Raw genomic sequence first — 144,179 nt, 5'->3', positions numbered from 1 at the left:
ATGCGCCCACAGTGGTGTTGGGTAGAGGGTTAAGGCCACAGAGTCATGCAGCACAGAAATGAGCCATTCAGCCCACTACATTGATACCGATCTTGTTGCTCATCATCACTAATCTCATTTGCCTGCATTAGGAAGAAATGTCTAAATGCCTTTTAAACATAATAATTGTATCTGATTTCACCATTTCCCCTGGGAGCACGTTCCAGATATCAAACATTCTCTGAGTAAAAAACTTACCCCTCAGATATCCAGATCCTGGAATTCCAGGATTTAGACCCAGTGGTGATGAAGGAACTGTGACAGATTTTCAAGTCCAGATGGTATGCAGTCTGGCTTGATTTGTTGCCTAGGTCAAGTGGCCTGGTCAGTGGCTTATTAGGCCATTTCAGAAGGCAATTGAGAGAAAATCACATTGCTTCATGTCTTACAGATGAATGGGCTACATAAACCAAACCTCTTTTTCCCTGAATATAGGATAGTAAGGGTTGGTTTAATTCATGATTAAATGAGTTGTTAGGTTGATAGGTACTGTTTCTTATGTTGTGAAAGTCCCGAATATGTAGCCATAGCTCTAAAAGTAGGTTTCTCAGGGGAAGCACTTCTTCATGCCAAAAGGCTGATGCAAATAGAAATCCAGAATTTTCTTCCACTAAGGTTGCTAGTCAGTTGAATATTTCAAAACCAAGATCCATTAGTCTTTGATTATGAAGAGAAATTGAACGCGGGGAGTAGGTGGGGTTGGGATACAGATCAGCCAGTGTTTAATTGAATAGCAGTACAGGGCCCACTCCGGGCTGGCCTACTCCTGCTCCTGGTCCTGGTCCTCTCCTTCATCAACATCTATTAAAGTACTACATAACTTCCTCTGATTTAGTGACAAAAACACATAATTTCTTAATATCTTTGTGCCAGAGTAGTACTGCAACAGCCCTACAAGCTGTCCATGTAAACAACAGAGCCAAAATTGTATGAAGTGCCATTGACCCATGATCTTGTACAAGGTCATTGTTACTTACTTGCACTTTCATGTCCTGGATACAAAACCAAGGGTTCTATTTGCCTTTTTCCATTTAATCATCTTCTCACACAATGAAGTCTCTTTGTTCTTCTCCAGTTTAAAATCTTGTCATTCAAGGTATATCTTTTCTCTATATAATTCTTCCTATTTTTCTACACTGCACTGCATTTGCCACCTCTCTGCCCATCTTGCACTTTTAGTTTTGTCCTCCTCTGGTATTTCACAATTTGCAACACTCCCACTTTGGACTTATCAGAAAGTTTTGATATTCCTAAATGCAAATTGGTTATATCTGTGGAAGACAGAACACTATTAACCATCAGTCTGAAGAACTTTAATTCACTGTATTTGCTTTCTATTTTCTAGCTGTGCCATTATTTTTGTCATATGGCTGATTTTATTCTTCCTGTTGTGCCCTTCTTCAATTCAAATTGAATGGTAGTAGAACAAAATCATTTACTGACTTAACAGCCAAGACCTGCCTCCTCATTATCCCCCTGTTATCCCCTGCCCCATTGTGATTTTTTCATTTGGCCTCAGTTTAGAGGGCCACAACTCCCTCTGGAAAACAGTAATGGTCCCATGATGAGGATCAATTTCACATGAGCCAGCACTGCCAAGGCAAAACTGTAAATCTGCCCACAAAATGGCAAAGGTCCACCATGGAAAATAATATTACTTCTTAATCCGCAACAGGCCCAATTGGCCAAGTGATCTCTTTCTTGCTGCATTGTTCCATGATTAACACAAATTTGGGAAAAAGCTCAAAGTTAGCCTTCCTTGACATGTTCAGAAGTTTTGAGCTTAAATATTCCTCAACCTGAACATCTTTTTCCCAAAAATTCATTACATTTCTCTCTCACACATACTTTTTTTCATTTCCCAGTAGTCCAGCACTATTATAATCAGCATCTTTCTATTATTGAGCCTATATAGGCTTTTCATTAGCCATCATGATATTTGCTTATTTTTTATCTTATATTCTGTTTTATATCTTTGTTAGTACTATATTTTTTCGTGATATCCATTATTAGATTTGCTTAGCTCTGAATGCCTCTTTCAAAACTGGTAGAATATGCATGATCTGTACCTTTCAATACCCTATGTAAATATATTTCCAGATTTCCCTGCATGTTAGTTGCCTACTCTAGTTCATAATCCAGATGAGTTTGGATCATTCTTCTTTTCCCCAAGAGGCAACATATTGACTGAGAGAGAAATCCTTCTATCTCTGCATAAAAAACATACTCCCATCTCTTGCCAGAAATATTCTCCCTTCTATTTTTGGAGAACTAAAGTCTCCTAGAGATTTAATTGTATGCTCTAATGCACACATGTCAAACAAATCCATAAATTGTTTTGAAACTGGCAGAAAGTGGAAAGTCGTGTCTCACATTGATCATTCTGGGACCTTTATTGTTTCTCATAGTGATTTGGTCTTTAAGACTGGAAATATGGCATTGAAATTTAAAGATTATAACCAAATTGGGAGCTGTAACTAATAATGTGGACGATATTACTGCTGTTCAAAAATATTGGAAAGCATAACATGGCATATGAAATTAGATCAGCAAAAAAAAAACAAGGTGGTTCATTATGGCAAAGGAATACACTTAGACCTTGGGTATTATAAAGCCAGTAGGGTGGGGCAGAAAAAAGATCTTGGATTTATAGGTACACAATTTGCTAGAATTTGAAACATGAGAACATAAACAACACAAAATACTTGAGTGGGGAGAAGACCATTAAAGTAATGGGTGGGAAATTCAAGGGAGATATCAGAGGGAGGTTTTTCACCCAGAGACTGGTTGGTGCATGGTATGCGCTGCCTGGGGTAGTGGTGGAGGCAGATATATTGGTCAGGTTCAAGAGATTGTTAGATAAGCATATGGAGGAATTTAAAATAGGGGGATATGCGGGAGGAAGGGGTTAGATAGTCTTAGGCGTGGTTTAAAGGTTGGCATAACATGGTGGGCTGAAGGGCCTGTATTGTGCTGTATTGTTCTATGGTTCTATGGTAAGATGTGTAAAGCCAGTCCTGGCTGAATGGACAGATCCTGGGCTGCAGTTTCAATGTAAATTACATCCTTAATTTCTGTTTTGGAAGATGAATGGGGATCAGGCAGGAAAATGGACTTGAGGCCAAAGATTGGCCATGGTCCTGTGGAATGATACAGCAGACTTGGGGGCTGTAAGGCCTCTCCAGCTCCTAGCTTTTGTCCTTGTGTACCAGAGTCAATAATATGCTCAACAAAATGTGACTAATTCATTGCTATTCCTTATCTTAATCCAAAGGATATAATTTGAACTCACCTCTTTGTGTTGACTCTTCAATATTGAATTTTAACACATCCACCCTCTCCAACTTCTTCCTTCTCAACACTTGGTGGAAATTTTACATATAAATTTAATTAATTTTAGGCCCCAATCTCCCCATAGTCATATTTCAGCTATTTCTTTGTTTATATTTTTATTGGAAAAGCATTGTTCAAACCCAAAATTTTGGTCTTGGAGAAATGCTCCAACATAGAGTCTTTCCATCACCTAACCCTGATGAACTAATCTTCTTCACAGTTCCACACAATATTTTAGTGAACCACAAGAAACCAGTATGTTCGTTTTATCAATTGGCAGATGACAGAAGATCTGATGCAGTCAGCACACTTGGCTGCTCCAGTACCTAAATGGTGTAATATTACTGACTTCACATATGTCATTGTAGAAATTCTCGTCGTACATCATTTACAATTTATTAGAAAACATCACTCTGAAGTTGTTGGCTGATTATCCTGCTCTTTTCACCCAAAGTTAAAAATAGAGTAAAACCCTCCTTTGTTCCCCTTTATAGTGGTAATCTTCCTTTGACTCTGGCCTCCCTTTTTCTGCTTAATGGGTTGTTAACAAGCTGGAAACAAAATGATGTCCTATCATGTGAACTGCTGGGATCACTACATTCTTGATGCAAATCACACTTTGTAAAAATTTAACCGTTATTTAAAGAAAACTTACTGTCATGAAGTCAATAAAATGGAAAATGATATCTCAGGGTATGTTGAGTGCATAAGAGCTTCTTGGCAATGGCATTTTGCCATTGATAAAACAAAATTAACCTTGTTATATATTTAGCAACTTAACAGAGAAATGCATTTGTGTGCTTCAGGGAATGCCTGGCACTCCATCAATAAAATGTATTGTGGCTTATTCAGCAATAGAATACATATTTTATGGAGCTATCAGTGCCATAATTAGTTTCAGTAACCCAGAGCTGAGGCCAGTTTGGGGGCAGGGAGTTGGGCAAGGGAACAAACCTGTTGGAGCCCCTGTTCCTGATTCAATCTAGGGTGGTACATTGTTGCATTCTTGATGTGCAAAGGGTGCAGACTTTACTGTGATGTCCTTTTGTGGATGAAGGCTTGACTGAGACTCAGTGCTCATTTTCAGACATAAAGAATCCAGAGAAAAGAAAGCTGAGGAGTAGGCAAACAGAGGTCTTTCAAATTCTGGCAGATAGACTTATGGAAGGTGTAGGTTTTGGATTTACTTTGGTTTGTAGATGCTGTGGAAGTAAAGATAGGCCCACCATCTTTTAGGGTCACTACTTTGCTCGCTGTTGTTTAATCTTTTGCCCATGTTTATTTCACCTAAAAGTATTGACACCTTGTTGGGGTATAGATCCAGGAGAACCAATTGCCCTCTGAGATCTCCATGTACCATAGTGTTCATACTTGGAATGAAGCTCTGGGTAGGAGTTTCCTCAGAGCTGCTTCCCCACATAACTTCACAGTGAAATCCTGCTCACATGGCTCTACATTATTACACAGGATTTCCACTATGGCAGTTTGGACCAGCTCTGAGAATTATACAATCTTGTTGCACTTACTGTTTGTGGACTTTGCTATCAATGCCAGCATTTATTGTCCATCCATGATTGCTCCTGAACTGAGCAGTCAGTTAAGAGTCAACCATATTGGTGGGTCTATAATCACATATAGGTCAGTGGGTAAGTATGTCAGATTTTCTTCCCTGCAGGGCACGAGTGAATTAAGTGGAATTTTGCTGACATCAATTTTTTTAATGTTCCAGACATATTTCATAATTTGAATTTAGATTTCCTAGCATCCATTGTGGAACTTGAGCTCATGTTTCAGGATCAACGGTCCAGAGGTCTGACAACTAGTCCAGTAAGTTATCCATATGGCTACTGTACATCCAGCGTACCCACTCAATGAGTGTGGACATCAGAGTTGAGCCCAATCCTGTCCTTTTCTCACTGGATATCCATGTACTCAATCCAACATTAGTGTGGGAATCCTGGACAATTTGTCTCACCTTAATTCAGGCCACCGAGGACAATAAAAATATACCATAAATATGTCCCAGCTGAAAACTAACTCACACAATGAGGAGACAGCAGGGGAATAAGCTCACTAAATCATCTGGTTTTCTTCTTCAACAGAGCTCCAGGATGCTGGTTTGTTGACTGAAGTGTTTCTAATATGTTGGCGTATGTTTGGTGTAGTGGCACCCTCCTAAATCAGCCCCTTTAGCTATTCACTATTGCGAAGCAGGACAGTGAGTATGCTGGCCATTTGAGGGGTGGGACATGGAGATTTGCTCACTACATAGCAACCAGAGTGGCCAATCCTGGCTCAGTTCTTTTCCCTTCTCTTGTTCAGTCTTGCTAAGCTTGAGAGGAAGCAACTCAACATCAACAGGAAATCACAGAGTGGCAACACTTGTCTCCATACCACCACAGGCCACAGCATTCCTCCAGTATTCTGTGAGGCAGATAAGCAAGGGTGCAGGCGAGCCCAGTGCTGCTCTGCTGTGCCAGAGGTTACTTGTGGCTGTGCTGTCAGGCTTGCTGTCAGTGGGGACTTCCACACTTCACAACAGGTGGAGAAACTTTCAACAAAGGAACCTTGAATGTCAGCCCCAGCAGTGCAAATGTCTTTGGTGTGGGAGGTATTGCTCCAGCCCAAAGGTGAATGGAGCTGGCCATTTGAAAGCAAGCTCTGGCGTTTGCTTTTCCTTAAAAGTATGATTCATTGTTTTCCACATTCACTTATTCTTCTTAGAGACTTGCACGGGAATTTAAATATGGCTGCTTTTGGAAAGGAGCTCTGTGGACACTCTGTTGTAGGCGTATGTGCATCCTGAATGATTAATGGGGATAGGATGTGCTCCTACTGCACCTTCTGCAAGTTGGCTTCACACGTTGTTAGTATTCTCCAGGAGTTTATGTTTCCATACAGGGGAAGAGGACATGAAAAGTTAGATGGGAGAAATAATAATTTTTTTATTCAAAGTTTAAAACTTAAGCGAGAAGGTGATGGTGTGTAGAAAGCACAGACCTCTCAGAAGTGGGGTACAGGAAAAACAACGTTTGTGAACATGCATGACAGAGGAGCTGGCCAAAGTCAATCGGAAGGGGACCCCAGCAGGGATGACGGTAGAGCAGCGATGGCAGGAGTTTCTGGGAGTAATTCAGAAGACGCAGGATCAGTTCATCCCAATGAAGAAGAAGCATTCTAAAAGGAGGATGAGGCAACTGTAGCTGACAAGGGAAGTCAAAGACAGCATAAAAGCAAAAGAGAGGGCATACAACATTGCAAAAATTAGTGGGAAGCTGGAGGATTGGGAAGCTTTTAAAAACCAACAGAAGATAACTAAAAAAGCAATAAGGGAAGAAGAGATGAAATATGAAGGTAAGCTAGCCAATAATATAAAACAGGATACCAAAATTTTTTTTCAGATATATAAAGAGTAAAAGAGAGGCAAAAGTGGACATCGGACCGCTGGAAAATGACACTGGAGAGGTCGTAATGGGGAACAAAGAAATGGTGGATGAACTGGATAAATATTTAATGTCAGTCTTCACTGTGGAAGACACCAGCAACATGCCAGAAATTCAAGAGAGTCAGAGGGCAGAAGTGAGTGTAGTCACTATTACTAAGGAGAAGGTGCTTGGGAAGCTGAAAGGTCTTGAGGTGGATAAGTCACCTGGACTGGATGGACTACACCCCAGGGTTCTGAAAGATGTAGCTGAAGAGATTATGGAGGCATTAGTAGTGACCTTTCAAAAATCACCAGAGTCAGGAATGGTTCCAGAGGACTGGAAAATCACAAATGTCACTGCACTCTTTAAGAAGGGAGAGAGGCAAAAGATACGAAATTATAGGCCAGTTGACCTGACTTCAGTGGTTGATAAGATGTTAGAGTCCATTATTAAGGATGAGGTTTCGGGGTACTTGGAACCACATGATAAAATAGGCTGAAGTCAGCATGATTTCCTTAAGGGGAAATCTTGCCTGACAAATCGGTTTGAATTCTTTGAGGAAGTAACAGGCAGGATAGACAAAGGAGAGCTAGTTAATGTTGTTTACTTGGATTTTCAGAAGGCCTTTGACAAGGTGCTGCACATGAGGCTGCAAAACAGGATAGGACTCCATGGTTTAAAGGAAAGGTACCAGCATGGATAGAAGGTTGGCTGACTGGCAGAAGGCAAAGAGTGGGAATAAAGGGGGCCTTTTCTGGTTGGCTGCCGATGACTAGTGGTGTTCCGCAGGGGTCACCGTTGGGTCTGCTACTTTTCACAATAAATGATCTGGATGACGGAGTTGATGGTTTTGTGGCCAAGTTTGTGGATGATATGAAGATAGGTGGAGGGGCAAGTAGTGTTGAGGAAGCAGGGAGTCTGCAGAAGGACTTGGACAGGTTGGGAGAATGGGCAAAGAAGTGGCAGATGGAATACAGTATAGGGAAATGTATGGTCATGCACTTTGGTAGAAGAATAAATGCATAGACTATTTTCTAAACGGGGAGCGAATTCAGAAATCGGAGGAGCAAAGGGTCTTGGGAGTCCTAGTGCAGGATTCCCTAAAGGTTAATGCAGGTTGAGTCAGTCATAAGGAAGGCAAGTGTGACGTTAGCATTCATTTCGAGAGAACTAGAATATAAGACCAAGGATGTAATGCTGAGGCTTTATAAGGCGTTGGTCAGACCACATTTGGAGTATTGTGAGCAGTTTTGGGCCCCATATCTAAGGAAGGATGTGCTGGCATTGGAGATGGCCCAGAGGAGGTTTATGAGAATGATCCTGGGGATGAAAGGGTTAATGTATGAGGAGCATTTGATGGTTCTGGGCCTGTACTCACTGGAGGTTAGAAGGATGAGGGGGGATCTCATTGAAACCTAACGAATATTGAAAGGCCTGGATAGAGTGGATGTGGAGAGGATGTTTCCAGTAGTGGGAGAGTCTAGGACCAGAGGGCACAGCCTCAGAATAGAAGGACATCCCTTTAGAATAGAGATGAGGAGGAATTTCTTTAGCAGGATGCTGGTGGTGAATTTGTGGAATTCATTGCCACAGATGGCTGTGGAGGCCATGTCATTGGGTATATTTAAAGCAGAGGTTGATAGGTTCTTGATTAGTAAGGTGTCAAAGGTTACGGGGAGAAGGCAGGAGAATGGGGTTGAGAGGGAAATATAAATCAGCCATGATTGAATGGTGGTGCAGACTTGATGGGCCGAATGGCCTAATTCTGCCTCTATGTCTTATGGTCTAAAGTTTAATTTTTCACTGAATGGATTCCTTACTTGCCTGTGTGCTGCAAGTAATTAAAGATAATGAAGTAGCTTTAACATGAATGAAAACAGTGCCTTGCATTGTCTGAGGTTTCATCCTGTTCCACAGAACCCTTGTTGATACTGAAAAATGCAGTTGTATAATACAATATTCTTTACTAAATAATGTATCCCCATTGATTTGCTTTAGCATTCTGAAGGACGTCTGTGTTACTTGGTGTGGACACTCAGCTAATATTCTTGCTGCAGACTGATGGGCCTCAAAGGCCAAAGTCTTAATGCAATTCTCAAAAACATTGATCTCTGAGATCTAAGTTCAAAGTACGCACAGAGAGAAGAAATATCCTCTGTAACTAGAAGCAGTTCCAGTAACTGGGAACATCAGAATATTTTTGAGAGCCAGGATAATTAATACGACTCAGGAAAACTTTGCTGAAAGTTATTAGTTTTTGATTATGATTCCCATTTACACTTAATAAAAAAGCTTGCTTTGATTATTCTGAAAGAGTTCTGATGTTTGCAGAACTGGGTCAGCTCTTTCCTCAGAACTGTTTTCAGTATCCTGGTCATTCTCTCCACAATTCCTGACAATTGCAGACTGTGACGGACACGCTTTCTCCCTGCAATGCCTAACAACTTGAATGTGCCTTTGCTGATTGTATTAACTGACTGGGTCTGCTTGGGCCCTGACCACTTTTTTTCATGGTACTTCTCGTCAAAGTGTGCTGTTATGCCACATTTGAATATCTCTCTCTCTCTGTCTCTCTCTGTCTCTCTCTGTCTCTCTCTGTCTCTCTCTCATATATTATATAGTATACGTATATATGTATATCCGTCCATCTATCTACTGCCCCCCTTGCTGTCACTGTTAACCTCTACTTTATGAGAAAACAAACATGAATTAGGATTTCAAAATATCATGGCTAATTGGATTGTAACTCAACTCTGCATTCAAGTCACCTGTGGGTAACCTTAAACACCCCCCCTTGTTCATTAAGAATCTATCAACGTTTGCCTTAAAAATATTCAAAGACTGTTTCCATCGTCCTTTGAGAAGAGATTCTCAAAGACTCACAACCCTCTGAGAGAAAAAAATAATAATTATTAAAAAAAACATTCTTTTGTAATAGTGACACCTAATTTTATATTTTAGATTCTCCCACAAGAGGTAATGTCCCCTCCACATCCATCCTGTCACAACCACTCAGGATCTTATATGTTTCAATCATTGCATCTCACAGTTCTCAGCTCCAATGGATATAAGCCTAGCTTATCCAACCTTTCCTCATGAAACATCCCATCCATTCCTGTTATTGGTTTAGTAGCCTTCTAGGAACTGCTTCCTATATTATTGCCATCTTTTCTTAAATAAGGAAACCAATAGCAGTATTTCAGATTTCACCAATGCCCTATATAATGAAGCATAACCTTGTATTCAATTTCCTTGCAATAAACAATAACACTGTTAGCTGTCTGAATTACTAACTGTACCTTCATACAAGCCTCATACATGCTCTCAGACACCCAGGTCCTTCTGTATCTCAGAGCTCTCTAGTCTCTCACTATATAAATAATAGCCTTCTTCCTTATTTTCCTGCCGAAATGGGTAATTTTTTTCCCACATTATCTTCTATTGGCCAGATCTTCGTCCACTTAGTTAACATCTATATTCCTTTGTAACCTCCTTATGTCCTCATTACAACTTACCAATCTGCCTGTCGTTGTGTTATCAACAAAATAGCAAACACACCTTCAGTACCTTTATCCAAGTCATTTATTTAAATTATAAAATGTTGAGGCCCAGCACCGATCCCCGTGGAACACCTTTCATTCAAGAACAGGAAAAGATCTGTGTCTACTTCCTGCTTCTTGTTAGCTAGCCAGTCTCTTATCCACACCAATACTTCCTACACCATGTTGCAGTGCCTTAACTCTTAAAGTCCACTGGCTCCCCTTTATCCGTATCACATGTTACTTTTTCAAAAGAACTTCAATAAATTAGTCAAAAATGGATTTCCAGTCTCTGCTCCAACTGATTACTCTGAGTGAACTCTCCAAATAATTCCAGTCAATCTGTGCCCTCTCCAAGCCTCTCAAGTGTTGCAGAGGTCATACCACAAAACCTTCTCCTCTGTGCCCGCAACTTGCTTTCCAAAGCCTTTTTCTCTTTCACATTACATTGGTCTGCCTCCAGTTCTAAAGCCTTGATAATTTCTTTTAATTGTATTGTTAGAAACTGCATCCTTCTCACCCACCATCCCCCTGAGACTACCTATGGATCCAACAACCACCTTCAAAGCTTTATGCAGATCAAAGTTAGCATTTTGTTATGCACCAAGTGTGTCTCACCATTATGAGGTATCTTGGCTCCCTGCTAACACTTGAACCTATGACACAGTCCAACATCAGGACCTTGAGTCCTTAATCTAGGCTGACAGTACAATGCAGGGACTTCGCATTGTCAGAGGTATCCTTTGAATAATAAATTCAAGTCACAGTCTGTGCAGTGGATATAAAAAGTTACAGAATGGGGTTTCTGACCAACAATTATCCCTCAACTGATAGCATTAGGTTGTCATTTATCTTATTGCTGTATTTGGGACTTTGCTGCATTTTCTTACTACAGTGACCAACTTCGAAAGTACTTAATTGGCTATGAAATGCTTTGAGAAGGCCATGGGTCATAGAAGGCATCCCTTAATTAAATGTTCTTTCTTTCTCTTTTTACATAAAGTCAATTGTTATTCAAGGAAAGACTATGAAAAAAAATTGAATCTGAATTACACACGTACACAGCAGAGGTCCACAGGACTGCAATCCATGACATGTTAACTGCTGCTGATTGTTCAGTACATTTATTTAATGTATTTTAAAATCAATTTTGTGTAACTACTGATTAATAAAGGTAACTGCACTGAGAGAATGTAATCCCCAGTTCAATACAATCAGACCCTTAATTCTCTGTTTAATGCCATTGATCTGGAGTAGAATGGATGACCTCAATTTGAAGCAATCCAGAGGAGAATGAGGAAATAACTGCACAATGCCTTGCAAAGAGGCTTTAAAGAAATTGCTAACCTGTTAATGAAATTCTATGCATTGTACCTTTTGTCAATGGTAGGAAGGCAGTCTGTCGGGGGCAGGGCTGGGGTGATGGGTACATCATCAGAACAGACCGGCAGGCCTATTCGTATTAAAAGTGGCACAATAATTCACCCTTAGAGTGTGTTGGAAGTTTGCAGCTTCATCACAGCTATTCTGGATGAGCCAGTTATACTTGATGGTGAAGTGATTGGGAAAATATGATAAGAGAACTTCGCTGCCAAGTCATACCCCATTCTATGGAAATATAGTGCTGTTCCTTTGTTATTGCTGGTTTAAAGTTCTGGGACACTTACCTGATAATGTCCTGGGAGTACCTTCACCATGCACTGCAATGGTTCAGGACAGCAGCTTATCACTTCTTCTGAAGGACAAGTAGAGATGGACAATACATTGTGGCCTTGCCAGCAATGCCCTTGTCCCAAGAAAAGAACTTTTTTAAAAAAATCACACGTAAAACATGGGTTTCAGAACATGACATGAACATGACTTGCTTTGAAGTGCAACAGTCTGGATGTTACTGGAAGAGAAGTTCCATGAGATATGTGAATAGATATGGAAGCAGTAAAAAGTGATCATGTTATATCCATAAATTTCTATAGCATCAAAGGATGAAATATATTGGTACCTCCTCCAGTGCAAGATTAGAATCAATATGATGGATAAATTGTGAATAACTTTCCCTGAACAGTAGTTTTAGGTGCAGCAGGGGACAGCAGCCTTGAGCAGTATCTGAGCTGTGTGTCTGCCCCATTGGCACCATAAATGGAAAATAACATGGGCTGAACTGCATTATTTCCTGTGATTGCAGCCCTTACTCTCTTTGCCATGTCGCATGCCCCTCTAATCAATTAATAACCCGTATTCGTGTAATTGGAGCCTCAGAGAGCACTAATAGACTAGGTGTAAAAGGAGCAAACAGGCAGATGTTTCACTGAGACAGCACATTGGATCTTCCTAATTAAGTATCCTCAGGATGTCGGCCAAGGCTTGTTTTAAACAAGAGCACTAGAATTAAGACAAATAAAGACCTTTTGAAGCCATTTGCGCTCGTTCTTCCAGTAAGTCAACCAGCTCAGCAGCAATGGCTCTACATTGATGTCCTTGAATATGACGCCATTACATTATCTAGTAGCTTAATCCAAAAGTTTATTAGCCTATGAGTAAAGACAATTGATCTAAGATTGGTCTTAAATTAATTTTTAATTGGTTTTAAATTAATTAATTTAAATTAATTGGTTTTAAATTAATTTGGTTTTCAAATTAAATTAATTTAAATTAATTTAAATGGTGCTCAAAGTAGAACTTTCCCACAAAGGCCATGATTACCCAGAGTCACTTCTTGTGAGGTAACCTTCATCTTAAACATGATGAGATCTATACCGTTGTTTTTGTTGGCATTCAGAGTTGACAAACTTTAGATTCTTTAGGAATTTAACCTGTAGGTTTAATCACCTATGCCCATAAGGATCTATCAGAGGTTAAGCTAAATGCCCATAAAATCAACTACATGCCAATGTAAAACTGGAGACACAACTCATAACTGCATTTAGCCTCAGGACATTTTGTTGTATTATTGGTAGGGAGTCTGCAGATTGTGGGTTTGATGCCCACTACAGGATTTACATACATAATCTATGCTGTAAAGGTTAGCTGAGGTTAAACTATTGGCTGGGATTTTGTGAGAAGTGAGCACTGATTGTCTCAAACCCACGTACCTGTTCCATGAGTTCAAGTGGATGACTAGAACACATTGAATGTAGCATAGCTCAATCAACACACATCTTGTATTCTCTGTGAAGGAGATAATTGTTGCGTTTGGCTGAAGGTGGGCTTGATTTTCTTCACTGGTAGGTCTGGCCTGTCAAATGGTAGAAGAAAGTAGATGACTTGCAGAGCTGAAGGCTTGTTGTGGCCTGTCTGTTCTGGAACTATGAATGGGAAACAGTAGTCAGTAATCTACATCCGGGAAGCCCACACATCCCTAAATGAAGACCAAACTTCACATGCAGGCTGATCTTTGTCATTTCTTCACTTATGAGGCTAGAGACATGAGAATTAGCTTGGTAGAGGTAGAGACGTTAATGGGAAATCAAAAGTGTGTTGCTTTCCCTATCCTGTCAGGAGCCCCACCCTCTTTCACCAAGCCCACCACTCAGTAAAACCCACTGTTGACACCAAAGCATGTGATCATTCTCCAGGTAGAGTCTCAGCAACATGAACAGTCTCCACAGCAACCCACCGGCTGCAGAGATTGATCATGAAGACAACAGATGGCATCTTGATTCAAAAGACCCAACGCTCCCAGGAGAAGCCAAATGGCATCACTCTGATTGTGCAGTTGGGAAAATGGTTGGCTGACCAAAATAGGAAGCAAGTGTGGCTCAGGTGCTGAATTTGAATATCTTGTGAGATATGTTTCCATAAAAAGAACTTGAAAAGAACAATCTGTTTACACAATGTGTAAACTAATTTGGTGTCTGTGAGGCAGTTTTGCCTAATTGGAAATATTACTGTACCAGATGCGCACTTTACAATTAAGAAAACTTAGCATCTGCCAGCATTGAAGATTGTTCAACTGAGTGAAGTGACTTCTATTTTTCCCATTCTTGGCTCTGACTTGTGCTGGATAATCTCACGTGTGCGGGCTGCCCTTTGAAAACTCAACCTTTGGGCCTTTTTAAGTCTGGAGATGGGATTTTGGTGGGCTATTCCACCATGAGAGGCTTCTGATTCTAAGCCACTTTCTGGTAATGGTCCACCACTATTCATCTAGTTCTGAGAACATCTATAGCATTCCTGCAACAAACCAGCTTGACTGCAGCTCATGGAGTTCAAATCCAAGCCTCAGTACCATATGATGGCCTAGTTACTAACAGCATTAGAAATAGTTATCAACTTAATGACATCAAATGTAGCTTACTGTAGTGCCCACGTGTTCCAAATTATGAAGTGTTTTAAATAAAATAAATTAAATAAAAACTAGTTCTAATGATAATTTGTAGTCAAAGATCATTAAGCTAAAATTATCACTGAAAGGACACGAAGAGATTAGAAGAAATTGTACAAATGTCCATTAGAACAGGTTGATTCCCAAATGGTATTGAGTATAATGGAAAGGGATTAAGTCGGATGTGCAGAGAAGCAGGCCAAATACAATAGGCCAAATGGCTTCTTTCTATCCTGCAAAATTCCTGCATTCTAAACAAAGTACAGCAAATCAATGTGTAAATGAGTAAATTAAATTCTCTAAGATTTGGCTGCCAAGCACATATGGCACTTTAGCTCCTACCCTCCTTCCCAAATCTGCTGGTTTATTAGTTTTCTTTGTGTAACAACAGCAAGAATTGTGTACGGTATGAATAATTCAGACACCCATTCCCTGCTCAACCTGAAAATGGTCATTTAATATTCTGAAGGATGGGAGCTCCTCCAAACAATCTGGATGGACCTTGAGGGCAATTCAGTGACTGCATAGTCCATGTGGATCTTTAGCTGCTGGGAATGGATGTTAGGAAGCTTGGTGCACACTCTCATCCCCTGCAAATTACTGTCCAATAAAATGATCAACTGATTCAAAGGCCCTGATGTGGCTTTACATTACATGCCTGTAGATAAACATGTGGACATAGAACTCACAATACCAGGGACTTGACAATTTCAAACCATGTCTTTTTGTGAGTTTGTGTACAAGATAGCCACAGCAGTGTGTCATTATTTCCAAGGCTATCCCTATATAACTACCAGGGGGTTGCTGAGAAGTCCTTCCAATGAGTGAGGGATATAAGGAGTTTTTCACCTTATCCCAAAATCACCCATTAGCTCCTTGTCCTCCTTCAAGCTTTTGCCTGTTGAGCTCATCAGTGGGTACATGGTCAGTTTCTGTGTGGTTAACAATACCATCTACCTCTATGTTTCCATCACTTCCAGAGCCCCCAAGACCATCTTTGCATTGCTAGGGTCAATCTTACATCAATGATGGGTGGGTCAAAGTTTCTCCAACATGCCCATATGACACCAAAGCCATTGCTTTGCTCCCAATATTAGCACAGGCTCCACCACTTTTGGATATGTCACTTTTTTTACACTGCACATTTTACTTGGGTTCAGAGTCCTCTCATTTCCCCAAGAGTGCAGAGAGGACCCTTATTTTACCTGCACAAATTAGAGAAAAGAAGTTGTAAACATTTGTGATATATTTGTACAGATAACTTCCACTGTGAATGTGTCTTTGGGAATTTAATGGAATGTATTTCAATATAATAATAGATATAACCAACTTAAGTATTATATAAACACAAGGACAGATGTATGATTGTGAACTGGTCCCCAAGTTTTATCTATGTCACAGTCCAATTGTCCCCACCTTCTCCTCATTCTTCACTGATCTTGACATTTCATTTTCATTTTCATTTGGTGCCATGCCACAGGAAATCCAAAACAGGGTAGACAGATTTCCTAAGTATCTTTCAACATAGTCTCGGGAAACTGGAGTTCATTCAGCTCACAAGCCCATGCTGGCTTTTCAAAAGTGCTATCCAGTGAGTCCAGTCTCTGGTTCTTTCGCCAGAAACCTACAAATACTTTCTTACCTTATTCTTTTAATGAGGGATAATTCAATCAGGTTTCACCACACTTCCTCCTCACTTTACCCTTTTTTTGCCAGACACTTTTAATTTTCATCCTTTGATTTTTGACCCTTCTGTTAGCAGAAACAGTTTCTCTTTCTTCACCTTATCTTTACCCTTCTTAATTTTGAACACTTCACCCTTCTCCAAGTAAGGAGGATACTCCAGCTTCTCCCATCCATCCACATAAATGAAGTCCATTGACCCTGAGACAATGCTGATTAAACACTTCTGTATGCTTTCCAAGACCTTAACAAGTGCAGAATTGGACACAATACTCCAGTTGATGGCAAATGTTTTGTAGATGTTCAACATAGACTCTTTGCTGTTGTACTCTGTTAGGCAGTGAATTGCTTTGGGATGCCCTGAAGTTATGAAAGAAACTATACAACTGTCCAGGTTTTGTATCATCAATTCTTCTGTGTTGCTAGGGGTACTTATTTTAGAGAACCTTATAGTTTATTTAGCTGCTTCACTACAAATAGTGTTGGCATCTTCCAGAGCAGCACCACCATGGAAATGTACACAGCTAGAGAGAGCTTAGGGTCATTACCTATGACAAGTGGTACGTCCAATACAATGGGTCTTGGATGGTGATTATGGCATCAATTCAAAAGTTTCCTTGTGTTTAAAATTAATTATAATACTTTTAAAGGTGTTTCATTGGCTGTGAAGCATTTTAGCCTGTCCCACACAGGTGAATGGTGAGACATAAATGTATTCTATCTTTTTTTAATTAAGAAGCTATGTGTTTGTTGTCTCTACATTAGGAGACAGAGAATTGGGAAAAATTGGCTTTTAATTTTAACATAATGGGACTTGTGTCTAATTTAAACTACAAACATTTTAGACCAAATCTTTTTTAAAATTGAACTGAATGGGCAAAAAACTTCTCATTTTCAAAAAGCTAAGATACAGATGCTGGGAATCTAAACTATAAACAGAGAATTCTGGAGATGCTCAGCAGGTCAGGCAGCATCTGTGGAGAGAGAAACAAATTTAACATTTCAGGACATTCACTATTCTTATTTCATTAGAATAATGATTGTCCTGATTCACTGACCTGAATCATTAACTCTAGTCCTTTCTCCGCAGCTGCAGCCTGGCCTCCTGTGTATCCTCAGCATTGTCTGTTTTTATTTTAACCTCCCAATTTTTCCTGAAATATTGATTCTCCCTGTGGTGAAGGCGACTTATTAAAAAGGGAATGGGGAGCGGTCCGTACAAAGTCCTGTTTAAATTACTCTTTAAATAATTGCACATCATTTAGAGGCTGATGAATACCAGGATTCATCAGTGCAGCTGGTATTTTAACTCTGGGAATTGGCAGGTAGCCGTGAATCATGATGGCAGATGCTTTACTTTTAATTGGAGCTGCAGATGGAGTTCCCAGGGCGCTCAGCACTAAACAGTCATGGCCTTTCTAATATCCCATCAGTTCCATGCTGGCAGAATAGGTAACCAAGGCCCCACCAGACCCCAGATATACTGAGGTTAGGGTGCAGTTGTCACTGATCTGTTACACTCACTCCTTCTTGTTCCAGGTGTAAGTGCAACATGCACGCAAACAGCTGCTACTTCAAGGAGGGGAATTTGATGTGCGAGTGTGATCACAACACGACAGGCCAAGACTGTGGAAAGTGCAGGAAGAACTATAAAGCCAAGTCATGGCGACCAGGCAGCTACAGCCCATACCCAATGGGAACAGCCAACAGCTGTATGTATATTATTGCTTTCTTATATTGCAGTAGTACTGTGCTTTCTGGAAGTTTATTCACAATACTTCATTAAAAAAGAAGTACAGTACTAATCATGAGTAGCCCTTGGGATTTGCTACTGCTGGGAGCTATGATTAGGTAATAGTCCACCTCTTCTGACTGCTCTATTTTCACTGAACTTTCAAAATCTGTACAGGTCCTTCATTAAACTTCTGTTGGCAACTCCCAACATCACAGTCCTGGTCAAATATACCAACCAGAAGCCCAGGTTTTTGGAAGAGGCTGAATAGCAGAATGACAGCAGTTGGCAAGGACATAGAAGTGGGCACTACCACCTCCTTCAGGATTACTTATGAAAAGTCCAAGGTTTGGGTGAAGACGTGTTAAAGTGTAGAGTAGTCTGACAATTCCATTGTTTTAGCTATGATGAGGTGTTCCAGAAACAAATGAATACAAAAGAACAAGTCCCCCTCAATGCACTGTGTAAAGAATTGGTCTGTATGAACAGTATGCAAGACAAGTTTTTCACTGTACCTCGGTACATGTGATAATAATAAACCAATTTACCAATTTAGTTTAAATTTAATTTACCAGTCCCATGCATAGAAGTTAAAATCCGTAGTTCTGGATAATTTTATTCAGTCAAATCGAGGTACAGTGGAACTCATTGACAGAGTTGTTTTTGTCAGTGGTGAATTCTGTCAAAACCTGTTCATACCTCCATGGAACTCAAGCCATTTGTACAGAACATACTCCTGGAATTCCTAATCCAACACAATGCAGCGCTCAATTCTCCAAAACAAATGAAAATCAAGGGGGAGGAAGCTGATGACAATTGCCTGTTTTCTGTCACTGGTTAAAATTACCCCAATCTTGGCAGAGGTTTGGGACGAGAGTACCTCACCTATTGAAACAAGCATGTTTTCTAACAACAGATAGAAAAACATTTTGAGAACAATTTTTGCTACAACCAGACCTGTGATTTTTAGCTCAAGGTCAAAGATAGGAGAATGCGCATTGGAATTTATCCTTTGTCTCTGAGATGGTGGTCTTTGAAGTCTTAATATTAATGTATATGGCTTGGTGTTCATTTATTGATTTTATCTCTTCAAAATACCTGGGGATGATTTCTCCTTATGTTAAAGGTTTTCTATAAATACAAGTTATTGCCTTTATTGCAGTGACAGAGATCTGTCAGAGAGAAAGGTTAAAAATCTGTCAGATTAACTGCTCAGCATCACTCAATTTCCCACTGATGGAGAATACTTGAAATACTCACCGGGTCTCTCAAAGGAAGAAAGAACTGTAAACTTTGTGTCTTGGGAAATCTTTGGTCTAAAGAAGGGATCTCATATGCAGTGGAAAAATACCTTTCTCTTCCCCCTCAGAGGTTGATGGACCTGCTGCATAACTCCAATATTTTTGGCTTTAATTGAAAAGATATGATAATTGAAACATTTACTCAACTGATTTATTGCACCTGTCTGTTCATGCCCAAGGTAAGTTCTGATGATTTAACTCACATTATCAGCTGCCTAGTGAGGGGACTGGCTGAAGCTGTCACTCACTGAGGAGTTAGTGACCTCCCAGGCTGCAGAAGGTACCTCTGACACAAGTATGAAATTTTCCTATGTGCAATGGCTGAGAAACATCTTGGATACACACATGCTTTTCTCAGATAAAACTTTAAATCAAAGACTCAAAAACAAGAAGCAATCGACCATGAAGCTCCTTTTATTTTTCAGGTCAAGTAAATGGAGTTCAGAGTCAGTGCAGAGACAGCAGGGGACATGTTAGTGGGATCATTGGAGACCAGTTGCTGAGTGCACATCAATGTAAAAGTGACACTACAAGTCAGGGAAAATTGCATTCATTGAACAGTAAACAGCTCCCTAACAACACAGCCCTGGGCAGAAATACCAAGCAGAAGCCCATGTTTTTCAGGAAAGGCTGAATAGAACAATTGGTGTTAGCTGTTGAAAAGCTCACTTTCACCCACAAATGGACACTTCCAACCCCTTTGGGACTTCTTATACAGAAATACCAGTTTGCTGTGAATTCTCATCCAAGTGTTCAAAGGTAGTGTCGTCTGACACAACAGCTGACCTCACAATGACCTGACTTTGGTTCCAGTTTGCATAGCTCCAGCACACGTGACAGGACTTCACAGATGTACCTGTTGGCCTGACATTTTACAAAGATGAACTGCAGCTTACCTGCCTCACTGGTGTGGAATTGAGAGGGTAAGATAAGAGTCAGTGCCCTCACTCTCATGTGTAGGGGACCCAACGTTCACTTAGTACAGCTGTCCACCATATCTCCTGACAGTGTTTCACAGGAGCCATTGTGCACATCACTACACCCAACACTGGTCCTCCTTGCCCTGAAATCAAACACAGAGTGTTTATCTAGAGAGAAATCTGCTCTTCTGAAATTGCTCTATTAGTGTGACAACATGCATCTGTGAATATTGTAGACAAAGCTGAATTCAACTGTATCAAATGCAGAATTGTTAACCCATGAGTGGTATTTTACTCAACAGCTAATCCCCACTTTACAACAAGTAACAGAGCAAAATGCAGGCTGGGTGCAGATTGCAGGGCAATCACTGTCTGAGTTTTATTGTTACAGCAAGGAAGGAGGACATTTGGCCCATCGAATCATTGCTGGCTTCCTTAACATCTCCTTCTGATTTCCTTTCAGGTGTGGCTGCCAGTTCTGCTTATGGCAGTAAGTACAACCCAGGGTCACTTGCTTCTCTGTCTGTCTCTCTTTCTCTCTCTCTCATTCACATCCATCAGTTTTCTTACTTTAATCAGAATTTTTAAAACTTTATTTCAAGTATCTTTCTGTTTTGTTTTCATCATTTTTGCTTTCAAAACCTGAGTTTGTCCTGCATGTTGTTTATCTGTGACTTAAAACAAGTTTTTCCACAGTTTCTTTAAGTGAAATTAACATTTTAGAACAGAGTCTGAGGGGTGCAAGTAATTCTTCTGACACGTCCCACAGCTGGAGAGTTCACATTTCAGAATGTTATCCAGGTTGACTGTGCTTATTCATAGAACACTTGAATTTCTTGCCATTAGCTCTTGCCCTGTGTCCGTGCTCTCTCAGTAAGACCCTGGCTGGGCAACACTCATGTGACTTTGGCTCTATTGCCGTCCACTCTGCCAACCTGACTTGATTCCCAAGTTACCTGCTGGACAATGGACTGTCCTGCCTCCGTGTCCAAGTGACTCAAACCTACACGGCACTCTGTCCACGTAAGGAGAGGTATCGGACTCAGCAGGAGCAGCAATAAGGGGGGGTGGTCCAGTGGGACACTGTGGATGGATCCTCTGCTGCCCAGCAGCCTGCTAACACTCACAGGGGCAAGGCGGCAAAATGGATTGTGTCCCTGGAGCCAATGATCGGCTAAGGAATTGGTGATTATGGCTGTTCGGAAGGTCTTCCAGGAATTATTGACCAGACACCCTCTCAGAAAAGAAAAGGAATGCAAAATACAGAAAAATGAAATCGAAATAAACAGAATAATGCTGGAAACATATCAGGTCTATAAACACAAAAGAGCAGGTGGCCACTTAAGACAGAGTGTTTTGTTTCCATTGCTGTCAACTAATGACAAAAGGCCTCATCTAAGATGATAGTCGCACCCTTTGTCTTCTTGAAGAGGCGGTGTCTAGATTTTCAGTACATAGTTTTGCTTCTTTCTGGATATCTGTTTGAGCATTCTGAAGCAGTAAAGATGTGTCCCCATGTCTTCCTGTTAGCTGTGACTTTCATCTGTTTGTAATTTCCCAAGATGATGATGTTTTCAGAGACCAACGTGTGGCTTGTAACCTTATATGTGCTGGGATTCTGGGACCAGACCGGCGCTTGTGCAGGTCTGGGTCAGTAACTACAGTACAATACACAGAGCCATGTCCTCATCATGAACCCGCTCACCCACATCCCGACGCAAGAGTGCTTCAAACAACAAACAGCTTCCAGCTGTGGGAACAGGGCTAAAGGCACTGACCAGTGTGGAAAGCTTTGAGGAAGCCTTTTAAGATCAGGGTGAAAGATTTAGAAAGTAGAATGGTTTAAGGAAAGTGTTCCAAGACACAGCTGGGATACTGACAGAGGGGTGGAGAGGAATGCATAAGAGCCAGTGGGAGGCTAAATCCCATTCAGAGGGCAGCCAATGGATTGAAACAGACTGTGTGCCTTGGTGGAAAGTTGCCTGCCGCTGTGAAAACGGTTACAGTGGTCACAGACTAGTGTCTGGGGTGTCACAACTCTTGTACAGCTAAAATGTTTCCTTTTGTTTTTGCATGTGTACAGTAATCCAAAAGTCACAAGTAGTGATTCCACCCGTGGCTGCCGCCTCACAGAAGCCACAGAAAGCTCCAGGTAACGTCTCCTATAGCTTTCCAACAGACTGCATGTCAGAACTCCCTAGCACGACAATGCGGGCACAAAAATGTAGAGGTAAGATCTGGTGAAACTCTGCCCACTGAGACTTGTTAGAAAAAGTCGACATCAATAAATAAACCATCACACAATCAAACCCATTAAAGTTTAGGTCCACAGAACCAGAGAATGATCTTCTGAGTGTAGTACCTGCTCTCTGAGTCACCAAGCTCATGTTCAAACTGATGTTACACTGGATCCCTCTCCTGAAACTGTAAAGATTTAATATAGAGTGGAAAGATCAGAGAGTATCCTCACTTCAGATACTGAGTAGTGGAGGAATTTCATTATTACTTTTGAGTTTATTAGCACCAGGTTTATCCTCTCCCTTTTTAACATTCAGATGTTATTACACATTTCCTACCTTCATGGTTTCAGATGGTGAACATGGTGAATCAGTAGGGTATTAGGTGTGAGATTTGTGGTAAAAGGAGAAAGTTTAAAAATCAATTTTAAAATAAGGAACAAGGGTGACTACATTAACTCCCTGCCCATAATGAAGACTATGGGTTTGGGTGCATATGTGCAAACAACATAAAAACATGGAGTAGAGATCCTCCAGTGTATTACAGATATGGAGGAGCCAATGATTCCTACATGCCTTTATAAATTGCATAATAATGACTGTTTCAGCAGAGGTTCTGGAACTAGTAATCAGTCAATTCTTATATTATTGAAAATAAAGGGCTCCAAAGGTAAGCAGGATCACTAGAACTGTGAGTCCACCTTGTACCACGAATGAAGAATAGCAGTCAGACTATTATTCAGATAACCTCTCTTTGAAAGAGCTACTTAATTAGTCCTGTTCCCCTCACAATCCTCTATAAAACCAATTGCTCCTGATTAATAGTTCACAATCATTTTCAAACCTATTTTTCAATTTGTAATATTGCAAAGCTTTAAATTTCAAATACCCAAGTTTTAATTTTACAGATAGATTTATATCGACAGGAGTGGATGTTTCCAGACTCAGCAAAAACAAGAGATGTCAGCAGTAGGGGGAGTCCAATTCTAAAAGGAAGAGATTTTCAGAAACTGGCACCTATTGCTAACAATTGGTATTGTAAATTGATAACTTGTAAATTGGTTTATTATTGTCACATGTACTGAGGTACAGTGAAAATCCTTGTTTTCCATGCCATCCAGACAGATCATTTCATTACAACAGAGCTTTGAGGTAGTACAAGGGAAAACAATAACAGAATGCAGAATAAAGTGTTACAGCTACAGAGAAAGTGCAGTGCAGGCATAGAATTTAGATTTAAGCAAGTAGAACGATTATACTAGAAGTAATGGGTAGATCTGCAGAGAGCAGCTTGCAATGAGCTGCCACACTCCTGCACCATCAGCCCAAGCAGTACTGTAGCCTGATGTGATGTGAACCCAGAATCTGATTTACTGAAGTTGATGTGAGTAGAAAGATGGTGAATCAGTAGGGTATTAGGTGTGAGATTTGTGGTAAAAGGAGAAAGTTAGTTTAAAAATCAATTTTAAAATAAGGAACATTTTTAAGAACAGAATGATTGAGACTTGAAATGTGAGTGCCCATTAATGAAGAACAACATGAAGGGGAAATAACTATGGTTATTGGTTAAGGTCACTTTGCAATGCAGATTATTTGTCACAGGCCAAGTTAGAGATGTCAGCTCGTATAATTCTGGCAACTAATGAGAAACACTTCCCTGAATAATGATTATTGGTAAAAATCTCTACAAAAGCACCAGTCATGCTAATTGCTCGACAAGATTCTTTAGCTTGAGTCTCGCTCAGCTGTCTAAACCAAATCCCTTGATTGTTTATAAGCTCAGTGCTCAAGGAAGAAGTATTCGAGCCACCTTCTGTCAATATGATTGGCTGTCTTGTGATTGAAGGAAGCCTCTGCAATGGTTAAGCCTTGCTTTCTCCAGTGATTTTAACAAAGAGCCAGGTTCCTGTGGTGCTGCACTAACTGTATACTGTTTGTAACCTTGAATGCAAAGTGCCAGTTGTAGTGGCAGTTGCGAAGAACCCATCGATAAATATTTCTTTTAAAAAAAATCAATGTTAAATAATCCCTTTCCTTAATGCAGATTCATGTCCACAGGCCTGCAGAAAGGAACAAAGTTTTAACGGCAGTGTAACACTCCTTTATGTAGAACTGGTACTGTCCATTCTGCTATGTATTGCTGACAGCTCCATCCCAGGAAGAACTCAGGGTCCCAAGAGCATGGGTTGGGCTGCTGGGCCTGTTTCCATGTTGTATAACTCTATGTCCCTATGACTCTGTGACACCAGAACCAAGATGGGTCTTCAGTCTCAATTCATCTACCGTTTTCTTCCAAATTGATCACCAAAGTGACAATAAAACATAAAAGAAAGGACAGGAACAAGAAACTGTTCTGGTGCTTGCACCAAGTAGAAGTGCAAATGTTTGGAAATGGCAGGGAGTAATAAGAAGCAGAAGACAAAAATATAGTGTTTAATGGATGGTTTTCGAACAAGAGGTGCACTAACACAGCTGCTCTTCTCAGCACCTGTAAACTTACAGCACAGCATCAAAACTGCAGGTAATATAAAAAATAAGTAAGTGTAGAAAACTATGAAGAGGACTAAGTGACTTCAGGAGCATTAAAATAGATTTGTAGGTTAGGTAGATGGAGACTAGATGAAACACTCCAGAGAACCCTGAGGTGATAAAAAAAATTTTTAAAAAACCCTGCAGATGCTGGGAATCTGAAATAAAAATAGAAAATGCTGGAAACCCTCAGCAGGTCAGGCAGCATCTGCGGAAAGAGAAACAGTTAATGTTTTGGGACTGAGACTGTAGAATTGGGCTCCTCTTACTGATGAAGGGCCTCAAACCTGAAACATTAACTGTTTTTTCACAGATGCTGCCTGACTTGCGGAGTTTTTCCAGCATTTTGCGTTTTGTTTCCTGAAGTTATAGAATTTGCAAGGAAAAAAATTCAGATAAAACATGCACTTGAAGCTAAAATTTTAAAAGGACACAGCCAGAGATATTTGGGGATTTCATATAACCAAAGCTACATTCATAAAGCTGTGGTTAAAAATGCAGTTGCCCAAAACAATGAGGTAATGCTGAGCTTATGTAAAATATTGATTTGGATAAAGATAGAACGTTGGAGCTTGTTTTGAGTAAGGTTACTTTAAGAAGGATGTTAAGGCTGTGGAGTATAAATTAAATATGATGTCATCAGGGCATTGAAGTATTACTTTATGAAGGGAGACCAGAGATACTGAATTGTTTTACTGGATTAATATCAAAATCCTGAAGAGTTTGTTTGGTAGGTAAGTTTTCAGTAGAAGGTGAGCCAATGACAAGGGAACATAAATTTAAGATCAAAGTCAAAAGAACAAAACAAGCGGTTTGGAAGGACAAACACATCCCTGGCATTGCTTTTTAAACAAGGAAAAGGAGATAAATATTGAAAAATAAAAAAAAGGACATCCAATAGTGGGTGTCTGAAAGAATGAGGTATTGAAAGCTCCAGGTGCCAGTGAAGTGGATTGACTCATGGGCAATACTGCATGTGTAATCTTGAGTGTGAAGTGCCAGTGTGCATGGTCAAGACTGAATCATCCACGACCTTATTCAAAGGCGGAACAGACTCAAGGGCCTGACTGGCCCATTCCTCTTCCTCTTTCTTATGTCCTTATGTTCTTGGTGACATTTGGGAAAGAGCCCAAGTGTCACGCTGATGGTTAGAGAAATATTTAAGAAATTGTTTCCTTAAGTGAGATTTCATTACCAGGTCCCTGCAGAAAGGAATGAATTAATGGCAGTGTCAACTGTTTTCACATAGAAATAGGATCTAAGCCCATGGACACTCTCTCCTGTATTAGACCAGGAGCAGAACCACCAGCATTGATCATTTCACTACTCAAATTGGCCACTAAAACAATCAATATTCCTCGAACAATATTCATCAAAGGTCACAACTTCCTGCAACTAATCCATTCCCTGTGGTCTTATTGTCCGTGATGCTTGGTGTAACCCCTGTGCTGAAACATATTCCTTTAATTCTAGTCAATAGCACAACCTAATTTCTAGTATTCAGCACAAATGAGTGTGTAAAATAGCAGTCAGCAGTAGACCCGAGAGCTGAATAGTCCTCGAAATGTTATGTTCATCAATCTACCTTTGTTCTGCTTCATTGAAAGGAGAAACCATTTCCCGTCTCGATAAAGGGACCAAGAAGAGTGAGTCTTTCACACTAGTCATTAATAACTAATAATAGTTAGCATAAACCAATATGTAGAGCAACATTTAACAGCTATTATTGTCTTGAACAATTTTAATTGATTTTAAAGCTATTACTTATCACTAGTAGCTTTGAAATAAAACTCTCCTCTCCATAGTTACTAGTGCTTCCCTCCTTTTTAATATTAGTTATCTCTCAGCGAACGCAGCCTGTAGCACTAGTAACTGAAACAAGTATGTTTGCAATGTTATTAGTGGATTCTAACCAACCTTAGAAATTGTGCTTATGTTTCTTGTTAAAGGACTTGTACCAACTGCTGAGCGAGAAGTTAAAAAGGGTGAGTTTATCATTCTGGTTAGAATAACTGAAACCACAGTGGTATTTATTAGTTATAAGCGAAAGCCTGCTGGTACATGTACTCCTAGACAGAATTTAAAAGCCTTTATGTAGAGTTTATTCAAGGTGCAGATAATTTCTTCTGGCTTATATTCACTAGATATGTTCTACATCCTCCCCTGAAGGCCAGGTTAGATACAGAATGTGATCAGGCAATTCCACCAAGGACATCATCACAGCCAAACCTAATTCTGTCCGCACCCACACAATTCCAGCCGGAGTCACTACAGTTCAACTTGATAATCCCATTTCAATGATGTGTAGCCCCACTGAGATCAGCTGACACACTTCTACCCTTTGCCCACCGCCTCAATTTTCCACTTCTTAGTCGTATCTCCATTTTCTTTATATTTTTCTATTTCTAATTTCTCTCAACAGCCTCTGCCAAATTCTGCCAACAGCCTCAACAGCCTCACCTAAAGAGCCCCACCTCTGCCAAAGAGTTAAAACCCATTTGGGTCTCTTCTAAAGGCGATAAATATTTTTTGTCAAGTGATCAATTATCTGTAAGTTGCCACATTCTTGGAAAATATCAGCCATGTACACGAGTGGACCTATCATTAGGCTAGTTCCCTGCAGATATGCAGCCCAAGAATAATTCTGTGAAGGAAATGTTCCCATAAAAAGTCACTTTACTGCACTGCTCACCAGGTTTGCACTGACACCTTATACACTCAGGAGCAAGCTTAGCCAGCACTACACAATTAGCTACTCTGTACACTGTAAACAAAATATAAAATGACTTTTGATCCCTTTACACAGCTAAATCACGGATCAGTCCAACGTCACCTGACACCACATGTAATATAAATGTTAGCAATTAAATTGATTGCAGAGACAGCTTTGGTTAATTGAAGCAGCTAGTAATGGATCAAAAGATGGTGTCGGTTGTGGCAAGACCTGCTTCTTGCAACACTTACATTTTGCAACGTACTAATATGACATAATGCAATTGATATGGATTAAAATAGCCAATCAAAATGCTGCTTCCCAGTCATTTATCCACAGATTAAAACCTGACTGCTTGTGTGCTAACTTGTGCTATCCCATTCCCTATCCGTCATCCCAAACTGGCTTCTGGTTAAAATGTTCAACCATTTTCAAACAGCTTCACTGCCTCGCCTCGCCCCGCCCCACCCCGCCCCGCCCCGCCCTGTTTTTGTAATCTCTTCAAACTCCAGCAATTTGTACTCCTCCATTTTTGGCCTGCTGTCCATACTGCCCCCTTGGCAACCAATTCCTCCTGAACCTTCCAGTCACCTTCCTTCTTAAATACAGACCTGAAAGCTGACATCTCTGACCAAGCCTTTGGTTACCTTTCTTACTATCTCCTTCTGTGGTTTGTTGATAATGCTTCTTGCATATTGTGGACAATATCAAAGGTGCTATAAAAATGGAAACTGTTGGATTCTTGGAAATAATTGCACATACTGACAGAAATTCCAGTAGAATGTATTTTCATTTAGTATAATTACTTGGAGAAATCATAATCCTTTAACGTAAATTATGATTTTGGATGTCCTAGTTTACTAAAAAGACGAGCTAACAAGTGTGAAAATGAAAGCGGCTTCACATGTAGAATGAAATTATCTTACTGATAGAATCTTCAATTTGAAACGCACGTACCTGACACATTGTACCTACATGATGGTTCACTGCTTGCTTACAAGGAGGACGCACCTCAGTCTCAGGACAAGGGATCAAGAAAGGTGAGTTCATATTATTAACTCTGACCAGTAACATAGGCACAAATTATTTGTTCTGAACCTTAGTAATAATTCTTAGTCGAGATTGATCCCCTAGGTACTTAGTATTATCAGAGCTGTATCTGACAACAGATGTTTCTGCTAAGTGAATTAAAATGGAAGATTTACTTGTAATAACTGTTAATGGATTTGTTTCCTTTTGAAATTTCTTTTAAGTGAGCAGCTTTATCCACAAAATGCAGTATTCAGCAGGTTTCCTAGACTACACCGCTCCTCTGGGCATAAATCTCATGCCTTCCTATTACTGCAAATCACTTTATCTTCAGCTGGTAGAACTTGAATGCACATTTTCAACACACCGAGGGTTTGTTCTCCCCAGTGGAATATCTTTCTTCTACAAAGTATCCCACCTGATGATCTGATTCTCAGCAAACTCTATTCACTGCCACAGGATATCTTGACAATTTGCCACTATCTGGTCATGAAGATATTAATGTTATACAGTAATAAACATGAAGCACCTAGATAGTTAGTATTAACGGAGCTGTATCTGTATCCACTCAATGGACCAGCAGAGAACAGATGTTTCTCCCTGCACCTCCACATTAAAGAAATAACTTATCCCTACCCAAATAAACTGATCCTACTCCTTTTTGCTGCATTCAATCACTTTGCTTATCTACATTTGGGGGAAAATTCCCTCACCACCCTCTCCCCTTGCTCTATCATGTTGCAGATATTGTACAAGGTTCCACACAGGGAGACAGTGGCTCAGGCTTGTTGAACAATCAACATTGATATGCGACATGAGAAGGTCAGGGCCTACACTATGAGTAATGAAGGGAGTAGATGCAGGGCAGGCTGTGCATTGTCCCTGGAGACCAGTTCATTGACAAATTAATCCCTGCCTCTCAGCTTCTTTCCTAGCTGCAGTTCCTGCTGATAATATGAATGTCTTGTATGAGCACTGGTGTATCTTATAATGAGCAATGATTTTCCTTTAAAGGGCACCAGATCTAATCTTGTGTCTAAAATCCTAATTCACAGAATTGTGTTGCCATTTTCAAAAGTGACTTGAGTGATCTAATAGATGTTTGTGATAAGTTAAATATGTAAATAACTACATGATTTATAACTGGCAAAACCTGCTCTGAAATACAGGGAGTCATAACATTAAGTAGCATTGGTTCCAGGGACTCAAATAATAAAAGTCAAATAATTACTACATTTTGGGTCGAAGCTCTGAGTCCTGATGCAGGGTCTTGACCCAAAATGCCAACCATCCCTTTGCTTCCACAGATGCTGCCTGACCTGCTGAGTTCTTCCAGCAGTTTGTTGTTTGTTCCAGTTTCCAGCATCTGCGGTCTCTTGTGTCTTAGTTCCCTGCACATAACAAATAACAAGATTCCAGAACTAAGCAGTATTCTGAGATAGAAGCAATGATAAACAATACTGTTCTACAAGTTATTCGCCAATCAAGGGACTGAGGGCTTCCTTATGAAGCAGACTTAATAGTGGGAAAGAAGTTTATACTGAATTTATCAATTTACCTATTTGATCAACAGTAAATATGGTCAAATCGGACAATTCTCACTTCGTATATCATAGTAATCTTAATTGGACAGATATGGTCTCATTCTGAGTCATCTGTGTGATAAATGCTTACATCACACCACCTCGTGCTTTAATCACCTCTCCGTTTCTACTCCAATGCACAATCGTTTTTGTCATACACTAAAGTATGTGTGCTTTCTAGTGAATGTAATTTTGCCCAATTATTATATTGAACTTTAATCCACTGCTGCCTTTCATGTTGCACACTTGGTGATTCCAAGTGGCATCATTGGGTGTAGGGAAGAAACAAAGACATGCCAAGCTGAAGCAGCTCATGAACTGGTCAGAAGCACTGACATAAATTTTCAGTGCTGTCAGTTAAATCCAATCTGTTCTCTCAACCTGTCAGAGTGAATTGCAAAATAGAGTGAAGGATTCAGAGCCTCTCTGTAACAGAAGTTAAATTGCATGTTTAACTGAGAGGTAGTAAGTAAATGTGTCAATTTAGTGCAGTTTTAAGATGCACTGTTTATAAAATTGATAAGACAGGAATAGAAGTAGCCTAGTCTAGAAAGATGTCCAATCTGAAAAGAAACAGTTATTAGTTTTCGTATTAAAGTTGACATATCTCATAAAGCTGCCCTTGGATCTCCTGGACTGATTTAGGAGAGGTGCAGTACTGCCATGCGAGGTGACAAATGGATCAACAAGCAGTCACCACCAACCTTGACCCTAAGGACGAGCTGGGGACTCTCAGTAATAATCATCCAAATGGCCCACAAGTACCCGACTCTTCTCCGGAGTCACTATTTTATCTAATAATGAAACTAGACGTGGTACAGGCTATACCATGTAAAACGTGACTGTAGTGGGAAAACCCACTTATAATGGTTCTTGTCATAACCAGTGCAGGCTTACTGTTAGTTTACAAGTTCTTCTAAGCACCTTACAAACCTTTTACAAGAAGCCATGCATTATCCGTGCTCCTGCCCACTGGGTGACAATGCCTGGCGTCAGCAGTTACACCCTCCCCAACGAACCGATTGCCAATCATTCTGCTGGCTCACACTTACCGGGCGCGCTTGGACTATCGGGAGTGGTGAATAATGGACGGTGCAACCGATACCGCCCATTGTACGCTCTCGCCCAAAGTCAAATTTACCCTCGACTCGGGCAGGGTGCCAGGGAGCAGGCGGTAAAGGACATCAGAAGGCAAAATAGGCAGAGAAAGGTCGGACTTATAGTACTCGGGAGGCTTAAAGTACTCCTGACATTTACCGCAGTTCCAATCTGCTAAATGATGAATAACGAGGCATTAAACTGAAACGTTTTGATAAACTAATCAACAGATTAACATTTGGAAAGGTGAAGGCAAGCATACTTTAATCTGCCTCCTCGGGTTATTTTAAGCAAGTCGACTGCAGTTATCCATTTAAATGGAGAATTCTAATTATTACAGGTTGATTTCATTGAACTAAATGGAAGCTCCTCGGCTTTTGCTAAAAGCTGCATCTTAAATATTAAATAGATGTTGGCTACAGGGTAAATGGAGACATCAGCCACTGCCAAACTGTTGTGAACATGAAACAGATCTGTGGTCTCCCACCTGTGATCGTGCGCGATTTTTGTGCCGAGTTTGCTTTGTTTGGTTAATCAGAACGTTAAAGAGAAAATACAAAATCTGGAGACAGATTCAATCCCAGCAAAAAGCATGAATACATCAGGACACCCTTCCGCAGTTAGTTTTCCCTTGTCTCCGTTCAGCGCCAGTGTCTCCCTGCCCAGGCGTTGGGCTATTAGGTTGTCTAAAACATCCGATAACCTCTTGTCCGCTTTAAAATCTGATTTAAATTTCGCAGAACTGATTTTCCCTGCGAATTGCACAAGTAATTATACAAATTAAATCGTACAAACAAGTTACATGCTGTTAACCGATTTAAATTTATCTATTTAATTGTTTTTTTTCTAAAACACTTCTTCCATTAGAGCAGATGACATTATACCATAACAAACTCAGGAAGCCGTGGTCAGTCAGATATTACATGCAATGTAGGCTTGGGGAGTTGGGGCCGGGGATATCGCCCCTACAAATACAAAATGAATAAGCCTTTTATATTTCTAACATTGACTGGGATACTCGGGGAAACGCGTAGCGATAATGGCATTTCTTCATTCGCGATCCACTGGCAACGGCTACTTTGTTGGGATCTGGATCTTTTTGGATAAGGATTCTCAAATTCATAAATTGGACTCTAAAAAGAGTGCATTCGGGGACAAATTAACGTTTCTATGTATTTTAAAAACGATGGCTTGTTTTCTGAATACATGCCCGGAAGGACTGGGTAGATATTTGTGGCGTTGGATTCACACCCTAACATAGTGCACACTTATGGCCAGGTGTTCGCTCAAGTGAGGCTCAGTTCCAGCCCGGCTATATCCGGCATCGTTTCAGAAGTTTCTTGTCGCGCAGTTAGTTTGTGATGTGTGCCAGTATTAACACCCCGACCGCCCCCCACCCACCCCCCCCCAACTTCCCCCATCAACGCAACCCCGCCCTATAAACGTCCTCGTGGACAGTGGGTAGTTCAAAAGACTAAGGGTGTTGCACCCTAGATATCTGGCGCAACCTGTATGTAGGCTGTTGAGTTTCCGAGTGGTGAAACGCCCGAGATCAAATCCTATTGCAAAAGCGAGCTACGGAAAGTGGCAATTTATTTAGGGAAAAAAGAATGATTAAGAACGGTTTCAACATTACATTACCCCGTTATACGATGCTAGGTAAGTTTTTCATTGCACCTGTGCGTACATGTACTTGTGCAGATGACAATAAACTCGACTTTGAGTTATCATTTCGTGCATCGTGTTTACAACACAGGACGGGACCATTCAGCCGATCGTGTGTTTGCTAGCCTTAAGCGTGCAGTTTTATAATCGGAGTGACGGTAGGAGACCATCGAACCTTCTGGTTCACTTCACGTGGATCAACAGAGACTTTTTTCAACTCCGCTTCCTCGGTGCTCCCCTAATTGTGCACCCATTCACTTGAATCAACCCAGCCTCCAACAGCCGAGTCGTTCACTCCGCCAGATCCCTGCCCTGGAAGATTACCCCCAACAATCTCATTTTCGAACAGTTTTCTCTTAATTGCGACTACTCTACCACTCAATAGCTCCCATGCCTGTTATTTATGCTCCCATATTGTGCCAGTCGATTGTTGGTTTTATATCTAGTTATTTGCTTCACCGATTATCTTAAAACATTTTATGTGGTGATATCAACGGAAGGAATTTTTGACTTTTCAAGCACCAGAAAAAGTGAAAAAGCTATCTCAGTCGCAGCCAAGGTCAAACAAAGAAGGAGCCCAGAGGAGTGTTGAAGGTAGGAAAGTAATTGGAATAGTTGATGTATGAGTAGTCTATGTATATTAGAGCAACGTCTGATATCACATCATTTACATTGTTTCAGAGTCATTCTGTATATTAAATATTCTTCACTTTTATCCCCTTCTATTTGCTGCCACACACACAGGGAATAGGGCAATCCAGAATTCGGATCTTGATTTCTTTTCCATGGCCAACGCTATGGGTGTCTCCCAGATGTAATGAATCATCTCATGCTCACTTTGTACCATCATTTGTAAACCAGGAATCTTTTTTTTACAGTCTGGTCAGGTTTAAACCTGAGAAGTATAAGTAACACACACTGGCTGTGAAGTGATTTCTTCAGATTTGACCACTGCTGGACTGTAAAGTAGTCACTCTTTTATCGTTGACTGGCCCCCACCGGGATTTTTCTACTTCATGTCCGTTTATTTCCAGGATTGTGCTTTAATTTATTTTCTTGAAGAAGAAATAAGAACAGTTTGAGGCTGAGCTGTATACACCGGGGAATTCTCAGGCCACAAGATGTCCTTTGTTACTGAGCAAGCTATGGAACTATAAAGACTTTGTCCAAAGGGTATAGATGAAGCTGTGAAGAATACTGTATTCTGTACATGCTATATATGCTATATATTTGGCAATCTAAGCAATACATTAGAATACTCAACAGAATACATTATGTGCCCTTGGGCTTTTGATCATCTGAAACCCTTTATTTATTCTGTTTGAAACAAAGTACGCTTGTTAACCAAGTAATGAGTTGAACGTCTGAAGATTAAATTTGCAAGTGACTGTTTAGAGCTGTAAATTGGAAATTCTGGTTGTGGATTTGATTTTGCATGGTGATGAATCGTTCAAGGTGAGTACTTCGCCCTGTGCTTGTGTCCCAACCCTCCTCCTGGAATATTTTCCTTAAAAGTGAAGCGGAACGGTGGGAAACATGTGATCAGAAGTATGGCGGCCACTCTCCATTGCCTCGGGCCTGAATGCTTCCTCATCAGATGCATTTCTCTGCTTATCTTCGGTCTCCTCGTTCCCTCCCAAGGCCAACTCCGTGTTACTCATCGTTTCATGGCACGTCTAGGGTCCCCGCCATTACAACAGTGTGAGTGAGCCCGCTGTCACCCAGAAGACCATTCTAGGCTTGCGTCAGGCAAATATTAGTCTTCAGTTTGCTTTATCCCGCCTTATCTTGTAGTGCCCACAAACGGAAAAGACCATCAGCAGCGTTGTGTTTACCATGTGGTTTAGCTTCATTAATGTTTTCAAAGAAGAACACTGTGGAAAAATTTACATTTTCTCTCTGTTTCATCCAAGTTCATTAATAATTCATTTCATCCTTCTTTCGATGCTTCCTGTTCACTAAATACTTTCACAATTTCATGACGTTTATTCTGCAAAATGTCCAATTTCGACATCAAACCGGTTCGGAGTTTGAGATAGTTTACATATCTAGCTTTGGTGTTTAAGTTATAAATAAATTGTCCAGTTTCTATTCCTATAATTATTTGGTCAGCCTCAAGAACTCAGTGTATTGAAGTTGCGTTGTTGCTGATTTGTCTTCATCTTCGTTCCCCACTTTACATTTTAGACTGTGAATGCTACGGGCACTCCAATCGCTGCAGTTACATAGATTATCTCAAGATCGTGACTTGCGTTAGCTGCAAACACAACACCAGGGGGCAGCATTGCGACCAATGCCGACTGGGCTACTATCGCAACATTTCTGCTGAACTGGATGATGAGAATGTCTGTATTGGTCAGTACCAGCGACCTTAATTCCAAGCAGGTTGTACAAATTTCTTTCAACCTTCACTCTCTAGCAGACGCCAGCTCTCGTCTCAGGTTACCAAATAACCCCTGACTAAAGATCTCCATTTTACTTTAAGTTCCAGAAGATGAAGCCTGCTGTGGGGAGGACTACCAAGGGATCTCGTGGTCCCAGTCCATAGCTTACTGAGAGTCGCCATGCAAGTAGATAAGGCGGTAAAGAAGGCCAATGGCATGCTTGCCTTCATTGGTGGGGTCACTGAGTAAAAGAGTAAGGAAATCATGGTGCAGCTGTATAAAACTTTGGCTAAGCCAGTTTGGAGTATTGTGTGCAATTCTGGTCGCCCCATTACAGGAAGGATGTGGAGCCTTTGGAAAAAAGATGCAAACGAGGTTTACCGGGATGCTGCCTTCTATTCCTATAATTATTTGGTCAACCTCAAGAACTCGATGTATAAGGAGAGGTTGGACTAACGTGTGTTGTTTGGAGCATTGAGACTGAGGTGAGACCAGATAGAGGTTTATAAAATTACGAGAGGCGTAGATGGGGTAGATAGAACCTTTTTTTTCCCACGGTAGAAATGTCAAGTTCTATTGGACATGCATTTAAGGTGGGGGGGGGGGGGGTAAGTTCAGATGAGATGCACGGGTGAAGTTTTACACAGAGAGTGGTTGGTGCCTGGAACGGCTGCTGAGGAGACACGTGAATGTGCGGGGTATGGAGGGATATGGATGATGTGCGGGCAGGAGAGATTTAGTTTAATTTGGCATCATGTTCGGTGCAGACTTCCTGGGCCGAAGGGCCTGTTCCTGTGCTGTACTCTTCTATGTTCTAGATTAGATCCGGGCAAATTCCCGCCGCAGTGCTGATAGGACGGGACGATTCTGTGTCGAACAGAACATTTGGTGCAATGATGGGTCAGTGTCTGTGTGCGAGTTAAACAGTGAGCAGGGCTCCTCAACAAGGCAGCGACATCTCCGGTAAACAGGGACACGGACAAATGACCGTCCAGGGCGCCACTGGTGAAACGTTTGCCGGGATCTGCAACCTTCGTCTCAGGTTTCCATTGTCTGTTGGCGTTTAGAATAGTTGACGCTGTTTCTTAGCCTCGGTGTTGACTCTGCTCGACGTGAATGGTTGGAAATGGGAAGGAGCAGAGAAATCAGTTTAAATATACCAAACACAGAAAAGTGTTCCACAGTTGGCATAGGGACCACGCCCTGCTCTGCAGATGTCCCCGTTGTGCAGGTCAGGAGGTGGGACATAAGGGTTTCCTCCTGCTTAATAATCTCCACCCGTGTTTCGATTTCGGCAGCTGGGAGCAAAAACCGATCGGTGCCCAGAAATTCATCAGTGCAACTCCGGAAAAATGCGGTGCGGTAGAGTTTAAAAATCGTGTTGATGCGGCGTAGAGCAATTTTGCGCACGTTTCCGGCGTTAACATTTGTATGCACCTTTTGGCGTCTGGATTTTCATGTTCCTTGGCGCTATTGGTCCAATGTCCAGCTCCCATGTCAGCAACATTACAAGATCTAAATTTGCTGTCAGCGAGATTTCCAGCCAGGTTGATCCGAAGTCGTGGCCACTGGCGCTGGTCACCGACAGCGGAGCCAGCTTCAACTAACACGGAAGGTTCAAACTGAATGATATTTAAAGGGCCACTCACACTAATCCGGCACAACAGTCAGACTGTTGCTCGCCGCCCTGCACTCTGAACACACTTTGTAGTCATTGGAATACTGAGCCTTCCTTGCATCTTCAAACATTGACGCTGACTTCCGGCGCCTATTTGTCAAGACATAGATGGCAGGATGTGCAAAAGTCTTCTCCCAGGCCCTGCACGCACCCGAGGGACCACCTACGGAAAGCAGGCAAGGGCTCAACACACCGGGTTTCACAGGGAGCTGTTATATGCACCCCTCGAAGGTGTAATGTCCACAGATCTCACATTAACCACCTCAAAGACTCAGGCGGACTGCTCCCACAATGGAGTTACTCTTGTTTTCAATTTACCAGCCTCGGGCTCATTCCAGCCTACCTCACTGTGGCTGACCCCCCGCTCCACAGGACCATTGGTCCCCAGCAAATGGCAGAGTGGCCACAGGCATTGACCGCATTGCAAGCTCCCCCGAAGTGCAGGCACTCAGAGACTACACTCACGTCCTTCCAGAGACCTCAGTGGAACCCGCCGTCACCAGCACCGGCTGCAACTCTGGAAGTGTCCTTCAGTGTGGACAGTGGTCCCATGTCAGGAGACACCAGGCTGCGGCTGGCTGGAATCAAAAACAAACTGCTGAAGGAACTCGGCGGGTCAGGCGGCATCTGTGAAGGGAAACGGACAGTCGACGTCTCGGGTCGAGACCCGAAAGCGTAGGGGGGAGATAGCCGGATGAAGGGGAAGGGGTGGGGCAAGCGGTCGGTGGATCCAGGTGAGGAGGGGAGATAGGCAGATGGAGGAGGGGAGGGTGGGAATAGCGACAGAGGCTGAGAGGTGATAGGGAGGCAACAAAGGACTGCAGATGATGGAATCTGATAGGAGAGGAAGGCGGAGGATATTAAGGGAGGTGGGGAGGGCAGTTGGGAACATGGGGGGGGGGGACCCAGTGGGAGGAGAGTGTGGGTGATGGGGGCTGGTGTGTGTGAGTGAGTGAGTGAGTGAGTGAGTGAGTGACCGACCGACCGACCTGGGTAGATCAGCAGAGAGAACCGGAGTAGGTTACTTGAAATTGGAGAATTCAATGTTCATGCATTTCATTGTTTCTCAATGGGAAAAAAAAATGACTGCGCCAAAATAAACCAGCATCATCTCTGGCGCTCCAGTGAGTGGCGTGAACCGCCGGCCTCTTGGAAACCTGCGAGTGGTGTTCTCCCTTGTGAATTCTGTTTGGATTCCAGAGTTCACTGGCACTCGCCCACCGGCCCCAGTTCGGAGAAATGTGACTGTCTGTGTCGGTGTGATGTAGAGCGACTGCTTGTCACACTCGAGGCAATACATGGCCAATGGAACGGGCCGGATGCCATCTTCACGGTAGAGGTGTCCAGCACTAGAGAGCAGAGGGTAACGGGTAGGAGGTTTAGCGGAGATTTGAAGAAGGATTTCACCCAGAGGGTTGTTGGCATCTGGAATGCACTGCCTGAGGACGTGGTGAAAACAGAGACTCGCAGCATTTATCAAGACTATCAGTTGATTCACCAAGGCATAGAAGACAATTTACTCAGGGGGTTAGCCCAGATAGGCAGTACGGACGGTCTGCTCCGGTGGCCCGGGACTCAATGCCCCAGCACAGAACATCTCTCACTTACAATGACGCACCGTCCTGGGAGCACAGATCGGACTCTTGTTGTTTACGCCTGGAACTGCACTGTACAGGGACTGGTTTGTGAAACTTGGAGGAAGGAATAGTTTCAATTATTCCCTGAAACAATAAAAATGTATTTTTATTTTAAACAGTATGCAACTGCAATCAACACGGCTCAAGGCACGATCGCTGCAATGAGACGGGACACTGTCAGTGTAAAGAAGGGGCGACGGGCTTGAAGTGTGACGATTGCAAGCCAGGATACCACTGGAGACAAGGCTGCTTCCGTGAGTAAATCCGAGTCATTGCCGTTTAGCTGTAAGAATTGCGGTTGGCCATTGGCGCTGCTGAAGGTCATCAAGTGTTCCACGGCCAGACCCTTGGCCGAGGAAGTGAAGCTTGAGGACAGGTCAAGACAGCGAGTGTGAACTGGTGGGGCGAGGGTGAAGGGAACAGGCGCTAGCCAAAGTTAACCTGAAGGGAGCGCAACAGTGCAGATGCTGGAAACCTGAGATAAAATTAGAAAATGCTTAACAGGTCAGGCAGCATCCGCGGGGAGAGGAAAACTAGACGTTTTAGCTGGATGATCCATCATCAGAGCCAGGAAAAGTTTGAGATATTATGTAATGAGGCAGGGAGCTAGAAGGGGAAAGGAAGAGGTGATGTGATTGGCTGAAACAGGAGCCAGACTTTAACTTCATCGAAACCAATTCCGCCAAAATTGTTCAGAATTGATTAGAAACTGAGGCAGGAACCTGAAAGCGCCGCAGTAAACCAATTCTGCGGCCTCACTGGCTACTAGTAGTCATCGTTACAGGCAGCTCCCTGCTGACTCGTGTCACAGGAGCTGCAGCGAAGTTGGAATGTCCTGGGGAACCCCGCCTAACGCACCCGGTACCAGGGGCAAATCAGTCTCCACAAATGGAGACACGAGGGAGACTGCAGATGCCGGAATCTGGAACAGCGCGCACACACACACAATGAAATGCTGGAGGAGCGCAGCGGGTCAGGCGGCATCTATGGAGGGGGAAATGGACAATTGACGCTGTGGATCTGGACTGTCCACCTCCTACAGCGTTTGTGTGTTGCTCTGGATTCCAGCATCTAGTTTCCTGTGTCTCCCACTACAGCTGCTGCCTGAGCCGCTGAGTTTCTCCAACTTTTTTTTTGTGTTGCTCCAGTTTCCAGAAATAAGTTTACATTTCCACGTCTCTCCCCTCCACGCCTTTTTATTTTTCGATCTTAACCCTCCCCTTTCCCTCCCCCAGCAAACATCTGTGACCATGAACTCTTGCTGTGCCAGAACGGCGGGACCTGCCATCAGAACCAGCGCTGCATCTGCCCCAAGGGTTACACGGGCGTCCTGTGTGAAGGCGGCAGATGCGACCCACAGGACGAGGATTGCAACGCGGCGTCCAGCTCATCCCTCGGCCCGGCCACTGTGCTGCTCTCCGCCCTCACACTGCTGCTGGCCGCTCCGTGCTCCTAGTCAACCGGCGTCTGTGGGTCAGTCTCAGGCCCAGGGTATTCAGCCTGCCGAGGTGCTTCAAGAGCGGGAAGGCTCCTGCGATGACTCCGCGCCGCACCAATGAAAGGGCACTTTCAAAGCTCCATGTTTTCTACCGGTGATGATGACGAGAGTATCCAAGTTGACACATGTCTGTACCGTATCCCACAGTGAACGTTGCTCATAATCCGTAATGGGGAGGGGCGGGGGGGGGGGGGCGGGGAAATTCCAGGAAGCAATTCCATCACTAAACCCCAGGGGACATTTAGGACCTATTATGGCGAGTAATTGCAGAACGGACTCTTCAAATTTTGCTGCATAATCCAATCTCATCTATTGTCTAGATGTACCGATGCCTAAAATACTAGTGGCTGCATTTTTTTGCAAAATACCAGTTGGATGGGAAGAATTGGCTGAATTCGCAACGAGCATGGTTTAGAGGGTGAAACGGCTGGTTATATAACATGCCGAGCAGTATTATTATACCAGGTTCAACACTTTTTTTGTAGAAATGGTTATTTTTGCTCTACTTAAATGTTAACATATTATGGGCATTTTATTATACAGTGACAACACAGAGTAAAGTGACTTGTTACATCATTGATCGGCATTCTATTGTTTTTTTCCCCCCTCCTGAAGTTTTAAGACTAACCCATGATCAAGGAAGCATGAGCCAGGTAGAGAATTAGGGTGAGGTAGAGGTTTGAAACTGATGGGGAGGGGGACAAGAAGCCCATTACATTGGCAAGTCTACTTACAAACTAGGAGCACATTTTTCCCCCCACAGCTGAAATAGAATGAAAAATACAGGAAATACTCAACAGTTCAGGCAGCATCTGTGGAGTGAGAAACAAACTTAATGTTTCAGGTCAGTGATTGGAACTAGGAAAAGTTAAAGCTGGCTGCTTCTGGCAGTTGCTCTTCACAGAAACATACTTGCTTCGATGGCTCACTGTGTCTCCACTGTCCTTTGTGAATGGGATCCAGAATCTGGTGTCTGCATTGTGGCTTCCAACACATCCCCTGGTCTGGAGACTGTCCTGGTCTCTGTACTGACCCAGCAACCAGGGCACCTGGCCTGTCCTGGTGCATCAGGAGCTGAGGCTATTCTGCTGACTCAGTGCCTTTGTAATGGGAGAGTCACTTCTCGTGTCAGAGGGATGAACAATACTATCCTTCCCCAGGATTGGTCAATCCATACTTTCAAGTTCATGGCTCTGGCTGGCAACTGTGAGCAGCAAGAACACAAAAGGGACACAGGTCAGTTAGCCCCTCAGTCCTGCTCCACCGTTCAAAATTGGTCCTGACACCACACTCCTGCTCCCTCTCCACACCCCTCACCTTTCTTGCTGTCAATCTCCACCTTGAATATGTCGGTGACTCCATCTCCACAACTCACTGGGGTAGAGAACTCCACAGATTCACCTTCCTCAAAGGAGGACCCTTGTTCTACAGAACCCCCCCTCCAAATGAGGAAACATCCTCTCAGCATCCACTCCGTCAATTCCCCACAGAATCAAATTTCAATGATCACTTGTCATTCTGTAATCCACTGAGCGAAGACCCAAACTACTCAACCTCTCTACCTACGTCAACCCTTTCAGCCCAGGAATCAACCTGGTGAACTTTCTCTGCATCACCTCCGAAGAAAGTATACCCTTCTTTAAATAAGGCCAGAAGTGTGTGCAATAGTCTCACCTACACCCTGTAAAACCAAATCAAACCCTCCCTCCTTTATACTCCATGCCCTTTGCAATACAGACCAACGTTCCATTAGTGTTCCAGTAACAGCATGCTAACCTTCCTGTACCAGGAACCACAGATCCCTTTGTAGCACAACATTTTTTCGTCTCACTGTTCATGTAATAAGTTGCTTTTTCACTCTTCCTTCCAAAGTGGATAACTTTGGATTATTACATTACCACATTACACTGCGCCTGCTAACTTCCTGCCCACACATTTACCTATATTGTGTTGCAAGCATCTTATATCCTCCTCACAAATTGGTAACCCAACTATCTTTGTATCATTAGCAAATATGGCTACACTCTGTTCTATGTTCTCAACATAGATATTAAATAGTTGAGGCCACAGTACTGACACCAGTTACATCCCACTAATTACTGATTGTCAATCTGAAGATGTCCCCTTATCCCGACTCTGTTTTCTGTTAGTTCACCACTACCGTCCATGCCAATGTATTACCCCAAATCTCTAGACTCTTCTCTTGTGCAGTAACCATCCCTGTCGTAACTTATTGAATGCCTTCTGGAAATACAAATACCCAACACCTCCTGGTTCATCTTTATCAATCCTGTTTGTTACAGCCTCAAACAACTCCAGCATATTCACCAAACACTAATTGCCCTGCTCACCAGCTGAGATCAATGACCCAGCCAGCAGACTCCTTGGTGGAATTGGTTTTCCTCACAACATCACCACCCTGTCCAGCTGCAAATAAATGTTACCAGTTAAGATTATACTTCATCTTTTCCACCACACTGTCCAGTTGATTGAGCAGTGACTGGCCAAGTTGTTTGTTCTGTACTCCATGGTTGCCTCGAATCCAATATCAATTATCTGCCTGAGCAACCTGTTACACTACGAATCACAGGTCCATTCAAGCAGCTTGTTTGTACTTTAGATGTGAGGCACAAACGGGCATTCGTTTCACCAATGATCCGACACAGACCAGAAATGGAGCCACTTTCGTGAGAGTCAGTGTGAATGATTCATTGCAGCTTAGAGTGCCAAAGACCCAATGAACATGCTGAATTTGGAGTTTGAAACACTCATCCAGCTTGGAATGGGCCAGGAAGCAAGGTAAAGGTCGACGTTTATATAATCATCTTTCACTGCTTTGCTATTTTAAAGAGATTTCCTTGTTTTTTTTAAGTGTAGTTACTATTGCAATGTAGGGAACCTATTGCCATTTACCACACAACAAGCTCCCTAAGGCAGCAAAGTGATGAGAGTCAGATAATCTGGTTATGTGATGTTGACTGAATGATAAATATTAGCCAAGACAGCAGAGAGAAGGCCTCACACATCAGAACAGTAACATATGGTGTTAGAGGAGACAAGGATATTAAAACAAAATGAGAACCTGCTTTCTCCTCAGGCAGTGTCCAGAAACAGCTGGATCTCAGTTCACTACTCATCCAGCAGCTGGTTAAGAACTTGAGAATAAACAGCAATTCCTAACAGAACTGAGACACACAGAGTGGGCTCCCAGTGGGCAAACACACAGAGTTTTCTCAATGAATCAAAGAGAAGGACTTAGAAGAACAATTACTGTGGTCTCCATAAAGCAACATTGTTTTTGCACATCACAGGCAGAACAAATCAGCCCTCTTCTCCCTGCCCCCACCCCCCCAGGTCACTGTTACATGGAAGTGGCAATGATATTTGTTTTAAACTCCTGATCTCATGTGTGACAGATCCTGCAGTTTCCTAAATTCCAACTGTATACCAATAGCATTCTCTTGTAATCACACAGATGATATGGAATCCTGAGTTAACCTCAGGAGGTGCTTAAATAAAAATAATCTCAACTCTATAAATACACCTTGCTTTAAATCCTTTAAATCCTTATTCCTTCTTAATCATCTTAAAATAGAGAAAGTTCCTCAATAGGGAGTGTACACACCGACGATGAGTTTCTGCTCTCGCCTACGTTACAGGTTAGAAATCCAGTCAGGACTATTTCAGACTCCTGCAGTTTATTCTTCCCATATGTCACAACCTGTACAAGCTATTTCTTTAATAAACTCATTTCTTGTTTGGCCAAAATGCTTGTGTGGCCAAAATTTAGGCAAAACCAGATCCTTGTTGACAAGCACCATATGATGTTACTCACAGAACAAAACTGGGTTTGATGTAACCCCAATCCTGTTACAGCAACATTTTGTATTAAAGCAGAGATCACAATTCACTTAATTCAAGCAGCATTTAATAATATCAAAGGTTGTACATGCCACCATCTAAATGTTCTGTAAAAGACCTGGTGATTGTCAGACTTAATAGGTCTCTTCTGTCAGTGCTTCATCTGTTTCTGACCAAGTTTAGAGAAAATGCTTTCTATACCCATGGATTAAAATCCTTCATACCCAGTGTCAGCTCAATCCTTACAAGCTCTCCTGCATTTAAAGACAAATTCCACCTTCCTATTTTGTGAGTGTGGTCCCCGATTTCCCCAATGCTCCTACCGTTTCATCATGATCTAGCTGTTTGTTGCACCATGACTTCAGCTCAGTTTACAGAAGTCCCAGGGATGGGACATTAATGACTGATAAGATTAGCAAGACCATCTTCCCTTTGTAGTTCAGTAGATTTAATTCCACAACTTAGTCTCAGTCTTTAATTATTAATATGTTAGCTTTCCATCAGTAAAGTCTAGTGAGTGTTAGTATACCCTGATAAAGTATTCTGAATAAATTATCCAATGTCTGTAGATGGTTGAAGGAATTTGTATGCATTCATAATACATACATTTCTATATCATCAAACATCTGAATACCTTGCTAGTGATTATGCCAAATAAGGTTGTCACGTGTTACAAATGCCTGACTTAGGGACACCCCTACATACGAACAAGCTCCCATAGTATTATTAAATTCAAAGGGCCAACAGATGTACATACGGTCATTCCCATGAACAGTCAGACTGAAGTCCTCTCTCTCCACTTTTAGTAATTGTTCTTTCATATCAGTCTTATATGCCTCTGATGAGAATACTGTGGACATATCGTTACCATATTGAGTGATTTTTGTGTATTTTCTGACTTCTGGACAAAACCGACTAACGAACATCTGTAAAAACAGGACCTGTTCGTTACCTGGGACAGCCTGTACGTGTTAAAATTAGTGGAATGAGAAGAAGTTTGGACGGCCACTGCCCGACAGGAACTGAGCTCTTATTAAAGCGGGAGCCAAAGTAGTGCAATAGTGAGAAATTCTCTGATGAACTCCAGAGGCAGAGAGAGCAGCATCCTTTCCACTAAATTTCACGTGTATATGGCATGTTTACTAGCAAGGTGTTCAAATGTTTGATGGTAAAGAAATGTACGTCTCACGTCTGGATATCGAACTCCTTCAGGTGTCTGCAGATGCAGGATGACAGACTCTGGGACTGGTACATCCACATCCCTGCTTTCTTTCATCTCACGACTTGCTCTTGATTTCCATTTGCAATTGAAATGTTGTGAAGAATCAATAATATATTTATCACACATCCAGCAACTCTTGCACCATACACAGCTCTGCTTTCTTCTTCGTCTGTTCCTGCCATTGGCAGAAAGCAACAGTGTCTGAGACAAAGTGCTATAGGAGGTTAATGCTGAACCAGCACTTGGGGGCCCTATCAATAATGAAGTCACATTTTCAAGCGCTGAAGCTTAGACATGCTTACAGGAACTATCAAATATACAGTGATAATTGGCTACACATTGTACAGTTGCACAGAAATGAAATTGACCAATCAAGTACTTACTTTAAAGGATTAAACACAACACATACAATACATCGTTATTCTCCTAATATTGTCCTTTTGATCATAAAATCACAGCAAAGTACAGCACAGAAACAAGCCCTTCTGGCCCACCTCGTCCCTGCTGACTGTGTTGCCTATCTACACAGATCCCATCTGATACACAAGAGACGGCAGATGCTGGAATCTGGAGCAACAAACAATCTGCTGGAGGAGCTCAGCGGGTCCAGTAGCATCTGTGGGAGGAAAGGAATTGTTGGTGTTTCAGGTCAAAACCCTGTGTCAGGAATTTGACCCAAAACGTCTACAGTTCCTTTGCTCCCACAGATGCTGCCTGACCTGCTGAGATCCTCCAGCAGCTTGTTTGTTGCTCCTAATTCCATTTGTCTGCATTGGGCTCATATCCCTCTCCTTTCCTATCCAGTTTCAAAATCCTTTGTCAATGGGATTTCTGGAATCAACTTTTTAATTTTCAAGTTTGTAAATAAAACTTTGAGTTTGTGTGAGCAAAAGTATCCATGGAGACATACGTGGAGGGTTGTAGACTCAGCCAGCTCCATCACGGGCACAACGCTCCCCGCCAGTGAGGGCATCTCCAAGAAGCAGTGCCTCAAGGCGGCGGCATCCATCATTAAGGACCCTCACCATCTGGGACATGCCCTCTTTGCGTTACTACCATTGGAGAGGAGGTACAGGAGCCTGAAGACCCACACTCAACATTTCTTCCCCTCTGCCATCAGATTTCTGAACGGTCCATGAACACTAACTTGTTATTCCTCTTTTGCACTATTTATTTATTTTTGTCTTGCACTGTACTGCTGCCGCAAAACAACGAACTTCATGACATACGTCAGTGATAATAAACCTGACTGACTTGCCTTAAGCACCTAATTAGCAGACCACACCAGAGGAAGTTGTGGATTTACCAAGGCTCACTGGTCAGATCTCATTTCACGATCTGTATCCTGCACTGACAATGAACGCAGAGGAAACAGAGTTTGGATGTCTTGCAAGACAACTAATCACCAGTCTCAAAGAACTGCAGTAAAACTCCGATAATCTGCTATCTGACTATCCAGAATTCCAAAGGTTCGGCATCTGGCTCACCAGATGGTGTTTCCCGCACTCCGCTACAACTCACTGGGCCCCCAGTCCCCATGGTCCCTTTACACTGACCACGGCCCAGTTTCCAGCATTCCCTTTAAACTTACTGGGTTCAATGTGTAACAAATAAAGAAAGTGAAATGAAAGTGTGTTGGGGTATTCATTGGAAAAACACCCAACTGTCTGAAAAATCTGCCAGTCCGACAAAGAACTGAGTGTACTGGTTATCAGAATTTTCACATATCCCCTTTCAAGCTTCACTTACCTCAAAGTGTGTGAACCTTTTAAAAGTAAATATTTTTACATGATAAAGTCCAGAACTTTACTTCAGTTTAAGAGCGAGCAGGAGTACATAGATGTAACTAAAACTGTGAAAATGGTATTCTTAACACAGTTTTCAAGAAGAACAACACAACAAATAACTAAATAGCGTAACAAAGATAAAATTTCATGTCAAGAGCCAGATACTGTAATGGAGAAGAACAACTTTTCCTTACAGCTGTCACCAGCCATTAACATTCTGTTATGAACTATTATATCACAGTGAGGAACTGATGAATTAGTAACCAACTCTAACCTAGCTCTCCTCATAAGCAGCTCTCGGCCCAGCTTCTGATAAGAAGATACTGTATGAAAAAAGAGACCAAGAATGCCAATCCTGCAGAGAAGCCAACAGTGACTAGTCCAAGTGATATAGGAAAGTCAACACTGCAAGGTCATTGATGGAAAGTAGATCAATTTGTTACTCCATTTGAATAATAATTTTATTTGTGCACAAGATGAGCTTTTCACTGTACCTCAGCATGTGACAATAATAAACCAATTTACCAATTTTATGTCTTTATTAAATCTCTCTATGCAATCAGATCGATGTAACACATTTAAAACCACGTGACCCAACTAGAACAGAAGAGAGGAGGAAAATGGTGAAAAGGAGATTAAACAGAACACAATTAAAAATATTGTAGTTTGGGAAAACACGAGAAGATAGAATTGCTATGTTAGAAACAGAAGATCTCTATAAATTCTGAACAAACATTTTTTACTCAGGAACACAGAAGGGAGAGTTATTATGTTTGGAATAATTTGCTTCTTTAAAGTATAACAGGTTTGGCATTTTGATAAATAGTTTTCATCAAGGCTAGCAGATGGATAAATGAGTTGAACTTAGTTTTCCTTGTAAATGCTAATATAATCTCTCCATGGCTTATCAACAGCAGCTACATGCAAATCATTAAATCTTACGGAACAGTTTTAACCCTTCCATAACATTGCATGCAACAGAACTTGGAACCAATAATAGTTTTAAAATTATACTATTACTGAATCAAATAATGAAATTTTATACATAATCAATGGTGGATACCAAGAGGAGGACATGGTTTCTGGACAAGACCAACCTGCTCCAATTGCTTGATGAAAGGTTATACAAAATTTCTCCCTGCTTATCATGGGTAAATTAAAGTCCAGTCATCAATCGAGCTTTTCACTGTATTTCACCCTCCGTGGCCACCTCCTTTGAGATACCATTTCCTCAGTCAATATCACCAGGTTAAGTCAGAACAATTACACTTGTGAAATCAAACTGAAACTTGTGAGTAACTGATATTCATTTATCAGGATGACTTAATGATTTAACAAATAAACTATAATTGTTGTTACATGTAAGTTTATACACTGCAAGGTGTCACAATCAGTTGGCACAACCAAGCCAAGTACAAATTTATCCAAGCAGATTTGACAGTCACTTGGTTGCTTTGCTGATACTCATCTTGATTCTACTGAGGACTAACCAGGGAGTTAAGCAGAGCTAACCTTGGGTCCTCTTCAGCGAGGCCTCACTTGTCTCCTTGCTGGGTCGTCCATGTCACTTTATAGTTACTTTTGGCCACAAATCCTACATTGTATAGATTGTATGCATAACTGAAAAAAGCACCTTCGTCATTATGTTTACATCACTTACCAACACTGTCCAAACAAATCCATTCATTTGCCCATCAGCTGTTTTACAATCTCTTAATTTTTTTGTCTCAGTAACATATTTCGTACTTGGGTTCCAGTTCTTCTTCCATGCATTTATAATTACTTTACAACAGGGAAAGAAGCATACAACTGTTGATAGGTTTTGTGAATTATCCCAGGCTTGGATTTCTTCCAAAGGATTCTTGTCCTTAAATGCCTGAAACTCATGTCTCTGTATTTTAGGGACAATTTGGCCTTTTTTGTTCAAAAGACCACAAGACAAAAGAGAAGTAGGCCATTCGGCCCATCGAGTCTGCTCCATGAGCTAAACTAAAACTATTCCTGTCTAGCCCCAATTTCCGGCCTTATCCCCGTTTCCCTTGATACCTTGACTAATTAGATACCTATCAATCTCCTCCTTAAATGCCCCCAATGATCGGGCCTCCACAGCTGTATGTGGAAAAGAATTTCATAAATTCACTACCTTCTGGCTAAAGAAATTTCTCCTCATTTCTGTTTTAAACCAGTACCCTCTAATTCTAAGACCGTGCCTTCTAGTCCTGGACTCACCCACCAGGGGAAACAGCTTAGCCACATCTACTCTGTCCAGTCCTTTCAACACTCTAAATGTTTCTATGAGGTCCCCTCTCATTCTTCTGTACTCCAGTGAGTACAGTCCAAGAGCCGACAAACGCTCATTGAATGCAAGTCCTTTTGTCCCGGGAATCATCCTCGTAAATCTTTTTGTTTTACCCATCAAGCCATCATTCTTATAACACTATCATTACAATGCTTATATTTGAATATCTATTTCAATACACTACTTCCAAAGCAATAGATTGCTACCTTTACTCATTCACCATTACAGTGATTAGTCTATATATTGTTGGCTCAGTTACCCACACATTAAATGCAACATTCCAGATGCAAGCAAATATTCAAAAAAGCTGATTCTACCAATAACCTGACTTCAGTTCTGGCAAGACTACAGTGGAGAATATTTTACACTTATCCAAAACTGGAAAATTAAACGTGGCTTGTAGAGTATTGCAGGAGCCCTGCAACCAATCCGGTATCATGGAGTTAGGCATGGGCAAAATAGAAGGTATAATGGTAGGCGAAACGTAGTGGGTGGATTTGGAGATGAAAAGGGAAACAAGAGAGAACTTTATTTATCTTCAGAACAGTCTTGAATTTGAAGGCAGGCATTTCAACAACACACCATTCCACTCATCTTGCAGCCTCTGCATTGCTGGAGGAGTTCCCACTGGATGAGAAACTCAGGAAACAGTGCAGTGACTGCAACATCCAATAATGCTCACATCAAGGTCAGCACTCAGGTGTCACTCAGTATCTGGTTAACCAATCCTCCACTGATGGAGAATTGCATCTAAAAGAGGTTCCAGAAAAATGATATTGATGGTTAGGAGGTGGCGATGGAGATCATTCTAAATGGGAGAAAAATATAATTTGGCAGGATATATGAACATTTTACAGAAACCCTCTGATATTGAAATAGCAAAGCACAGCCCATTGTCCCTGGTGCTCTGCCGCCATCTAGTGCTTATTTTAAAAACTTCAGCCCATCTTTTTACGAGCCTGTAATTTAATTAATAGCCACCATTGTGCTATTATGTCGATAAATGATTGCACAAATGTAGATAAATGATTTCAGATTCTGCCTATTCTGGTGACAAATGATGCTGAGCTACCAAATGAATACACTTGAAAACTGGAGTTAAATAGCTCTTCAGCAAGTGACAGACGGGTCTCAACACCGGAAAGCTCGAATTTCTGTTAACAGATATTAATCTGCAATGCCTCATGCGTCCACGTCAGCAAAATGTAGCCATGAAGTTATCTTAAACAGCAGTTCCCAATAATAAATAATTACCACCTTGTGCGTCAAGATGAAAGTTTGGCAAGATAGTAGCTAGTGAAATCTGTACTGTCTCAACTTGTGCCAAGAAACTCGAGGTTCCATATCCACCTCTGCAGGACACAAGGCCAAAAGCCCTGTCGTATTTGCAACACTTGACTCTACTGCTTGCTAGTTTTATTGCAAAGATAATTTTGTTGGTTACTTTCTGACTTTGGTCTTACTAGAGATGAGAAACTAAAATAATAATGTGCTTCGTTACCGTTATATTTCTGTGCACGTGTGGTCCTGAAGGAGGGTCCTAACCTGAAACGATGACCGCCTGCTTTCCTCCACGGATGCTGCCTGACCTGCTGAGTTCCTCCAGCATCATCGTGTTTTTCTAGATTCCAGCATCTGCAGTCCTTTGTTCCTCTGGTACGTGTGAATGTTTTTGTTTGTGGAGAGAGGTGGTAGATGAATACTTAGAATTCAGCAAACCATTTTACAATACCAAAGAGATATTAAAAGAATTGTACATTTGATAGGATAAGTAGTATATGCCATCTGGAAAAAATTTGGACCAAGTAAAGCTCCTGTTGATGATGTCTGATTGCGCTATTTGACCTGCTCTTTGTAAAGACAATACCCAAAGTCTCTCTTTAACGTGTAGCTGGTACAGAAAGAGAAGTTTTACTCTGCAACTAGCTCATGCTTTACCTGACAAGAGAACAACTGGTACAGGTATCAGGCACATAGCTATGATAGATCAAATACATTTGAAGACCTTGAAAGCTTAAGTGCAGAACAAATCGGTAGCAGTGAGTTAAACAGACCTCCACGTATGCAGGCAGTTACTGGATGTCAAGGACAAACAATGAATGGAACAAAATACTGCATGGTTGGCAAACATGAAAGGAATGTTTGAAGATACTGTTCCTGCCGATGCAAATTTAATATTTAGCTCGAAACTTCTTGAAATATGTTGATCTTGTGCAACATCAAGTCACAAAGAAGTGTCAGGCTCCACTGATTGCAACAGACGCTGAACTAGTTTGTGCCCACTCAAGTACAAAATTAGAGTGTTCACATTAATCTTTCTCTGCGTTTATACTGTGGAATAATGGGAAACGGAAATAGAATGAGCTTTGACGAAGGGTTTCCCCTTTAAATGTTAACCAATCTCTTCTATCTTTAACTGTTGACTGGTTTGCTGGGCTGCCGGAAACGGTGGTGGAGGCGGATACGATAGGGTCTTTCAAGAGACAGTTAGATAGGTACATGGAGCTGAATAAAATAGAAGGCTATGGGTGAGCCTAGTAATTTCTAGGGTAGGGACATGTTCGGCACAGCTTTGTGGGCCGAAGGGCCTGAATTGTGCTGTAGTTTTTCTATGTTTCTATGTATATTTTGTCCCTCCCTCCCCACACCTCAGTGCAGCAAGTTTAATCATTGTTAAATTCTCCAAAATGAAAAAAAAGTGAATAACTGTGGCCTCACTCAGTTAGAAGGAAGAAATTATACCTTTGCTCAGTTTTGATGTAGAACCTTCAGTATTTCCAACATTTTCTGCTCTGGTTTCATATTACTAGTTTCTGGAATACTTTTTTCTAATTAGTCGTGTTTTCTTTTGCAAAAGGCACGAGATAGGTCACAGCTGCAACTTAAAAACATTAAATCAATAAAATTAATCATTCTTGTATTTTTTTTGTCAAAGGTAAACTCTACAGGAAGAGCAGCAGCCAAAACCATTACTGTGTTTCCCATTGATCTCAATACAGCAAGCATCACAACTGGGATCAAAACTTATATGACTAAATTGACCTTTGTATTGCTCACATTGGTTGGAAAATATACAGCTTTGAAACAGCACGAGTCCTTATTGTTAATTTACTGCAAGAAGGATCATTCAACCCATTTACATGTGACAGCTCTCTGCTAAAAGTAAGCCAATGCCTGCACATGCTTCATATAATTTCCTCTCATTTTAAATGCTTATCGAATTTTCTGTTAGCACATTCTGATTTAACTCTCCCTGTTGTGAACTGTGCTCAATTCCAAAAGAAAATCCTAAAAAAAAATTTTGTAGACAGCACAGTGTGGAGCTGCCATCTCACAGCTCCACCAGCCTGGGTTTGATTCAGACCTCAGCTACTGTCTGCGTGGAGTTTGCATGTTCTCCTCGTGATCTTTCCTCCGAGTTCCACATCCCAAAAGACATGCAGGTTGGTAGGCTAAGTGTGTAGATGAGTGGTAGAATCTGGGCAAAGTTGATGAGAATATGGGGAGAATGCCTTACAGGGGAAAAAATAGAGGGGATTGGGATTGCTGTGAGCTGGCACACATTCAATGGGTCAAAGTGGGCTATACCACAGGCCAACACGGACATTTTTAATTGTTGATTCCTCAACATCAACTTTCTAATAAGAATTTGTCTTTAGCCATTTACTATCAACATTTTTCATAAGAAAACCACCTACTCAGAATTTGCTGGTTAAATACAGCATTTTAAGTCTTCTCTCAGGAGCAGTATCACTATTCTTGCCAGTGATGTTAACACCCCATGAACTAATAATGATGCAAAACATGAACTATGTCTTACAGCATTATCATGAATTTAAGTTGTAGGCTCCCCTCCTCTTTAACATCCTTCCATTGGACTCTGTTACTAAACCAGTGCTCTGTACGATTATTTCACTTTTATATTTAAACCCAACATGTTGCCCACCCACAATTGCTTTTTTCAGGGAAGTCTTTATGTCAGCATAATACTAATATCACTGATTTATAATAATTTAACTAGATCAAATTTTTATTTCTTAACAAATATTCTTGGATTTCTACTGCTTTGGGGGGCAGTGTGCAGTGGTCAGAGCTTAACTATTGTCTCAGGATATTCCTGTCAGCAAACAGCAGAAAGCAAAGTCCTGGAGATCTCCACAAATACTACCCAGAACAAAGAAAGTGCGATTTTGGTGGATCATCTGGAATTTTGTTTATTTGTTAACATTACTTCACAAATTCTAACCAAAGTACAGGAAGGATTTTGACAAAACCAAAAAAAATGTCACTTACGTGATATAATCACTGGCAAAACTGTATTTAAACTGATAAACAGCTCGTGGGGATTTAAGAGGGTATATTCTGAAATCATAAAGAGCAGAAGTGCCAACAGAAGAGTACTTGATTACTGGGATAAAATCCAGGTTGTTAGGAAGAGTTTTCAGTCCATGCAGAGAGGAAACTTAATCCCAGAGGAACTACCAGCAGTTACAGAAGCATAATATTAATGGGATACATATCGGAATTATTAGTTTTGTACTGTCATTTAAATATAACCCAGAGGTCATGGAGTCATCGTCTATACGGGATTCATTCATTGAGAGAACAATGTATTGCTTTTAAATATGATGGGTGTTGCTTTTGGAAAAACCCGAGAGCAGTAATTGCAACATACAAGAAAATCTGAAAATACAAAACAATAATGGAGAGAAGACACAAGGCTGAGCTTTCCCAGAAAAGTAACATTATTTCGGAATGCAAGAATTTAGGAAGCTCAGTGCAGTTGTACACATGTCAGTCATGGCCCTTGGCTGCCACCTGCAGGCTGAGTAAGGAAGTTTTTGTTTAGAATCAAAAGCTCATTCCCAGACTCCTGAAGTGATGAGCCTATCCATAAAGGTGTTTTTCTTCACTTTGAATAGAGCGATAATCATTAATATTTTCAAACTGGCGATCAACAATTTTTGACATGTCATTGTCCAAATAAAAAGATACAATCATGATATTAATTTTAAAAAATGACAGGATGGAGTTAAAGCTATAACCCAATTCGATGACATTATTTTCGAATGTAATTTTTTTTATTACGCACAGCTTCAAATAAAATAAAAAGGTTTCCATTTTCTGAGAGTGGGTATTGCTGGAAAGGCCAGCATTTATTGCCCATCTCTAATCCATTTTAAAGCAAGTGGCTTTCCGAGCCACTCCAGAGGAGAGATAAGAACCAAATCATATTGCTGAGAGTCTGGTATTATGTATAGATGGGCCGTAGGACCTCCACTCCCTTAGCGAGCCGGATGAGTTTTTATAACAATCTGACATATTTTTAAATAAGTATCAATGATGATAAAGAACAGATTATTAATTAATTGCACTTAAATTCCCCATGCTTTGGTGCAATTTCAACTTGTCATTCGGATCAGTCTAACAATCCGGATGTCAGTCCATTAACAAAACCCACTAGACTCAAATATTCCATGCAGAGACGAGACCAAGCCATTAGGTTTCCCAATAATTGGCAGTACTGCTTGAATAAATGGACCTGGGAACATCAAAACACAAAAGGTTTTTACAGAGCCAAACATCCATTTTAGGTACAGATATTCAACGTTTAAATTAAAAGAACAGTGACTTAATTACCAAGAAACGGACAAGTGTAACTGCACTTCAAAGTATTCCATTGGCTATAAAAGGTGTTGGAACATTGACGATTTTGAGAGCCACCATGTATGCAAATTATTTCTATAATTTTGTTTTCAGTTCAATTTGAATTTAATTAACTAAATAAAGGAATATTGACTACTGGGAAGCAGAGGTACTCACTTCCCACTGATGATATGGAATCTGAATCCTCTTTAGCTTCTTTTGTCCATCTCACTCCAGTAATTCTGAGTATGGCCTCAGCTCTAGACTGCAAGCAAACGACCTCCCAAACCTCTCAATCAGCAGAGCATATATAATATTATATGCTCTTGACTTCTATACAAGCTTTGAAGTCAAGAGTCATCATCAACCAGTATGGAAACAGCCCCTTGTCCCACTGAAACTATGGCAATCATTAAGCACCCATTTTACTTCAATCCTATACTAATCACATTCTCTCCACATTCCTATCAACACCCCCAGCTTCTACACTGATCTACGCACTGGGGGCACTTTGCAGTGGCTGGCTGACTTACCTGCATGGCTTTGAGATGTGGGAGGAAATTGGAGCAACCAGAGGAAACCCACACGTCCACAGGGAGAATGTGCAAACTCCACAGACTCTACCAGCTGAGTCACTACACCACCTTGATTCCTGATAATTTTACTTTAAAAAATCAAATAGCTAATGAATATTGAATTCTCCCATTTTAGGTAATCCCCACCCCACCCACCACGCTTCTTTTCTTCCCTTTCCTAGCCTCTTTCTTTTCCTCTGTCTTCTTACATTTTACCCATCCCCCGGTGGATCTGCTCTCCCCTCTTTCCCCGCACCTGCCCATCACCATCTCTTACCTGCATCTACCTATCACCACCCTGTGCCCACCCCGCCTCCCCTCCTTTGTCCACCTATCCCTGCTCTGCTTCCCCTTTACTTATCTTCAGTCCTGAAGGGCCCTAACCTGAAACGTTGACCACCTGCTTTTCTCCGTGGATACTGCCTGGCCTGCTGCAGCATCATAGTGTTTTTCAGCTAATGAATTGTGTGACATAAGTTTAAGCAATGAATGCAAGTTTGATCTGCCCTACAAACCCACCCCTTCAATGGACAGTATCCTGGACTGCCACAGATTTTTATTTAATCTCCTAAAAAAAAGGTTTCTGCAAAATTAGTGGATTAGCTCTAAAGACAATTCAGCGTAGGACATGTCTCAAATTTTAATTGGTTTAACTTCAACACAATAGTTCTCCATTTCAACTAAAATGTTGAGCTGTGTTCAGCTTCTTGCAGACATTTCAGAACCAGTTGATACAACAGTATCAAAAAAGATACCAACACTCCATTTAAATCTTGATTTGCCAACCAAAATGCTCCAAGATCATTTACCTTAGTGCAAATGAAACAATTATCGAAATATAACTGTTTCAGCTCACAAATGTGTTCTGTCACAAATGGATTCCAAAGAGATTCTTCATTGTTGAGACTTCGGGAAATCATTCAATTTATGTGCAAGCACAACGAAGCAGCAGGTAGTGCTGCTGTCTCACAGCTCCAACGATCCTAATTCAATCTGGACCTCTGGGGTTGTGTGTGTGGAATTTTGCACATTCTTCCTGTGACTGTGGGGGTTCCCTCACACATTGCAAAGACACAAGTTAGATGACTTCTGTAAATTACCCCCAGTGTAGGTAGGTGGTAGGAAAATCCGAGGGCAGTTAATGAGCATCTGAGAGAGAATAGGTCACAGGGAAAATGTGTGGGCACAGGATTGATGGGATTTCTCCAAGAGCCAGTGGACTGGATAAACTGAGACACAATAGATTCTGCAGATGCTGGAACCTGGAGCAACACACATCAAGACCCTTCATCTTGACCCATCTCAACCCGAAACATCAACTTATTATTTCCCTCCTTAGATACTACCTGACCTGCTGAGTTCCTCCAGCATCTTGTATGTAGGACTCAATAAACTGAATGGCCTCCTGGTGGAAATATGAAATTAAAAGATGCATTCATAAATTAGTGGTAGAATTATTACATATACAAGCATCAGGTTAAAGAACAAACTGGTATTTGCATCATTCTTTGTATAATACAGGTTTCAAAAATAGCTGTAACATTGGGAATTGGAAGAAAAGGAGGAACTCAGGAAAATCAATCACCAGAGCAGTGGTACTGAGCAAATTGTTGCAGTTTTGTGCTGATGTCTCTGGGTGTTGACTGACTACACACTGAGCTTGGAAAAGAAATGGCTAGTGGGATAGTTAATGCACTGGTTTTAATTTTTTTATTAAATAATTCAAAGGTTCAGGAAAGGTTCTATTGCACTGGAAAATAGCAAATTTAACCCCATTATTCAATAAGGGAGACAAAAAGCTAGAAACTGCAGGCCAATTATTTTAATATCTGGGAAAATATTATTAAAGACATTATGCAGGACACTCAAGGAAAATGATAACCAGGTAGAGTTGATGTGGTTTTGTGAAAGGGAAATCACATTTGAACAATTTATTGTAATTCTCTGAGATACAGGTCCTTCCTGGGATATAAACACCCCACTAATGGACACCTCGTTCATATGGGTGAGAGTTTGGGAGACCAGAGGGATGGATGAGGATGGATTTCCTGGCGGCTGCAGGCATCTTCTGCCAGGTGGGAACGGGGCATTTCCGTGTGCCTTCTCTCCCCACACCACCATCCCCCCACCCCGAGCCACAGCAATCAAATCAGGTGGTTGGGTCGAGTTGAACAGAGCAGAGCTGGTGGCGCTGAGCAGATTCACTCGCTCACTGAGTCAGTGAGGCCGGCTGGCAGCTGCTCTCGCATGCCAGCTCTCTCTCCTGTCACAGCTGTTTCTATAATCTTCTCCCATACATTGCTCATTTCCGACTTACGACATGTTTGGGTTACGAACAGTTCTCAGGAACCGAACCCCGTTGCAACCTGAGGACTGCTTGTAAGACATTCTATGGATAAACTGCAACTGCTGTATGTACTACAAATGTCCAAAAGGCATTTGATAAGGTGCCACAATCAAGGGTTACTGTAGAACGGTTCTCAGTGTAGGTGACGGATTGGCATGGATAGATAATTTGCTGGTTAACAGGGAACAAAGGTGGCATAAATGGGTCTTTTCCTGGTTGGCAGGACACCTGCTGCAGGGATTGGTGCTGCGGCCTCAACATTTTACATTTATATTAAAGGTAAGGCATGGTTGCTAAATTTTGTGGATGATACAAAGATAGAAAGAAAATAAGTTGCGAGGACACAAGGAGGTTGCAGGAGTAAGACACAACTTGATTGTAAGATTCTGCAGAGTCTTAAGAGCCTGGAGAGGTGGAAAATCTAAAACTAGGGCCCAGTGTAAAAATAAGGGGCTGCCCCTTTCTGACAGATCAGGCAAAACTTTTTCTCTCAGAAGGTTGGGTCTTTGGATCTCACTTTCTCAAAGGACAACGGAAGCAGAATCAGAATATTTTTAAGACAGAGGCAGATAGATCTTTGATAATCAAAGGGATGAAGAATTACCACAGGTAAATGAAAATGCAGGGGCGAGGTCACAGTCAGGTATTGTTAAATGACAGCAAGCTTGAGGACCTGAATGGCCTCCTCCTGCTCCTAATTCATTGGCACATATTTATACACAGCACCGCACAGTTGCCAGTCATCTACCAAAGGAGCTTCCCCAGTTACGGATGACCTGACTTATGGAAATCCAACTTTACGGAAACTCTCTGATAGATTTTTAAAGCATTGTTTAAAGGTAGTGAGGAAATGAATAAAGAATAAGGGAAGAAATGAAAGAATTATAGCTAGTTTATGTAGAGCGATACAATATGGGTGTCTATTGGAAATGGATGTTTCTGACTTATGAAGAAGTTGGCTTATGGACAATTGTCAGGATTGGAACCCTTACGTAACCTGAGGACTGCCTGTAATTTTTTGGTGTGATGTAGAAGTCATTATGAAACATGCTTCTTTGCAAAAATCGCAATTTTTCCATTTTAAACCAGGGGTACGCTGGTCGCCAATTAAAAAATGTCCATTTGTTTTAAATATGTTTTATGCTTTGAGCAAGAAATTACTCGTATGACTGTATTTCTAAAAGTTTTGACCTTTGAAAAAGGACTAATGCAGTCTTTTTCTTGAGTAAAATCAATTAGGAACTTATCTGCTGGAAGTGCTCAGCAACATACATTTGGGATTCCAATCGTGCATTCTGCATTCAATTAATTTGGGGGAAAATGTTAATTAAAATTCACAACAGAAGGTTAAGATACTGCATTATGAGCTGATATTCAAGACCAGAGATGCAATATGTGCAATCTGGACATTAAAAGATTTAAGTTCACTAGTTGTGAACTTCATCTTGTACCCAGTACTTGTCCAAGCACTGAACAATGCCAGTTACCATCACAGCTTTCTTTTGGTTGATGGAGTATTTTTGCTAGTTTTGACGAGACCACTGAAATTAGGCTGGTACAGCTTTCCCTCCTTCCTCATTGCAATTCATTTTACATCAGCTGGTAGGACATAGAATTGTGGCAAATATTTCTTACATACTTAATAAACTTAACTAGATGCGTACAATTGTCTTCAGTAGAATTTTGGTCCTTTTGCCCTTAAAATTCTAACTCAGAATGAACCTTTATCATAGTATCTTACTCTAAACATCATTCTTCCTGTAAGAAACTGGATGGTAACCCACTGGCATTCTATTCAATGATGGATACAGCTAAGCCCAGTTGATCAACAGGTAAGGGGTAATAAATGCTGCCTTGCCGGCAATGTCCACAGCCCAAAATACACATACAAAAAATTGACCATTGTTTCAACAGGTGAGAATTCCCTGATTTCTCTCTTCATTAGTCAAAAGCATTAAAAATAAAACAAATTAGGGCCCAAATTACTACTCCTACAAATCCAAGACTGAACCTCAGATTTTCCTGGTCTACATGTTTGTATGACACCACATGATGTATTAACTCATCAAACATTGAATGCAAGTGATTTTTTTTATATATATATATATAAAAAAGATTTGCTGCTCAAACAGGTAGGGTACAAAAAAATTGAAAGAATTTACATGTAGTGGAACAGATCAATCAAATTTCATTAACTTTTGGCATCAGATTTGCTAACACATCATATAACAAAATTTACCACAATTACTTATATTCAGCTGTACAGGTCCACTATCCAAAAACTGGCACTCTTACAACCAAGACAATGTCAGATTTTAAACTTTCCCAGATTTTGGACCATGTAGAAACAAAATTTGAGAAGTTTCTATACAAACATTCTTCTTGCTATGCACTTTTAAATTTAGATTGGACAGTTTGGGCAGAGTTGGGTTGATTTGGAGCATGGACACTAGATCAGCATGCCACTGGAAACAAAGCAGCGATGCTAGAGAACTAGCAGCTAGTCGAACTTCCAGAAATGTCTGTTCTTCAGATCAGTATAGATACAATTGGCACTCTTGGGTAAATCATTGTTGGATCTGATGACATTTTACAGAGTCTTGGCAATTAAATGAAGAAAATCATACAAAATTATTTACACCATTTTGGAATTAAAGAAAATCTTAAAACAACAAACTCCAAACAACAGCTAAAGCACCCGAATGATCAAAACATTTTACCTTCTATTCACATCACATTCCCATCTGGGCTGTCCAATCTAACTGCTTTACAAATGGTGCCAATTTTGTTCCATTAATTAATAGAAAACAGTATTCAAATACAGCAAGTTGAGCAAAGTCCGTTTCACCTGCCTGCAGAATGCTCAGAAACAGGTTTTCCAGAAATCGCATACTGCTTATGTAATTTTAGAAACCAATTCTATTAAGTAAACAAAGAAAACATTCAACATATTTTAAAGTACCTGTATAATTCTACCGGGAGAGTAGAGTGGGAAACAACATAAAGTCAAGCTTATCCTAGCTCCCAAGCTTAAGGACTGTTTTGTATAATGCCCAAAGATAACATATTCGGACCTGATTACTCTGTGAAACAAGTCCGACATTTTATCATTTCATGGAGCATTACAACCCTTTAGTAAGGGTGCTGCAGATATCAAGCCTTTTCTAATAGCATAATATATCCTAGCTAGCATTAGTTCAGACACATATTCACACACACGTGCACAGAAAAATTCCACTGTACAGTGTTTATATTTGTCAACTAAATAACCCCCTAGGCATTTCCAAAAAAATATTCACTGAAGGTTATTCTTTTAGATATATTAAACATTGGAACTTTTAAAATTATACATACGATGCCTGGCCAGTTGCTGTATGATGCAAATCTTTGGGATAACAATTATATACATACTGCCTACAAATCTAAATCAACTGATGCATATACAGAGTCTAATAATTCATAATGCATATACAGAGTCTAATAAGCAGCTGACCAGCACAAACTTTTTGTGGCTGGACAGAACACCTTCCACATTTTACAGAGCGACCATTCCATTTGCATTTCTGATTTTTTTTTGTTAAGATTGTTTGAAATCCTTTTGTCATTCAGTAAAAAAAAATGCATATTGCAAGGGACATTCACAATGGCCAAAAACTATAGGAAATTTCTGAAAAGTCATTGTTGATAGGTGCTGGGGTTAAGTCCTGTTAATCCTGCGCCAACTATTAAAACTCACTCTCTTTAAATAAATCGCGAACGAACAAAGTGTGCACTTATAACTTACTATTACACTTCAAAATTGCTGAAAGTGCTCAAGTTTGGGACAAATGCATCACTTAGAAATGTGCTATATAAATGTGAGTCTGATCAACACAAATTAAAATTCTGTCTGGAGACTCTTTCTTGATACCATGATCCATGCTGATGAGGCTGATGACTTCAACCTAGTGACTCAATGAGATCAGTCTGGAATTGCGCATGTGCTACAATTAAAGATTCTATCTTTGTCACAAAACTGTTTTAAAACCATGTTTAAATACTGATGATGTAATTGATACAGCTGTTAGCGTGTTAGTTGAAATGACCCATTGTCTGAGGCTCCTTTATGTAAACTCTTAGACATGCTGCCCAACGAAGCTACTAAAGAACCAGGCAGGCTTTTGCTCACATTGAAGTGGCCAGTCAGAAATTAGCACTGACTGAAGTCTTAAAGCAGGTTACCTGGCTGCCTGGGTGGGGAAAACCAATAAACAGGATAAATGCCAAAATGCCAAGAATACAAAATACTGCTTTTCAATAAAACAGTAAGAAAAAATGCTCCATTATAGTCTATGACCCTATGATTTGTACACCTATCAATGATTATGTATTTTTTAGAAGCACATTTTGTATCAGCCTTGTATGAGAAAAATAGAGTCAAACATATTAAGAGAATACTTTTTAAACCAATACACATTTCACTGCTTTCTCCTTTTTTGTTGTCAATATTCATCTTTTTTTCTCCTTTCCATCATGTTCTTCTCTCCTGGAACCTACAGATTTTTGAGCCTGTATACTGTATCTTTACCACTGCCGTGCACAGAGGCCCCAGAAGGAAAGACTAAATCCGTGTTGGAAGTAGAAGGAACACTGGCCCTGGAAACATAATTTCTTGGAGTCTGTCCAAAGTGTGAAGAATGTGTTGTCCGATGCCGACCACTGGATGTAGATGAATTTGGTGGCAAAACTTCACTTGATTTTGAAAGAGACTGATTGGCCTTTAATTGTGGCTGAACCTCCTTGGTTGAAGCTTCTCTTCGGGCCAATCTCGGATCCTTATGTCTGGACTGAGATGACTGCTCCGATCTAACCGAAGTCTGAGGATGTGTAACAGTATTTGATGCCTCAGGCTGTACAGTAGCAGAAGCCTGAGGCCTACATTGCCGTTGTAGTGCAGTTGGTTGAGAAGGAATTGGTTGTTTGGGAATTCGTGCACTGCTGATGTCACTTAACTGATTTGGAGTAGTTTTGAAATTTGAACTATCACTCCTGAATTTTTTGAGAGCAGGAACAGGTTCCCTTTCATTTGTGAGTGCACCGGGATCAGAAATGTTTCTGCGGAAAGTGGGTCTTGGTTTTGTAACTTTTTGGCAGTCCTTCTTGTATTCCCTTTCACATGTTTTCACAATGGCTCCTCTTTTCTTTGCATCCTGAATCAAAGCATTCCAGTCTTTATCTTCCTAAAATACAGAGGAGAAAATATGCAGAGTGGAAAAAGGCACAATACATATATATTCCTCAATTTTCGCACCTAATGGATGAACTCTTAATAGAATTGCCATGACACAGAAGGTATTTAACCCATCAAATCCGTGACAACTTTAAGCAGAACAATCCTGCTGGCCCCATCCTTTTCCTCAATGATCTGCAAATTACTCTCTCTTGTGCCAATCCAATGGCACTGATTGATTCTATTTCCACTACACTTAAAGGTCATGAATTTGACATTTTTACTGCTGTCAAAAACGTTTTTCTCTTACATTCCATGACCCACATGTGTTGCATTCAAGCCAATTATTTAATGATTTATCTGGTTTTCTCCTTCAGCTGCAGTATCACACACTAACCTGAATTTTATGGGAATAGTGGAAGTGATAGTAGCATTTCCCATTGCCATAGTGATAAGTGTGGTATCGAAAGATGTGCAATGGCCTGATCTGGGGTATTTATCCAGTCGTTACCTCTTCAATCCCACATAGATTTTCGACCGGCGCGTTTTAAAGGCACGATAACTGATAAATTCAATGAGTTTGTATGACCGTAATTATTTTGCAAATGTGGAATTTCATTCCTTCAGGAGATATTTAGTGCTACATATTTCCAAAAAAACTGTTCCCATTTGTCTCTTAATCCAGTTTTTCTTTAACAGCCTTAATTCTATTGTCTGTACCAGATTTAAAATGAACTTATATAAGTTTAGATTCCACATTTCTGTCTAAGGTGAGGATCCTTCACTGTGAATGGCTGAACAACTATGCTTCTTTTCCTACATACAGTTACCACAGATGGCCTGTACTGGGTACAAGACTGGACCAGTATCTGCCCTGTAGCCCAGAAAACTCTGGGCAGCTGTCAGAAAGGTGAACGGAAAGTGACAGTGCTTTTACCACTGACTACAACATCCAGCCATGCAAATCTTGACCAATAAAACATTTAACTAAAGAAACAATTAAGACAATTGTTCTTCAAAAAGGATGATGTGGGCTGCTGCATTCGAAGTTTCAATAAATGTTCACTTTTAAAGCATGCAGAATAACATCATCATGTTATTTCTACAATTATGAGACAGCCACAAATATCCACCTGAGAAAACACTGGGATCAACTGGACAACCCTGGCCTCATCCTATCAGAAATATTCCCATTTTCCCCTCCATTCCTCCCCCACCATCTCTATAACTTATCTACATGTGTTTTCTCACTTTCTCAGTTCTGATAAAACACCTTCAACCTGAAGTACTAGCTCTATTTCTCTTTGGAAACACTCAGCCTGGATTGCTCAGCGTTTTCAACTGAAATTGTTTATATTATAGTTTTAGAATCACATACTGAAAAATCAAGATTATTGTTGAAGACTCTTACTGTCCTGCTTGCCATGTTAACTGACCATTGTTCCTGGAAAATCATAACATGATTATACTTGAACTAACCATAAGAGTCTTCAAATGTCCCAGAATGAAAAGACTCAAACGAGCTCGGGTTATCGTAACATTCAGTCGCTGTCGGTCTGCCAAGAACCTGCAAAAAAAAATGCAAAATTTAACAATAATAATCAGCAACACTGATTCTTTTAAATTAATGCCAATCACACATCTATACTAGCACCAAGCTTTTGTTATTTAACTTGGGGTTCTCTCAACCTTCATGTGTCCAAGAGTTTCTGCACATTTATATTCCAAATGCAAAAACATTTTCTGCAGTTCTAATTTTCTTCAGAAAATTCATGTTCTTTTTTAAAAAGGGAAGTGACTTTTAGGGAGAACCCCAGAAGGAGCATTAGGACTTGCAAAGGACCTGGAAAAGGTTTCCAAAAATAAGTACAATATGTCAAGCAACAACAACTTTGCTTATACCCCATCGTGATAAGACTATTGAACAGTTCCCTTATACAATGAGATGAACTATGACCTCACAATCTACCTTGTGACCTTGCACCTTATTGCACTGCACATTCTCTGTAGCTGTGACACTTTACTCTGTATTGTTACTGTTTTTACCTGTACTACATCAATGCACTCTGTACTAACTCAATGTAACTGCACTGTGTAATGAATTGACCTGTACAATCGGTTTGTAAGACAAGCTTTTCACTGTACCTCGGTACAAGTGACAATAATAAACCAATACCAATTTCTACAAAACCAGATATAAACAAATTCTTTATGATAATCTTGAAGTTTGTATCATTCCTGCTGCAAGCTCAATGTGTCATTCTTTACTGCACTGGTCTCCCCATGTCACCACACTTGCAATGTATTATATGCACACTGACACAGATGCCAGATTGACAATGTAAAATGAACTGGAGCCTTGCACAAGGTACCATTGAGGATAATTCTACAGTGTAACTGATTTACAATGCTACACATGAATATTGATAAATATGACCCTCAATATTATATCAGATGTGAAATGAATGCCATTTTAATTTCTAAATGAGAGAAATGAAGGTTTAAGAAAGATTTAGAACTTCCCCTCACTATCTAGTAACTAGTAGAAGGCTCCTGTTGAAATTTTGTATACAAATTTCCTGGGGTTAATATCTCATGACACCAATCTCATAATTCACTCAATCTGGAAAAGATAGTGTGAAAAATCAGTTCAAATCTTACACTTGGTTCAGTTTTGGCATGCATTATTGTGCAGTTTTCACTTTGCAGTTTTCTGGGATGGAATGGGGGAAGGTGTGTTTGTATTTTCCTGTACATTCGCAAGTACTTTTTTTGTAAGGGGATGAAATACAAAAATAGAGCAGTCTTGCTGTAACTTTCGATTTAACTTTCTTTATTTAAGTAGGGATTATACTCTAATTGTCAGCAATTCACACTGGGTTCACTCTTGCAAAGATGTTTTCCCCTTTGGGGGAACATAGGACTAGGGAGCAGAGTTTCAGAATAAGGGATAAACAATTTAAGATTGATACATGAGAAATTTCTTGTCTCAGATGGTTATGAATCTTTCAAATTCTGTTCTTGGAATCATCGAATATAGCCTGAGATAGACAGGCTATTGAATAATATGGGAATTAATAGGTATGGGATCAGGCAGGAAACTGGATGTGAAGCCCACAAAGGGTGGGGTGGGGCAAGGGGGTGTGACTGAGAGACAGTTACGACCAGCACTAGGAGATCAGAGGAAATCACTTCACCCAATAGATCTCTGAAGACTGTTTGCCCTAACGCAGCTGACAATAATACAATCCTTCTCACATCCTTGGAATCCATCCACTGTGCCAACTTGCACTGTTCTGGAAAAGGGAAAAAAAAACTTGTTAAAATTACAAATTTCCCTTATTACATTTAGACACAATAATCATAGTTATCCACAAGATGATTTACAGAGAAGAAATACAAATTCTGAATGTTGCATCAGTTTAAATTGGTTTTGCTTCTGTCCAGCTGAGCAAATCTGTGCAAAATTAACATTGCTCATAGCAATCAATTTTATTGACTCCAAGCTGGCACGCACAGGGCATTCCCCAGTGTATCTTACTGCAACGGCCACTGACCATTATACATGCGAAAGCCTCATTCAGTACTGGGAAGCTATTAAGGCAATAGGCACCATAGTGGAAGCTGATCGCGGCCTCAACAACACTTATGTGCTTTCCAACGAGGGCCACTGGAAAATTATGAGGAGCAGACTCATTCATTTCCCTTTATCATTTAAAGTGCTGAGATTTGCTTTAATTGCCCTTTTAAATCACCAGCTATGGTCTCTATTTTTCAGCTTTCAAAGGATAAGCTTGGAATTATCTGGGGCATTTTAAAGATTAAATTTAGATTTGGCTCAAAATAATGTTAAAAGACTTGACTGGGTTTCACTTTGACTTGAATTGTTACTGAGTTTTACATGAAGAAATACTTGGTTTTATTTCAGTCAGTTTGCTGTGGCAAGTCAGATGCTTTTAACTAGAGGGAAAACCACAATCAAAACTGCATAAAAGGGAGGTTGCTGGTAGTCATTTGACAGGCGCAGCACTTTGAGACTAGTTTAATCAAATTACCGCAGCCTAACATGGCACGCGCTTTTTGAAATAGTCTAGGAATAGGCTCCATTTGAACTGATCTCATCACTTTCATAAATCTTAACAAGCAAGACGAAAGCAATATTGGCAGAGTCAGGCCACAGGTTGGTAGCCTATCCCCACCATCTGAGCCATGCCATCTTTTCGCAGCTACTATCAGGCAGGACATACAGAAGCCTGAAGTCCCACATCATCAGGTTCAAGAACAGCTACTTCCCTTAACTATTTGGTTCTTGAACCAACTGGCAAAACCCTAATCACTACAGCTTAGCAACACTATGACCACTTTGCACTAAAATGGACTTTTTGTTCTAATTGTGTTTTCTTGTAAATTGTACACCGTTTTTATGTTTTTCTTGTGATATTACATGATGTTATGTGCCTGTGCTGCTGCTGCATGCAAGGTTTTCACTGCACCTGTGCATACATGTACTGGTGCATATGACAATAAACTCAACTTCGACTTTGCATTTAGCCAGGGTCAAAAGTGGCAGAGAAAATATCATAAAAATAAAAGCCAGGCAGCAATGTAGGTGCCAAAATACAATTTTGGTGTGAAAGGTGAAAAATAATTTCAATGAAGCAAGGCATTTTACTGAAGTACTCTTGTCTTCACTTTTACAATTTGGTTATCAATAAGGCAAACAACAAAGAAAAATTTTATCCAAAGCTACAAGTTCAAAATAAATGGCACAGAACATATACACGTATACTGAATGTCAGTGTGGAATGTTTCCAATATTAACTCTTCGCATACCTGCCATGTTCAAGCCTAGCCCTTTTACACTCTTGCTCAATTTGTTTGATGATTCCCTGTTTCTGTGCATTATATGGTGTGATCACTCCAATATTACGGCAAGTTCCTTTCTGTTTCTCTGCAATCATACTGATTAAGGCTACCACCAGTTTCACTTCCTGTGGGTTAGCATAAGAGCTGCAACAACAGGTGGAATGAAAGTATGAGGCAAAAGATGAAATAACCATGATATGCCCTGGTTAAGAATGCACTTTGTATTGTTCTATAAGATTTCTTATTAAATTGTAAGCAGTAACAACTAAATAATTTCCCCACCTTACAAGAGAATTGCAAACAATGACTTACATTACTACAAAATTACAGAGCTTTGATTTAAAACAACAAACAGTTGGTGATCAATATACAAAGTAAACCCTTAAGGTGGTATTGCCAAATTCAAAAGGCAATACACCACCTTATCCGATTCTGGTTGATGAGACTGCAAAGCTCTCGAGCAGCTGAATTAACCAGGTGGCAGAAAGTTTGCTGCATTCAATTCTACTCATCTAGGCTGTGAGAAAAAGTCTTCTCTACAGCTGCCAAAATGTAACTTATTACATACTGCATATTTTAAGTAAAAACAAGAAAGTCCATAAAAACAGAAAGTATTCTGGTAGGAAGAAGAGTGCTTTCAGCTCCTACCCATCTGCTCAGGCACAGTAGTGTAGTAGTTAGCATAACGCTATTACAGTACCAGCAACCTGGGTTCAATTCCGGCCACTGTCTGTAGGGAGTGTGTGTGTTCTCCCCGTGTCTGCATGAGTTTCCTCCGGGTGCTCTTGTTTCCTCCCACATTCCAAAGACGTACGGGTTAGGAAGTTGTGGGCATGCTATGTTGGCACCGGAAGGGTGGAGACATTTGCAGGCTGCCCCCAGAACACTCTATGCAAAAGATGCATTTCACGGTGTTTCGATGTACATGTGACTAATAAAGATATCTTTTCTTACATCTTATCCAGTAGTCACTGTCATGCACATGGTGAATACAAAATAGAGAACATAAAGGAAAATAAGGTGTAAAACATACTCTTTTTCCCTGCATTCATATCCATCTGTCACATCAAACAACATGTATGATTGGAAAGGCCAGTTCAGCCGACACCGCTCCATCTCTACATTTCTGTGAAAACACAGGAGTGAGAGGAGGAAGGTCAGAAATAGTCGCATGAATCTCTTGTGTACCCCAAAGCCATTAAAATTACATTTCAAAATATCATTAAAAGATAAAATTCATTTTGATATTAGAGCATTCCATTATTTTAGCATTTAATATTATAGAGTAGGCACTGTATTAAATATCTACCAAATTTCAATAGCCCTAACAATCTGCACAGATTAAACTGAGACAACAGTGTTCAGAGACCTTGAATGACTTCCATAATGTAGAAAGCCACAAGAAACTGCAGATGCTGGAATCTGGAGCAAAAAGCAAACTGCTGGAGGAACTCAGTGGGTCAGGCAGCATCTACGGAGGCAGAGGGATAGTTGACTCTTCGGTGGAGACCCTGATCAGGACTAATAGTGCAGAGGGTGGATAGCCTGTGTATAGAGGTGAGGCAGAAGGGTGAGGCAGGAGCTGGCAGGTGACAGGTGGATCTGGGCAATGAGGGGGATGGTATGCAGATGGAGTCAGGTGGAGGGGGAGGGGGGGGAGGGAGAGACAACAAAGTGTTGCAGAATCTGGAATCTGTTAAGGAAGATGATAAATGGAACTAGATAAGAAAAGGATCACCGCTCCTTTATCTGGTTCCACGTGTCACCTTCCTTGACTTGCAGTCCTTTGTTTTCTCCACATCATCTACCAGCCTCTTACTCTACCTCCACCCTCCCCGGCTCCACCTGCCCATCATACCCTTCCTCACCTGATTTCACTCATCACCTGCCAGCTCCTGCCTCTCCCCTCCTCCTCACCGCTACATTCTGGCCATCTCCCCTCTACACTCTCAGTCCTGATGCAGGGTCTCAACCTGAAACATAATCTATCACTCTGCCTTCATAGACGCTGCCTGACCCAGAGCTCCTCCAGCAGTTTGTCCATTATATGACTTATTTTGGGTCACTTCCAGTCAGGTGAATATGTCATCAATGAGGAAGCTTATTTGCATTAATATAAATGTACAAATATAATGTCACATTATGATGGCTCAATGCATTGTGGAAAATTATACAAGTTTAGGAGAGAAAGGATAGTTTTAAACAGAGACGATTTTGAAACAAACAGCATTCAGTATAACATGCTGAACTCCCCAGAAAAATGTAATAGAAAACACAAAAAAATTAATATTCCATCTGAAGAATAATTTTCAAAGAACTTACAAAAAGGTTCAATATTGAAAATATTGATTTTCAACCAGGTTTCATTAAATAAAAAGGAAAATGCTTTTAAAATAAACCCCAAATTGACAAGCCTTAAGGAATTTGACTTGCTGCAGTTTCACTTCTTTCTTAGTCTTTTGGATTGTTACTGGAGTTGTCAACTACTTTCCAAGCTGACATCCAGCTGAAGGACGGCAGTGACTGTATACGTAAACGGCAAGAGCACCAGCACCAGCACCAGATAGATATAGATCATTCTTGAGAAACCCAAGCAATAATGTACACGTGTATTAATAATTAATACTCTCTTACTCATCAGTTTTTAACATATTTCCATATATGTATTTGGAGGGAAACAGGCAGATGTCAGGATGCATCCTGTACTGGGTCAACAGCAACAGCACCGGGCTGTGTCCACAATTAGCCTGATTCACTTCACCTTGCAGGCACTTTTGCAGTCGGCACATCATTGATCGGCCATAGCCTAACTCTTTTGCTTTCTATAAAAAGAAAGGAGTGTTAATTTTTTTCTGTTTTCCATCTATGGAGGAGGACAAGGACTTTAAGTAAATGACACAAAAAGCACACAGGAATGTTTTTTTTAAAACAACTGGGAAACATTGAACAATAGTTCTAATTTTAATATCACATCAGTATTGCAATTGTACAATGACCTGGAATTTGCTCATTGATGAATGCAGTCAGGTGCGTCTGTCCTGCACCTACTTAGTTTGGAACTGGAATGTTGAACTTCATGAAAAGCAAGTCTGGATGAGAAATGGCAACAGATACATCTGCATTAAACTTTTGTCACATGGACAACACTGCCCATGAAATGATTGAAACCATCTTAACAGCCCATAAAGCTCTGTGAAGACTACTTTGTGCCAAATTTGCCTGGAAGATGGAGGAGAGCTACGCCATCATAGAATGGAGGTCTTGGTACAACATTATGAAACATTGGTTACATCACAGCTGAAATATTGTGTGCAGTTCTGGTCACAGTACAATAAGAAAGACATGATTGCACTAGAGGTGGTGCAGAGGGATTCACCAGGATGTTGCCTGAAATGGAATGTTTCAGTTATAAGAGAGATTGGACAGGCTGAGTTTATTTTCCTTGCAGCAGAGGCAGCTGAAGATGGATCTGATAAAGGTATACAAGATTATGAGGCATAGATTGGATAGACAGTAAGAAACTTTTCACCATGGCAGAGGTATCTGAAGTCTCGAGGGCATAGGTGTAAGGTGAGGAGTAAGACATTTAGAGAAGATCTGAAGAACATTTTCACACAGAGGGTGGTTGCAATCTAGACTTCAATCTCAATTGCCTTGAAGCATCCTCCTCACAATTCATAATTCTACCCAGTTTGGTGTTGTCAGCAAACTTCAAAATACTATTTTGTTCCCTCCCTGTGGTATCCAACTACTTGCTGCCTGCCACCCAGAAAACAACCCACTTATTCATACTCTGTTTGCTGTTTGTCAGCATGTAGCATGTGTGTTCAGGGTTTACCAAGCTGTGTGGAAATGTTTCTCATCAATTATTCAACCTCCACATGGCACAGAGAGTACTTTGTAGGTTACAATGTTTCCAAAATTGCTATCCATTAAGGCCATCAAGTTTTTGTCTTGAATGTTTCCAAACGTTCCAGTTGTTCAGTTATGTTCAAAATCTAATAAAAATTATGAAACCAACCTTCAATAACATTTTTCTTTCAAAGCTAAATTCCTTCAAAACACTTGAAACTATTAATTAAAAAGATGAAAGCAAGCACAATGAATTAGAAAGAATGTAAAATGTTATTCTTAACATTCTTCCTCTAAGCTCTTCCTATCCATTTAAAATGTGTTCACAGGTGTACATTTAGATGGCAGATTCCCCAGCTAAAGTGCTGGGGAATTCAACAGATTCATGTTGTGCAAGCGGAACTTGGCCTACAAGCTTGTGAAATCCGCCTTCATATGGGAATTCCAAACTTGCTGGATCTCTTGAGGGCAAATGTTAGCAGTTCTGCCTGTATTTCCCAGCAAATACCCAGCCCTTTATGTTTGGGGCACATAGTTGCAATTTAGGGAAAATGTAAGAGGACACAATTATCTGGGACTCACCATGCCTTGTTAAAACTGCACTAAGGTAGGGATGTACCACCAAAAAATCTCCAAATCTATTACAAGGATAAGCAAACCGATGTTAGCATCCTCTTCCAGGACAACATCTTGGCTCTAATCAGACTCAGCTACCTCCAATGGACAAGCACATTGTTTGCATGGCCGACTCCAGAGAAAGGCATACCCCTTTGAGGTCTGTCACAGCAAGACCATTACCAAGACAGAAGAAATCCTTAAAGCCTCTTTGCAAAAATGTAACATCCTCACCAGCTTGTGGGAATCCCTGGTCTTTCACTGATCAAAATGGAGAAGGAGCATCTGGAATGGCACTGAGCACAGAATTGCTTTGTCAGAAGCCCAGCAAAAGTGGCTGTAGCAGCACATTGTCTCCCTTATTGGCCACCCACTCACTTGAGGAAGTGGTGGTCAGAACATGTAAAGATTTAAAACAATCCTACTGCATTCCCGAATAATGATAGTTTAAGGTGTGACCAACTAATTCTGCATTGAGTAATAATAATGACTGTGTGTAAGAACTAACAAACAGGAGTAATGTATGCTAGCTTTCTTTCAGAAGAAAGTTCCTCTTAGGACATCATGGAAGCAGCAACACTTTATATCTAAACACTGTTGCGGAGTAGGTCACCCATGTGCCATAACTGTAATTAGTGCACAACCACGTTAAAAAAATAAATTCAATGTGGCCAAAAGGTGGAGGAGAGCATGGACAAGAGAGGCACTGGTGTGAAAAGGAGTTTAGAAATCAAGGGGGTCAGCAGAGGAAATGGAACTAGAATGGGACCCTGTGGTTTTTGTTCAAGATGCAAAATGACTCTGAACTATAAAACAAAATTGCTCAGTAATTCCCGGCACACGCGAAACTTAGTAGCCTTCTAAATGTTATTCTTACCATGGAGATGATAGTTGGTGGCAGTTGCTCAGGGTCACCTACAAGAATTAGTTTGGGGCAACGGTACATCAATGGAATCAGTATTTCAGTTTCACATGCCTGCCCAGCCTGAAAAGAACAGTAGTAGTTTAGACTCATTCACTTCTAATTCATGAATAATCTAAATTAATAACAACATTCCCTTGTAATGATGGTTCAGGACACGATGCTTAATCTTGGGCAGTCTCCAAGTAGTACTTCTTGGGAGAGATCAACGGAAACAATATCTGTTAGTTCTGCTAATTCTGTAAAGATATTTAGGTCTCTATTGTGGGAGGAAAAAGACATTTGATACTTACATCCCCATCATCTGGTACTTGTCAAATCTACAATCAAATCTCAACTCTCTCAGCATTACTTACTAACATTTGGTTGATGGACAGGTAGTTGGGGATCACTAGTTGTCACTGGAATTTTTGGGGAAAGTATAAAGATTAGACATATTTCTTCGGTGACAAAATACGTGAGAGATATTTTCAAAAAGGGGCCCATCAAACATTCATGAGGCTCTTTGAAACATCCAGAACCACTCATATTTTACAGTTATCTTTAAATCGAAGGAATTACATTTCTTGATAACTATAAGAGATATTAATTGAGATAATTGCCTTTAAGTAATAACTTGTTAAATATTCTTTTTGTGCTAAGTAAAGTGGGCTGCAATGGGAAAAATAAAGTAGCATTTTTTAAATACTGATGCAAACTCTGATAAGCCCAGTTACATTGCAATTCTCATTTTAATCAATGGATAAATGTTACACCTTATGCATTGTAAAGGGAAGTCCTAAATTCAATCCTCATTTTGTACTCTGACTAAAAAAAACACTAGCTTGGGTTTTACCAACACGTATTGGTGAAATGTCAGAGGAGAGGATTAGGGGTGCAAATCAGAAAATTTGGCTCTTAAGTTTACTGCTATGAAATAAAACCAACAATGCATCCTTGTAATACAAAACAATGCCTTTCAATGTGTTCATTTTCTTTGCTCTTAAGCCTCCCTCTGCCCACCACCATCTCTCGCCAAGCAATGTTACTGTTTTTGTGCCTTTCATAATTTCTTATTTGTGTCTACATAGTACCTCACAAAACCGCTACTTCCATCATCAAGGGCAGTGTGTCCATAAAGCACCACAGGATCCAAATTCCCAATGAAGTCACATATTAATCTGACCTGGGAAAGTTTAATCACCATTCCATAATCATTTCTGGGTCAAAATCCTAGAACGCCGTACCTCATAACATTATGAGCATCTTCACCTCAGGTACTATGACATTTCACGAAGGAGGCTCAGCTCCACTTTGCCCAGAGCAACTGGGGGGAGGCAACACCCGTATCTTAAAATGAACTAAAACATGTCTGGAGATTCCTGTGCAATATCATCATAGGCTAACAAATGATGCAAATAAAGTTTACTGTCATTTCAAATGCGATTTTTTTGTTTTAGCCTAAGCATGAATGAATTGATCTGTATGAACGGCATGCAAGACAAGTTTTTCCACTGTTCCATGGTACAAGTGACAATAATAAACCAATTCCAATTTGACCATCACTGTGAAATTAATTTCCACTTACCTCATCCACAATGACACAGTTAAATGGTTCATGACCCAACTTTCGGAATGACATTTCCAAAAGTACACTGCCACTGGTACTCAAAGTACAGCAGATGATGTGTGATTCCAGGATAATTTTTAGTTGGATATCTTGGGTTCGACCTTGAACCTGGAAAGAACGCAGTGAGAAATTCATTCTGCATTACAGCAATCTACTTCTGGAATTAAAACTTTTGGTTGATTGCTTTATCTCTTGACATACGCTTTCGCTTTACTTGCTCTTAAACGAATTTTTTAATGTAAATAGTTTTGAAGATAATGATAACATTAATAACCAGCACACACCAATTTTGAAGTTCAAATTAGAAACTGTGCTTAAATTTTCCTGATAATTTAATTATTACAAGGTAGGCATCAGAATGGTTAATTATCAAAAACTCTACCAGGCAAATCAAAAGGTTGTAACAGAATGCTCCAGAATATCCAACATTAGCAAAGTGAAAGAATTATTGCAATAACCATTACTGAAAATTAATAAAAGGCATTCACTCCATTTGAAATGTCTAGTAAATGAACAGCGTGAATTGCCTTTATTTGACAGTTATACACGTTAAAATGGATTTAAAAAAATGCCATTCAGTTCTTGCCTCCTTTAGTTTGCGTCCAAGTTCTGCCCTCTCCCTCTCTAGTTTTCTCCGCTCTTGAATTGCCAGTTCAATCTAGGGAACAGATGGCAGAATGGAAAAGTTTGGTTTCTAAGTGATATGTGGTATCATCCTGCACATGCTAATGACTTTACAGTAAACCTAATTTGTGAATAAAGATATCATTCTTTTGAAACATGAATTCAGATAAATTGACATTCTAGAATTATGAAATACAAACACCATTTGCAGACGAAACAAAAATTGGTGGAGTTGCCAACAATGGAAGAGATCAAAGCATACAACAGGATATAGATCAGTTACAGATATGGGTGGAGAAATGGCAGATGGAGTTTAATCCGGACAACTGTGTGATGTTGCACTTTGGGAGGTCAAATGCAAGGGGAAAGTATACAGTTAAGGGCAGGACCCTTAATAGCACTGATGTACAGAGGGATCTTAGGGTACAAGTCTATATCTCCCTGAAAGTAGCAAGCAAGTAGATAGAGTGGTAAAGAAGGCATATGCTGTGCTTGTCTTCATCGCTAAGGACATGGAGTACAAGTGTCAGGAAGTCAAATTTTGGTTAGGTCGACCTTGGAGTATCGCATGTAGTTCTGGTTGCCCCATTACAGGAAGAATATGGAGGCTTTGGAGAGGGTTCAAAAGAGGTTTACCAGGATGCTGTCTGGATTAGAGGGAGAGGTTAGACAAACTTGGATTGTGTTCTCTGGAGCATTGGAGGCTGAGGGGAAACCTGATAAAAGTTAATAAAATTATGAGAGGCACAGATAGGGTAAACAGCCAACATCTTTTTCCCCAGAGTTGAAATATCCAATACTAGAGAGTATATCTTTAAGGTGAGAGGGGAAAGTTTCAAGGGGACGTGTGGGGCAGGTTGTTTTATTTTTAAATATAGACAGAGTGGTAGATGCCTGGAATGCACTGCCAGGGGTGGTAATGGAAGCAGATACAATAGTGGTGTTCAAGTGGCTTTTAGATAGGCACATGAATATGCAGGGAATGGAGGGATATGGGTCATGTGCAGGCAGAAGGGATTAGTTTAATTTGGCATGATGCACAGAAGACATTGTAGACCAAAGGGCCTGTTCTTATGCTGTACTCTTCTATGTTCTATGCTCATGAATAAGGATACAGTACCAATTATCAACAAGTATTGTACAAGTTATCTTTGATGATATATATTCACTAATCTGATGATCTAAAGTACTTCCTTTCCCCATTCCACAAGCGACACATGAACAAATTGATCAAATTAGAAACTCAGAATCCACTGATAGATAACTTTGCTTCAACAACTATGGCAGTACAGCAACACAGCTGAGAACTGCAATAAAATGTTAAAGCATGGAACGTAATAATGAAAGAATTTCAACATTGTGTTGATGGAGTGCAGACAAAAAAAGTTCATTTCAATTGTTATCAGGTAATGTGACAACTTGATTTTAAAATTCTCAATCTTTTTTTCCAACTCCTACCATGGTCTCAATCACCTGTACCTTCCTACAACACTCGAGTTCTGTGCTCCTCTCAAAGTTTTCTTGCACTATGCTAATTTGATTGTTTAACCATTGTCAAGTCCCCAAATTCTGGACGGCCTTCCTAAACCTTTGTCTCTTTAATCCTTTATCCTGTAATCTCCAAGTAAGCCTTTTCATCTGCTGCTCTGTCTGGGACCCCAGACTCCATTGTATATCTTTTGAAGTATTGGTGACATAATATGAATCAATATCTTTCTTCACAGAAAATCAAAATAATAATGGGGTGAAATTATAGGTACGAGCACAGATAAATGTACTTATTCCTCCAATGAATTTAGCATTTCCTATCATAGAATTGCAATACCAGGGAGCTGAACACAGTTTATTCCTCATTATTTCAATCTTTAGATTTCAGATTTAGAAATCAATTTTATTTGGTTATATTTAGTACTTTTGGGGTCAAATGGAAATTGCCTAATAAACCTGACCATTTCACTGGGCTTTGGCGATTTTATTTTACTTGTTTTATGTTTGGTTAATAAGGTATTAATCCAAATTACAATTGGTACAACTGAGTCTAACTAACATTTTAAGTTATATAAAAACTGTATTTGTTGTAGCTAGATTGAAATTCTGGTTATTACAAATTCTGGTTATATAATTGTGGTGGTCTTTAATTCAGGACGTGAAACATCAGAATAACACAGAACATCAAGGTTTTCTTAAATGCTTAAAGATTTGAAGGAGAAATTGCTACCTTTATGACAACAGTGCAGAAAGAGACTGTAACTACATTGTACTAACTAACCAAAGAGCTAAGGAAGTTTTGAAATAAATGAATTGGAATTTGGATCTTTTCACATTCAAATGTGACAATACTTTGCCCATCTTCTAATTGCCCAATAATAAGGTTCACACTGACAGTGTTTCTTTCAAAGTTCCATAACTGCCATTAAATCTTAAACTGATAGAAAGAAATTATTAATTAACAAATTAACCTCTCAGGATCTCGCAGCCACAATGGACTATCCAAGAAATAAGAGTAAACCATATGGCTCCTCATGCTTGCCCCACCATTCAATGAAATTAATACTGATCTGATCCTTGCTTTAAGCTTGATTGTTTTGCCTGTTCCACATAACCTTGATTCCTCGATAGTCCAAATATTTATCTATCTTGGCCTTTAATCAAGGACTCAACCTCCAGTGCTCTCTTGTGAAAATAATTCCAATGATTCAGAATTCTCAAAGAAGTTTCTTCTCAACCCTGACTTAAAATGGCAACTCCTTATTCTGCATCTACATCCCCTGGTTCTAGATTTATCCACAAGGCAAAATACTCTCTCAGCATTGACTGTCAAAATATTATTTTCACAAGACTTATTCTCATTCTTCTAAACTCTAATGAGTATAATCCTAACCTACCCTTCACCCCAGGATTCAAGCTTCAATTCAAGAATATCCCTCCTTAGAACAGGATGCCAAAACTAAAAGATAAAATACATATTCACTAAAAACAAAGGTGACAGAAAGCAACCTACATGATTTTGGCAATGGTTGTGTATCAAGGAGAAAAAAAAACCTTGGTAGTAAAACTGAACATTGACAAGTCCTATCAGATAAACAACACAAATTGTTGAGGTTTAACTACCAAAAAATCCACTAACACTACTGATGTGCAATGATGGTGAATTCATGATCTGCCACATTCAACCACCTATGCTTAATAGACACGTGTTAAATTTGGGGCTGAGGAAAATAGTAAAACAGAAAAAAAGAGTAACCAAATGGAACCGAAGCAAATGCTTAAAGCTACAGTACAGTTATGTCAGGAAATTAAAGAGTGGATGACTGCTCGGGTACCCCATCTCATTTCAACAACTTCTCAGAAGCAACTTTCAAGTGAGGTGTGTCACAAAGGTGGAAGGAAAATACTTTGTCCATTCATGTCAGTGGATATTATCCAATCTAAAAATTCAAATTCCATTGCTAGTCCAATAATCACTGTATGCTTCAGTCATTATTTTAAGATTTTTTAAAAAAAAACTAACACATCAACAATCACTGCAGTTGTTGAAATCTCTTAAGGATCATCTATTACCCAAGAGTACAACGTAATGACCACTTCTGTATATTCTGTCATAATATACACCAAATAAGCTTTTCATCCAGTATCCCCTTGCCATTATTGCCCAAGAACAGCAGCAAAATGTTCTAGAACTTACTTGCTCACTGTCTTTTTTGATGATCGCACATTGCTTCCCCAGTTCATCCAGCTTCTTATCCAACCAATCCTTTTCTCTATGAATTATCTGATCAGCATCAATTTGCTCCTTCTCTGCACATAAAATCGCATGTAACCATGTTAGAATATACAGCAAAACTCAAGGTTTAAAGGTGTTTAAATTCACATACTATATACCATTTAAAAACTGGTCAATGTTAAAATTTTGCATGCACCACAGATACATGTACCTGTGCACTGGAGGCTACCTCATGGTGCAGTTAGGATTTAGGTTTGCACTGAATTAAAATTCATTCAAAAATTGAGAACAATCAAAATTAATATGACACCATCCACACAAGTACAATTTTCTTTCATGCCCAGCTCATTCAACACAAAATAAAGGTACACAAGTACAGTAATTTTCTTTCCCCATTTCTATGATAGAAAGAAAATAAATTTTTCATGGTTTACCTTGAAGTACCTCCTCAAAGTAATTTCTAATTGCTTATTAATTTGATCTCAGACTTTTCCCCATTACACGATATAAACCTCAATAATAGCTTTTAACCATTAGGCCTCTTAATTTCGGATAGAAAGTACTTACTCATTCTATGATTGACTTGATAATCCAAACTGAATCCCATAACATCAGGTGAGATGGCTTTTTCAGTACCTAGTCTTACCAGATTCACATCTCCACAATTTCCTGAAAAGAAAAATGACTGAATAATTAACAAATTGAAGGCAGTATTTTTTGAGGAATTACATGGTACCAAGCATACAAATCATAAGCAGAGCACCAAGACATATTTAAAAGGGTTACCTGCCTTTAACACAATCATGCTTTAAAATACACAGCTCCAAATAATTGAGTTGGAATCAGTTATTCTGTTGATCAGAAAAGCGATTTAACATTTATCTCTGTGCAGAATTAATTTTTACATTAGCTATTATTTTGGAGGAAAAAACAAATGTGTACACCAGGGAGGAGAAAGGTTACTACCCATGGCAATGCTCATGGTGAGATACAGGATTCACCGTCTTATAACAGGTGTAAATGCCATGTACAAATACTATTAACATCATTCATTCACAGAACCATATTTAAGTCTAATTCAATTTTTGCTGATCATTTCCAAATTTTAATGGTGCTTTAGTGATTCAGTTCTACAAAGTTAAATATAAAAAAAGAGAAAATTGTATACCTAAGCAATTCTTCATATTTTTGCATTTCAACTTAAAGTCAATAATGATTTTTTTCATGAGGTCATCAATGGCTGCATTTGATGGAGCACATACAAGAATCCTTGCGTGTTTAGTTCTCGTGTTCCTACTGTAAGATGGTTTAACATTTTCTTGATCCTAGGTTTGGAATGGATAAAGCAGCATGAGAACAAATTCTGAAATGGTCTAGCGTGCTACTTGGTTGTGTCAGTAGGTTCAGGATAAACCTGGGTGACCCATCTGACATCAACCTAGACACCAGATTCAGACACAACAACGACACAATTATGGAAGTCCTCCTCTCTAACTTGAGTCAGAATTAGGAAAGATGCCTCAAAGAGTCAAGTGACATCTGAAATGAACAAGATAATTAGACTTTTATCCCAGTCTGTGGGTGTCTTCTATTCCACTACCAGTAGTAGTAGCAGCAATGGCATTTGGTCAGAAGGGAGTAATTCTGGAAGTTTTCTCCAGGAAATAGCCCTGGAAGTTTACTCCAGACCTCACAATGTGTCAAAGCATCGGGTCAAACATCGGCAAGAAATGCAGAATACCACTTGTCATCCTCACTCAGCTGATGAACTGACATTTCTCCAAGATGAACGTCACTTGGAAGAAACGCCAAGAGTAGGGAGGGTGCAGAATATGCTCTAGTGAAAAACTTAATCATATATGGAAAAGTCATCCTATCAATAACTGGGCTGGCAGACTCCTGAAGGATGTAACTGCTAGACTGGGTCTGTGACAGACTGCAAACCAACATGACGGAAAAACCTATTGACCTCATTCTTCTCTATTTATTTGCCAAAAAGGTACATCTGCTCATGAAAGCAATGACATGAGTGACCACTGCAAAATTCTTGAAATAAATTCTTGTCATCACACAGATAACACTCTCCACATCAAATGAGACAGATTTCGAGAGATCTAACTCCTCAAAATTAGGCATCCTATAAGGTATTATGGGCCATCAGCAGCAGATAATCAGACTCTATCATTGCTTGCAATCCCATGATAAGACATACATCTCACTATCATTAAACCATGAAGGTCAATGAGAGTAGAACAGCATGCTAAGACCTGCACCAGGTATATCTAAAAGTGAGATGCCAAGCTGTTACACAAGATTACATGCATGGCAAGCAACAGAAGTAGCATACCATTGACAGAGCTAAGGAAACCCACATGAGGAACCTGATCAGAGCTCTGCAGTCATGCCACTTGAATTCATGAATGGTGATAATTAATCAGCTAGCTAATAGATGGCACTGGCTCCATGACACACCCATCTTCAAAGACAGCAGATCACAGACTGAATGCAACAGACAAGTCTGAAGCCTGCAAGCACCTTCACCCATTAGTACCTAGCAGCTGTTTCATCTGAGCCTCCTCCTGAGGGGGTCACCCTAATCTTCAGCCAATTCATTCCACAAGGTAAGGAACATCTGGTCACACTGGATACAGCTGAGACTTGGGGTCTCAAAATAAATGCTGGGTGATCTGTTGAATTGTGTGTGCTCCAGGTAAGCTGTCCTAGCAGTTAGCTACAACACTGGCATCATCAAAAGTTACCAAGGTACATCCTGTCGAGAAAACAAAACAGGGCAATCCAATTCAGCCAATTATTAACAGTTTATCCTTCTACAAAGTGTTGGAGGATGTCATTGACAGAGCCATCAACAGACGTTAATTACCCAGCAATAACCTGCCCTCATTACATTCTTGGTCCAAAAATGGTCAAAGTCAAATTCCCAGCTTAACTATCCATCATGGCCAGACACGATTTAACTATTTTTGGCACCAAGGGGTCCTAGTAAAGCTGAAATCCATGGGTAGCAGAGGGTATACTCACCAATGATGTGAGTTGCACTGTAAGATGGTTGTGCTTGTTGACAGCCAGCCATCTCAGTCTCAGAATAATGGTGGTAATGTTCCTCAGGCTAGGATTCTAAGCTTTAACATCTTTAGTTCCTTCAACAACGAGCTTATCAAGAATTGGATAACATTCAAATTCATTCATAACCCATGCCAAAATTCAATCTAGGGCTAAGTGTCAAGTAATATTTGAGCTGTACAAGTTCCAACAAATGGCCATCCAACAAGACTCTAACTCTCCTCCATGACAGTGATCAACTTCCTGAGAGTTGCCAATGACCAGAAAGTGAACTGGACCTTCCACAGAAACACTGTGGCTACAAATTCAAGACAGTGTCTGGGTATCTAATTTACAGTATGACTCACTCCCACTTCCCAAAGATTTTCCATCATTCGCAAGACACAAACCAGGAAAGTGATAGAATATTCAAATCCATTATCATCCAAGGAACTCCGTATCATTCAGATCAAAGCAAACTGCTTGATTGGCATCCCACCCAGCAGCCTCAACATTCATTCTTTTCACCACTGTTGCATTTTACGTGCAGTGTACCAAACCGAAAGTACACGGCCATTACGTCTTCTTCAACAACACCTCACAACCATCTAGGTGGTGGAGGTTAAGGCAACAAATGCATGGGAACCACAAATTCACTCATCATTCTCTCTTCGGAAATATAACACCACTCCTTCAGTGCCCCTTACTCAAACCCTGGCGCTCCCTAATCTTACAGTATTGGAGTTTCTTCACCATATGGACTGCTGTGGCTCAAGCAGGAAGCTCACCATTGACCTCCTTAGGGACCATTTGGACTGTGCATCAAATGGCACCCATCTGCCCTGAATGGATTATAATAAAGAACATATATGTGGCCATTTTATTAATGCTTAATGTCCATTATTACCTGAAGGAGTGGTTAAACCAGGCAAGAACCATGCCATGATACTCCACAGCAAGGAACTAATCTTGTCAATCAAAGGAAGTACTGGAAGGGAAAACCTATTTCCTCTATGGGCGAAGGAGCCTGTCCCTTTAGGGCTCTCTTAAAAGTTTTCCACAAATCAACAGCAAATGATACAGGGAAAGGCCAATGGACAGATCATCCACTAGTCTTCCCAGCTAAGCAACGTTGGGTAATATAAATGAATTCCAAATGAGAAAAGCATAAAAGCAATATTAGATTTATTTCTTTTCCCTGATTTTATTATGGCCTGATCACCAAATAGATCCCAGTTCCAAGGGTTTGGACTAACATACCTTCCAACCATTAAAAGGTGAATATTCCCCATTCTGACTGTTCAATTAAAAACAACTCTTAGCTCAGAATTACCAAACCACATTTCATCTATAGTGGTACCTTATTAAGCAAACGATGCAGGAGCCCAACAATGGTTTTCGATTTTCCTGTTCCAGGTGGCCCTTGGATGAGACAGACTTTGGGAATTCTTGGCTGTTTAACCATTGACATTGCCATGTTAATTGCTTTCTGCTGACACACATTGTAATCATTCTGCACAGGAAAAAGTAAAATAGTGAGTGGCCACATTTAAGTAGAAATCCATTAAAAACACAAATAATTTACCATCATGCTATATATTTGCCTTTGTCCTGTTAAACTAAAGCAATGGTGACATGCATTTCTTTTCAGGGCAGACATACAGAGAAGGGAGATGTTAATGATGTTTGTGCAGGATACAATCAGCAAATCATTTGAAAGTAAATAACGTTAATCATCATCTAGTTTAGCTTCACACAAATTGCATTACTCTGCTCCACTCTCTTCAGCTGAATCTCCACTACAATCAAACACAATGAAATAATTCCACTTCTACTAATGATTTTATGAAATGTTTTAATACTTCTGTAGGAGCAACTGACCCAAGCAGAATATTGAACATACTAAACTGACCTGCAAAGCTTTACATTTTACATTCACTTTACACAAATAAAAAATAGTTTTAAAATGTTCTCATTCAGATCTTGCATTATCCTTTATTAAAATGTACACTCTTAGATACACAATCTCAAAATTTGCATTTTCAACAAAAGCATCTTAATTCTTAAATGTTGCATCTTTTTTTTAAACCAAAGCAGTTGCAGCTTGAACTTGTGCAGCACAGTCAATAGAATGAGAAAAGAGCAGTTATTTTCTCCTCAACAAGGTATTTTTGGTGGCTCAGTACTCACATCAAAAGACCAGAGGCCAGGTTGTCATCAACCCTATGCCCCAGTGCCAGATCTCAGCAGCCGACTCACATTCAGCCCCATCCATTCATGATATTCTTCACCTGCGTCCCTCATCACATGCAGTTTACAAATGCACTGAAGTTATTGTTTTGCTTTTATTTAAAAAATTCTTGCATGGAAAATTTCTGCATAAACTAGACTTCTGTCATTTTCATTGAATAGATGTCTTCATTGGAAGTAGCAGAGCAATTCAAAATGCAGCTTTTATAGAGGTTTATAGATTTAGCAAATTTCACGCAAATTTGCACTGATTTAAACTGCACAAGTCATCCAACATTACAAAAGTAAATGCTTAAGAATGAAGTTGCAAAGATTTAGAATAAAGTTACAATTCATATCTGTTAATTTAATAATCACATTTTGCAAAATACAAGATATATAACAATTTCTCTTACAGCATTACTCCACTTTGTATTCTCCATGATGTCTCGCTCAAAAAAGAATGAGGAATGGGCAGAAAGAATTGGCCTGATCAGAAGAGTCTTGGCCAGAGAAAGCAATCCTTTGAACTGTCGTATGGTTGTCACAATGGATCCAATTACATCGCACCTCACTGGCTGGTTTTCTATAGCACTGACATTTCCTCGTGTATGGATTGTAAGGTAAAGAGTTGTCTGTGAATCTCGTCCTGTTCAAAAAGGAAATCAGGAGAAAGTTACTAATTTAACTGCATTCTACCTTCCTAGGCATGTGTGGCAGCACCTAGTGCTGGTGTTATATGAATATCCAGCATATCATTTATGATTTCTCTTTGGGTGCTGCTGAAGAATCATGTTTCTTCAAATTCATCTGGAAGAAGAGCATCTGGATGGATGGTTTAATTCAGTATCATATAATTCAAACCCTTTACTCTAATCACTAAAGTGCTTCTACATGCCAAATGACAAACTAAACAAAAAAGTGAAGCAACATAAATCTACACTTAAATACGTAAGGCATAGAAGGAAATGGTTGTAATGGGGGCAAATGGGATTAGTTTAGATGGACAAAATGATCAGCATGGACGTGGAGAGCTGAAGGGCATGTTTTTATGCTGTACAACTATGACAAACAGTGGAATGTTTAATTTGTTAGTACTAGACATTCAAGGCACTTAAAATTCTTCAATGATTTCTGTTAAAAAAGGAACATAATATTTAAATTTCCTACACAAGGCATTCACTGTACACCTGGTCTCACCCGAGAAACGCGATGTTCTTGAGACATGTGCTATATGTGGAATTACACCATTCATTTCACTTTCGTCTTGCATGTAGTAATTGTGACGTTGGGGCAGCCAGAGAAAAACAACATCATCTTCCTTTGGGTACAGTTGTTTCTCAAGTTCGTGGTCCTGTAGTGAAGCTGAGTAAACATAAAAATTGGTTGACTAGTAGTGAATAAAATACTGAACATAAATATTGTGCTGACAAGATAAGAAAAAAAGTTTCATTTTGCCATTTTCTTCGCAATTAGGTTGAAATTGAAATCTCAATGGCCGTTGTTCCCAAACTGACTCCAGATTCAAAGCAACTGGATTACCAGCAACAAATTCACCTTCAATAGGAATGTATTGAGTAAATTTGCTATGCTGCCCTTACCCTCAGCCTAAACCCTGCAAGCAGGGGAAAGAGTCTCTCTAGTAGCTGGAACCTTAAACCACTATATCCTCAATCTGTATTATATCAGCTGAAATGAAGCAGGGAAGTCAAATAGGGATAAGACATATACAGTAGATGGTAGGGTGCCAAGGAATGTTGATGAACAGAGGGACCTTGGGGTTTAAGTCCATAGTGGCAACACCAGTAGATCAGGTGGTGAAGGCGGCACAGGGCATGCTTGCTTTCCTAAGTCAGGGCATAAAAGATAAAAGTTTGGGAAGTTATGCTGCAACTTCACGAACACTGGTTAGACCACACTTGGAATACCGTTTGCAGTTTTGGTCAACATCCAATAGGAAGGATATAGTTGTTCTGGAGAAAGTGCAGAGGATATTTACCAAGATGTTGTCTGGGAGTGGGGAAAGATGCAGCTAATACCCAAGTACTGAAAGTGCATTTGGTACCAGAGCTGTGGAGAAGATACCTACAAGGAGGTTACTGTTGTGGTGAAAAGAATCACTTGCACCATCAGTTCTTCAATTTGACCAATATCTTAATAATTCCCTTTACATTTACTACAGTGACTATTAAAGCTTCTCTCAATCTCCTCTATTGCCAAGCTGATGTCTGGGCCCAGACCTCAGTTTCTTCAATCAGGGGCTCAGAGTCTGTTCCTTCAGGCTGGATTTCACTCTTCTACCTTACAATCAGCCTGTTACCCAGAGATTCTGCTGCAATTGCTCCCATTCTTGGGCTCAGGCTCTACTTCTGGGCCTAGACTCATGATCCAGTCCCTGCAATGTGTTCACCACTTCTTAAAGGGATTGTTACTCAGTTTGTTCCCTGCAGTCTCTAGTATGCTTTCAGATACGTTCACTGTAGTTACACTGAGCAATATGGCAACGTCTGAGTTTATTTATAAAGAGCTGGCCCAGCCAATTTGATCTTACCAAAGCGTGAGGATTAATTTTTTGACACTTCACCCAAACTCAACCCATTGGGGCTCAGGTAGGGTCACTAAGGACTTCAACCGATATTGATCTCTTTAAATAGAAACCCAGCCTTGCAGGAGAGATTAAAATCAGAAACTAAACTTAGTAGTACTAAAATAAGTAGTGAGAAAGGGTAATTATGGTTAAAATAAAAATCAATAGTTAAAAGAAACTTAGTTTTGGGTTAATTATAATGGTTACAAAAATGAGGAACAATTTGAGGCAAACAAGTTTATATAAAAAAAATTGCAGATATACAGGTCAAATTTGAGTTGATTCAGAGATCTACCTGCACAATGGGCTATTGCAGCACCGCAGTTTTACTTCAAATCATTGACAAATTTGTAACATAAATTCAGAGTACAAGACCAACAGTTTCAGAAGAAAGTCCCAGTTTACTCTACTATAGAATAGGACTCCAGCTCTGGACCAAATGCACTGAAGCATTAGTCTTTGTGTGAAACATCATATTAATGTTCAGTAACGTTCACTTTTGCTCCACATCAGATTGTTACTTTGGAGAAGGAAAAGCAGTTTTGGGGATTTGGAGTATGTATAAGCTTTGCTTGTTCTCACCTTGAAATTCTGCCCGGTTTACTCTGCCCTCTACACAGTAGTTCTTCAGCATCAGAGAGTTGTGAATCATTTTATTTGTCTGCTTGGATTCCATCAATTTCTGAGCTAGCTATATAAAAGAAATGCTATTTAGGTTTACGATTAAAAACATTTCTATTGCTAATTATATTTGCCAACCACTACTCAGTACCTTGATGCAGTAGAGAATAAATGCACAAAACATATTAGCTTACTCCTATCCTCCAAAACAGTAGAAACACATTCATTCTTGGTTTTCTTAGTTCCTGGTTTTCACTGTTCACCAATTTCAAAGTTCCAGGCCATTAAAAAGCAGCCCACTTCGTGGTATGCACTCAAATAAGTGTAGTGTGAAGATCACTTTTGATAAATAACTTTGATATTTGGTTTACTTCTGGACATACTGAGAATCTTTACATAATATGGCTTCATCCAAAGATCATCTACTGCCTCATACTGTGAAAATGGTAATGCAGCAAGTCTGGAGAATTTTATTGCTACTGAAATCTTGAAATTGAAGCGAATTTACTTCTGAAGTGGATGACTATACAATATGGGGTTACGTAGTATTAAAATGCATGCCACTTTTTTTTAATATAAATATACTTCATCTTCCCAACATACTCTCCAGCATTTTCCCTGTTGGTTTAGCAAATTTATGCAGTGATTAGCGATGCCACGCAGACTAGGGTATGCTAGACATTTGATTCACAGTCATCTTTGTGTTGGCTCATGTAAATAGGGATGTGGGTGGGAGTGTACCCAAATCCTACCCAGCAACAGCATGAAAAAGAAATGATTGCAGCTAAGATAGAATTGTTGACTTGTAATCTGTGAGACCAATTTAGTGAAGTAACAGAACAATCAGGATTAATGAAAGCATATATTTGTAAAAGAAACAAAAATGGCAGAGCAAGTGTCCAAATCCAAAAAAATAAGCATCTTCTTCTGATGCTCCTCTGGTCCGCCTTCCTCTCACTCACCCCCCTCCTCCCCACGTTCCATCCACCCACAACACACACAGTTCACCCCCCAGCCACCCACCCCTTCCCTGCAACCTGGTTCTGGCTCCAACTGCCATTCACCTCTCCCCCTGATGGTTCCCATTCTCACTTCCTTTACTTACCAGAGTCCAGCACTGGTAGCCCTTTGTGTTTCTGTTCATCTCCCTCCAGCGGCTGTCTCCAACCTTCATACCCCCCTCTCCCCCACCTTGCTCCATCTGCCCCTCCATTTTTTTTCTCCTCTCTATCTGTCATCCACCTGCCACTGTGCCTCAACTCTACCCCTGCCTGGCACAACCTGCCTGTCACCTTACACCTCTCCTCAGTCCAGTAATCACCTCAGACTCCCATCTCACCACTCCCCTTCCCCTCTTTATACTGGCCATCTTGCATCTCCATTTTCAGTCCTGATGCAGGATTTCGACCCAAAACATTGACAATTCTTTTCCTCCCACAGATATTGCTTGACCCCAAGTTCCTCCACCAGATTGTTTGTTGCTCCAAAAATAAGCATCATTTAGGAATAATGGGGAAAACTATTGTGGGCCTGCAAAATTTTCTGCACTCTCTTCTCTTTGACCTGAGTCAGTACATCTTCAATAATATTCCTACAACGTACCCTTCAGAAGTTTCCAACCATCTAATTTAGCCCATTTTGTCAACTACATACAGTACTTGTACTTATAAGACACACAGTAAATATCCTACTTTGCTTAAAAAAATGCAATTGACACACATGCACACAACAGTGTAGGATTGAGTTCACCCCTTGCGAATTTTGATACACAAGTTATTCACTCTACACGTTACTTCAATTATAAATGTGAACACAGAGTGAACAATTTCTTCCAACCTGTGTTGGCTTTCCACCAAGGTCAATCGAAACTATTCCTACAGGCAACCTCATTCCCATAAACGTCTCAACTTTTGATTTTCTAAGCATGCAATTCAGATCCCCATCAAAATGTGGAAATATACAAGAACCAAGATTCAAAATTTTCCACACCAGTCTGAAAGTTTTTCAAAATGCTCTCAACTGTAATCCAGGTATGGCTCTAACATCTATCACGTGTCAATGGTTGAGATTATCTGTTAAATTTCAGTATCTGTAGGGTACACAGTCCTTACCTGTTCAAACAGATTTAACATCAGTAACGGGTAAAAGGTGGTGAAGTACTCTTCATATGATCTAAATCTTTCAGGCACCTCTCGTAGTGGAAATTCACAAAGCATATCAGGTGCCCCAAACTGATCGAACATGTCAAACATCTGATAATTCCACTTAAGAACTGCATTGATAAGGTAAGAATGGTCCCGTTGATGGTAATCTGTTATATCAATGGAAGGAGAAGCCTGTCTAGATCTCCCTGGTGGCCAAGTTTCACGCACAGAGTGTGATTCTGAAACCGCTGTAGGAAAACTTGATTTTGGTCTGAAATTCACATTTTCGTTTTGTGTACGAAGGATGTTAGTTCCCACTACTTTTGCAGGTTGGCTTGGTCTTGATGACTGTGGCACAGTGAACTTTTCCGTTAGAGGCTTCTGAAATTGCTGCACTTTAGAAACTGCCACAGCTGGGCGTTTGGGGATAACCTCCATTGCTGTAGCAAGCTGAGCATTACGTGAAGTAGAGCTAGAAGCAAAGCATTTGGCAGTAGAGGGTCTTGAGCTTTTCAGATCAGACAGAGGTAATCCTGGCTTGGCAAAAACATCATCCTTGGGTTCGGATGCAGCATGGTTCTTACAAAACCTTTCTGAAGGTGCAACGGCATCTGTGCAGCCTGTATACTGGCAACAGGTCACATTGGAATTTGAAGGTTTTATTGTGCTGTCCTCTTCTTCTGTTGTATCACTACTGATATCCATATCTATAGGATCCCTCTGCGTCAACATTAACAGATCATCATCTTCCAGGTTTTCATCTGCACTAATATCCATATCCAAAGGATCATGCTGTGTTAAATTCAAGTCATCACTTACACTCACACTTGACAACTTTTCCTGAGTTGAAGACGAACTTGTTTCCCTTTTTAATGAGCCCACAGTAGCTGCAGTACAATTACTGCTATTTTCCACTGATGTAGATGGGAGCTTTTGACTCGTTTGGACACAAGTAGAAGAGTCTTGCCTTTCTGTAGAGGACAGAGATCCTTTTGGGAAAACATTTTCATCAGATGGACTTATCCTTTTCTTTTCTTTATGGTGCCGCTGAGTTCTCGACTGTCTTATATACTGACGGTCCTGGGAGGCCAGCAAACGGGAATTTCTAGCTATCACCAATTTCCGTGGCGCAATGAGTTTTGCCTTCTTGGGGTGCTTGTTCTCAATAGTTCCGATTACTTGTCCATAATTACGCAATTTATTCAGATCATCAAGGCTTCCTTGAGAAAGGTCAAGAGCTTTACGAGTTTTCTTTTTGAGACTGAGCTTTTCAACGGTTGAAGTAGGTTCAGGCCATTTACGCACTTTTCTTGGAGATGAGGCGGAAGGGAGCTTTTCCAAAGGAAGATTAATTTGCCTATTCTTCTTGGTGTATTTAGAAGTATTAGCCAATGATGTTTGGGAGCTTCTTGTCTCTGAAGTTTTATTTGAACTATTTTTCTTAGCTTTCTGGTCTAGATGACCATTTGTAGATTGCTTAGGCAAAATGAACTTGTTTAAACCTTTTCTAGAACTGACTTGGGATAAGTATTTTTCTCTTATTCCATTTTTGTTTCTTGCATTTTCATCTCTACCTGCTGTTATCTTCTTTCTTGCTTGCTTTTTTTCTGGCTGAACATCTGGCATATTTTTTGCAGATGCAAGCTTACGTTTACTTATATCAGACAAATTTTGATTACTTTTTGCGATTTTACTGTATTTTTCTTTCTCTTTATGAAGGTTACTAGCAGATTTAAAACTCAGCCGAGAACATGAAACAGATGTACCTTCACCTGCAGACCTGCATGGAGAAATGTGTTTTACCCCAAGCAGTAACTGTTTCTCACTGTCAGTTTTACTTGCTGTTATTTCTTCCTTCAACTGTGCTTCTACCTCTTCAGCCACCTTTTCAATTAACTCATCAGGGACGTAATCTGTATCATACCCCCATTCATTAACCACGCTGTTAATATCTGCATCATCACTGTTGGTGTGTACATCAGATTCATCATCTTGTTCCGGCTTTTCATTCTCAACATTTTGCTCATGCAACTGAACGTCTTCCCAAACAGAATATACCTGCTCTTCACTTTCAAACTCAAAAATCTGTGAATCATATTCCTCAAAAAGAGTTGGTGAGGGCTTGCTAGATGTAGGCGTTTCTTGCAGGCAAGTTTTATTTTTCTCAGTTGAGTCAGCGATCTCCACTACACTGGTTGTACCTACTAGATTTTGTGTTTCACGTCTTTCAACTTCTAATATGTTGTTATTTTCCTTTGTTGAGTGCGAATTGGAGATATTGACAACTTCAGAATCCTTGTCAATTGTAGGCTCTACCACAGACGAATCACATTTAGGTTTTTCCTTATGCTGAACAGAATCACATAATTGTATGTGAGGGGAAACTTTTACTTTTCTATCAATTTTGTTTAATGTTTGGATTTTGTCCAACTCTTTGGACAAGTCAATGGATAAATTAGGAACGTTCACAGAAGTAACTTTCAAGGGCTTTCCAAGATCTTTATTCATCTTTGAATCATCTGTGTTTTCCTCTCTGGTTAACGAAATACTTCTTTTCAACTTTGCCCTTAATTTACTTAAAGGAACATCATCACCGTCACTGCTCTCGCTTGTACACTGGTGAGACTGGTTTGGCAGGTTAGGAGCTTTGAAGGCATTGCTTGAGTTTGCTTTATCCAGCAACAAAGGACCAAGTACTAAATCATTAGAATTTGAGGGCTTCTCTCTTTTGTCAGAAATTGGTGACAACTGAGGATGGGAGGCTGTCACATGTTCAGTACTAGTACTGCCATCTATTGATTTTTTGCTGAAGTCAATATTCCGGTTGCCATTTCTAATATTCATATCATCTAATCGACTACTGTCAATTTCTACAGTTGCCGACTCTTCTAATTTCCTTTCTTTACTAGAAGAGTTGTTTTCCTTCATTATCTTTCCCTTAATATCAACTGCTTGCATCTTGACTTTCAGATTTAATAGTATGTTTTGGTCAATCTTAAACTTACGTGGTAGGGTCTCAACTGATTCCATTTTCTGAGGCAAATCACCTGCTACAGGACCACATGTTACTGTGGAATGAACATGCTGGTTATTTATGGTGGAGGCAGCTTCAGGCTTTGTTGCATTATCACTGTTGGATTTCTGGAATTCTATTAACATGGATCGCTTCCATTTTTCTTTGTGGTTAACACTTGGAGTCACTTCAAGGGGCTTAGCCTGTAAATTATCATTGGGCAAAGAACCTACGGTGAAATCCACATCAGCAACAGATGCACATTTGAGTCCACCCAGTTGTTCAACTGCCTGTTCCTGTCTGCTTGGTAGATCAGCCCTGATGACTTTGTCTATAGGAGGAGTGGAGGGAGGAGGAGCACAAATTTCCACTCTGGTTGTCAATGAAGACAGTTCTTCAGCATGGCCAACTTTCAAAACATCTGCTTCATTAATTCTGGTCTCATTAAGGAAAGCACCATCATCACACATGGAGAATTCTGCTTTACACGGAAATTCTCCACCCACAGACGATCCTTTTGGCCAGTCATTTTGACCTGTGCGAACAGCCAATTTTTCTTGATTCATTACACTTTTCTGAATAAGTGATCTATTGTCTGTTTGAATCAATGAACACGGTGGCCCAGGACCACGATTACAATATCCTGGCATCTTTCCCCATTCCCCTGTGTCCTCTTTTTCACGTTTAATTGAAGGAAACTTCTGACCACTTCCTTTTCCAACCGTGGCCAGTTGTTTCAGTTCAGAGGTTCTGCATTTTGCATTTTTAACCAACAGTGTTAAACAAGACTGTAATTCCTGCTGTTCTTCGAGATTCAACTGCCAGCCAAGGATAAAAGTGCTTCGCAGTTGCAGATTTAGTCTATCGAGGAACTGTTGAAACACGCTTCTTTGCTGAGATTGACATCCTTCTCTCAGGAAACTACGAATAAGTCGAACACATGACTGTTGTACTGAATTTGTGATGGAAGAGCATGCTGAAGCTGAATTCACTGCAAGTACAGTTGATGAGACTTTAAAGTTACTTGTGGCTGCTGTTCTCTCTGTGTTTTGGTTAAAAACTCTGGCAGGAAGATTGGCACATTTCACCAATGCTCCCACCCACTTTTGTGAACTGTACCAAAGCAAATGCAGATAGTTTTTATTTCTGTGAAGTTCTATGATGGACACCAAGATAAGGATGAAGAACTCAGTCACTTTATCACAGAAATCAACTTTCCGATTCAGAACATCCTTTATCTCAGAGTAGATATGATGAACCACTTCACCAATGTAGGCTATGCCAAGATCCTTTAGGTCCATGACAGAATTGACAAATGGGATAAACCAGAGAAATGTACTGTTATGTACACGCATGTCTTGTCCAATGTCACATTGTAGCACCTGTGCAAGACTTTGCATTTCATCATACATGCTTGGGTAATACTCTGCACAAGTTGTGTGTTTCCAGCCTGCATCCTGTAAAGGGCAATAAAAATGCAGTAAACTTTCATTGAAATGCATGCAAGTTGTGACATATTCATAATAGCTACCAAAAGTTCTAATTCTTTGTAAGGGGAAAAATTTGGAGATTGTACTTTTGTTTTAAAATACAAGTATTCATAGAGGAGATGTGGATGTCATTGGTGAGGTCAGCATTTATTGCTCTTCCCTAATTGTACATTGGCAGTTTGCTCAACGGCCTATTGTTACGGGTCTGGAGTCTCATTCTTATCCAATCTGGCCTATATGAGTGGCAGATTTCTTTCCCTAAAAGACAATAATGCATCATATGGGTTCTTACAAGAATTTGACAGCTTCAAGGATACCATTTTATAATACAATACTGTATGTTTCACAAAAATTTTAAAAAAGCAAATTTAGAACAGCTTCACCTAAAAATTCTCTTAATTCCTTTATCATCTATCCCTTCAGTCTCTAAATTAAAGAGCCTAAATTAAAAACTAAAATGCATATTTTTGCTGAATTGCAAGCATTGACGTTCTAATAACCCATAGTGCAGAGTTCACAATCTCAGCCACTTCCAAACTGGGAAGCAACATAGGTACCATGGGTTAGGGAAAAATAAAAAAATGAGTTACCTTAAATCACTTCTGTACAATTTTCACTATTGATCAAAAGCAGCACTGACAAAGACCTGGGATGCAGGCCTTAAACACAGCGAAGGGAAAATTACATATTGTCATAATGGTTGTTTGTTAACCTTTATCATAATTTACATACAGAACATGAATGAAAACAAAAATTTTTAACAAGTATTTAACAAGGCATTGAAGTGACTTAATACCTTGCTTTGCTTTCTTGCGTCATAATCATAGACAATCTGGCTACACGAAACCACATCATCGTCATCATCATCATCCAGATCATATTTTACCTTTGTATTATTTCTAAAGCAAACAACAGCACAGCATTATTTATTAAGTAAGATACAAAGCAAATTATTTTTGGATGTTAAGCCAGAGGTTTTCATAATTTTAATACTACTGAATAGCTTCTGGTAGGTGCGATAAGCAACTCAGTCTCCATTTGAGCTACATTACAAGCACTGTACGGCAGCTGTTCTTAAACTATAAATCACAGATTCACCCCATACACAGCACTCACTTCACTGGCTGCGTAAGTGAACTAACGATCCTTCCTGTATCCACCACTCACTTACGGCACAGGAAGCAGCCACAGCAAAAGGACAAGCAGCTCCTGGGAAGTTCACCTGCAGAGAAGAGCCGGTATCTATGCTAGGTTGCAGCAGGCATGGAGTGGATAGTTGCTGGGATGGGGAATGGGGTTGGGGGCTGTGGGTGGAGGAAGTAGAGGTGGAACTAGGGGCCCGGGTGGAGAGGATGTGAGGATGGGTTGGAAGGTGAAAGGACAGAAGGGGAAGGGAGAAAAGAAGTTGGTTAGGGCAGGGGGATGATGAGAGGTAGCAAATCGAGGGGGATGAGGAAGAGGGTGCAGGCAAAAACATAAGCATGAGGGAACGTTTATTTTGCTGCCCTGATGTCAGAGCTTTCTTGATCTAAAATTCATTTCTCCTCCCCAACACATTTTTATTTTCATAGCCAATGGGTTTCCCATTCTGTTCCTGCGATTGGCAATATTTTCAGGTTTGCATTTAGATGATGGTCTCATATACTAATTCAAATCCTAAACACAATTAATTCCAACAGACGAAGTCCTGAAAACAGCTGAAATGTTCAAAATTAACAACAGTCTAAATAAATTTAATGTAACTAAATAATTTAAACTTTGAACAAAAAACTGTTTGTAGGTCCGTTCCTACGAAAGAAAACTGTTCTTACAAAACATGACTTTGTTGGTTCATAGGAACAGAGTTGATAAAGCATGTTGTAGTTGAACAGAAGATGGGTAGTGAAACAGTAGAGTGCTTTACACTACTGATATTGAAGAGCCTTAGGACCCACATTTTACTGAAAACTGCAACTACATTGCCAAACATTTTCAAGATCCTGCAGAGCTCAAGAGAAGACTCTCATCCCATCTACTGCAACACATGATATAGCTCAGTATGCCAAGCCCCATGTGTCTTCTTAGATGTTGCTCTCAAGTCAATGGATTGAGACTTGAAGTAGGAACTTTATGATTCAGAGGCAAGAATAATGACAATCAAATGACAGCAATAATCAAACAATAACAAAATACGCCTAAATCAGATACATTTCAATGGAGAACATGGAGGTATTCCCATTATTCTGCCATTTTCACTTTTGTGAGCTGCCAATTAAATGACTACACAGCACTCCGTTGCTTTCTTCACCAATTTAAATTTGAAGGTTAAAAAAATAAATCAAATAGATCATCCTAGCCTGTCTTGTATGCACCAGTTTCTGAATGATGAAATCTCCAAGGAGAGGCAAAAAAACCCAGAAACCCACTTGAAAGTTCACAATCCTTTCCACTCCAGCAACTCCTTTTGGCGAAACTCAAAGGAAATGAAACCTTAACTGTTGACTTCCATGTCTCAAATCCTATATTCAAGCATCTGGACTACCCACTGCCATTCTTTTTCCCCCATCTTACGCCATTGTTATTGTGTCTTAATCCCTGCACTGCACCTCTCTAATTCTATACAAGCCTCCTTGAAACATACCCTTTGAACATGCCTATGGCTCAATTCTTTCACATCACTTACAACTTAGCATTGATTTTCAGCTTTGTGATATATCTTTAGATATTTAAATACATTAGTCACTACATTGATTATTAAATCTTATAATTTTATTAAGTAAAATGTATAACCCTCATCAGATTTCAACTTCTCTGTCCAACTTACCAACCTTGAACTGCGAATTTTTTCTATCTCATTGTTGTAACTCTGGCTTCCAATAATAGTCTGGAATGCCTCAGTGGGGTCAATGAGGTGGCCCCAGACTTTTGATCCAAGTCGATCAAGGATTACCATGAAGCACTGCAGAGCTGGCCAAAATGGATCAGAAGCATCACCTACAACACAAATTGGAAGCAAACTGGCTCAATGTCAATGCCAACTTGCAATTTTCAAGAGTTTCTCAATTTTCACAGCCTATAATGCCAATAAACAAAGAAGATGCTATAATAAAGATATTTTCAATTTTAAAATTTTAACAGTCCAAATGGCTAAATTAGCTATAAGACTTTGGGTATTTGCAACCTCTTGCAGGTAGACTCAAGATGTTTTCTATCAGATTGGTTGTTTTAACAGGCCAGTATTTACAAGGAAATACCAGCAATTCTACACAGAACTGCTGCCACTTATCCATGCAAGAGCCATCCATCCCAAAATCAAGAACAACTCCACTCATTTGCATAGAAAGTGAATGTTCCAAAGGAACAACTGATTTATAATTGCTTTAGAAAGCTTTTGTTTTAGAAAAACTAACTTAAGTGCTATGTTTAAAGTGTTTTAATTCTTGCTTATTATATTTAAACGTTTGCTTTTGCTTAAATTATTTTTTTGATTTTTTTTTTATTAAAAAGATTCAGAAATATTCCAAACTTTTGACAAATTTGACAGCTCCAGAGCTTGGTTTAAGTAATCTTCTTTGGCCATTTCTTGGGCCAGGCTTGCTCTGGCTCTCCACATATCACTGCAATATCCCCAGGCCCTCAAGCTCTCCACTATTACATTGAGAAAGACACTGCTACCATGTAGGGATTTGTTGTAAGGATCAGATCAGTTTGAGAGCACGTATCGACTCTGGGGATTACAGAAGTTCCAAATTCATCCATAGGTCTGTGCTGAGTGCGGTTACCTCATCACTGGCAGAATCTCCTGGCCCCACAGAGATTACAATCAGGACTAAAATAAGAAAAAACTAGTACACTATACTCATTTATCTTTGTGATTAGTTGAAATATTCAGTGATCTGGTCCCTAAATATTAAGGTGATTGGATGATTCTAAGGTAACAAGTGGTCTAGGACGAGCCCATTCAGCAAAATTTATACAAAAGAGGTCAAAAACAAATTTAGAACTTAGTTAAACTGAGATAAAGTCATTTACTAATTTTGTTTTATTGCAGAAACTGCTTTGGAGTTGTTTGTAAATTATAACAAAATGATATGTCAAAAGTAAAGGAATTGAGCAAAAAAGAACATTATGCAAGGCTAAACTCATGTGGGCTACTATTTACAAATTATTGCTTCGATTTGCCCGGGTTTTAAAAGTAGTAAGCTGTTTTGATCTCTTTAGAAAGAATTTTTACCCCTCAGCATTGACAAAAGGGTTGCTGGTTTCAGGAAAAGTCTAAGCATTCATGAGTTTCACTATCTCAAATAAAAGAGAGTGTTGATGTCTTAAGTACAGTATAATTTGTTTAGTTTAATTTTTGCTAATGTAGCATTTAATACAGTAAGTCTCTACATAAAAGCTTTATTCTCGATTTTATGTACATACAGATGAACCTGCATAAATTGACTAATTAATTTATAAAACTAATCTATTTTACATTCACTTTTGCCAAATCTGTGCACAGAAAGCTGAAATGAAACTTATCACCACAGGAAACAATATTAATAAAATGAAGTAGTTCTATTTAAGAGACAGGTGTTTTGGCTCTGTCAGTTTTTTTCCCTCACTTGAAGCTGCTCTTTCAAAATGAAACTTCTAACCACAGACTACATTCAATAAAAATAAGTAGTAGTTGATTTAGTCTCTCATGCCGGTTCTGTCAATAAGATCATGACTAATCCTCTTCAAGTTCACTTCCCCAACCCAATCCCCACATCCTTTGGGTGCACAAATGTTTAAAAATATATTCATTTCAATTTTTGATATACTCAATAATTCAGTACATACAGCCCTCTAGATTTACAACCCTTTTGAAGAAGTTTCTCCTCATCTCATTTCTATTTGGACAACTCTTTAAGACAATGCCCCTGGTTCTAGACCATCTTCTTGGTGCAAAGAAGCCTTTCAGCATCTATTCTGGCAATCTTCCCCACAATCCTATAGGTATCAATGAGGCCAAGTTTTAATCTTTGCAGAGAATAGATCAATCTTACTCACTCTCTCCTCCTAGGACAAATTCCAGGAATCAAACTAGTGAATCCAAGTCACACCAACTCCAATCCAACTCTATCTTCCTTAAGGATAGGAACCAAATTAAAACACAATATTCCGTGTGTGGTTTCATCAAAAGCCTGAATTAATACTTATTTTTGTACTTTAATCCCTGTACAATAAAGGCAATATATTATTTGCCTTAACTGCATTTTGTACTAACGTGTTAACTTGCTGCATTTAATGAAGCAGCACACCAAAATCCATATGCACATAACTAGTTGCTCACCATTTAAAAAAAATATTTTTCCATTCTTCTTACCAATGTGAACAACTTCACATTTCATTCACGTCATGAAAACACCATTAAGAAAGCATCTTTATGTCTAACTCACAGCTCATTAACAAATATCAACAAATCATATCAACAAACTTGGCTATATATCAACAAAGTTGGCTACGTTACACCATGTCATTACATTTGGCAATAAGATAAATGTTAAGAAGCTGACTGTGGATTATAAAGGTCAGACAGGTCATAGAGTAATACAGCAGGAAACAGCCCCTTTGGCCCAACTCACCCATATAAGATATCTTTATTAGTCACATGTACATCGAAACACACAGTGAAATGCATCTTTTGTGTAAAGCGTTCTGGGGGCAGCCCGCAAGTGTCGCCATGCTTCCGGCGCCAACATAGCATGCCCACGACTTCCTAACCAGTATGTTTTTGGAACGTGGGAGGAAACCGGAGCACCCGGAAGACATCCACACAGACACGGGGAGAACGTACAAACTCCTTACAGGCAGTGGCCGGAATTAAACCCGGGTCGCTGGTGCTGTGAAGTGTTATGCTAACCGCTACACTACCATGCCTGCCCCTCTGTACTTATCCAAATGTCTTTTAAATGTTGTTATTGTACCTGCTTCAACTACTTTCTCTGGCAGCTCGTTCCATTTACACACCACCCTCTGCGTGAAGAACTGATTCTCTCTGGTCCCTTTTAAATCTTCCCCCTCTCACCTTAAACCTGTGGTCTCTAGTTTTTGGCTCCCTTTCCTTGGTCAAATAGTCAAAAGACTGTGTGCATTTACCCTATCTATGCCCCTCACAATTTTATACACTCTATAAGGTCACAAAGTCTAGCATGATTAGCTAGGACAGATATTTTTATCTGGTAACATCAGTCAAAATATAGGCTAACCCGCTGAAATAAGCATTGCTATACCTTTATACCACACCTTCATGTTGTATGACATAGCATTTACAAAAATATTCAGACACACCTGGTTTACTTTTCATCATGGTGTTCAGAATGGACTTCATGAAGTCATTCTGCTTATCATGGGCAAGTAGTAATGAGTCCATAGCCTGTTCATCCAATACCAGCAGCAGCATGCAGATACCTATGTAAATAAAGATTTATGACAACATATACATCCCAACAATTCAATTCTCAGCAATAAGAAGATATTGATTAGCTGAAAAGTCCAAGTACGACATTTTAATTTATTTGGAAGTAGCTTTGAAGGTTTATCATCCACCTCAGACACACCAATAGAATGTTTTATTTGCCAGATCAACACAAAAACTTTCTCTTTCCAAAAGAAAAAAGGATGACCTACAAACATCTCCAAGAATAGTACTTGATAAGAGAAGTTAGAAGGTCACTCTTCAATTACCGGTGTCTTTGAAATGCAAATAAAAGCTGGTGTGCTTGTCAATACTAGTAGAAACACATCAAATTGTTAGCAAGAATTCAAATGCAACAAAAGGTGTTTGCCATTTTAAAATAATTGCTACAAATTTGCCTTCCTGGAAAATTTTCAACCACATCACAAAATATATACTTCAATTCAGCATTACATATGATCAATGCTACTTTGACATATTTAAACAAAGATCCAAAATTGTTTTCTTTGACATAACCTTGAACTATTATTTGAGAACAGGTAATAACACAGGCATGAGAGCAACTCAATTCTATTCAGTTGTGAGATGTAAAAATGACTTCCCCAGAATGATTTCGTCATGAATTGTTTAGACGAACAGGGTTACATACCAAACTAAGTGCTCATGCTAATCTAGACATTAAATATGGCAATATTAATATGAGATATTTCCCCAATGCAGGATGCAATGTACGTACTTTTATAAACTGTAGATTCAGGCTATTGCTCCTAACCTAGACAGACTCAGTATAAACATTGTGCCACACTACCTATGGTAGGGTCAACTAACATGGTAACGAAATATCAATACTTATTGAAAGAAGATACTTCTACAGCAACAGTACCTGATGACAGCTAGGACACCTTGGCTAGTGACAATATATGTAGAAATCAAAAAGATGACTTTTACCCATTCTTGAAATGTAAACTTGCAGATAGGGAGTGGGAGAAAACATTCAAGGGTGAAACCTTTGGCAATATCATTTTTAATTAAGAGTTGTAATATTCACTTTTGACCAACAAATTGGTATTGATTTATTATTGTCACTTGTACCGAGGTACAGTGAAAAACTTGTCTTGCATACCGATCGTACAGGTCAATTCATTACACAGAAGGGTAATGAGTAGATCTGTAGAGAGCAGCTTGCAACGTGTCGCTACGCTCTGGCGCCATCTTGCATGTTACAACAATGCCATGTTACCTTTAGCCCATATCTCGGTTTTTTAATTTTCCTGGGTACAGACCAACTGTAGATAGAGTAGACAGCCAGCGCCTCCTTCCCAGGGCACCAATGCTCAAGACGAGAGGACATGGCTTTAAGGTTATGGGTGGGAGGTTCAGGGGAGATGTCAGGGGGAGGTTTTTCACCCAGAGAGTGGTTGGTGCATGGAATGCACTGCCTGGGGTGGTGGTGGAGGCAGATACATTGGACAGGTTCAAGAGTTTGTTGGATAGGCATATGGAGGAATGTGAGATAGAGGGATATGCAGAGGAAAGGGTTAGATAGTGTGAGGGTGGTTTGATGGACGGCACAACATGGTGGGCCGAAGGGCCTGTTTTGTGCTGTATGGTTCTATGGTTACTCATTCTGAAAATCACTGCACTCACCAAGCCAGTAGTTCTTGTGGTTGGTAACATCATAAAGATGGGGTGGTAAAAGAATTAATTTTCCCTCTTCCATTCCATAACTGTTATAAAAATCTGTATTTTCAAAAAGATCCAATTCAATCACTTTCAATAAACAGGTTATCACTTCCTGTAGGTCATAGAAATCATCTCGTTCCACCTTTCCAAGAGATCTGGCAGCAAGGATTGCCCACTTCCTGATCTAAAAATAGAAACACTATTTTGTAATTCAATAGCTTTCAAAATGGCAAAAGAAAACTTTCATTTTTTACTCCCTTTGGTCATGCATTAGAAAATTAAAACAATATAGAAAACATGAACATAAAAGCTGGGTAATTATAAGGCTATAAAAATGTTTTTGACAATTTACATTTATTCAAATGTCATCTGAATCTTGACATTATGTTTAATCTGTCACTTACACTTTACATTTTGTATATAGTATAGAGATTTAAGTTAATTTTTTAAAATCTGGGATTTATTTGCAGCTATTTTGGAAGCAGTTCACCCTATACATTGTACCAAACGGTACTTACCAATGATTTACTATTTCAATGTAACAGATTTAGCAGACTAATAATAGAGAAGTGCATGAATGTCACTGGCAAGATAGCTTTTACTTGTCCATTCACAAGTAATGATGAGCTGCCTTCTTGAACCACTATAGCCTTTTGATTGTTGCTGACTGTAACTCCTGGAGTTCTCATGGTGTTGTTGGAGAGGGAGCTCTAAGAGTTAGAGCCAGCAAAAACAAATGACCATTAACTTATTTCCAAGTCAGAACTTGAAGGGGGTCACATGCTTGGGAAGTGCTTTTGGAATAACTGGGTAAGTAACTGTTGTACATTTTGAAATCCATCAGCGGCAGAGTTGATGGATGGGGAGCCATTCAAACAGGCTGCTCTGTCCTTAATGGCATTGATTTCCTGTTTACTGTTGTTGCCATCCAGTGAAAATGGAGAGTACCACATAACATTTCTCACATAACTTTGCAGAGGTTGTAAAAACATCAGAGAGTTAGGATCTGAACCACTTGCCTCAGTACATTCAGTATCTGTTCTTCCCTTGATGCCACTGATCTTATGTGGCTGGTCCAGTTAAATTTCTAATCAGTGGTACCACTAGGAGAGTGGTGGGGGACAATCCCATTGAATCTCAAGAGTAGATGGGCATCAATGGTAACTTGTATGGCACTATTATTTTGTGTCACTTACCAGCCCTTACTGAATGCTATCTAAGCTGCACTGCATGGGCGTGGGGGAGTGGGAGGAGGATTGCTTCACTTTGACAAATGGTGAATGGATTTGCAAACTGACCAATGATCAGCAAACATTTCACTTCTGATCTTTTGGTGAAAAGGTAATCATTGATAACGCATTTGAAGATGGTTAGGACATTGCCCCCAAGGAATTTCAATAGCAATTTCTTTCTCAACTATTGTTGAAGAAACAACAATGCAATTCCAGTGTTTTCTGCTTCTAACTGCTCACTAGAAATTGGTTCCACTGCTTCAGTTTTTCACACAAGAAAGAGAAACAGACTTCTACAGAATATACCAGGTAAGTCACAGCATCAATTACTCTAGTCAAGATTTACCGTTTCATTTGGGTGCACCAAAAGTAGATAGATTCCAGGATACTTTTCAAATATCTGAAAAGAGAAATTCCCCTGCTCCATTTTGATAAGGGCCTCAACATATAACTCACCTAAAACACAAAGTAAAGTTATTACAATGTTTTTAGAAAGTTATTATAAATCTTTATCACTGTTGCAGAAGTAACTAAAATAGAAGGCTAAATGATAGTCTCAAATTGCAAACAATCCAAGCTCCTAGCAATTCTGAACAACTTCTTGATCCTCAGTGTCCCAATTATATCGCAACTGCTACTCCACAATTTCAAACTTAGTCTTTCAGGAGGATTATTGGAGCTACTACCTCCAATATCAAGATTATTTATCTCCTTCCATTAGAATGTAGGAAATAGGAGGAATTGGCCATGTGGGTCCCTCAAGCCTCCTGTGCCATTCAATAAGATCATGGTTAATTTGATCTTGACTTAAACTTCATTTTCTGTCTGTTCCCATAACCTCAACACCCCTATCTGACATCATGGCCAATAGTGGGTTTCACCTGTGGCTTAGAGAATTCTAAAGATGCACAATCCTTAGGGTAGAAATTTCTTCTAGTCTCCATTTGAAATGGGCAAGCTCTCATTTTGAAATTGTCCCCCATTTTGGAATCCTTTACAAGAGAAAATAACCTCTTTTGATGGCCCATTTTGATTCTGAACTCCTGTGCAGAGTTTGAACATTCTCCTCAACTGGGATAGTTTCTTCACATATCCCAAAAACTTGCAGGTTGGTAGGTTAATTGACTATTGTAAATTCTCCCTAGTTTAGGTGGGTGGTAAGAGAATTGGGGATAGTGATTGTCATGCGAGAGAACAGATTAAAGGCAACTAGGCGGGGGAATGGGATTGTTAGGATTGATCCAAGGGCCCGCACAGACATGACAGGCCAAATCGCCGCCTCCTCTGTCAAATGGACTACAAGGAGTAAAGAAATAGTATAAACCCTGACAAGCCCTCTCAAAATCTTATATGCTTCAATAAGATCACCTCATTCTTCAAAACTCCATTGAGTATAGGATCAACCTTCCATTAAACAATGTTGGCTCTGAGTGTACTACAAATTTTTTTAATACCCTGCCATGACTTCATCACTAATGTATTCTAGCATTTTCCAATGATAGATGCCAAGCTAATGCGTCTGCCTCCTCTTCTGAATACAGGTATTGTATATGCCATTTTCCAGTTCACTGGGAGCTCTCCAATATCTAGGGAATGCATCCACTTCTTTTAAGACCCCAGGATGCAGGCCACCAGGTCCTGGAAACATCATCCTTTAGTCTCAATTGTTTGCTTCATAACTTCTTTCTGGTGATACTTTTAAGTTCCTTCTGCTCTTTGTTCCTGGATTTTCTACTCCTAATGCTCTTGCAAAATACTCTTTCTACTATTAGTGTCCTTTACAATGAAGCCTGATACAAAATATTTATATTTTTATTCCTTATTGCTAATTTCCCAATGTCATCAAATTTACTCTCACTGTTTGTATACAATTTTTTTGTGGACTTACATTTAAAATCTTTTTCATTCCCTTCAGTTTTCTTTCTGGTTTCTAAAATTTTCTCAGTTTTCTAATCTACCATTGGTCTTCCCTTTTCTTTTAATTTAATATCATCCTTAACTTCCTTAGATTATGGCAAATGAATTTCCTTTTCATTGAAGTCATTATTTCTCAATGGAATACCCTTGCTGAGAAATATGAAATTTCTTCCTTACATACCTACATCTTAACTTTTGATCTATTTTCCCATTCCACCGTAGATAATTCTGCCTTCATAACTTTGGAACTGCCTTTATTTAATTTTAGGTTACTAGCTTCACTAACTTTCTCACACTCAAACAGATTATAAAATTCCATCATATTATGACCACTGTTCCACAGAGCATACTTTATTATGATAGTATTAATTAATCATGTCTCAATACACATAACTAGATCTAAAAATAGTCTGCTCCTGGTTGGCTCCACAATGCACTGTTCTACAAAACTATCCCAAATATATTCCATAACCTGGTCCTCGATGCTTTGCCCATTTATCTGATCCATATGATGATAATATTACCTTTCTTGCAGGTTCCCATTATTTGTTGATTTAAACTCTTGTCTTATGGTGAAGCTACTGTTAGGGGGCCTACGGACTACACCCAGCAGTAACTTCCTTCCCTTGCTGTTTCTTATCTCCGCACTTCCACTGAGTTCACATCTCAATTTTCAAATCTCAAATGAGCCAAGGTCATTTCTAACTACTACACCGTCACAAACTTTAATCAATAAATCTACCCCACTTCTCTTCTGCATATCCTTCCATTTTTCTCTCCACTGATAACTTACAAAATTGTCACAATAATTTCCAATTATATGGTTCATCTAATAGTAAAAGATATTACTGCATTATCAGACAGACATTGGCAATAAGCTGTATTAAAGTGGTACCAAGATGGTGACCAATAGACTGGTCAAAGGGGAAGCTTTTAAGGAGCATCCTCAAGGCAATGGGGTAAATATGCATTGGACTTCAGGGAAAAAAAAACAGAAAATTTGGAAACACTCAACAGCTTAGGCAGCAATGGAGGGAGAAACAGAGTTAACGTTTAAAGCTGATATTTTTCATCAAAACCGGGAGGTCAGAAAACAGGCATTTTTCAGTTGCAGACAATGCAGAGAAGCAGAAAGAACAAAGAGAATGCCAATAATAGACATCGAGATAATGAATGAAACAGATTGAAACCGGCTGAGTAAAGCTGGTTAATTGCAGCTATATCTGGAGGAAGTGTAAGTAGAGAAAAGAGAGAAGAAACAGCATTGGAACTCGGAGATACATAACACAGCAGTTGCTGTGTGAAAGTCGACCCGCACTGTAATAAATCAGACAACAGCAGAACCAAAGAATATACAATTAATGTTTTATTAGTTTAACGCTAGCGGGAGAAAGAGTAAACAGTGTAACCCGAGCTCTGTACTGATCCCACTTGGAGATCTGTGGTCAGTGTCCTTACTCTTATACCCACTTCGTGAGAAACCTTTGTGGGAAGTTGCATTTACTAAGGCAGTGGCTTACAGCAAGCTTTTAGCAAAACAAGATATGTCCAAAAAACTTCCTCCTTTCTCACCCGCACCTGGACATTTTTACAGCCATAACTATAGTCACCCCATGGTTGAGGCATTATCACACCATGGGAAGAATAGCCGACTATGGGAAGAATAACTGCATGCAATTAACCCTTAAATTGCCAGTCATTAACCCTTGCATTCCCAATTATCTTTTACAGCTGAAAATCCAAAATAAACTGGGAAAGCTAGTTAATGGAACCTGTTGAATTCATTGTCAAGGAAAGATGGAAAAAGGCTCACGTGAAGCATAAACACTGACATAGATTGGTTGGGCCAAAAAGCATACCTGTTCCATACAGTTTGCATAATTCAACGTAATCAAAGGCAGAGGTAAGGAAATGATTGAATAGGGATTCAACAGACATTTCCTACTTCAACATTTTCAATTAAATGGATTAACCTAATCTGCTTGATTTCACAAACTTCAGAACATAAATGAGGTTCTCTGACCAAAGCAGTTCAAATTCAAAACAATCTTGTTCTTTAGAAAGAACATAATTCTAATCCAAAATTTAATTAGTTGCTAAGTACTTTGTTGAGATTGCTGACATTTTCCCAGTGTGACGCAACATTTCATTGTCACAAAGTAGAGGCTGTTCTAACATGTGAAGTCAGGAATAGTACTTATGAACTGCCACAAATTTTAATTACTTACTGAGATGTTCATGAAGCAGTAAGTATGGGTATTTAAGGATCTCAATGATGGGAACCCGGAGGTCATTCTCAATATCTGCTGCCATGTATCCATGGAGCTGAATTTCCTGCTCATCCTCAATTAAGAACAGTTCATCTTCTTCCTCCTCCTCTTCTTTTAGTGCCTTTTCAAAATGTTCTACCAGACGCTTAGTCTCGATTTTCCACAAATTCTGCAAAATACAATAGCAAGTAATTAGAAAGAAACAAATTAAGGTGAGTTTAACTATTTTGAAATGTTATTCTGTTGTGAGTCAATTAAACAAAATCTGCAAAAAGCAGAATTGTGGGGATACCCACAAAGACTGCAGTGGTTCAAGGCGGCAGCTCACCACCACCTTCTCAAGGGCAATTAGGGATGGGCAATTAAATGCTGGCTCAGCCACATCCCTTGAATGAATAAAACAAATTAACCAGCACATTGATACAGATGGGAATAGAACATGTGTTTCTCACACATTGGATGGCTAAAATAAACTATGTACAGTCAGAGAGCAATACTGCATGGGTTGGTCCAACAAGTCCATGCCAACCACTGTGCTCACCCAGCTAGTCCCAATTTCCTGCAGTTGGCCCATATCCCTCTAAGCCCCAGCCTTGCATGTACTATCCAAGTGCTTCTTAAATGATACCATTGTCCCTGTCTCATTTAAGAAGCACTCATTTACATAATTTAGACAAATTTACATACTTGGAGATGCACAGAAAACAGGATAGGCATATTGTACAGAAGAAAATGTGGGAATATTTATCTAGTTCTTTCTAGTGTCTACCTTATTAAATAACTTTGGCATAGATTTGCCTCTGTCCTTACTCAGCAAATAGTCTGGAAGAACTGAAAAAAGAACAGCTGGTTCAGGAGGCATTAAGACCCTCCTAAGGTATCCCAAAGTGGATACTGGACTAAAGGAAACACAAGGAAACAAATGCAGGAAAATCCATCCTGTGCTGAAATATCAGACTATTAAACAGTACAGAATTATTTAAAACTCATGATCTGTAAAGCAGCAGTGTTTCCTACCCTCTGGTACACTTGAGACCTGGATTAACAATAGGCATTTTAAGGTATTGAAAAAAAAATACCAGCAATGCTGACTCCACAAAATCCTCCAAATTGGAATGATGAATCCAATGGCAGCGTCTTCTCCCAGATTCACAAAGCATTGAGGAATAGTTACACTCTGATAGCTGCGTGGGCAGGCCACGTTGTTCACATGCCTAATAACAGACTCCCAAAAACAGACATTCTATTCTGAGCTTGGTCAAGGGAAAAGATCACCAAGACAGAAAATGATTCAACAATGTGCTCAGAACTTCCTTGAGGAAATGTAACATCCTCACTGACACTTGGGAATCTCTAGCTCATGACTTTTCAAAGTGGGGGAGCAGCATTTGGAATGGTATTGAGAACAGAGAAGCCCTGTGCAACTGCAGAGGAGCACAGCACTTCCCAAACTACCATTCTCCCACCCTGTCAGCCACCTTCTACAGAAGAGTGTGTGGTTCCAACAATGGCCTCATTAGCCACCTTAGGTCCACAAAATCAAAGTGGAAGCAAGTCATTCCCGATCCTGAGAGACTGCCTGAGGAGGACAAGATGACAGAATTGCCAGTCTACTCAATATAATCAAACAGCTAAATACACTAACTGTATTTTGTTAAATATACATCCAATATTATAAATGACTGCAGCCACAAGGCATACAGACTGTGGATTTGTCAATAATAGTTCCATTGTTACAACAAAAGAATTACTACAGCAACTACAGTTTGCCCTCAGGTAACAAACAGGTTCTGTTTTTACAGACATCCATAAGTTGATTTTATTCATAAGTTGGGAAATGCACAATGCTCAATATGGTATTGTAATGAGTGACATCAAAAGCACACGACTGATACAAAATAGCAGTTACTAAAAGTGGAGAGAAGGAGGAAACTAGTTCTGCTATTCCTCGAAATGAACATTTCTATGTACGTTAGACCTTTGAATTTAATAATATAATGGGAGCTTGTTCATATGTAGGGGTGTTCATAAGTCAGGCATTTGTAACCCAGGGATAGCTTGTAATCAATAAAACTGTATTCCTCAAGTCTCTTTGGTCCCAGCTTTCTTCAGGCAGTGCTAAACTGAATCCAAATTAAGGTTTTCCATTGAATTAGATAATCAAATATGAAAGCTAAAGGCCATCTGGCTACCTCCATGTCTTGAAATTGTTTCTTAACCATTTGATTTCAAAAACATCTGCTATACGATTTCAATTCCAAATGTCATGTGTATCCTCAATTGCAGATCAATGTACAGAAGATATTCAATCACACATTTTCCAAATGATATGTCAAGTCAAATTTGGCTGTTACATGTTAATCACTTTCAACCCATTATACTGTGTCTTGGGGGCTCCTGCAAATTCTTAAAGGCACATTTGACTCCACTGGTGTTCGGTTTTTCTGAAGAGTGGTAGTAACGACATTTAAGTCAACAAAGCAACAATTATGTATACAAAGTATCTCAGTTGGAAAGATTTATATATTCCCTTCACCCAAATTTTTTTTTTGAATTACAGCACACAAGAAAGAGACAGCTTGTGTTCCCCTGTGCTCTCAATTGAGGATCTACTCTCAAACTGAACTTGGTATCACTCTGTAAGGCCCTGGATTTACAAAATCATTGAAGAGAATGGAAATGCACAATTTTTTTGGTGAATATAACTACTCAATACCAACATTAAAAAATACTGATTTGCTTTTAGAAAAACATTCAGAGGAACATCACAGGAGTTTGACCCTGGGTCACATAAGGAGTTACAAGGACAGTCATCCTCACTGCTGCACACTGTAAGCGGGAAAATAGATTGAGATGAAGATTTATGGAGGCGAATCTAGAGGGCCTTGGTAGCTAAAGCAAACAATAATAGAGAAACTAAAGTTCAGGTTAATTGGAGGTGAGAATCAGAGAAGTGTAGGTATCTTAGAGGGTTATAGAAGCCATGGAGCAAAGAATCACTCTCACTTGTCTGTTGTTGGGTTAAGCAAAAATGTATTTATTTTGACACCTGCAAGAGTGAGAGGAGCCCATCACCTTGCTAGGTGCAGACTACACACTCTCCCCAAATGTATCAAGAAGGCCATTCTTATACATTTATAGATAAGGTAATCTTCATTCAGTGCCATAGAGAGTTCTATCCGGATGCATCACAGCTTGGTATGGCAACTGCTCTGCCCAAGACTGCAAGAAATTGCACAGTTGTGAACGCAGCCCAGTTTATCACGAATACCAGCCTCCCCTCCAGTGACTCTGTCTACAATTCCTACTGCCTTAGCAAAGCAGCCAAAATAACCAAAGACCTCCTCCCACCCTGGACATTTTCTCTTCTCCACCCCCCCAGGCTCAAGGACAGCTTCTATCCTGCTGTTATAAGAGTCTTGAACAGACTACTTGTACGACAAAGATGAACACTTGATCTCTCAATCTACCTTGTCATGGCCCTTATATCTTATTTGTCTACCTGCGCTCTCTCTGTAACACTATGTCTACATTCTGTTATTGCTTTTTCCTTTGCACCACCTCAATGTACAATGATCTGTCTGAATGGCATGCAAAACAAAACATTTTTCTACTGTATCTTGCTACATGTGACAATAGTAAACCAATTAGAACCACAGAACAGGCCATTCGGCCCTTCTAGTCTGTGCTGAAACTTTATGCCACTAGTCCCATTGACCTGCACCCAGTCCATAACCCTCCAGACCTCTCCTATCCATGTATCTATCCAATTTATTCTTAAAACTTAAGAGTGAGCCCGCATTTACCACATCAGGTGGCAGCCCGTTCCACACTCCCACCACTCTGAGTGAAGAGGTTCCCCCTAGTGTTCCCCCTAAACCTTTCCCCTTTCACCCTAAAGCCATGTCCTTGTACTCATCTCTACTAATCTAGGTGGAAAGAGCCTACTCGCATTAACTATACCCCTCATAATTTTGAAAACCTCTATCAAATCTCCCCTCATTCTTCTGCGCTCCAAGGAATAAAGTCCTAACCTGTTCAATCTTTCCCTGTAACTCAACTCCTGAAGACCCGGCAACATTCTAGTAAATCTTCTCTGCACTCTTTCAATCTTACTGATATCCTTCCTATAGTTAGGTGACCAGAACTGCACACAATACTCCAAATTTGGCCTCACCAATGTCTTATACAACCTCACCATAACATCCCAACTCCTATACTCAATACTTTGATTTATGAATGCCAGGATGCCAAAAGCCTTCTTTGCAACCCTGTCTACCTGTGACACCACTTTCAGGGAATTATGTATCTGAACTCCCAGATCCCTTTGTTCCTCCGCACTCCTCAGTGCCCTACCATTTACTGTGTATGCCCTACCTTGATTTGTCCTTCCAAAATGCAACACCTCACACTTGTCTGCATTAAATTCCATCTGCCATTTTCTGGCCCATTTTTCCAGTTGGTCCAGATCCCTCTGCAAGCTTTGAAAGCCTTCCTCACTGTCCACAACGCCTCCAATCTTAGTGTCATCAGCAAACTTGCTGATCCAATTTACCACATTATCATCTAGATCATTGATATAGACAACAAACAACAATGGCCCCAGCACAGATCCCTGAGGCACACCACTAGTCACAGGCCTCCAGTGTGAGAGACAATCGTCCACTACCACTCTTTGTCTTCTCCCACACAGCCAATTTCGAATCCAGTTTACAACCTCTCCATGGATACCTAGTTTCTGAACTAACCTCCTATGTGCGACCTTGTCAAAGGCCTTACTAAAGTCCATGCAGACAACATCCACAGCCTTTCCTTCATCTACTTTCTTGGTAACATCCTTGAAAAACTCTATAAGATTTGTTAAACATGATCTACCATGCACAAAGCCATGCTGACTATCCTTAATCAGCCCCTGGTTGTCCAAATACTTGTATATCCGATCTCTTAGAACACCTTCCAATAATTTAACTACTACTGATCTCAGGCTCACTGGCTTGTAATTACCTGGTTTACTTTTAGAGCCTTTTTTAAACAATGGAACAACATGAGCTACCCTCCAGTCCTCTGGCACCGCACCCGTGGCTAAGGACATTTTAAATGTATCTGCCAGGGACCCTGCAATATCTACACTAGTCTCTCTCAAGGTCCGAGGAAATATCTTGTCAGGCCTGGGGGATTTATCTACCTTTATTCGCTGTAAGGCAGCAAGCACCTCCTCCTCTTTAATCTCTAAATGTTCCATGACACTACTGCTGGTTTCCCTTCCTTCTATATCCACTATGCCAGTTTCCTGAGTAAGTACTGATGCAAAACAAAACTGTTTAAGATCTCCCCCATCTCCTGAGGCTCCACACACAGACGACCACTCTGATCTTCTAGGGGACCAATTTTGTCCCTTACTATCATTTTACTCTTAATATATTTGTAGAAACCTTTCAGGTTTACCGTCACATTATCTGCCAAAGCAACCTCATGTCTACTTTTTGCCTTCCTGATTTCCTTCTCGAATATTTTCTTACATTCTCTATACTCTTCAAGTACCTCATTTGTTCTAGTTGCCTATACCTGCTATACACCTCTCTCTTTTTCTTAACCAGATCCCGAATATCCCTTGCAAACCAAGGTTCCCAATGCCTGTTAACTTTGCTTTTAATCCTGGCAGGAACATGCAAACTCTGTACTCTCAAAATTTCGCCTTTGAAGGCTTTCCACTTACTGAACACATCTTTGCCAGAAAACAACTTATCTCAATCCACTCTTCCTAGATCCTTTCTCATTTCCACAAAATTGGCCTTTCTCCAATTTAGAACCTCAACTCAAGGACCAGACCTATCCTTATCCATAACTAACTTGAAACTAATGACATTATGGTCACTGGACCCAAAAGGTTCACCCAAAATCTGTCACCTGACCTGTCTGGTTCCCTAATAGGAGATCAGGTATTGCATTCTCTCTCATTGGTACCTCTATATATTCATTTAGAAAACTTTCCTGAACACATTTGACAAACTCCAAGCCATCCAGCCCTTTCACAGTGTGGGAGTCCCAGTCAATATGTGGAAAGTTAAAATCCCCTACTATTACAACTTTGTTTCTTACATCGGTCTGCTATCTCTCTACAGATTTGCTCCTCCAATTCTCTGACTATTGGGCAGTCTATAATACAACCCTATTAGCGTGGTCACACCTTTCCTGTTCCTCAGCTCCACCCATACGGCCTCTGTAGATGAGCCCTCCGGGCTGTCCTGTCTATGCACAGCTCTGATATTTTCCCTGACTAGTAACGCCACTCCTCCCCCTTTCATCCCTCCCCCTCTATCACGTCTGAAACAACAGAACCCCGAAACATTAAGCTGCTAATCCTGCCCCTCCTGCAACCAAGTCTCACTAATAGCAATAATGTCGTAATCCCACGTGCCAATCCATGCCCTAAACTCATCTGCCTTACCTACAATGCTCCTTGCATTGAAACAGATGCACCTGAGAACATTTCTATCATGTACAAACCTTTGATTTCTGTCTATACATGCAGTCCTCGCATGACCTTTATCCTCCTCCACCTCACTATCTGCTCTAACACTCTGGTTCCCCTCCCCCTGCAATTACCAAAAGAAGAGGAGCAAGTGATCGATTTTGAGTGATTGATAGCATGTGAACAGCCCTTACCCTGGTGGTCTCATAGCCAATGCCCTGATTATCTTGGCACTTAAGAAGCTACTGGAGTCATCTCTGTTACTATGGGAACCACCCCCCTGGAGCTAGCCTTGTTATCTCCATGTAGGTTAATGCAGATGTTGTTCTGTCTATTTATTCCCCTGTGGTGGTGGTGAGTGTCTTCAACAGAGACAGAAACAATGACTTGTTTGTCTGTTTGCTCCCTTTCCCACGCTATAGTAGCTACCCATTCAGGCTGCAGGGTAGATGTATATATATATTACACCAGGTGTTTTTAATACTGTCCCATCATCAGCCTCGTGTCCCAGTGCAAATAATTTTGCAGAAGACCCTGATTTGCATGTTGATGGCTCAAGTGTGACACCCTTATCTCTGACCACATTTCTGAGTAAAACTGTTGTGTTTCTGGCTTAATAGAATTATCTTCACAACAAACCTACTCAAGAATATAGAATATGATGTCTACCACCCATCACTGATTAACTAGAAGCAACCTAGGAATAGCAGGTATATAATGCTGCCTGCCTTAAATATGTATGGATGAATTCTTTGTGCCAATTCCTTCTACATTACAAGCCTTAAAACCTACTCTCCTACGTAATACAATTTTCCCACAACACAGAGGCTGGAAGAGATGACCGGAGATAGGAGTTGCAAGACCACAAAGAGAGCTGTAAAAGATTAAAATTTTAAAACTGAGGCAGTACTTAACTAGAGTTAACATAGGACAGGGATGACATGTGAATGAGACTTTGTGTGAGATGGGACATACACAGCAGAGTTCTGGATGATGGGTTTACAGTAGATGGAACACGGAAGGCTCACCAGTGCACTGGAATAGGAGCATGCAAGCATAGGCTCAACCAACAGGATCACAGCAGTGAAGAATCATTGTCCTGACACTTTTTCCTCACTACAGTGCTAGAGCTTGCCTCCGACAAGCTTCCTGCTTCAAAAGGCACTAATGGGAAGCTTTCAAACAACGACAGCTACACTCCAGAACAAAGTAGTCAGGCTCAAAACAGATGATATTTCTATTGAGTACAACCAGTGGCCAAGTTCCAAGTCACCATCGACTCATTCACTGAATCATACAGGATGAGCCTTGCACTCAGCACCCACAAGGCAGAGGTCTTCTACCAACTTGGCCCCGCTGTACAACATTGCCCTCCAACAATACAGGTTCATGATATGATTTTGCAAGATGTGGACCAGCAACCTCTCCGTCAAAGCAGACATTCATGATGAAATTCCCCTCAGTGTGCAAGCGCACCCTTTGGCCTACTGGGGAAAAGAACGTTTGAAAGTCTGAATCCTGGCCCAAAATCCATGGTCTAATGGGCAGCAGTGAACCAAACTTCCTAAAACTTGGATACCTTCAGCAAGCACCTCATGGCAGTGTTGGTGGTAACCTTCCAGTATCTCCACAAAATCTATCAAACCAATGGAAGGATAACTGAACCAATGTCAATGCCTCTCCCAGGCCAACATATGCAGCATTAAGGATCTAATTACACTTAGTCAGTTTCATTGGACAAGCTACATCATTCACCTATCTGACACCAGGCTCCCAAGTAGGACACTCCATTCCCAGCTCAGCCAAAGCAAGAGATACCAGGGAAATGGATAAAATGATTTAAGGATGTTCTCAAAGCCTCCTTGGAAAAAATGCAACATTCCCTCAGATCAATGTGGATTAATAGACCATGACCACTCAAAGTGCAGGAGAAGCATTCAGAATGGCACTGGGAACCTTGAGTCCGCATTTCTTGGACAGTAAACAGCCTAGCATTAATGGCAGGAGTGAACCAACTCACAAACTACCAACCTATTTTCCCATCATGCACCTCCTGCCATCTCTGTGGAAGAGTCTACAGTTCCAACACTAGCCATGTCAATCACCTTAGAACCCACAGAACTAGAGCAGATGCATGTTGTAGTAAAGTCTAGAAGAAACAAAGGATGAACGTTTCTGTAGCAGATGACCTGAGACAGAGCAGTTAAGGGATGCTTCAGAAATAGAAACAGGTTGTTAGCAGCCAGGGTCAAATACGATGCCAAGGTTGCTAATAGTCCACAAACGGGAACAGCTTGCTTGCTTGCTTACTTTTAGGTTAAGATTAGTTTATTGTCATATGCAACAGGGTGCAAAGAAATTCATATGAAGCTCAGAGTAAACAGTATACATGGTAACAATAAAAACAAGAGATACAGTGACTAGTGCAAAACAGCAGATTGGTACAAAGACTGTAGTGCAATGTGAAGTAGTGCAAAAAGAATACTGAAGTGACAATGGTGAAATAACCAAGAGAGTACACTAAAATGGCAGCACCACAGGGGAAGCTGTTGAAAGAAGTGATATCCAGACTTTCAAGCTCATGTACGTTTTCCCAGAAGGTAGAAGAGAGGAAAGGGAGTGGCCTGGGTGGCAGGCATCCTCGATGATACTACTAGCCTTTCAGAAGCAACGCACCATGAAGATGGAAGGAAGTGACAAGCCTGTGATGGACTGGCTGTGTTTACTGCTCTTTGCAGGTTCAAGAGCAGATTGGTTGCTGTAGAAGTTGCCTTATGACATAGGAGGCAGCCATTCAGCCCATCAGGTCCATGTCAGCTCCCAGCATATCAATCCCATCAGTTCCATCTCCCATTTTCTTATTTCCCCGTAGTCCTGCAACTTACTTTTCCCACAAATGGCAATCAAATCTCCTTTCTTTAGCCACCAAGGGGTAATTTATGGTAGTCAAATAGCCTACCAGTACACCTTCAGGATGGGAAAGGAAACTAGAGTACCAGGTAGAATCCCACAGAGTCACGGGGAGAACGTGCAAACTCCCTACAGGAAAGGCCTGAGGTCAGGATTGAACTCAGATCCTTGGAGCTCCAAGGCAGGAGCTCTAACTACTGCATTGCCAAACCACTCTCACCAGAGGGAGAAATGTAATTAGTAGCTATGGAAGAGAGTTTGTCTTTGGTCAGAAGGGAACTTCTGCTCATCCAGTACTAGATATTGGACAAACAGTACAGAAACTTAGAAAAAGTGAGGAGGTTCAGGCAGGCATTCATTAGTTCGAGCTGGATGTCATTAGAATTCAAGTGGAAACAAATTTGAATGGCGTCTCTGAGGAGCAGCATCGTAAATGAAAATAAAACCACACTAACGATGGATCCTGGGGATTACCAGAAGCAACGGAGTGGAGATAAAAGTTATTGAAAGTGGTTTGCTGGTTACAATTAAATACAATAAGAGAACCAGACAAGCACTGTTTTATCCAGCTCACCAATAGTGGAGTCATAAATGAGGAGCATGAAGTGCTTAACCAAACAGACAGGTCTAGAAATGAGGAAAAGAGTTTACTTAAATCATAGTCAGATTACATGCCATGTGTAATCTCAGTAAAAGCAGTTTGCACACTTGTTATTGGACGTGAGTTTGAAAGGATTTAAGGAGATGCTTTGCAGTGGAGGAAAGAAGCCAAGATTATCTTTTTATCCAAGATGGTATGGAGTACGTGCAGCTCTTTAAATTATTGAAATGGACAAGTACCTATGTTATACTCATAGTAACAGATGCAACTAATCTCATTAGAGCTTGGCCAATAAGGCACCTTGCCTTTCTGTCATCAGCCATGTCAGTGAGTCAGTCAGTGGAAGTATCTTCGATCAGGTTTTTACTTTAAAACGTTTATTCCGCCAACATTTCTACTTCAATAGGTACACAAAAAAAACCAGACTTGTTTGTATCAAGCAGTATAGCAAACTGCTATAAAATAACACTGTACACATTTCCTTTGTACATTATTAGCGATCCAGAGATCCATATCCAAAAATGAACAGTATTAGGCTAGTGCCCCTTACCCTTAACCCTTACCTTACCTTCACCACAATCACCAGTGGGAAGTGCATACCCTTCAGGTTTTCTGCAGATATCCCCTCATGGTCCACAAAATTTAACCTGTGACAGCTGAGTCCCACAGACCAGATCACCCTTACAAGTTCTGCATTTCGGGTGATAGAAAACATGAATCTATGAATATAACTGCTTTGAAATTTGCAAGACCATAAGTTGGTTTTAAAGATCATAAAATGGTTTAAATTTGCATTCGGTTTTATCACTTGTGCTAAAAAAAGTTACTTTTCTGATTACTAGCATAGATTTCAAAGGGCTCCCCAAATCACATTAACTTCATATGAATTCTTTCCATTACCTTGTGTACTGATGGAAGTTCATCACGGGCTCTGTGATAGTCCACCACACATTCTAGGCAATAACAAAGGTCCTCATTGGCAGCTTTTAGCTCCTGTGATGAGAGCTGCTCAGAACAGTAACTTCGTAGAAACTCGACTGTTGACTGGTGTTGAGGTGTGCACCAACGACAAGTGCTCATCCTGCCAGCTTAAAAGTAATGAACATAATTAAATCAGAGCAGCAAGCAATAAGTGGATAGTTAGGATTTACAATGGACAATTAAATAACAAAATACACAAAATGCTGCTGTAGGAACCCGGTTATAATTATTTTAAATAAGCAACAGCAGCTAATTATGAAACTGCATGCGTCAGCTGCAGTGGAGATGTGCATCACTTAATTAAGACAGTACACTAGATGTCTCAGTAACAGGTGTGTTTTTAATTATGTCTAAGATATATAATACTTCCGGTAACAATTCATGCATGTTGAAATCCCAAGGGCTGTCCAGAAAATAAACAGCATACATTTTAGAAATACTAGCAGACTGCAGTTCATTCAAAGTGCCTGGGGCATAATCAAGAATAGCTAACTCACTTTCTGAAGGTCAGAACCTTGCAGCTGGTTTTAAACCAAGTGTATCTTTGTCTACAGTTTAAAAACTAAAGTCATCATTGTTTAGAAGATGATTTAGCTATTTTCTATTAAGTGACATTTAATTGAAAAGTATAAAAGTGCAGATACATCTGAAGTAAAACCAGAAAGTGCTGAAAATACTCAATAGCTCAGGCAGCATCTGCGGAGAGAGAGAAACAATTGTAACATTACAGGTAGATGGCCTTGCATCAGACCCAACATAAACTGGCAAGGGTGGTTTACCTGAAATTATTGAATTCATTATGAGTCTTAGGGGCTAAAATGCATCCAGAGGAAAGATTAAGTACTGTTCCTCAAGCTTGCCCTGGGCTTCTTTTGCCTCATACACTGACGGAGAGGTCAGTGGGATGGACTCTTGCAGTCAAAGTGGAGGTGCTCTGCAAAGCAGTCACCCTGCCTGCACTTGGTTTCTTCAATGTCCAGATGACCACACTGAGCACTGCAAGATATCCAGGTGAATCGCTACATCACCTAGATGCAGCATTTCGATCCTGCATGGTGAAAGGGAATATGAAGAAGGGCAGATGTTGCATTTGATGGAAAAGTCCTGTGAGAAAGGGAGTGGTTGAAAATGAAAAACTGAACACGGAAATGGACAGGGAAGGTCCATTCACACAATGCTTCGAGAGAGAGCAATCTACGTCTATTGGTGGCAAAGGTGGGGGAAATTATGATCTGTTGAAAATTGAGGCTGATGGGATGAAACAAGAGGACGAGTGGAACCTGATCCTTGTTCCAGATGGGAGGAGAGGGGGTGTAAAAGTAACTGAGAACGTAAGCATTAATGTTGTTCAGCTTGCTATGGCTTAACCACGGCATGACTATAGTAGAGATGCATGATGTACCCATGAGCCTTGTGTAAATCAAAGCAGTTAGGAGTATACTTCTCTTTGCAAGTCTTTGCAATAAGCAGTTATCCTTGGAGCCTGGAGCTGTCTGTGACTTCAGATTGTAACATGATGAACTGCTGCTGGGTTACAAAGTGCTTAAAGATAAGAAAAAATAGTGGATAATGAAGGAAGAAGTAAATCATTATAATTAAGAAAAATAATTAAGTAATGTAGCTTGGTATGTGAAACTTAGCACGTAGGCTTCTTTGTTTTAAGTATAAAAGAGGGACCGTGGCATTTGAATCTTGGAGTGAGTATCAATACAGAGCTCGGGTTACGCTGTTTAATCTTTCTCTGTATCCCTCACTCCCGCTAGTGAAAGAAAAATAAAGTAAGTGCTTGTTGTAAACTCCTTTGTTCAGTTTGTCTTTGCTGTATTACAGCGCAGAATGACTTTAACAGGGGTGAGAGTAAAAGTGCGGAAAATGGGCCAGACGTGGTTAACAGCCCTGTCAAGAGGGGAAGCCTCGGTTAATAAGTGTCATTCTCAGAACAGGTAGAATAGAACCGGAGAAACTGGGTAAATGGAATGGGGTCCTTACAGGAAGCATATTAGGAGAACGCATGGACATCTGTGTACTTTTAAATATTTCTTTCCTTTTTCGCTCAAAATCATGACTTGCAATTAATTTTACTCTTTAAGCAATTGTTAACTGTGCACATTCCCATCCAGTCAACTTTCTGCAAGGCTTGCTTTAGTTGTAGAATCACAAAAACTAGCATGCATAGTTCTCTTGAAATAGCAGACCAAGGGATAACTAATTCAAAGTGTGGAGGAAACAAAATACAGCAGAAGCTGGAAATCTGAACCAATGTCATAAAAAGCTGAAAATGCTCAGCAGGACAGGCTGCAGTCATGGAGAGGGAATTAACATTACTAGTCAATAATCCACGGTTTACAGCTATTAACCTCAGTAAAGACAGTGCTTCTGTTCAATGGAAGTATCTTGGCCCTTGCCCAGTTTCAAAATAGTCAAATGGTGGTGGATTCCTTTTGGCCTGAACAAGTGCTTCAAAGCTGTTAGGGTGCGTATTTTTGTTAAAGATACAAGTCAGGGGCTCAAAATAAACTCTAAAAATTTCTGGCTGATATAATAAACCCCCCTTTCTTTTAAATGGTTAGAGGAATTCTGAATAGCTTGCTAATAAACTAATAGAGCTTTTTTATCCATCTTGATAAAGGAAGTACAAAACAATTGGTCATACTTCAATAGCTAATTTTAATTTTAAAAGTAGAAAGTTTAACAATAAAAAACCACTATAAATCTCTCTCGAGAGAGAGCAAGCTACACTATTTAAATGCCTCCTGCGTCTAGAACAAACGTCTGTAAATTTATTAAGTACTAGATCACAACACCACCAGAATGTACAAATTATCTTCCACTGCCACCCAATAACAAGATCGACTTGTATTAAACACGCCAATTATTAGAAAAATGTCTATCCCAACATTATTAAAAACAGTGAAGAATCCTAGCAGATTTTTCATCAGTTCTTTGCAGAAACAATGTCTCAGTTGATTCATTCTGGCAAAACTGAACTCTTCGATTGTCAAAAGGAATTGATGCAGTATTTAATTACTCATGGGAAATTAAAAGCAACAGTTTGTGGAGTTTGGGGCTGAGCACTTAGGGTTGGTAGTTTGAAATCCCAATTATACTTGTATCTTGCAAAAGGACAAAGTAACCTTTAGATTTTGTTAGGATTTAAACAATACAACATGAAAAAGCACAGGATACTCCAATATGACATTTTCTCTAACCTAACTGCAAGGAAAAAGACATAAACCATCAACAGACATAAACATGACCTACTTAAAACTGGCTTACTGTGAATTCTGAATCTCACACTTACATCATAATACTCTTCACTGCACATCTGCTCAGGAAGCTCCCTCTCGACGGCATAAACAAGATAACAATGAGACAAAAGTCAGGTTGTGTGTGGGAGCCCAATTAACAACAACAAATCAAGTGACAAGATCATTGACAATTAGTACTGGTTAGCTTAGTCACCACTGCTCTCAGTTTTAACAGCAACGCTAACTTAAGGCAAACATTAAACAGAAGTACACAGAAACAAAAATGCGTCAAATTGAAGTGACATTTAGAACCCCTTTAAAAAATAAAAAAGGTATAGAAAATATTCTAGAGCTCCTAGTGATTTAAGTTTGGCAACATCAGTCAAATTCACCACAGATGCACTTGCCATTTTTTTTGGCAAATGTGATCGTGCACAGACATGTCATATGGTTTTGTTTCCAATAAAAAGAAAATTCCACCCTGCTGTGTAATGAAATATTTCTTGCACCCTGACCCAGACCAGGGGTGAGCTTTAAAAATGCAATAAACTATATTACCAAGAGAAGCTGTGTCTAAATAATACTGCCCCAGAAGAATTAAATCTAAGTGAAAAATAACAATAATAAGACTGAGTTCAAGTAATAGCAAAAATAAGAAAATCTCAATGCCGTGAGGTAACCACAGACATCAGTAGATATGTGGGTGTCAGTGCAGAACTGCATGTATGCCAGTGATGGCATTCCTAATAGAAAAAAATTTTTACTCCACTGCTCCTGCTCAGTCATTTTCAAAATTGGGATGATCGACAAACAGCTTGTTAAGAATTAGGGTTGTACAAAGTTTTGGCATTCCATAAAAGGTATATTTGCATGCACATTTTTTTTCTTTTTAATCCAAGAACTTGACATTCACAAGCCGAGAGAAATACATTCCTGGCAGATTGAGAGACAATGAGGAAAATAGGTGAACATCTGCCAGGTGCCATTTAATACAGAAATGTAGAGTATTGCACATAGGCAGGGCAAACAAGCACTTATGAAGAATTTTGCAATTTTAACTGGGTTTTATGGCAGGAGACACTGACCAATGGAGCAAGTTGGTGGCTCGTAAAGTAAAAATGAAATCATTCAATGGGAGGACTACTGATTCCCAAAGGAATCAATCATCAATTCCATGAAGCCTTTTTGACTTCTTCTTGGACGAAGTGCAGATGTCTTTTTGTTAAAATGAATTAGGCTTTTTTTTTAATATCCCTAGAGCCATAGCTCATGGGACACAGGCAGGCAGAGGAGAGCCTGTTTTAAGTTGTATGACAACTTAAAAAAAATTGTTTGATCTTCCTATGTCAATGCGAATGATGTAGCTAAATGTGTTTAGAACCTAACCAGAGATGTAGGCCCAGCTTTGTCAGGTTTTCCATGTCTATGACCCAAGGTTTATGCCAAGAGATAACAGTGCAGCAATTAGCTTTCAGGAAATCAGATGCCAAGTTCTGAAAGGCGCACTTCCGCAATTAAGCAAAGAAATCTGAGTGCTCTCAATGACTTCCTGGCCCCTCCAAAGGATGTGATGTTTTGAAACCTATAGTTTAATCTCAAGAAACTAGTGAAATGACAAGAATGATTCAATCAGGTACCTAAACGATGCTTGCTATGAAAAAATGAAAATATTCCATTCTTTGCATGCGGTGTACACGTGACTTAATGATGCACTAATCCATAATTACTGTTTAACAGGCTCTCTGGTCCCCAAAAATCTTTAAATTGTTATTCTTACAAATATTTCACATTTTCATGCATTTTGGAATAATTTTCTAGACATACTATACTGCATCTTCTACCTCAAGTTCATGTGTATGCCCAAGCTCTTACTTTACACTTTGTAAAATGATTTTTTAAAAAATGTCAGCTAAAAATTGCTTATTTTTTTTACCATCTGACTTGCTGTCCACATGAATTCTTCATTGTGATTGGCTACTTAGCCTGTTTAACGATATCACTGTTATTGAACTCTTGACAGGTGCTAATGCCAAGAACAGGCAAATAAAACCAAGATGACTGATTTCTGGGCAGCTTTCTTCAAGGAAAGCAGTGTGCTGTCGTTTCTCTAGTAATTGCTCATTGGCTATCACTTTCTATTGTGGATCCAGTTTTAAGGTTGTACACATCAGTAATTTAAAAGTTTAACAATAATATTCTCTGTGTAGATACTGATGCATGTTATTATGCCATTATCTACACTATACAAGTTAAAACCAAAACTTTAGTCAACTACATAGCTTGAAATTAAAAGGAAGAACTGCGCATCAGCACACCATTCAAATCAATAGCTTTTAAATGTAATGTAGGTATTTAGGAATGTGTTCAGCCAACACAAGAGATTTGATGTCTGCATAAACCACTCCATTTACACTCTGGTTAATAAAATCATCAGAATGCTTTGGGTACTCCCGTCCATCTGTTCTCTCGACAGCTGACAGAATTAGAATCATGCAATGACCAAAATGTGCCTAATCACCTGTCAGCTACACCAACTGAGCTCCTGGTAAGTTTTACAGAAATATCAAAACATAACAAATGTATACATTTATATTAGAGTGCATCAATTTTCCTGTCTACTCTCAGACAGAAGGTAATTCTTTCTCCAATTGTAATCAATATACATATCCTTTTACAATACTTCTGTGGTATTTATAGACCACCACATCCACAGTCAACAATGCACAGGATGATGATCTTCTACTAATGCAGCCCCTGTGCATGAATTATTTTGAGTGGGATGGTTTTGACAGAGTGAGGTCTTGGTCCAAGACAAATGAAGACAAGGCACTGCTGTACAGACCTCATGCACAAATATACATAAACACACACATACAAACTTGTTCACACTGCTTGGCATCTCCCCTCTTGCACCCACCCACTCTGATCCCCTACGTCACTTCAGACACACTCATTCCATCTCCTACCCTGCTCTCTCCCTAGGTACTGTATTACAAAACTAATATGTGGGAGGAGCTGAAGAAGGACCCTCTTCTCCACTGCATGCATGCCAAAACCAAACTACCTTGAAATTCACTCACCATCCCATTCAGTTTTAACCAACTTTTTTGATCTCTAAAACTAATTTTCACCTCCCCTTTAAAAGCAGAAGCTGGCCTTCGATACAGTAAAGATGTTCAATATCTGCATTCACTTGCTAACAAACAGTCAAAGATGAGCAGGGAACTTTGGCTACATGCCTAGCTCATTAAACTGACAAATGCAGGATGTGCTCAACCTACTGCTCCCCTGGCTGCAGGCTATTGCCTTCATATTTGCTGGTACTCAAGGGGATATAACAGTGTTGGTAACATGACAATGACCTCAGCAAAGCACAATCTCACATGGTTACTATCATCAATGTTGCAATGTATTTACATCTCCAGATATGACCAAGTCCTCATAAGGAAATGTCAGGGTTTTAAGCTCAATTTTGGAAAGGAAAATATGATTTTGATTTTTTGAGTTCTTTATTAGTCACACATACATCAAAACACAGTGAAATGCATCTTTTGCGTAGAATGTTCTGGGGGCAGCCCGCAAGTGTCGCCACATTTCCAGCACCAACATAGCATGCCCACAACTTCCTAACCCGTATGTCTTTGGAATGTGGGAGGAAACCGAAGCACCCAGAGGAAACCCATGCAGACAAGGGGAGAACGTAAAAACTCCTTACAGACAGCGGCCGGAATTGACCCGGGTCACTGGTGCTGCAATAGCGTTATGCTAACTCCTACACTACCATGCCTGTCCTCTTTTAAAAATTAATATTAATGACAGCATGCAGAAATATCTGTAAAGTTAAAAAACTGACATTAAAAGATCTCTACATATCAATAGCTTTACAGTATGCAACTTTATATTTGACTTGGAACAAACCAAATAAGACATGGTTCAGGAACCTAGCAAGTGTAATATTAAAATGCCTGATATTCAAGTACCTCAGTCCTTTGACTGTTTACCAGCAATCCACCTCCTTTATACTTTACTCAGTGTCACCTTAGCCAACATAATCACTGCACATTAAAAGCATAGTTGCAAATTTCTACATCCAAAATGCTTCAAACATGCTCCAATTAAGTGATTTCAGATTCAACTAACTCAATTTAAAAAAAAGCTTGCAAGCAGCCTGATGAAAAAGCTGCTTTTCTACTCATGTCTGCTCTTATTTCCTGTGTTTTGGTGCAATCTTTCCCATTAGCCATTTTCAATTAATACAAATCTATCTTTTAATCAAACAAATCCAACAAATCAGTTCACACAAAACTTTGAAAACAATGCACTTTGAAAGAAATGCAGAAACCAGGAAATTAATTTTGATTACACTCAATGTTAATTTCTATCTTGATATGATGAAGCACTAAAATATAAATTATAGGTAAACAGACTCTTTATGTAACACTAAAATGGGATTATAAAACTGCCCTGTGCTTTATTCACACCCTTTTTTAAAATAGAAAATTCTCTCAGGAACGACCATTTTAACTTTGACAGGAAGTTCCATATTACACTCAACATGAACTGTTTTTCACACCATTCCCAGAAAAATATTAGCAACTCTTATGTTAGTGTTTAATAACTTTATAAAAACCTGCTCTGACCTTACCTCCTGCAGCTGGATATAAATAAACTAAACCAACTTCCGAATGTCAAAGGCAACATTCTGCAGATGCTGGAAATATGAAACAAATCTACTGATGAATATGATAGTGTATTGATGAAGGATCACCAACTTATAACGTTAACAGTTTCTCTTTCCACAGACGCTGCATGACTTCAGCATTTGCTGCTTCTAGTACTCAATGTCAATTTTGATTTCCAACTGATATTTTTTCCAGATTTTCAGTGCTTTAAGAAATTTATAAAACTAGTTTTAAAAAAACTTCCATTTCAAACTTCACAAGAACCCAAGAAAATAAATGAGATTTACAAACAGTATAATTAAGCTGCATGCAGCAGTTTTAAGGTGCTTTCCCCCATGAAGACCATGGCTTAACCCCTTGACTGCTAAATGGTGAAAAATTAGCAGATTACTATTCAATCCACAGCCATTGCTGCTATGATATTCAAAGATGGCTGGAAATTACATCCAATGGAATAATTGCATTCTTTTCAGTAAATGTTTTTGGGTGATCTTTTGATTTATGAAATAAAAGCTCACCAAAAGGGAACAAACAGTGCAGTAAAGAAATGAAAGATGGAAAATTCCTGTAGTAAAACAATCCAGTCCTTAAAACTACCCAAGGGTGGTCCAAGTAGCTAAAAAAAACTCTTACTTCTTTTCCTGCTGAAAACTTGGCCTAAGGATGCACATGTATCACATTCTCCTGTCCTCTTCTTAGCCAGTTCTTTAAGAACAACATGACTTATTTCCACTCCAATTTTGATAAGCAGAACATGCCGGAACACGAATGCTTTTGATATGGGATGGTAGTTACATGCCAGTTACCCTATGGTCTCCACGGAATGCAATCTTGGTCCAATGGCAAGGAAGTCCAAGCCAACTGGACACTAGGCTCCACAGCACAAACTTGGTAAACATGTACACTCTTTCACATATACACACATTATCTTGACCACAGCCATTTCCTTGGTCCCATCCCTCGTAGCCCTGAATCTCTGCACCACGATTGCTTTCACTTTCAAGTCCCGACTTCCTGACCTGTTCCTCTAACTCCTCCTTCCCTATGGACACCCTCCATCTCAGCAACCTCAGTCTGATGTAATATTGCTAGTACTAATGCACTCAGTGACTCTTACCTCAATGTCCAAACAAGTTTCCTCAAGGACTTCCAACGGGGAGGATTTTGAGAGAACTTTCCTTCTCTCCATTTCCTGGCAACACCAGAGAACCTTGAAATTTATTCACTATCCCATTCAGCTTTAACCAACTACTTCATTCTCCAAGGCTAGTATTCATCTCCCCTTTAAAAACAGATGGCTACCTTTAAATGGCAGTGAAGACATTCAATACCTGCCTCCAGTGGGCAGGCATGCAGCCAAAGATGAGAAGCAGGTGGTGTTGGCTGCATGCCTGGATCATTAAACACAGCAGACAGCAAGAATATTGCATGCATATTAACTGGCAAATGGAGGGTGTATCCAACCCACTGTTCCCCTGACTCCAGACCACTTCCTTCATACTTCCTTAAAGTGTGGGAATATCAAAAACTCAGCAACATACACAGAGCCAAACATGCTTACTGACATCAACTCTGCAATCTACATAATTAAAAAGCAAACAAAAATACAGATGCTAGAAATCTGAAAGAAAAACAAAAATGCAGCAAAAAAAAGTTTTTGTTAAAACCTCAAGAGAAATGCAAGTCACTGAGGGTGAACAAGGCAAAAGAAACACACAGAAATCCTGCCTGACCTGCTGAGTATTCCTATTTTCTAGATTTTATTTTGCAATGTATGTATATCACCACATGTCACTATGTCCCATTAAATTTCAGTCTTTTATGCTCATTTGGTTTAGAAAAAAAAATCAACCATTTTTAATGAAGTAAAAAGATATTTTAAAGACAACATGCAAATTTTCTGTAAATTTAAAAACTAGTGTTAAAAGTTTTACTAAATGCAATTTCACATTTAGCTTAGACCAGCCATACTAGACTTTAGGAGAGTAGCAAAATTAAAAAAAAATCACCTGAGAGATGTCAGGTACATAGAACAGTACAGCACAGGAACAGGCCCTTTGGCCCACGATATTGTGCCGAACTAATTAAATTAGTAATTAAATGCCCAACTAAACTAACCCCTTCTGCCTACACAATGTTCATATTCCTCCATTCTCTGCACACTTATGTGACTATCTAAGAGCCTCTTAAACGTACCTCAGTCTTTGGACAAAGTTAGCCAACTATGCCACCTTCCCTGTCCTTTACTAAGTGCCTTCTTTCCAACATGATCATTGCACATGCAAAACATATTGCAAGATTTTACATGCCAGAAAACTACATAATAGCACAAATCATGTGATTTCACATTCAATTGACTCATGCTATTTACATCGCTTTATCCCTTTTGGAAAAAAAACTTGGCACGCAGAAGTAAACGTTTTCTTACTCATACCCACTCATTTCCTTGAATGATCAGAGAATAATGGCAATATGAAAATAAAATTATATGATCATTATTACAATACTGATTGGGAATTTGCTGTGTGCAAATTGGCTGCCACATTTCCTGTGTTCCAACATCACTTAAGAAAAGCTAGTCTCATGGCTGTGACACCTTTTGGTACATTGTGAAAGGTGCTACACAAATGAAATTGCATTTACAACAAAAAAGATTTTTTTTGTTTTAAAAGGCACAATAAACCATTTGCAATCACTTAATTTGTCTGTTTCTTAAACTGTGGCGACATCAAATGTAGCCCTTATGATCTCTGGAGATTTACATACATTTTTGCTTAAATGCACAGTTTCAAGCTCTGTACGACAGCCTGCATTCTAAATTACCAAATAGCCTACATTCTGAGAAATGAACTGAATGTGTGGAAATAAAGGTGACATCAGGTAGATTCCAGAAACTAAACAGGTTAGGCAGTACCCACTGAGCACAATTATTTCCAGAATATTTGGAAATCAGAACTGGTATGAAAAGCTGAAATGTGTTTGTGGGCAGCAATAAATCAATCTAACATATCATTGCATCAAGTAATCATAAACAACTTCCAGTACCAACCTTGTAAACACAAGTATTTCACTCAAACTACATCTATGACACTTCCTAGTAGGATTTTATCCAATGGTTTTAGAATTTTCTACTCAAGAGGACTGTGGAGGCTCAGTCACCGAATATATTTGGGATGGAGAGTGATAGACTTTTTAGATATTAATAGAATCAAGATGTGGAGATAGTGTGGCAAAGTGATGCTGAGGTAAAAGATCAGTCATAATCTTATTATGCACAAGAGACCAAATGACTTTCTAATTTTATTTCTACGTGAGCTACTAGATGCATTGTAACAATTCTTCAGGGCTTCAACAGCACCTCCCTTTACCTCCTCTGTAGAATCTAAAAGAGCAAGAACTGTAGGAACAGGGAAGCACCACCAGCAAGTTCATATCCATGTAACACACTAGCCTACCTTGAGAATACATCACTGATTGTTCATCATTACTGAATCACAACTCTGGAATTTCCTTTCCCATAACACAGCTTGGAAACACCTTTAACCACAAGGACTGCAGCAGTTCAGGAAAACATCTCACCAGCACCACTGTCCGTACTGGGACAATTAGCAAGGGCTATTCAGTGGATTGTCTTGAAAAATCAACAATTACAGGGATGGCTTAATGTGCGTACCAAAGTGAAGAACACACAAGTCACTAGAGGTGTGCAATCCTGGTCTTTTTTTAACCTTCCACATTCTCGCATACAACTTCAAAAAACTACATATAAACTACTCAAACTCTGCCCACTATCTTCTCTCCAAATATCACTGGCACCTTTTTTTTAGAAAAAGGACAATGAAACAGCAGAAAACTAATGAAAAATATTCCATCAGTTCATTTAATTAATACAGACTGACAAAATAGGCAAACAATGGGTCAATTCACATTCAGCTATGCAAGAGCCATCAACCCCAGGATTTTAGGAGAGACCCTTTTTGAATTAAAAGCTAATTTGCAACACTCCCTCCACACTGAACTGTAGTGTCAATCTGGATTCTGTACGCATTGTACTTAAAATCATAACCTTTTGACTAGTGGACAATTAAACAAAGGCTGACATATAGGCCTGATTTTGCCATTAAAATAATGAATTTACGCAATGATGTATGCCTTAAATCAGCCAGAAACACATAGCTAGGAAGTGATAACTCGTGAATTACAAATTCCTGGGATGTATATGGCTATAATGTAGTACTACAGCCCAAGGCACTTCACAGGAAATGCCAAAGAAAAACTTACAGCCAGCCACATAGGAGTTGAAAATCAAAAAAAAACCTGCACACGCTGGAAATCTAAAATAAAAACAGAAAACCTTGGAAGTACTCAGCAGGTCAGGCTGCCTGTGGGAAGAGAAACAGGGTTAATGTTTCAGGTCAAAGACCGTTCATCAGAACTGAGGAGACAGAAGAAAAATGTAAAGCTGCAGGGAGGGTGAAACCAGGGTGGCCATGGGAATAAGCTGTAAACAAGGCTATCTGGTCAATGAATGAATGGTAGCAGTTAGAGAGTGAGAACATAGGAAGAAGATTGTGGGAGTTGCAAAATGCAGAGCAGGACAACATGCCCAGTAGAAAGGAGTTATTGGGCTAATGACCAAAAGCGTGGTCAAAGAGGTGATATTTATTGTGCATCTTAAACAAAAAAACCCAAGAAGTTTAGAGAAAGAATTCCAGAGTTTAGGGCCTGGCAGCTGAAGGAATGGCCACCAATCATGGAACAGTTAAATCTGCAGATGTTCAGATGGAGAACCAAAGGGACCTCAAGAACCCTGCAGGAGATTACAGAGAAAAGAGTGGTCAGCATGGATGTGTTAGGCCGAATGGCCCATTTCCATGCTGTATGACTCTACTAGAGAGATAGGAGAACAAGGGTGAGAATTTAAAAAAAAGACATTGCTTAACCATGGGCCAATATAGATCAGTTAAATAAGGGGATGACAGAGCAACAAATGTTAACCCAAGGTAGAAAACAAAGACCTCTGCTTTGGATGTTGCTTGACCTGCTGTGCGATTCCAGTATTTTCAGTTTTTATTTCAAATTTCCAGCAACTGCAGTTTTTTTTGAGTTCCAATTATTGTAGAAGAAGATCAATTATTGGTATTGGTTTATTATTGTCACTTGTACCAAGGTACAGTGAAAAACTTGTCTTGCATACCGTTCGTAGAGATCAATTCATTACACAGTGCAGTTACATTGAGTTAGTACAGAGTGCATTGAGATAGTACAAGGTGAAAACAATAACAGAGTACAGAGGAAAGTGTCACAGCTACAAAGAAGTGCATTGCAGGTAGACAATAAGGTGCAAGGTCATAACAAGGTAGATTGTGAGGTCAAGAGTCCATCTCATCGTACAAAGGAACCATTCAATAGTCTTATCACAGTGGGATAGAAGCTGTCCTTGAGCCTGGTGGTATGTGCCCTCAGGCTCCTGTATCTTCTGCCTGAAGGGAGAGGAAAGAAAGAATGACGTGGGTGGGTGGGGTCTATGATTTTGCTGGCTGCTTCACCAAGGCAGCGAGAGGTATATACAGAGTTCATGGAGGGGAGGCTGGTTTCTGTGACGCACTGGGCCCACAACTCCCTGCAGCTCCTTGCAGTCCTGGGCAGAGCAGTTGCCATACCAAGCCGTGAGGCATTCAGATAGGATGCTTTCTATGGTGCATCCATAAAAATTGGTGAGTGTTAAAGGGGACATACCAAATTTCTTTAGCCTCCTGAGGAAGTAGAAGTGCTGGTGAGCATTCTTGGCAGTGGTGTCTATGTGGTTGGACCCAGACAGGCTATTGGTGATGTTCACTCCTAGGAACTTGAAGCTCTCAACCCTTTCGACCTCAGCACCGTTGATGTAGACAGGTGCATGTTCACCACCCCCTTTCCTGAAGTCAATGACCAGCTTTTTTGTTTTGCTGACACTGAGGGAAAGATTGTTGTCATGACACCGTGTCACTAAGCTCTCTATCTCCTTCCTGTACTCCGACTCTTTGTTATTTGAGATACGACCTACTAGGGTGGTATCATCTGCAAACTTGTAGATGGAACTAGAGCAGAATCTGGCCATGGAGTCATGAGTATATAGAGAGTTAGCAGTTGCTATGAAGAGACTGGGTAATGACGCTGAACTTACCAACTATTTAGCTGAAGGAAATCTCTGTTCATCCAGTAAGTGTTTGGAGAATTGAGGTACAATGGTGAGATAATGGTATACTGGAGACGTGCTCTTAGTGTGTATGGGAAGACAGATGTTGTTTAGATTATTGTGGAAAGAGACAGCTTGTAGATGAGAAATAGGATGGCCCAAGGATAAATCTTTTGGAGACACCAGGGATACACAAAAAAAAGCAAGAGTAGGCCATTTACCCCTTTGTGCCTGCTCTTGCATTCAAAGAGATCATGGCTGATCTCTAGCACCACTTCCCTGTATTAATCCTATATCCCTAGATGCCATAAATATATCTAAAATTCTAGTGATTTGTCTTGAGACTGAAACACCAAAGTCCTATTGTGCAAAGAATTCCAAAGATTCACATTCCTCTGGGTAGACATTACTTCTTATTTGTCCCTAATGGCTGACTCCTTACTTTGAATTGAGCTCCTTGGTTCCATAAAGACCAAGCAGGGGAAACATCAGCTCAGGATCTATCCTCTGAAATCCTGCAAGGATGTGTGTTTCAGTGACATTCTCTCTCATTTATATAAATTCAGTGGAGTATAGGCCTACTCTGCTTAATCTCTCCTAATGCTACAACCCCAGCATCTCAGAAAACAAAAGACTGCAGATGCTGGAATCTGGAGCAAAAAAAACAAACTGCTGCAGGAATTCAACAGGCCAGGCAGCATCTGTGGAGGCAGAGAAACAGGCAGCGTCTTGGGTTGAGACTTCAACCATCCTTCTGCCTCCACAGATGCTGCCAGGCAGCTGAGTTCCTCCAGCAGTTTGTTTTTTTATCTCAGAAATCAATCTGGCTGCACAATCTCATTTGACTGGTCAGCTGTGTCAAAGGTTATAGATATGTCAAGGAGGACAATGCAGGATGGACTTATCATGATCATATACGATGCCATTATTGAAAATGTATTGAGACATTTCACTATGGTGAGAAAGCTGAAAACCTGATTTTGGGGAGGGAAAGAGAAGGGGAATTCAAACAAGGAACACCAGGAAAGTTGCACACAAATGTAGGGGGCCCTAATTCATTATTTTCTTCTCCATAGCTCCTGCTTCTTTCTGAAAACTCTTCAGTTAAGTAAATGGATCAACCCCATTGTTCATTAAGGTCACAAATTTCCTCACCATGCTGTTATCAGCCCACATCTTAAAAGAAAAACAAGAGCTAAAGAGTGAGAGAAAAAGTTGAATTAACCAGGCGACTTGGCCTTGACAATGAGTGTGCATAATGGTCGATAACAATGTCATTTTATGCTCTATCCAACATACTTCTTAAAAAAACTTTTTTTTAAACAAAATTGAAGTCTCTGAAACAACAAAAAAATCATTTTCTTTACTCTCTGAACTGGACTCTGAACTGAGAATTCAGAAGTTACCCTTCAATGTTGACAAGGGCACCTGTTAATTTTCATTCTCCTTTTTAACAAGATCCCTGAAGCCGCTTTGTAATTTTTCCTAACCCTATTTTCTTAAACTGCCAGCTCAGAACCAGACACTCCCCACAAATGAAAGTACACCACCTCACACCGCATTGTTCAGAGATAAAACTACAGCAAAGATTTTCTAAGTAGTTGCAAAAAGCAAAAGTGAGGCTTTGCAATATGTATACATGCTATTACACAGATTATTCAAACTGAAAAAATTCGTATAATCTCCCGTTAACTTCCGGTGTTCAATGTTCATATACGAATCCCCCTCCAACCCTAGCTCAAATGGAACATAACCACCTCCTTGACAGTTCATTCAATGTGTTATATGTGTTGCTAATTACCCTTACTCCCTTCATCTCCTGAAGGTGCAGAGTCTTGAAAAGACCAGGCTCCAGAAGTTTCAACAGCCCTCTGACTCTTCACCCTACTTTAAAACATGAGGACTCAGCAGGCAATTACACACAAATCATATCTAGACAGGATCACACTTGTACATAAACCTCCATCTCAAAATAACTATTCAGTCACTGGACAGCAAAGTAAAGGTTTGCAATACAATATTTATCATGCTAGAGTTATTGCCTTTAAAAAATTTTAAAGGTACACAGTTAACCAAATGCTTTAAACATAATCCATTCCAGAAGAATACATACCAAATTATTACAGTCACTGTGATATCTGAGTGACCCATGTCAAATTCTTTGCAAATGTACATGAAAATTGGATCCAACAAAGGAAACATTACTTGACTATGATTTTATCGGTAGACTCTCAGAGGACGTTTTCCTTGGCTGAGAAGTCTGAACTAAGGGTCACAGTCTCATAAAAAGGGTAGGGCATTTAAGACTGCAATGAACAGGAATTTCTTAACTCAAAGTGGTGATGTTTTGGAATTTTCTTCTCCACGGTGTGGTGGAGACTCCTTTATTAACTGCACTCAAAACAGAGATTGATAGATTTCTGGATATGCAAAAGAATAAAGTAGTATGAAGTCAGGGCAGGAAATGGTTCTGAGCTTGAAGATAGGTTTCGATTTTGTTGAATGTCAGAGTAGGCTCAAGGGGCCAAATGACCCAATTGCATTTCTTAAGGTCTTATCCAAAGTTACTGATTTTCTAACAATGTGTTGTGTAAACATGAGCGTAGATGAACACACTTCATGCAACTACATTGTTCTCCAACTGATCCCATTCACTTTGCATGATTGCTTTTGAAAGTTTTTAAACTCGTTTGCCTTACAAATTGAGATGTGTTTATCAATTGAGGTGTAATTAACGAATTATGCAAGAATCACTTTGAACACAAATGGCCCCTGGGTAAACAGGCAAAATTCATCCAGCAAAAATCACCTGCCCATGACCTTGTACTTTATTGCACTGCACTTTCTCTGCAGCTGTGACACTTTGTACTGTTTTTTACTGTATTGATTTTTTACCTGTACTACCTTAAGGCACTGTGTAATGAATTGACCTGTACGATCGGTATGCAAGCCAAGTTTTTCACTGCACCTCAGTACAAGTGACAACAATAAACCAATAAAAAAAAAGCTTCACAGAACATTATGCACAAACCAAGCTGATCAGCCTAGAACCAGGCTGCAAACAAGCCATTACCACTAATGCATCTATTAACAGTCATCTTCCTTGCATTTTGCTGCAGCCACTGCCCCCTTCAACACCCTGTTTTCTCCTCCTGCTCGGCGCACAACCCATGTTTGGCCATATTTGCCCGTCACCTCGCCCCTCTGTTGCAACCCCCCACCCCCCAAAGCTCAGAGCCTTCCGGACACTGGACCCCCAGCTCCCCTCCCCTCCCCCGCTGAGTCCCCCCCCCCTGCGCCCAAGCCCCGAACGTGTCCGAAGGCAGCGCCCTCTTTCCCCGCGCCAATAGCGCGGGCGGGACCCGGCCACCCAGCCGACAGGGCGAGCGACCACCCTGACACCCGCCCACTCACCTCACTGAGCGCCAACTCCCCCCCGCGCCGTCAAACTTCACCCCAAACTTTCCGCTCCAGCCCGGCCTCGGCCGCCGGACGTGACGCCATCGAGCCCGCCGCGCGCCGAGGGAGGTTTTTTTAAAAAAATGGGACGGCGCCCGCGTGGGGTCAGAAAGAGGCGGCTGGTGAACCTCTTGACCCACCTTCAGACTCTGCCGCCCTGCTCGACAGGATACTCGGATCTAGCACTTGTCGTGGCACGTTATAGTCTTTGAGGTATAGTTGCTGTTGACGTGCGGTGGACCATCTGCACACAGTAACATCTTTAGAGAAACAGACTGTGACCTTGCACCTTATTGCACTGCACTTTCTCTGTAGCTGTGACACTTTGTACTGCTATTGTTTTTACCTGTACTACATCAATGCACTCTGTACTAACCCAATGTAACTGCACTGTGTAATGAATTGACCTGTACGATCGGTATGCAAGACAAGTTTTTCACTGTACCTCGGTACAAGTGGCAGGAACCGTAGTGCAGCGGTTAGCGTAACGCTTTACAGCGCCAGCGACCCGGGTTCAATTCCCGCCGCTGTCTGTAAGGAGTTTGTACGTTCTCCCCATGTCTGCGTGGGTCTCCTCCGGGTGCTCCGGTTTCCTCCCACATTCCAAAGACGTACGGGTTAGGAAGTTGTGGGCGTGCTATGTTGGCGCCGGAAGCGCGGCGACACTTGCGGGCTGCCCCCCCCCCAGAACACTACGCAAAATTTGCATTTCACTGTGTGTTTTGATGTACATGTGACTAATAAAGATCTCAGCATCAAGATCTCATCATCAATAATAAACCAATACCAATACTGGCTCAGGAGAGAGAGAACGTTAACCTTTCTGGGCAGAGATCTTTCATCTGAATCAACTTTTCTTCAAGTCGAGTTTAGGGTCATGTACGGTGAGGTACAGATACAATGACAAACTTGCAGCAGCCTGGCAAACAACACACAGAATATAGAGACACAAGAGATTCTGCAGATGTTGGAATCTGGAGCAACACACACAAGAAGTGCTGGATGAACCAGCAAGTCGGGCAGCATCTATGGAAAGAAATAAACAGTCAATGTTTTGGGTTGAGATCCTTCATCAGGAATATAAATTATACATTAGTGAAGAGAGGAAAAAAAAGACTGCAAAAACAAGACCTTAGTGCAAAAAAAAGACAATCAGAGTCGAGTCCATGGTAGTGTAAGAGGTAGTCCTGACTGGTTCTGATTGCAAATTGTCCACCTGAAAGATGAATTCTATTTGTTTCTGTCCCAATGTAGTCTGACCCGTTGAGTATTTCCTGTTTTCATTTCAGCTCTCCAGCATCTGCAATTCTTTTACTTTTGATTAGTTCTCTCTGAGCAGTTCTTTCAGCTGGAGGGTGATTTGATTCCACTCCATTGTATTCTGAGCTGGTTGACAATGTGTGACTCTCAGACACTGCCATGGATGAAGCAAGAGGAACTTCAGTTGTTTGTGGGCTTCTGTGTGCTCTCAGCAAAGAAACTAAAGATGCTCATTGCTTTCCCAGATACTCCTCAATCTTGAGTGGACACGGCCTGGGGTTTCCCATGAGTTGATATTTTAAAGGAGACTTTAAAAACATTCTCAAAGCCCTGCAAAGTGAGTGTTCTCAGACAGCACCTCCAAGGAAATCTATTAGCTCCCAAACAATAGGAGCTGTAGCTTGTTCACAGCACCTGGATTGCCCTTTAGCCCACCAATGGTTGGCACCTATGAAGAAGCAACTGTAGGAGATGCAGCATCTGTCCTTTTACCTCTTTCACTCCTCGCCATCTAGCCCCGTTGTAGTCTTCCGGACTTAAAATTGATTTTAACAATTTCAGATAACCAGCCTTTCTAGTTTGTTTCACAAGTGGTCAGTTCTGACGAAAGCCCATCAGACTGTAACATTAGCTCCGTTCTTCTCTCACCGGAGATGCTACTTGACCAGCTCAGCATTTCCAGCTTTCTATGTTTTATTTTAAATTTCCAGCATCTGTGGTATTTTATAACTCACAGTTTCAGCATTGATAGTTGTCTTACCTCCTCTTTGCATTCATCACCTTCTACTTACAGCTCAGCTAGGCAGATTGTTTACAATTACCAAGTTTTTACCACACTCTCTCAGTCAGCACCACCAGAAAATCATAGAAATGTACAGCATAGAAATGGGCCCTTTCCGCTCACCTTGTCCACACCCACTGTGATGCTTTCCTATGCTAATCCCGTTTACCTATATTAGGCTTGTATCCCTCTATGCCTATCCTATCCAAGTGCCTATCCTATCCAAGTACCTATCTAAACATCTTTTAAACATTGTAATTGTATCTGCCTCCAGTACCTCCTCTGGCAGCTTGTTCCAGATATTCACCACCCTCTGTGTGAAAAAACTTAACCTCTCAGGTCACTTGTGTCATCCGGTCTCTCATTATGTCCACCCATCCCAGCATTTCTGTTGTGCTTTCCAAGACTGCATCTTTTCTGCACTTTAACACGTTTGATTTCTAACGTTTCCTAGTTCTGATAAAAAAAAGGTCCACGACCCAAAACATGATCCTAGTTTCGCCCTCCGCAGATGCTGCCTGATCTGCTGAATGATCTGCTGAATTATTCCATTTATTTCTGGTTTTAACCACAGCTTCCATCAAGTGTCAAGGAGGATAAAAGCAGTTCAAGGTACTGTGGTCCAACAAAAACATAGATGATGTATATTTAACCTTCTCATAAGTACATTTAAGCTGAATGTCTTTAAGTCTTTAAGCTGAAAAGATTTGTGGGTCTCCAGAACATCAAGAATTATGAATATTCCAAACAAGCTCATTTTATGTGCAGACTTTACTCTGCTACAGAGCTGATTTTTGAAAAAAAAATATCGTTTTGGGCATGCAGGCATTGTCTATATTTATTCCTACTCTGCAGTTGCCTTATATAGCCAAGTAGTGTTATGGGCCTTTTCAGAGACCATAAAGGAGTCAACCACAACATTAGTGACAGCAGGTCTCCTCTTACCAGTCTTTAATTAAAATTCATCAATTCCATGTTTACATTTATCAATATTAAAATTTTATTTCTTAATGTTGAAGCCTGAGTAGAATTCAAAATCTGTGTAGGATACTAACTCACATTCATTATGTTATTACTCTAGACCTCTAAATTGCTGGTCTTGTAAGATGCCTTCTGTAAAATCATCCTTTGCTGAATTATGAGTTCTATTGGAGTGAAAAGACTTGCACTTATGTTATAATCAAAAAGGAGGTAGCTACCAGCATGCCTTTGAAATGTGGGAGGAAACTGGAGTTCCTGGAGGAAATCGATGTTTAGAACATAGAATATTACAGCACAGTACAGGCATTCGGTCCACAATGCTGTGCCGACATTTTATCCTGCTCTAAGATCTATCTAACCCTTCCCTCCCATATAGCTCCCCATTTCTCTATCATTCATGTGGCTATCTATGAGTCTCTTAAATGTCTCTAATGTATCTGCCCCCACAACCTCTGCCGGCAGTGTGTTCCATGCACCCACCACTCTGTGTAAAAAACTTACCCCTGACATCCCCCTTATACCTTCCTCCAATCACCTTAAAACTATGTCTCCTCGTGTTAGTACAGCACAGGTTTGATGCAGAAGGGCCTGTTTCTGATGTGATCTGAGAGAAAGCATGCAGATTCACTGCAGGCATCTCCTGAGGTTAGGATCAAACCCTGGTCCCCAGACATGTGAGACAGCAGCACCAGCTGCAATGCCACCTATCATGTCCTTTTCAAGGTATGTAAAGCTGCTTTATAAATCATCATTTAAAGAGGCACAAGCTAGTCAAGGCCAATCAATGTGGATTTGTAGAGTTTGTCTCTAAAAGCATGACTAGGAAAGTTGATGTGGCTTGTGCACTTGATGGCAGTTGACCAAGTCTCTGCAGCAGTAAATAATAAGGTAACAACTATAGAATATATGACAAATAAAGGCTGTACACACATGTCCACTCATAATCTGTTCTGTACCCAAGATGGCTAGATAACTAGGGATTGTGGGAGAAATGTGAAAGCTAATTGAGAACGTTCTTCTGCGTAACTAATGTTCTGTCAATAACTAAGGGCTATCTGTATAGGGTAATGTCTTTCGAAATAGTGAGATCTTACGTCTTGTCCGCCAGGCAGGACGCGGCAATCTAATTATACCTTGTGCGGCCATTTGGTTCTGTTTTTTATTTCTGCTATTTGTGCTTGGATGCTTGAAGTCACAAACTCTTGTACTATAAAGGGGGGCCATGAGCTGTGATCAGGGGCGATCAGTGACTAGCTCTCTGACCGTCAAAGCCTTTATTTGCAAATAAAGTTTTAACTTCTTGAGGAATCTTCTGCGTCTCCTGGTCATTCTCGAATCTCGGTAATCCACGACAAATCTGGCGTAGTCGGCAGGATCAGGAAGAGACCCCATAAGAAAAGAGCGACAATTCGAGGATGCTTCCCGGTTCCTCAGGGACCCCCACAAGACTAGCAGAATAAAGGGTGGCCACCCAGAGAAAAAGAAGGTAAGCGCTTCCGCTGATAATTCGGACTAAGAATTCTGCTGGGTGTGGGAGCTCTCCGGGACACAGAAGTGTTAAATGATTGTCGAAGGGTCTCTCCAATCCAAAGAATCTGGCAAAAATTTCAATTAAAGGAAACTCAGAGGATTGGTTAGAAAACTGCGGAGTGGGGGGGAGTAGAGATAAAACAATAGGGATTGATTATAGTAAAATTCCACGTGGTGTTGGTAAGTCCCTGTGGGTACTGCCTCGTAGGAGACGAGGGGCTGAACGGGCAGGGTAGGTAAGTCCCTGTGGATACCGCCTCGTAGGAGATGAGGGGCTGAACGGGCAGGGCAGGAAAAGTCCCTGTGGGTACCACCTCGTAGGAGACGAGGGGCTGAACGGGCAGGGTAGGTAAGTCCCTGCAGATACTGCCTCGTAGGAGACGAGGGGCTGAACGGGCAGGGCAGGAAAAGTTCTGCGGAAAATGCCCTAGGAAGGGGTCTGCATGGGCAGAACAAAAAGGTAAGAATATTCTGATAAATTGAATAAAACCAAATAATGCAAAAGCCGGCAAATTGGGTAGCAAAATTGTAAGATTAGACGTAGAAGTAGTACAAGAAAAGTAGTAACACTAATAAGAAATAATTAGATAAGTGAGTTGTGAAATTCCGAGAAGTGCCTTGTGAAGATGACATGACAGGAAAAGGGACTGCAGTTGAAATATTAAGCAAAAAATTCCAGTATCTAAAAGTGATATCGAAAAAATTTCAGAAAAATGGGAAAAAAGAACCAAAAATCTATTAACAAAATGGCCAAAAGAGGGAACTTTTGATGTAAGTCTGTGCCATGAAATGGAGGGAATAATCAAAAATTACAAACCAAAAGACAAATCTGAGAAAAGAAACCAAAAGAGAGAACAAGAGGCAGAGATACTAAAACTCTTTAGGATGGAGGGAGAAAAGTTGAGAAAAACACAGCAGGCGCCAATAGTGATTGCAGAGGGCGCCAAGACACCAGAGAGACAGCTCACCATAAAAAAGGAGGGAGAGGAAAAGTCAACTCTATATCCAGACTTGCAAGAGGCAGAAAAACCCCCTCCCTATCCAGGCAAAGGGAACCCGAAACAGTGCCCACTTGTGAAAGGAACATTTGAAATAGAAGGGGAGGTAGAATTTAGTGAAGATGAATAGAACAAAAAAAGACTTTAGAGAAAGGAGGGAGACAGAAAAGAGAATGCTCCAAGAGGAAAAGGAGGAAATAGAAAGGCAAAGATTAGAGATACAGGAAGAGGCTAAAGAATTGCAGGAAGCAAGATTACTGAAGGATTTTGAGGATTTCCAATGGTATAAAATGCACGCTGAGCCAAATTGGAAGAAGAGAGGACCATGGAAAGAGCAGGAGGAAGTAGAGAAGCAAGAAAGAAAGGAAACCTCGAAGGATTAGTGTGGGAGGAATTAGAAATAGAAGGATCAGAGGCGGATGGGGAGGTAGACTATGAACCGATAAGCCAGTATTCAGGGGAAGGAGGAAGGAGAATATTACTGAAAGGAGGAGGACAGTCACAATACATTCCCTGGGGGACCCAGGACCTGGAATGGCTAAAAAATGCACTACCCAGCATACATGAAGGAGCAGGAAAGTGGATTAGAGCCTTTGAGGATGAGACCACAGGATGATTATTGGCAATGGGTGACTTAAAGGCGCTACTGGTGAAGGTAGTGGGAACCTCAAAACTGAGAGAACTGATGGATTCGGCTGGCTTACAAAATGTGGTGGACATTCCAATGGTTGATGGTGAAGGTTTTGACTGAGTGAGACAGAGGGTATGGAGGGCCCTCAGAAACTGTTACCCACCTAGAATGGACCCCAAAGCTCTGAAGCGGGACCCACTGGGTGATACTGAAAACCCAGCAGCGTATCTAGAAAACCAGTTGAAAAAGTGGAGACTGGAAACAGAACAAGAGGTGGAAGGCAGTCAGTTGATGACCACGATGTTTCGGACAGCTATTGTGGAGGTAATGCCTCCCCCCAAGTCAAGTCCAGACTTGAGGAGGTGGTAGGACTGACGTCAATGCCCCACCAAGAATTCAGGGACCACGTAGCCCATGCAGTAGAAAAGTATCGAAAAGACAGAAAAAGGCTGATTGAGCAACAGGAGGAGGTGCAAAGAAAGCTGACACAGATGCAGCTCGAGGAGCTTAAAAAGAAAGGAGCCTGTTATACTGCCAGACAAGGGCCAGAAAGCCCCATGCCAATAATAAATGTCTTTGGGGGAGCATTTCTGCAAATGCCATATCAGGGGCAAAACAAATTTAGGCAACAGCTCAGACAGGACTGGAACTCCCAAGGAGGGGGACGGAGAGGTAATGGGCAGAAGGGGCCAGTGAAAAAACAGGTAGAAGGGGGGACAGGAGGATTGTGTTGGGGATGTAATCAGCCAGGGCACTTCAGGAGAGACCGCCTGTACAAACCCTGGCCTGCCAAGTTTCAGCAGGAATCAATGTGTAGGGAGCAACAATTCAATCAAGGACCAGCCCCAGCAGGTTCAACTGGACCTGTGGACCCCTATGGAAGGTGCTAGGGGTGCCCAGAGAACCCGGGTGGGAAGGGACAGTACCCAATGATAACACAGGAGGCAGAAGAGGAACCTATTGTTCAGATCATTTTAGAAGGGCAATTAACACCAATGATGATAGATACTGGAGCCACGTACACTTGTGTGCAACCGCAATACACCTCCCACCTTCCCATGTCAGGAAAATTTATTAAAACTGTAGGGTTCTTGGGAAAAGCACAGTTAACACGATTTACAGGTCCAGTGAGGTTAAAGATGGGGAACAATGAAATGGTCTTGCCGATTCTAGTGTCCAAAGGAACTCCAATCAATCTGCTAGGCAGAGATGCATTGCTAAAACTGGGATTGAAATTGGAATGCACCCCAGATGGGTTGAGCGTGGGAAAAATAAGCACTCAACTGGTGGTGCAG

At 40.3% G+C, this 144,179-nt stretch overlaps 2 protein-coding genes across 3 annotated transcripts in view; one reads left to right on the top strand and one right to left on the bottom strand.

Moving 5' to 3' along the window:
• The window catches only part of LOC127582134 (netrin-G2-like), a 70,169-nt gene extending 29,674 nt beyond the window's left edge, over positions 1-40,495 (top strand). The window contains exons 4-8 of the mRNA XM_052037184.1: positions 17,880-18,052; positions 20,757-20,783; positions 35,335-35,502; positions 38,966-39,100; positions 40,082-40,495. Coding sequence (XP_051893144.1) covers positions 17,880-18,052; positions 20,757-20,783; positions 35,335-35,502; positions 38,966-39,100; positions 40,082-40,302 — 724 coding nt within the window. The 3' untranslated portion in view covers positions 40,303-40,495. The remainder of the gene's footprint in view (positions 1-17,879; positions 18,053-20,756; positions 20,784-35,334; positions 35,503-38,965; positions 39,101-40,081) is intronic.
• A 19,660-nt stretch (positions 40,496-60,155) lies between these two features.
• setx (senataxin) lies at positions 60,156-136,758 on the bottom strand. 2 transcript variants are annotated; one of them, XM_052037069.1, is made up of 26 exons: positions 136,659-136,711; positions 122,438-122,479; positions 119,056-119,243; positions 108,131-108,341; positions 104,332-104,441; positions 102,718-102,937; positions 100,944-101,063; positions 97,454-97,619; positions 95,443-95,545; positions 90,111-94,613; positions 87,961-88,069; positions 85,992-86,156; positions 85,208-85,440; positions 83,923-84,075; positions 80,671-80,827; positions 80,070-80,171; positions 79,464-79,576; positions 75,741-75,812; positions 75,113-75,262; positions 73,501-73,608; positions 70,791-70,978; positions 69,190-69,282; positions 68,124-68,300; positions 66,488-66,586; positions 64,770-64,857; positions 60,156-63,300 (listed from the first exon to the last, which is right to left on the bottom strand). In XM_052037069.1, exons 3-26 carry the CDS (start codon positions 119,233-119,235, stop codon positions 62,614-62,616), a joined length of 8,307 nt encoding a protein of 2,768 aa, XP_051893029.1. In that variant the 5' UTR covers positions 119,236-119,243; positions 122,438-122,479; positions 136,659-136,711; the 3' UTR covers positions 60,156-62,613. The 2 variants fall into 2 exon arrangements, with proteins under 2 accessions (XP_051893029.1, XP_051893028.1); XM_052037068.1 differs by lacking the exon at positions 122,438-122,479 and having other exon boundaries at positions 60,176-63,300; positions 136,659-136,758.
• Between the last annotated feature and the right edge of the window lie 7,421 nt (positions 136,759-144,179).

Source organism: Pristis pectinata, chromosome 23 (genome assembly GCF_009764475.1).
Source record: "Pristis pectinata isolate sPriPec2 chromosome 23, sPriPec2.1.pri, whole genome shotgun sequence".
Lineage (NCBI taxonomy): Eukaryota > Metazoa > Chordata > Chondrichthyes > Rhinopristiformes > Pristidae > Pristis > Pristis pectinata.
This window is presented reverse-complemented; position numbering and strand designations above follow the sequence as displayed.

Excerpts from the sequence above, each read along its gene's own strand:
- setx (XM_052037068.1), bottom strand. The coding sequence starts at position 119,235 with ATGAGCACTTGTCGTTGGTGCACACCTCAACACCAGTCAACAGTCGAG. Across the intron at positions 101,064-102,717 it reads CCACAAGAACTACTGGCTTG|GTATCTGCATGCTGCTGCTG; the intron begins GTGAGTGCAGTG and ends TTATTTACATAG. Across the intron at positions 64,858-66,487 it reads AGTCTTCAGAGATCTATTGG|GTTCTTGGCAGACCGACAGC; the intron begins GTGAAGTGATTT and ends TTTTTTTTGCAG.